Below are 120,809 nucleotides of genomic sequence, written 5' to 3' on the forward strand. Positions count from 1 at the left end.
ACCAACGTGTTTAACCAACCAACCAACCAACCAACCAACCAATAAATAAATCAATGCATGTTTCCGTTTCATGTGTTAAATACGGGATCCAAGATGTTTTTTTTTCGCTTGTTTAAATTGAGCCTATCAAACGTGTTTAACCAGCCAACGTGTTTAACCAACGTGTTAAACCAACATGTTTAACCAACGTGTTTAACCAACCAACCAACCAACCAATCAATCACTTAATGTATGTTTCCGTGTCATGCGTTTAATACGGGATGCAAGGTCTCTTGAGATCTTTTTTCCCTTGTTCTAAGTGACCCTATCAAACGTGTTTAATCAACCAACCAACAAACCAACCAACCAACCAACCAATCAATCAACCAACTAATCAATCAATCAATATGTATGACTGTTTATTTATGACAGTATATTGAAGGAACAAACTCTCAATTATTCAAGAACATTTTTATTTTATTATTGTTCTTACGTCTCTTCTGAAAAAAAATCCACATATTCTCTGAAACTACAAGTCCAATCGACCTGAAAAGTTGCAGTCAGCAGGGCATACATGTATTGAAGGTTCATAAAAAAACTGTTTGCAGATATCTCTCAAGACTTTTCCTAGAAAAAAGAAATGGCAATGCCGTAAAAATCGCTTGCTAGGTCCGTAAATCTCAGTAAAAACCTACAATAAAATGTCCGCTCCGAGATTGAAATACTAATCTGTGTTACAAACAGGTGCTGAAAAATGGACATTATCAAAAAATAATCATTAAATGTGTTTTAAAGTTACACCGGATCGATTAAATCCAAAACATGCACTGCTGGTGAACTGTGATCAAAATGTCAATTTCCTACAATGACAAAAGAAATTACATTGTGTACATTCCATCTCTAGACATGTTGTCTGTTCAAGGTCTCGACCTAAAAAGAAATTAAAAGACTAAGTTTTTCTTAATATAAACCCGCGTCACGTGATGTCTCCTCAATCTTGCGCGCGCGCTGTATCTAAAATAAAAGAAAAACTTTCCAAACTAAACATGAAACTTCTCCGGTAACATAATAATAAAGACCCCATACCAAAGCAAACAAACAAACAAATAAACAAATACCCCCCCCCCCCCCCTTTTCCAAATCAATCAATAAAAAAAAATCAATTATCCATTCATCAGAGGGGAAAGACTGCCTAACAATTGTTTTCAAAACAATTGCTTTATATTTATTATTTTTTTTTTCCGCCAAATTTTGTTCTTGCGATAAATGTTTGTTTCGCAATATGTCGCTTAGACATTTCTCATATGATATCGTATAGTTTATGCGCTTTTAAATTTCACCCTGCTAAGGCGAACCATTTTCTTTGTAAGAGTTATCTCCCTATTCACTGTTTATCATCTGTGTGCATCTCCTTCGTAACAAAAAAAGAAAGCGACAAAATTCCTTTTACAAATTGTTTGTTACATCCTCAGAAATTTTTGGCTAATTTGGATCGAAGGGATTCGATGAAATTTTATAGGAGTTATCTACCTTTACAAAATAAATTTGTCTGTATGTTTTTTTAACTCATAAACAGTTAACCGTATAACCCTGGAATGTTTTTATTTGAGTCCCCAATGTCCTAACTTAGAAAATGAGGTCAAGGTCAAAGGTCAAGGTCAAGTTTTCAATTGTGACATTTGCTTGTTTTTGCATTTTCTCTGACACTTTGAAAGATACATATAAAAGAACAATTGCAAAATGTCGGCTTAATAGTTATGAAGATATGCTACATTAAGTCTGATACAATTTAATGGCATCTTATAGGAGTTGGTGCCCCTAATATGTCTTGATATGAAGTTATTTGATTATAACTTCAACTAAGTTCATTATAAAGGCATTTGACCTTGTACAAAAGGTTAGGTGACAAATGACCTTGAAAAATGACTACCGGAAGTGACCTTGAGAAAACCGGAAGTAGCCTTATTTGCAATTTTTTTCATATAAAATTACTCAGAATCCATATATTTTGTCATATAGATACATAAACTGATAATTGAAGACTAAAAATGACATCCAACAACCGGAAGTGGCCAATTATCTCACGTTCTACATACACAAGTATATAGAAACTATATATTTTTGGAATCAGTGTGAAAGAAGCTATCATAGGAGACCGGAAGTGACATTCATTTCACCGGAAGTAGCATTTTATCTCCCTTACATCACTCAAAAATATAATTAAACCATTATTTATCGAATTAGTATAAAGAAACTATCTTCTTATCAAAATTTCTTTGATGTGGAAAGACTTACAATTGTTCTCTGAACAATTGGTTTTTAATTATTATTTTTTTTATTTTTTTCTTCTGCCAAATTTTGTTCTTGCGCAAAATGTTTGTTTCGCAATATGTCGCTTAGATATTTCTCATATAGTATAGTTTATGCGCTTTTAAATTTCACCCTGCTAAGCCGAACCATTTTCTTTGTGAGAGTAATCTCCCTTTTCACTGTTTACCCTCTGTGTGCATCTCCTTCGTAACAAAACAAGATAGCGACAAATTTCTTTTTACAAATTGTTAATTTCATCCTCAGTAATTTTTGGCGTATTTGGATCGAAGCGATTCGATGAAATTTTATAGGAGTTATCTACCTTTACAAAATAAATTTGTCGGTATGTTTGTTTAACTCATAAACAGTTAACCGTGTAACCCTGGAATGTTTTTATTTGAGTCCTCTAGGTCCCAACTTAGAAAATGAGGTCAAGGTCAAAGGTCAAGTTCAAGTTCTGAATTGTGATTTTTGCTTGTTTTTGCATTTTCTCCGACATTTTGAGAGGTACAGAGAAAAAACAAGTGGAAAATGTCAGTTTTTTTTGTAATGAAGATATGCTACATTTAGTCTTATACAATTAAATGGCATCTTATAGGAGTTATTGCCCCTGAAATGTCTTGATATAAAGTTATTTGATTACAACTTCAATTAAGTTCATTATAAAGACATTTGACCTTATACAAAAGGTTAAGTGACAAATGACCTTGAAAAATGGCTACCGGAAGTGACCTTTAGAAAACCGGAAGTAGCTTTTTTTGCAATTTTTTTCACATAAAAGTACTCAAAATCCATATAATTTGTCATATAGATACATAAACAGATTACTGAAGACTAAAAATGACTTCCAACAAACCGGAAGTGGCCAATTATCTCCCATTCTACAAACAAAAGTATATAGAAACTATATATTTTTGTAATCAGTGTGAAAGAAGCTATCATATGAGACCGAAAGTGACATTCATTTCACCGGAAGTAGCATATTATCTCCCTTATATCACTCAAAAAGATAATTAAACCATCATTTATCGCATCAGTAGAAACAAATTACCTTCTTATCCAAATTTCTCTGGTGTGGAAAGACTTTCAATTGTTCTCTGAACAATTGGTTTTTAATTAAGTCTTTCCACTTTTCTGTGGAAAGACTTATTGTTTTTCTTCTGATTATTATTTTTTTTTTCCGCCAAATTTTGTTCTTGCGATAAATGTTTGTTTCGCAATATGTCGCTTAGATATTTCTCATATGGTATCGTATAGTTTATGCGCTTTTAAATTTTACCCTGCTAAGCCGATCCATTTTCTTTGTAAGAGTTATCTCCCTATTCACTGTTTATCATCTGTGTGCATCTCCTTCGTAACAAAAAAAGATAGCGACAAAATTCTTTTTACAAATTGTTCGTTACATCCTCAGTAATTTTTGGCGCATTTGGATCGAAGCGATTCGATGAAATTTTATAGGAGTTATCTACCTTTACAAAATAAATTTGTCGGTATGTTTATTTACCTCAAAAACCGTTAACCGTATAACCCTGGAATGTTTTTATTTGAGTCCAATAGGTCCCAACTTAGAAAATGAGGTCAAGGTCAAAGGTCAAGGTCAAGTTCTAAATTGTGACTTTTGCTTGTTTTTGCATTTTCTCCGACACTTTGAGAGATACACATAAAAGAACAAGTGCAAAATGTCAGCTTTATTGTAATGAAGATATGTTACATTTAGTCTTATACAATTAAATGGCATCTTATAGGAGTTGGTGCCCCTGAAATGTCTTGATATGAAGTTATTTGATTATAACTTCAATTAAGTTCATTATAAAAACATTTGACCTCATACAAAAGGTTAAGTGACTAATGACCTTGAAAAATGGCTACCGGAAGTGACCTTTAGAAAACCGGAAGTAGCTATTTTTGCAATTTCTTTCACCTAAAAGTACCCAGAATCCATATATTTTGTCATATAGATACATGAACAGATTACTGAAGACTAAAAATTACTTCCAACAAACCGGAAGTGGCCAATTATCTCCCATTCTACAGACAAAAGTATATAGAAACTATATATTTTTGGAATCAGTGTGAAAGAAGCTATCATATGAGACCGGATGTGACATTAATTTCACCGGAAGTAGCATATTATCTCCCTTATATCACTCAAAAAGATAATTAAACCATCATTTATCGCATCAGTATAAAGAAACTACCTTCTTATCCAAATTACTTTAGTTTGGAAAGACTTTCAATTGTTCTCTGAACAATTGGTTTTTAATTAAGTCTTTCCACTTTTCTGTGGAAAGACTTATTGTTTTTCTTCTGATTATTATTATTATTATTATTATTAAGTCTTTCCACTTTTCTGTGGAAAGACTTATTGTTTTTCTTCTGATTATTATTATTTTTTTTTTCCGCCACATTCTGAAATTTTTGTTTCGCAATATGTCGCTTAGATATTTTGTATATTGTATCGTATAGTTTATACGGTTTTAAATCTCACCCTGCTAAGACGAACAATTTTCTTTGTAAGAGTTATCTCCCTATTCACTGTTTATCATCTGTGTGCATCTCCTTTGTAACAGAAAAAGATAGCGACAAAATTCCTTTTACAAATTGTTCCATACATCCTCAGGAATTTTTGGCTAATTTGGATCGAAGCGATTCGATGACATTTTATAGGAGTTATCTACCTTTACAAAATAAATTTGTCGGTATGTTTTTTTAACTCATAAACAGTTAACCGTATAACCCTGGAATGTTTTTATTTGGGGCCCCTAGGTCCTAATTTAGAAAATGAGGTCAAGGTCAAAGGTCAAGGTCAAGTTCTCAATTGTGACTTTTGCTTGTTTTTGCATTTTCTCCGACACTTTGAAAGATACATATAAAAGAACAAGTGCAAAATGTCTGCTTTATTGTAATGAAGATATGCTACGTTTAGTCTTATACAATTTAATGGCATCTTATAGGAGTTGGTGCCCCTGGAATGTCTTGATATGAGGGTATTTGATTATAACTTCAATTAAGTTCATTATAAAGATATTTGACCTTATACAAAAGGTTAAGTGACAAATGACCTTGAAAAATGGCTACCGGAAGTGACCTTTAGAAAACCAGAAGTAACTTTTTTGCAATTTTTTCACATAAAAGTACTCAGAATCCATATATTTTGTCATATAGATACATGAACAGATTACTGAAGACTAAAAATGACTTCCAACAAACCGGAAGTGTCCAATTATCTCCCATTCTACATACAAAAGTATATAGAAACTATATATTTTTGGAATCAGTGTGAAAGAAGCTATCATATGAGACCGAATGTGACATTCATTTGACCGGAAGTAGCATATTATCTCCCTTATATCACTCAAAAGGATAATTAAACCATCATTTAACGCATCAGTATGAAGAAACTACCTTCTTATCCAAATTTCTTTGGTGTGGAAAGACTTTCAATTGTTCTCTGAACAATTGGTTTTTAATTATTATTTTTTTTTCCGCCAAATTTTGTTCTCGCGATAAATGTCCCTATTCACTATTTATCATCTGTGTGCATCTCCTTCGTAACAAAAAAAGATAGCGACAAAATTCCTTTTACAAATTGTTCGTTACATCCTCAGGAATTTTTGGCTAATTTGGATTGAAGCGATTCGATGAAATTTTATAGGAGTTATCTACCTTTACAAAATAAATTTGTCGGTTTGTTTTTTTTAACTCATAAACAGTCAACTGTATAACCCTGGAATGTTTTTATTTGAGGCCCCTAGGTCCTAACTTACAAAATGAGGTCAAGGTCAAAGGTCAAGGTCAAGTTCTCAATTGTGACTTTTGCTTGTTTTTGCATTTTCTCAGACATTTTGAAAGATACATATAAAAGAACAAGTGCAAAATGTCTGCTTTATTGTAATAAAGATATGCTACGTTTAGTCTAATACAATTTAATGGCATCTTATAGGAGTTGGTGCCCCTGAAATGTCTTGATATGAGGTTATTTGATTATAACTTTAACTAAGTTCATTAGACCTTGTACAAAAGGTAAGGTGACAAATGACCTTGAAAAATGACTACCGGAAGTGACCTTGAGAAAACCGGAAGTAGCCTTTTTTGCAATTTTTTCATATAAAATTACTCAGAATCCATATATTTTGTCATATAGATACATAAACACCGGAGTGGCCAATTATCTCCCATTCTACATACAAAAGTATATAGAAACTATATATTTTTGGAATCAGTGTGAAAGAAGCTATCATATGAGACCGGAAGTGACATTAATTTCACCGGAAGTAGCATATTATCTCCCTTACATCACTCAAAAGTATAATTAAACCATTATTTATTGCATTAGTATGAAGAAACTATCTTCTTATCAAAATTTCTTTGTTGTAGAAAGACTTTCAATTGTTCTCTGAACAATTGGTTTTTAATTATTATTATTTTTTTTATTCTTCCGCCTAATTCTTTTCTTGCGTAGTATTGATGTTTCAAAAGATGTCGCTTAGATATTTGGAATATGATATCGTAAAACGTATGCACTTTTAAATATGACCACTGCGTAACCAAATGCTTTACGTTGTAAGAGTTATCTCCCCAAACACTGTTTTTCTTGTGGCCACTACTCCTTCGCAACCATAAAAGATTACGACAAATTTATTTTACCAAATTGCTCGTTACATCCTCAGGATGTTCTGTTTTATTTTGACCGAAGCCGTATAGAGACTCCATATAAGAGTTAGTTCCCCTTTTGTATTTGAAATTTTGAAATGTATTTTAAACTGGAAAACCATAAGTGATAGAGACCTAGGGTCTTTTGTTTTGAGATCATTGGTCCAAAAAAATGAAAATTAGGTAAAGGTCAAAGGTCAAGGTCATATTCTAAATTTTGATTTTGGCCTATTTTCACTAATTTTCATTAACCGACAAATTATTTTTACTAAATTGTTAGTTGCGACATGTCGTAACTTATATATTTTGGTTAAAAGGGTGTGTAGACATAAAATGGGAGTTTTTGCCCCTCCTATATTAAGAATTAAACGTAAAGTGATATAACTCATTAACTATACATATTACAGACCTAGGGTATTTTTATTTGGGGTCCCTGGTTTATGACCTAGAAATATAGGTCAAGGTCATCAGTAAATTTGACGTTCTAGATTTTGACCTTTGCCCAAAATTCATATTTATACATCATTAAGCCATAGGAACTGACATTTTCAACTGAATTTTAATATTTTCATATCAAAATAGATCCTTATTGGTGGAAAGACCTTCAATTGTTCTCTGAACAATTGGTTTTTAATTAGATTTGATTTTGTTCAACGTAATCAGTACGATATGTAACGTTTCAAGGTAGATTCAAAACAAACCGGACATAGCTTTATGATATAGTTAATTGCTACCTTAGTTGCTATTAATAAGTATTAAAATGTGCATTGTTATTAAATGCAATATCAGTATTTAGTTCAAATATAATCTTAAATCAATCATAATTCTATCTTATTCATTCAAATGTGACGTCATTTTTCATTTTATAATGATCTGTTTTACAAATTCAAATGACGTCATTTTTTTGTCATTTTTTACAATTTCAAATACGAAGTCACTTGGTGTTGAGGTTTAAACTTATTTGGATGTGTCTACATTTTATGTTGCTAATGTCTGGTTATGTAATGTATTTCAGTTGTTTCCTGTAATTAGTTAATACTTCAGTTTCATCATGTAAATCTTTTGTATAGTAATTTTATAAATTTACTGTTTGCAAAAGTATAAATTATTCTAAATAATAGGGATGCTCTTGTAACCAACAGAAAACCCTGGCCGTTTTTGGCACAACCAATTTTTTATCTTTTGGTCCTCGATGCTGTTCGACTTGGTGCTTGTTTTGGCTTTCAAACTTTTGTATCTGGGCGTCACTATTAGATCTTGTGTGGACAAAATGCACTTCTGGCGTATTAAAATTTTGAACTTGTTGCCTTTTGTTGGCTGTTGGTCGTGTGTTTCTTTGTCAATTGTGTTCTCCAATTTATTTATATTGTAGGCCTGTGGTGTTGAGTTGTCATTTTAATGTTATATTTCACATGGCTATAAACGGGGAGGTTTGGCATGCCACAAAACCAGGTTCAACCCACCATTTTTTCCTTTAAAAATATCCTGTACCAAGTAAGGAATATGGCCATTGTTATATTATAGTTCGTTTCTGTGTGTGTTACAACTTAACGTTGCGTCGTTTGTTTTCTCTTATGTTTGAGTGTAAATTGACATTGCGATAAGACGTGTCACGGTACTTGTCTATCCCAAATTCATGTATTTGGTTTTGATGTTATATTTGTTATTCTCGTGGGATTTTGTCTGATGCTTGGTCCGTTTCTGTGTGTGTTACATTGTAGTGTTGTGTCGTTGTTCTCCTCTTATATTTAATGCGCTTCCCTCAGTTTTAGTTTGTTATCCCGATTTTCTTTTTTGTCCATGGATTTATGAGTTTGAACAGCGGTATACTACTGTTGCCTTTATTTAAAGCTTATTATTAATGTGTATCTGTGCATTTACGGATATCTGTAAAACCTGTGTGCAGTGGAAGTACAAAGAGTTATGGTTTAAAATTATTTTTATAGCTTCCAGTAAAAAAAATATTTCGAAAAAAAACCTAATAAATCCATGTGTATTAAACCAAACTGATGTAATACAAAGTGTGATGGATGTCATCATCAGCATGATTGAACTGACAGCGATGTATTTAAACATCGTTCATTGAGCTATTATGGATCTGTATAGCAGCTAGCAATTGTTTTGAATTCACTGTTGGTTTTCCCTTCAGTTCAGTGATCAATTATCATCAAGTTTTAACAATTTGTTAATGTTATTGTTTTGTTTTGGTTTATTATATGGCATATTGTTAATTGCTAGTATCTCGTTTTGTATCTTAAACGTTTCTATTTTGTCCCCCAATCAATACCGTAAAGCATCCAGATATCTTTTCTGTATTGTATGTCTTTAGATTTGAAGATAATGTATTGTTTATGCTAGATATTTTAATTGAATATAAAATGACAGTAATCCTGTGTGAAAATCTTACTTAAAAAAAGATATTTTCCTCCTGAATGGTTGTGGACATTCCATAATAAATGTGCCACTTCCAAATTGTAAACCTGCATATTGAAATAGTCCTTTGTGTTTTCTTAACAACATTATTAAATATTTATTTTAATTAATGGCTAGTCACGAGATCCTTCAAGAGTTTAAGCCTTTTTTTTTCTCGTTACAATTGATGTTGCGGATGAGTTTCGCAGGGAATTTTTGCCGCTATTTATAGATTTGTCTTTTGGTATGATGAAATGGTCTTGTGATATGGTGAAATGGTATTATGGTATGACGAAATGGTCATATAGTGTAATCAAATAGTCTACTGGTATATTGATGACACCTCGTGATATAAGAACTGTTAGCTTGATATTAAAATATGTCTTTATAAGATTGTTATATGACAAAATAGTATGACAAAATTGTTCCATGTTGTTTTGAGATGATTGTATAGTATACAAATTTATCGTTATAATATACTGTAGTGATATACTGTAGTACGAACAAGTTGCTTCATGTTATATTAAGATATCTTTATAGTATAAAATGTACCTTTATGACATAGCAATATCACATAATAGTTATATCACATATAACTACATGTTATATCAAGATGTCTTCATAGTATGAAATATTATCTTCATAACAAAGTTAAATGACAGAATATTATGAAAAGGTAGCTCCATGTTGTATCAAAGTGTCTTTATAGTATATGAATTTATCTAAATGATATAGCAAATTGACAGAGTATTATAGTGAAATGTCGTTATAGTATAGAACATTTGCTTCATGATAGATCTTTACCCGTAAGTATATGGTTATTGTTATCATAAGGCAGCTGTGGCGTTCCATGCATATAACCTATATCTAGGAACTATAGACACTACATATAGCCTATATCTAAGAACCATAGACAATACATATAGATTGAACTTAAGAATCCTAGATAATACATATAGCCTATATCTAAGAACCATAGACAATACATATATATTGAACCTAAGAATCCTAGACAATACAAATAGCCTATATCTAAGAAACATAGACAATACATTTTGCCAATATCTAAGAACCATAAACATAACATACAGACTGAACCTAAAAACCATTGACAAAACATTTAGCCTATATCTCAGAACAATAGAAAATACATATAGCATATATCTAAGAACAGTAGACAATACATAGATAATAACACTATACATTAGAACCATTGACAATACATACAGACTGAAACTTAGAACCATAGATAATACAAATAGCCTATATCAAAGAACAATAGACAGCATATACAGTCTGAACCTAAGAAGCATAGACAATACATATAGCCTAACCCTAAGTACTATAGACAAAGCACGTAGACTTTATCTAAGAACCATAGAAAAATTTATCAGCAACAAAACTTCTTTCTCGTTATATTTGTTGTGACAAATGAAATATCTTGGTTGAAAATTAAGTCTGCAAGGCCTTGATATTACAAAATTGAAATGTCTTGGGCAAAGTTCTGCATTGAAAAATCAACAAAATACTTTCTAACATATGTTATCAACAATTTGAAACACTTGCAGCTTGTAACAATGATCAGAAAACACTTTTTTAACCTACTATTTTATGTATTACTTACACGAGAACATATATACGTTATAAAATATGTGGCAAGCTACAGTGAGTTTTTCAAGAATGTTATTCTATACAAGAATGTAATATTGATCTTATTTAGAACTTTTCCATCGGGTCATCTTTTATTGTTCAAGGTAATTAAACATTTAGCTGTTCTATTACCAATTGAATAAAAACAATATTTATTATCCTATTAATATTTTATTCACTGGGAGCCATGGTTTTTTTTTCTAAGAGAAATCTATCACTCAATGATTAAAATACATGAATAAAACAAATGATCTGCTAAATATGTGAAAAAAACATGTATCAACTCACAAAACCTCTTGCTTGCCAATTCTATGAATTTTGCAAGATCATGCATGAACAAAAAGCATGATATTTTTGCCAGAAACTATTTTACAGAAGTAATGAGTTGTAGAGAAGTAACTCTTTTAAGATCTATATGCCACATATTTGTCTGTTTCTCTTTTTATTTTAAGCTATGACGTAAACAGTTTATTTTAAATCTATGAGTTTGACTATCCTTTTTTGGTATATCTCGTCCCTCTTTTATTATATTATTACATAGCATATAACACAATAATATTAATAAAACATGATAGCAAAAGAATTTATTTTATTCATTTTGTAAAATTTAAGAAGATATACTTTTCTTGTCAAGAGACATTCATAAACAAAACGAATCAATTGGAAGATCGGTATTACATTTTGAGTAACTTAATATGTTACTTAGCCTATATGTAGCAAGTAACATATTAATTATTAATAAAAAAAAATGTTTTACTAATTGGCACATTTAAAAATGCATGTTGGTGTGTGCCTTTGTTAAATCTGGAAAATTAGACAAAAAAATATCGCTGAAAGATTTTTAGCAAAAAAGTTAAGAAATAAATATAGAACAGCAGTTTGATCCAAACTCGTTGCACTCATGCCACAATTACAGACAATAAAATGAATACTTTACTATACTCGTGTAACAAAGAGACCTACGTTATCCCCACATATTGACATTCAAATAAAAGGCTGTGTTTTATATTTTAATTATTGAATTTTGGATGAAACGCGTCGTCTGATTGGCTGACGTTGTTTTTTTTATCAGCTCATATATATAATTTAGTCATATGACCATGACGTCATCAACGTTTTATCCTGGTTTACTCCGGTTTAAAATTTAATTTAGAACTACATTATTAGAAATAACTGTAATATTTTGTTCTGCTTATTCAAAATAACATACAAAATGTGGTGCACACTTTAAAACAACCCACTACGTGTGTTATTCAGTGTACATCACAGTTTTTATATTGTTTATTTATAGATAGAAACACCCTCTTATTTATATCGTACCTTTGAAAATCATTCATTCTTTCAATGTATCTAAAGAGTAATATGAACTGTCATAAATTGCTTGTAAAAGTATGATAGTAAATCACCTAGTATTGATTATAATTTTTCAGGATCAATTATCAATAGAACTTGATTCTTTTTAGTAAATACGTTGAGCCCTTTTTGCAATGCCTTTAAAAAAAACTTCAGATATCAATCTTGTACCTTTAAATCTTTAGTTATTATATATATTGTGAGTAATTGTTATGTATGACCCTGAGTGTTTGAACACTTTTACTACACTGCAACATATGCTTTCCAAAGGAACGACATTGATAAAAACTTAAGATGTTATTGTGTACTAAACTCCTGTATCACTTGCATGGATTAATAAGGCAATATATGTAAAAGTCAGTTGTTTCATTATTCCGATTAAGAAATCATATTTTGCTAGGTAATTTCAACCATTGACGTACGAGCTTTGTCGTTCCTCGTTGACATTTTTGAAGAAAAAAAAAATTAATACCTAGGAAATGTCACATGATTTGTTATCACAAATTCTTAACCTATTGTATATTTTTCAAACGCAGTCATGTTTAATTCTGTAAACCTGTCATTTTAAATGTCCATGCCCATTGACACGGCATAGTTTGCACAAACATGTATGGTATGTGTATAGTGATTCCTTTGCCACCAGTTCCAGCTGCCCATGTTAATGTTTCCGGATATTCCAACATGCTGACAGTTGTGTCCTTTGAATGTTTGATGTTAGTGGTGCTCCAAGTTTAATCACGTTATTGTCAGGCCATTCTAACAGTATAGAATAAACATCAGTTTCTGTGGCCGCCTTTTTCATTGTATACATAGGAAAACATGTATTCTGTATTTTATACTTGATTTTTTATAAATTACAAAAACATGAACACAACATTATTAAAATGAACTTAGCACAGGAAAACAGTCGGAATATTTTGTTTTTGTTTTCCAATCGCTTACATCACTTTTATCTGTGAAGTAGATTAGTCAGTAATCATTGCAGACACCGATGAGAGCACGACTAGTTCTCGCTAGTTGGATTTCGTTGAGTCGAAACAAAAATCACCTTTTTTTTTTAAATAAAAGACAATAGGTAGGTATGATATTTTACATAATGATAAAATAACTCATAATGATAAAATAAATCATTTCTTAACTTTACTTAAGGTTAATTTCTGTTGTTATTAAATTCAAGTATCTATGTGATTAATTGCATGTAGTTGATTTCTCGTCAGTAAACAATACCAACATACCACACATTTTTAACTAACGTGTCATTCTGGTGAACCAAAGGTCTTGTTCCATATATTCCATCTCCATTTATACGCAACCATTGTCCCATCTGACGAAGCCTCTTTTCATAAATAGGACTAATCTTTCCATATTTTGTAGGACCAACATTCATCAGCATGTTACCTCCGCAGCTATTTGCCAAAATATTGATAAAAATATGTTATGGAACATGCATTGATACTCATTTATATATTAATGTCTCAATATTAAGGGAAAATAAAAATAACATTCAAAAACATTTCAAACAGAATTGAAATAAAAATGAGCAACAGTATCATATACAAATTTAAAAACAGTCCTTCATTTAAATAACGTCATTAAAAACAATGATCCTACCGAACCAAAAAAAAAGGGAAATGGTGCTGTCATTGAAAAAAGTTGAAACGTTGACTAAATAACATATGAATTCATATATTAGATTAAAGTCACTCAACTGGATAAAAGGAATAATAAAAACTTATTTCAAGATGATATCTCTTGATTATGGAGATGTTTCTGTCAAGCTTTGTATAATTCAATTCACAAATGAAATTATCAATGAAGTTCAGCAGAAAAAAGGATAAGAATACTTTTCTTTAATTTTCATCTTTATGCTCTCTGTCCTGCTCAGAAAAAAATGTCATTGTTCAAGTTTCTAAATATTTCATGAATTTTGGACAAAGCTATATATGTTTTAAATTTGTTCTTTACAAACATATTTCAAAAGTTGAAAATCAAAGCTGACAACATAATGTAGGGTCATCATAAAGGCCTTACTCAAAACATACCTCACAGTAGAAACCAACTGTGATAACAGGGCTTCTATCGTAAGGAAATCTTCAAGCCTAGCATTTCTGCGGTATGCCTAGGCATATTTGTCTATTGTCATAGCATGCTCCCATTTGTGTTTCTGCAGCTTGCCTTTGAAAGTACATACATGTACACATAATTATATATTACCTTTTAAAAGTAATTTGTCATTCATATTCCTATTCTTTTAAAAACGATACTGCATATTCATAAATATATGTTTATACTAGTACTAGAAAAGACCCGACATATCGCGAGCATTTAGAGCTTGGTTTAAAGTATGTAAACTGCTGTTGTAGGATGATTTTTTCCAAAAGATTTTATGTCTGGAGAATTTCAGAAAAGGTATCAAAAGCCCTCCCCTTTTTGCTAAAGTCCATTATTTGTTTCCTTTTTGTTTAATTCCATTATGTTCGCATTTATGCTCTCAAACCACAATTATTCCTTCCCTTTGCTACAATGCTTTTTTTGATAAAAGTCAAATTAAATAAAAAAAATGTGCACCGCTTCAAACATGAAATAAATGTAATTGCTCATAGGCCATGATTATTCTTATAAAATATGTCCCTAGGATAATCGCTCAGTATTTTTCTTTTGAGAGACATATAAACATGCCAATGGAAAGATTTGAATCTTGAATAAATGATTAAGGCCAATTTCTACCCTACTTTCATTTTGGCCAAACACTACTTTACCTTTCAAATACATTGTTTCCACAGCTTTTACTTATTTCAATATATATGCAATTGATATGACTCTTAAATAGTAAACAATTCAAAGAAAACAGAAGACAGAATAGGAAACATTACCCCATTTAATAATTGGGAATCCAGTGGCGGATCCAGGGAAGGGTTCCGGGGGTTGGATCCTTCGCGTTTTGGGGACGATCAATGTATTTGAATGGGGAAATATAGTTGGAACCCACCCTTTTTGCACTGGATTGGGAATCCCTTTTATAAAATGGCTGGATACACTCCTGAAAAAATGTTTCCCAAGACCACCAACAAAGGGAATTGATTATGGTCTGAAGCTTCTCTATACTATGCACATAGATACGTATATTATAAATAAAGTGTATTTGCTATTCATTATCAAATTCAAGTGTCTACTCCAAGGCGATCACTGCTATAATTATATAGAGAGTCTCTATATATAATAGTGGTATAATCATTATATAGATAAACGCGAAAATAATTGTCCTCTGACCGAGTTCTTATGAAAATCATGTGCAAGTTTGTAACCGAAAACTTAAAGTCAGTCTGATGACGGAAACAATATACGGACGCCTTATTTTTCGTTTTTCTTCCAAGATAACCCAATCAGAATAATCATAAGAATGGATGACAAATGAAACTATGCATGGTACCTATAGGACACAGAGGCATGATGATAAATGTATTTTAGAAGGAAGAGAAGCGATACACACAATAAGGTCTTCTCGTTCAATAGTATAGATAAATATAAACTGCCTAGAAAATCAACCTAACAATATTAGAGTAGATCTGATTCGTAACTTCCTCCCCGAACTGGGCTAGAACCTGTACTTTTTATTTCTAACTTCTACGACAACACCCCCTTGCATTGCGGAGAGACCTTATCCCTTCCTCGAAGGAATAAGATAATATGGGGACGAAGTCCCCACTAACAGTAGAAAATTCAATAAAAAAAAAAAAAAAAAAAAAAAAAAAAAAAATCGGGAAAATTTTCCCGATATTTTCATTGTACTAATGAACTCAAAATCTTTCAATTTTTTTTTGTCGCGTTTTTGAATTTCCGGATCTACGCAGAAATCTACTTCCGTTTCCGGTCTTGTTTGCATGAGACTTTGAACAGATATATCATGTTAAGGAGGGGTATTTGCGTAAAATACCAGTCGAGAGAATGTTAAATTGCACGAGCCGTAAGGCGAGGGAAATTCATTCTCAAGACTGGTATTTTTCGCAAATACCCCTCAATAACATGATATATCTGTTTAATTACACCGAATGTTAATGTACTAAAACGCATTGATGATCGTGACGTTACAAGCGTCCAGTCGGATAGAGTATTTTTTGGCAAATACCACGGCAGAGAGGGTAAAAAAGGCATATCCTTTTAGCAAATACCCCGGCGGCGTTAAAAATGAACGATATTCATTTGATAACAGTAAATTGGTGAAAAATACACTGGCTATTAACCAATCAAAACCCCGGATTCTTACATAAGATGTAATTATGAATAAAATGTATATTTATCAGTCTAAGAACATGAAGAAAGGAACTCAATACTAATTCATTTTTAAAAATTGTTTGTTATAAAAAAAACCAAAAAAAAACGTTACCTGATGACAGCGTTTCTTTGTTCACATTGAATATGAGTTCATAATTTAAATAACGTCACAACTAAAATCCCTAACAACAGAACCAAAATCGGAAACGTTACGTTCTTTGTTTACTTTGAATATGACGTCATAACGTCACAACTAAATCCCTAACAACAGAACCAAAATCGGAAACGTTAGGGTATTTCCGTTTCTCTTTTTAACATGTTTGATTGATAAAAAAAATCATACAGACTTCGTCCCCATTCACAGGTTATGCCTGCCTCATATTAACAGCTAACAGAATGTTTAGAATAAGAAATAACAAAGAACTGAATTGCCCATAAACAGCTTAACAGTTAAACCACAGTCGCCTGAAGATATAATTATAGCGAAAAAATGGGGGAAATAAAATATTTTTAGTAGTATTATATAGAATAATAGCTCATTTTTTCGCTATAATTATGATATCTTCAGGCGACTGTGATTAAACCCCTTGCGCCCCCCCCCCCCCCCTCATTTTTATAACATTTTTGCGTGAGCCCCTGAGGGTTCATGCATATTTCTTAGTTAGAAATATGGTCTATGGAGGAATATTCGGAACCTTAAATATTGTTTATTCGGAACATTTATTCTTCTTATCTGTATCATGTGTATGTACATTCTGTATTCATGGTATTAGCTTCCTGCAATTACTATGAGAGCACCTCCATACCGAGCATTTAAGATATCTAAAACTTGAAAGATATAGTTGATATATATAGAAAGAAAAAAAAATATATTCCCATATGTATAATTTTTAAAGAATAATAATGATTCAAAACATGGACACGTATCCTCAGTCTTTCAAAAATTCATTAAATTAATCTAAAAATAATTAATGAGGCATTGCGAAATGGTCAACTGGTAAAAAACATTAATTGATGTTCCTTAATCCTAGCCCCCCCCCCCCCACACACACACTCCCGTTTCCATAAAATTCAAATGGTAGCTCCCTTAACACCACTATCAACATGTCATAATTGTCCTGATTTACAATAAACAGAAAATATTATCCTCTACACACATAGTAATGAAAATACTGAGATTGAAATGTATAATTTACAATTCAGTTGAAATAGGAATTAGCAAAAAAAATATTTAAAGTATGGTTTTGTCTGTTCATAGTCTTTTCGGTATTTTGGTGTTCTGTTCTGTTCTGTTCAGGTAGATTCCTCTGTTATATATCGGAGCACTCCCACTTGGGGATATATGGTTTTAAAATATTTACAGATATTTACAGTGTGGTGTACTCTACAGAAAAGTGATGTTGAGACAGAAAGTACATGATCAGAACCATTTATAATATATCAGTCCTACACAAAAAAACATTTGAAGCAAAATATCACCAAAACGTACCATTAAACGGATCACTTTTCTCGGCCTTCTTAATGAATATATTCAAGGATTTTTTGTTCTATTCAAATTCATTATATATATTCTGAAATTTTCTTTTTCAAAAGCCTTTCTATGTAATGAATGTCCTTAATCGATGATAAGTTTCATTTATGGATGGTGTTGCTTATTGCTTTTGAAAGTAAGGAAAGGTACTTGTTTGTACTATAAACGTTTCGTTCAGGGCATTTTCCCACTAAGGTCTGTCAGATGAAAAATCATCTGGATACCACACTCGTTTGGTGCGTTTGAGCTTTTGATTTTGCAATTTTATTGGAGATCTGTATGGTTGTGATTAACTTTTCATCGGTGAGTAGGGTCCTTATTTTTTTTTATAGATGAACGACTTATATAGACAAGTTTGGGTCCATTCGCCCCGAGTCTGTTGAAACTGTGACTCATTCAAGAGAGAATCAACGAAGCAAGAGACTGACATCAATCAAAATAAAAAAAATAAACTTTTTTAATATACTATATTATCATATGAGGAAGGCGGGATATCCTGTAGTTGGTGATCGCAATACTGGTATACCAGTATTGTCCACAATACTGGTATAAAAATTTTGTACCAGTATTGTATTCCAGTATTGTACCAGTATTGTGTTTTTTTAAATAAACAATATAGGTAATTAATCTTTTATTAAAGGTGTCACAGATATGCATAATGAAATTAACATATGACATGACAATTTTATAAGAATTATTGTGATGATGCCATAGATGGTACACTGTGATTGTCATCAAATAAAGTTTTAAATCAGTAGGGGGAAACAACTCTATTACTAAAATGGAAGCGCCATCTTGATGCTAGGAAAGGTCTTTTTCTGTTTACGAAAAGGTTGATTTAGCGGATCGTACATATCAGAATGACAAGTAAGTCAGCCACATAATATTTTGAGAACATGAGCTTGCGATCTATCTATATGACAATAATAATCGCACCGAAATAACTGTCTAAATCAGACGATCAAAAAGTTGTGCTGTAGAAAATTATCTTTTTCAAGAAAATGAAACATAAACATGATAAAGTTTAACTATTCATTTTTTTTACATAATATCCTATATACATTGTAAAGATTGTTGCCAATCTTTAATTTAAAACAATATCTTTGGTTTCTGGATATTAAATAATGACTAAACAACTTTTAAAAGTATCAGAGATTATTATTATCAATAATAATAAATACAGGTAAATGAAATACAATATGTTAAAACGTTTGAATGTGTTTTTCGTGTATGCGTTATTACCTCTTGTAATCTTTCAAGCTTGGTTCAAATTCGTTTCGTTATAAGAAAGATCCGGTTTTTATAAGACTTAGCACGCCTTATCCTTGCGTGTAAGAATATAGTCCGTAGCCGGTCAAGGTTAAATGTTATTATTAAAGTTATCGAGAATGTAAACATAGAATTATATTGAAGGAATGGACAATTTCATCCGACTTTACACCGATTTAGGAATATAAAGCAGGTAAAATGCAGTTACTAATGAAATGTAGGATTAATAACAACTGAAAAACAAATGATGTTTCCCGAATGCCACATGTTGGCGGAATTTCATAACGCAAAATAGGAAACTGTCAATTTTGCCGGGAACAATATTTTCGGCTAAACAAAACTATGAAACTATAATTAACGTTCATAACACTGCCCTCCGTCAAATTAAATTTCGTCTCGAAATTACAAAAAATATTAAAAGTGATATTTTCTCAAATTAAAATAAAGCGATTTTTACAAGCACCTGCCGTGGAGCTTTAATATGAATACATGTATACAAGTAAATTGCAAATTTTATATATGCATATAAATATTTCCGGTCATGTCTCAATTAATTGGATATCAGGATATCACGACACGTATTATTGGTTATGTTAACAATTATATCAATGAAAATAAACACAATTTATATACAAATAAATGTCAAGTATGTAGAAAATTAAAAATGTTCACATCTTCTTTTTGGCACCACAACCACACTTCGTATCCTTTTGTTAGGTTCCTGATAACTCCTCTTTCTATCCTTTCTTCTTTCTTCCTTCTCGCTCGTCTGGTTTTCTTTATTTTTCTGGTTTTGTACATGTAGTTCTGCTTTAGTTTGATTGAGTTCAGATTTTAAATTCTTTTTGGTTTCTTCCATCTTATTTAAATAATTTTCAAATTGATTTCTCTCTTTGACTAATGTGTCTGTTAGATTTGATATCTCTGCTTTAAGAGTAAAAATAGTTTGAACTTCTTCTGTCATTTCAACGATCACAACTTCCTCTGAATATTCAGGTACAGGTTCAATATTTTCTTCAAAAGGTATGTTATTGGGTTGAACAGAAGTATATTCTATTGGTATGAGTTGACCATTGGGACTTATGTCCAGCTCAAATTTCTATACAATAAACTTTATCGGATAACATTGTATGACAGGAATTAACAGCACTAATATGCTTAGGGAAAGAGCTTAAATGTTTCTCCCATTTAAATTTGTTAATGGCTCTAAATTTACACAAAACACAAAAATATCGTACATCATTCTCTGGTAAATGTCTTTTTAAAAAATGATCCACAGGATTTTTCCATTTTCCTTTAAATTTACAAAGGGAACACTGTAGGAAAACCATTTTACTGAAAATACATAAAATTAACAAAATTTTTATAAATCGTAAGCTATATTTCTATTATCATATCAACTTATAGTACATGTACATGTACAAGCTGATTAGTATTTTATGAAACTCTTGTCAATCAGAAGTACAGGACTTAAGTCTGTCAAAATGAACTATTTCAATTTTATTCTTATAAGATATTTCATATACCACAGGACTTAAAACTTTTGTAACCTTATATGGACCAACCCAAGGTGACTTAAATTTTTTATTAATGTTTTTATCAAATTTATAGACAAGGGACCCAACTTTATATTGACTGTGGAAAATCCTAGTATCGTGATCACGCTTCTGTCGTTCTGCATATGATTTCAAGTGATTGCGTGCAATACTGTAAACTTCCATCATCTTAGCTCGTAATCTGGTGATATACTGATCCTCGTTGTCGTAATCTTTTTCCTTTGGAAAAGGAAATAAAATGGAACTGGAAATGTTGATTTCCCTTCCCAGCATCATGAAATTAGGGGTGTGTCCAGTTGCAGGATTTGGACTACTTCTGTAGGCTGATAAAAGAAGATTTATATACAAATCCCAATTATTAGCATTAGAATTTATGAAACTTTTTATCATTCCAGCTAATGTTCTATTAAATCTTTCTATCATTCCATTTGATGATGGATGATAGGCTGTGGTCCTAGTCTTGGAGATTTCTAGTAGTTTACAAACTTCTGCAAATAAATTGCTCTCAAAATTCCTTCCCTGGTCAGTATGGATCTCCAGTGGTGCTCCAAATCTGGCTATAAATTCCTGAACCAATTTCTCTGCTATAATGTCAGCATTTTGATGAGGAATTGGGTAGACTTCCATCCATCTAGTAAAATAGTCGCCTATGACTAAAAGATATCTATTCTTGTTTTTGGTAATAGTCAAATACCCCATGATATCAATTGCTATGCGATCCATTGGATTACCTACTCTGTAATCCACCAGAGGTGCAGTTGGCTTTCTTGAAGAATTTTTCAATCTGTTACAAATCTGACACATTTTAATGTGAGATGTTACATCTTTTCCAATTCCATACCAGGTGAAATTTTGCCTCATCTTGTCTTTTGTCTTTGCAACTCCTAGATGTCCAGAAAATGGTGTATCATGACAATTTATCATGATTTCCTTTTGAAGAATGGCTGGAACTATTAGCTGTAAATTGTATTTGCCATCTTCGTCTAAAATCCATTTTTGGAATATTACACCCTCTACAAGTACTACATTCTGCCAATTCAACCAGTAACGCCGTACAGCAGGGTTCAAACTTGCCGCCTTATCTCTATCTGGTATAGAACCACTACTCATCCATTGGTGAAGAATTTTTAGATTTTCGTCCTCTTTTTGAAATACAGACATCTCCTGATTAGTATACTTGGCTAACCACGTTCTGTTTGTACCTGGATTTTTGTAATGTTGTTGTCTGGTTGTGACCCTTATTTTACTCTCTGTGTCTTTACGATGATCTATCTTGCTGCTTAATTCTTTGATGTTGTCAATTTCCAACTTAAATTTCTGCCAGTCCTCCATTAGGCCTTTGCAACATTTGCAGTCTTCCTTATATTCATCTCTCTTCTGGTGTTCACATATCTGATCATTGTAGTCCAACCTTGACAGTGCATCAGCGTTGCTATGTTTGATACCAGGGCGGACAGCAATATCAAAATCATACTGTGCCAAGGACTCAATCCACCTTGCTAATTGACCTTGAGGGTCCTTAAATGAATACAACCATTTTAGTGCAGCATGATCAGTTCTAATGGTAAACTTATTGCCTAACAAATAATGTTTGAAATGGTGTATAAAAGTCACCATTGCCAAAAGCTCCCTTCTTGTCACACTATATCTCTGTTGGGTTTGATCTAACTTTTTAGAGGCATAAGCTATGACTTTTTCCTTTCCATCTTGTATCTGCTGAAGGACACCACCTATACCAATGTTTGAAGCATCTGTGTCCAAAATGAATTTTCCATCTGGCTTAGGATATGCAAGTATAGGGGCTGTGCATAGTGCTGTTCGAAGTAGGTCAAAACTCTTTTGTACTGCATCGGTCCATTCAAAAATTGTATCTTTCCTAGTCAAATGACTCAATGGTGCTGCAATATTACTGAATCCTCTGATAAATTGTCTATAATAATTAGAGTCCCAGGAATTGTTGTATTTCTTTGGTGTTGCTAGGTGTTTTCCAATTTTGAACTCTTTCTATTATCTGTGGGTTAGGTTTCACTCCATGCTTACCAACAATATGCCCTAAATACAAAATTTCTTCCTTAATCAAATCACATTTGGATGGTTTTAACTTTAGTCCTGCTTTCTTCAATCTAGTCAGAACTTCCCCTAGGTGTTGAAAATGTTCATCTATATCAGAACTAAAGATAATGATGTCGTCTAGATAAATCAATAATGTTTGCCATTGTAATCCACGGAAAATGAGTCCCATGCACCGTTGGAATGTAGCTGGCGCATTACATAATCCAAATGGCATCTTGGTATACTCGAACAACCCATATTTGGTGATGAATGCTGTTTTTGGAATATCATTTTCTTCAACCTTGGTTAACATTTGGTTTGTTAAATTTTGTCATTTCCTTCTGAATTATCTCCCCTAATGACTGAGTGATCCCTCTTTCAAATTGTGTAAGCCTCTCCTCAGTTACATATCTTTTCCCGCCAACTTTCCTTATTTCGATATCATCTTCACCTTCATCAAAATCAACAGTTTCCTGCATACTCAGCTGACGGATGTTTCTATCTTTATTTCCTCTTTTATATGTTTCATACAGAGTCACCTGGTGGATAGCTTCAGTCATACTGGTAATTCTCTTTGTCAGTAATTCTATAGCAATGCTCTGGTCGGGTAATCCCCTTAGCATGTACTCTACACTCAATGTACTGTGAGTGGCTACGTCAATAGTTGGAAATGACCGTCTGACTAGCATTTCTACTCTGGAAGCATATTCATGGATGTTTTCTTTGCCCTGTTTCCTTAATGTATGCAATTCTTGTCTATACGTCTCTGGATAACCATGATCACCAAATCTATTAGACATAGCTGCACATAGCCCAAAGAAAGATCTTTTAGTCTCTGGTGAGAGGTAGGAAGCATAAACCATTGCCTCATCTTTAAGTGCTGTTACTAATTCAATGGCTTTAGTATCAGTATCCCATCTGTTTATCTCTGCAATGAGCTCGAATTGCATAAAGTAGGCACTCCATGGATCTCTGCCGTTGTAAAATGGCACTCTGTTTCTTCTCCCATTGTCTATCTTGGAGTTTTCAATATTATGGTACTGTTGCTGTGGTCTGCCATATTGTTGCTGTGGTCTGCCATATTGTTGCTGTGGTCTGCCATACTGTTGCCTAGGTAACCAGTTTGATACTGAGGAATTGTTTGGATACTGCTCGTAATCTGTACGTTGCTGGATTTCAGGCATGATTGTACTTGTACCAGAATAGTTTGGACGATGCTGTATCTCAGGTATTGTCATATTAGCATAGGCATATGATTGTTGTTGCTGGGTGTCTGGCAATGTTGTGGTATTATATGAGTAGGTTGGACGTTGCTGGGTATCTGGCAATGTTATATTGTTGCAGGAGTTTGTTGAACGTTGCTGGGTCTCTGGCAATGTTGTATTGTTGCAGGAGTTTGCTGAACGTTGCTGGGTCTCTGCATAACTATTTGGACTTCTGATAACAGGGTCAGATTTACTCTCAGTGAAATGTTGAGCATTATTCTTCATCTGAAGGTTCTTAAAATTTCTTAATGCCTCTAACTCTTGTCTCATCTTTACCATTTCTTCACTCTCATATGATTTCTGAAGGTTTTCATTTCTTAATGCCTCTAATTCTTGTCTCATCTTTATTATTTCATCACTCTCACATGATTTTTCTCTTGTTATAGTCGCTATAGCACTATCACTCTTACTTTGAGTTGGGAAAAGAAATGGGTTTGTGCTTACTTCCCTTTGAATATTACTCGCAGTACTACTAAATGGCCTGGGGCTTGTATTTATTTTCCCCTGGTTTAAACTAATAGCCTGGTTTGAGGCTAAATAATTATGAGACGTGACATCCCCAAATGAGCAGGTATCAATATTTGTAGATGCAACAGACCAAGTGGGAATAAATGGACTAGCTAATGTGGTAATTCCCCTACTAAGTGAATTGGACCCCTGTGGTATACGAGATCTGTCTCTTAAATTATACATTTTACTTTAATTGCTAAATGAAATCAAGAGTTTCAATTTACTAATAAAATTGGATTAAACTTTATCCTTGTTAATCTTGTAGTTTTTCAGAATTATTCAACTTAGCTTACTTTTTATCCTTGTTGAAATAGAAAAAACAATTTCCTATGTCTTACTTTTAAAACACCTTTTAAATTATGAATATATCCTTATTTTGTGAAATAGACTATATAAATAACAAATTTGAAATAGACTATAAATTTTTCAACTTTGACCTTTTCCAAATATTATTATATTTACAACTTAGATTTATATTTATCCTTGTTGTAAAAGAAAACTTTTGAAATAGACTATTAAATATTAACTTTGAAATAGACTATAAATATAATTACTGGACGGTCTGAACCTATTTGAATTATTATGGTCTTAATATTTAACTTGGATTCAGATGTATCCTTGTTAAAATAGACTTCTAAATTTAAACTCAACTTGGATTAGAATTTATCCTGGTTGAATATGGTATTTACTTTTACTATATTTAAACTTTCAACTTAGATTAAAATTTATCTTTGTTGAATTGTACCCCTGAACTATTTAATTTCAACTTGGATTTATATTTCTCCTTGTTGATATATATTAAATTTTAAATTATGACCTTTTCAACTTGGATTAGAATTTATCCTTGTTGATATAGATTCTGACTATCTATTATATTATATCCTTTTCAACTTGGATTAGTATTTATCCTTGTTGATATAGATTCTGAGAACTATTATATTTTATCTTTTTCAACTTGGATAAGAATTTATCCTTGTTGATATAGATTCTAACAACTATTATATTTTATCTTTTTCAACTTGGATTAGAATTTATCCTTGTTGATATAGATTTTAACTAACTATATTATTTTATTTCAACTTGGATTAGAATTTATCCTTGTTGATATAGATTCTAACAACTATTATATTTTATCTTTTTCAACTTGGATTAGAATTTATCCTTGTTGATATAGATTTTAACTAACTATATTATTTTATTTCAACTTGGATTAGAATTTATCCTTGTTGAATTTAAAATTACTTAAATATATACTATAATTTAATTATATTCACAAACTGTACTATCTATTTCTCAGCCTTCGTTGAAGTGTCTTTTTTATGTTTAGGTTTTTTTTTATGTGTAACCAAATATCATAAAATATGGACAAAAACAATGTATGTACTTATGCCCGTGTCACACTGTCCCGATTTTTATATACGATGGACACCCGAATGCGAAAATTGTAAGTTCGTACGAAGTTGGTCCCGATCTCGTTAAAATACCCAAAAGTGACCGAAGCAAGTACGATGAATAACGAAGTCTATACGAGGGTGCCGAAAGTATATACGATAGCAAAAGATGGACATACGAAGGTTAACCGAAGACGGTATCTAAGCTTCATATCTCAGCCGATGCCTACAAGATGGATCACGAAGGCTACACGATGGTTTACGATGATGGCGCGATGGCCATACGATGTCTAAAAGACGTCGTGTACAGCTTACGATGCATTTAAATTATATGTCGAAGGCATCACGCGTTTTAAATTGTTTGATCAATATATTCATAGTACATTATATTGTGCATTTAATTTTTGGTTTATCATAAGACGGAAGACCGTGGGTATTTCCAGTTACTGACTAAGGAGTAGGTCCGGTAAGGACGGATTTTGGCCTCAAATTTCAGGTTCATCTGACGAAAGATTTTGACCACTTTTTAAACACTTAAGTGTCTATTTTATTTGAATTAATTAGTTTATGTGAAAGATTTTAACAGATTTAGTCATTAAAAACGATCCGATTCAAGCTTAAATATAAAAAATCTACCTAATATGCCGAAAAATGTCACTTTTAAGATGGTTTTTGGTAAAAATGAAAGTGGCCGCATCCGTGTTCATTCTCAACCTTTATATATGTTATGTTATATCATAAAATACAACTTACATTTCAATATTAAGGATGAACACGAATGCTGCCACTTTCGTTTTACACGAAAACCGTCTGAAATTTAACTAAAATGCTGGAATTATGAGGATTTCAGTAATTTAGTATGACTTAATGGTCCCAGTACCGGATATATGTGCATTGTATTGTCAAAAACAGCCCATATTTGTGTAGCAGAAGCATTCTACTGTCCAATAAATAACTAAAGGTTTACATTTTAACAATTTTGTAAAACTGCTATATTTTGGGGCCAAAAAGGGGTCTTACTGAACCTACTCCTTTGGTTGATTTCTAAAAAAATAGTTTATGTATCAAATATGCATATTCATCATTTTCTGCATGTGTCATATACAAATACAGTGTCCATATTTGTCCACGAGGGGGTGCCACGTTCGGCATTGCCTTGTTTGAACTGTTAAATGTTTGCACTAGTCTGAATAATCACCCATAATTATGCCTATGTTTACTGATCTATCTTAAAGGTACGGTAATGGGTGAACTGTTAAATGTTTGCACTAGTCTGAATAATCACCCATAATTATGCCTATGTTTACTGATCTATCTTAAAGGTACGGTAATGGGTTCGTTGATCCCTTTTATTCAAAAAGAGCTCTTTCCAGGAGAATATCATAATAATATAGACTAAAGGAAGGATGTGGGGAAAGCAACAAATACGGCAAAATATGACATATAGAAAACAAAATGTTTATGGAGTAAACATTCGTGTGACAACAACTCAGACGATACATAAAAATCAGAATAATGAAGAAAAAGTTGGTTTCCCTATATACGTGTACCTGCAGTGTTGATGATTTTCATTATGTTATTTGATATTAAAAATTGACAAAAAATAATATTTTATTTGTAAAAGTAAATCCTGAGCCTGTAATACCTGCTCTTCTTGTTCCATTTGAATTAATAGAAACAACGCTGTCGCCTTTCTTGTTCTCATAGAATCATATGATATGAGCTCCATGTTTTGTGAACGTCTTTCTTAACTGTCGTATTAGACTGACCAGTGCATATCGCGCATAGCACTTTAAATGTATTTAAGCGCGAAAATTAACTTACATTAAGCTGGATTAATTGCTGTCGTAGTTCCATCTTGTCACCTTCGTACTTTTATTCGATGGCATCACGACGGGATTACGAGGTCTTCACGAAGTCGTGTTGCCATCGTAAGACCTTCGGGTAGCTTCGTGATTCATTCGTGTAGACATCGTAATGTCAAAACTGCCCGATGGAAACGATGGAAACACAAATGCAATACGATGTTCAAAGATGCATTCCCGGTGACATTACGATGGTGAGGATGGTGATACGAACCCTCAACATCGGACGCACCTTCGGGGATTTTTTAACATGTTAAAAAATTTAGAACCCTTCCCGAAGTTGTCCCCGAAGGCTAGAAAAAGTGGCCGATGGTTCTACGATGGTTAAAGATGGCACTACGAATAGTCCGATCTAAATACGATCAGTCCCGATTTTGAAAATTTCCATAATCGTGTTGCCATCGGTGTAAAAATCGGGACAGTGTGACGCGGGCATTAACAAATGCGTGCCTAATAAAATATTCACGTAGATTCTTAAAATTTTCTTAAGAAAGAAAACTAAATTCGCTGCCACCAGTGTAAAGATTGTTGCCAATCTTTAATTTAAAACAATATCTTTGGTTTCTGGATATTAAATAATGACTAAACAACTTTTAAAAGTATCAGAGATTATTATTATCAATAATAATAAATACAGGTAAATGAAATACAATATGTTAAAACGTTTGAATGTGTTTTTCGTGTATGCGTTATTACCTCTTGTAATCTTTCAAGCTTGGTTCAAATTCGTTTCGTTATAAGAAAGATCCGGTTTTTATAAGACTTAGCACGACTTATCCTTGCGTGTAAGAATATAGTCCGTAGCCGGTCAAGGTTAAATGTTATTATTAAAGTTATCGAGAATGTAAACATAGAATTATATTGAAGGAATGGACAATTTCATCCGACTTTACACCTATTTAGGAATATAAAGCAGGTAAAATGCAGTTACTAATGAAATGTAGGATTAATAACAACTGAAAAACAAATGATGTTTCCCGAATGCCACATGTTGGCGGAATTTCATAACGCAAAATAGGAAACTGTCAATTTTGCCGGGAACAATATTTTCGGCTAAACAAAACTATGAAACTATAATTAACGTTCATAACATACATGGTGTTTAAAGTTCTACTACTCGATATTGGAAGACAAAAATTAAATCAAACAACAAAATAACGAGTTTGCAGACATTGTTGTTGTTCTATTGATATGCTAACACTACAAACCATTAAAAGTCTGAAATGGCCTATATCTGTACTCGACTGTACTGATTTTTACTCGACCAGTCTGAATTCGTCTGAGATTTACTTGATAATACTCGACTGTAGTCTGAACCATACTTAACAGTCTGAATGTGTACTTGACCAGTACTTAACTGTTTTATACGAGTTTGAACTGTACTCGACCTAGTCTGAACCGTACTCGACCTAGTCTGAACCGTACTCGACCTAGTCTGAACCATACTCGACCTAGTCAGAACCATACTCGACAAAGTCTTAACCAAACTAGACCTATTCTTTGTATCTATTAACTGAATTTTATCAATTAAGAAATTTTTTTAAATAAAAATGAAATTTGAACAACAACTTGAAATTACAAAAGTGTATTCAATACAGTTCTGAAATTAAAATTTCACAATAATCACTCATAATATAACTTCAACTCAATATTAACCAACATTTACATAATAATATATATCAACTTTTAAAATATAAATAAAACAAGCTGATCAAATAATCTAAAAAAGTGAATTGTGACTAATATTTTCAATATTATTCAAATTTTATGAATATTTCGGAAGTATTTTATGGTAACTGGACTATTTTCACCATTAACTTAAGACTATTATAGATTTATGTTGTCAGTTGACTTTAGTTTATAACAAATGTATAATGCAGTGATTGTTTTTTTTAAGATATATATAAAATAGTATATAAAACAACTTAATAAATTTTAAAAAAATGAGAGCTTAATTGTTTTGTTTCATTAAACCAAGAATTTAATATAAGCATTATAATAGAATTTCCCTAGCAATCCTTGATCACCTTTTAAAAAAAAGGAAATGTATTCCAAACAGTAAAAAAAAAATTAAATTAATTTAAGTATTTTTTTGTCAAATTAACATGGCATACATGAAGCACTTTAATATGTTCTAATTAACTCAGTACATGTGTGTTTTACAGTTAAAAGAAAGCCCTATTTTCTTAAATTCGTGTATTACTTATCTAGTACATACATGTATATTCGAAAGGCCTTGTTATTTAATTTAAACAGGATATTGCAATTTTGAATCAATGTTATTTAGAATTTAATACCTCTGACCAGGTGTGATCTTATTTATGAGTCTGCCCCAAGCATCCCTCTTTGATATAAGTGATATATGATATATTTTTTTTTTATCCTAAAATTATAATCAGAGATATATTTCTTTTATAAGGTTAAAATCTTTTATAAATTTTGTTGGCTGTTGTTAAATATGTCAGTGAAAAAGAAATTTATTTAAACAGTTAAAAAATAGAGGGTTTTTGGTCTAGTATGGTTCAGACTGGTCAAGTATTGTTAAGACTATTGGTTAAGTATAGTTTAGACGGGAAAAATAGGTCGAGTACATGTCAGAATGGGTTAAGACTGTTTCAGACTGGTCGAGTAATAGTTCAGACTATTTTCAACGGCAAAGGTAAGGGTCAAGTACGATTCAGTACAGTCAAGTATGGTTCAGACTGGGGTCGAGTAATGTCAAGTAAAAGTCAGACCAATTCTGACTGGTCGAGTAAAAATCAGTACAGTCGAGTACAGATATAGGCCATTTCAGACTTTAACGGTTTGTAGTGTAATCAAACACCACGTCAGAACATATTTACCACACAGTCATGACGAATTCAAGATATAGTTCCTACTTTAAGTGTTGGCAGAATGTTAGTGAATAATATCCTAAATTTAATATAATTTGCATTTCTTGATAAACATAATATAAACAAGTATTCTTTTTTTTTTAATGTACCATGTTTGTACTCTCAGTTATTGTTTAATTGTCAGGTCAGTTTTTAAATTGTTGTATTGCACATGGTAAGCATATTTGCTCATTTTATAAAGGAAACCATAGATGTGGTAGTATTGCCAATGAGACACCTTTCCACAATGACACATAAATTATAACATTTCTATATATGTCAATATATAGTATTGTACAGCCTACAACAATGACCAAAGCCCATACAGCAGTCAGCTATAAAAGGCAGAAAAATGACAAATGTATAACAATTCAAGTGAGAAAACTAAATAACTTATGTAACATAAAAAGCAAAACTACAAATATGTAACACATCAACAAACGACAATCAATGAATTGCAGACTCCTGACTTGGGAAAGACACATATACATGTACATACAGAATGTGGCGGGGTTAAACATGTTAGCTAGATACCAACCCTCCCCTAACCTGGGACAGTGGTGTTACAATACAGCATAAGAAGGAACTATAAAAAACTAGTTGAAAAAGGCCTAAATAAGTTAATAAGTATTCTTTATTTGAAGTCAGGTTGCATTCAGTGATATTGTTGGCTTTTTTCAAAACTACCTCTACCCTTTTTTATTAGTAAAATATGCAAAATTTACATCAAATTGGGAAATTTAGAATAAACCAATCCATGAATTTGACTGAAACTTCAAATTACAGACCCCTTTTCAGGATCAGTCAAATCCCGCTTTGAAATAAGACCCCTTTTGTCAGTAATCATAAATAATACATAAATAGACCCTCATATCTGCACATATGGTCATATTAGGCATGAAAAATGTATTAACAAGTGTCTTTCAGTTTGTATTCATGCACAATTACTACTATGACTACACTGTTTGAGAAAAAAGTTGTCTTTTTTGGGAATAATTTTAAGCCATTTTTCTCAAATTGGGAATCTTCTCTAGGGGAAAAAGCCTTTCTTCTCCACTAATTTAAGGCACACAATATCACTGGGCATTATGCTTATATATACATGTATATAAATATTTAATAATAACAAGGACCATAAGCTCTTAAATAAAGGATTATGTACCCTTCTGCTAAACATTGAAATTTTCCAAGCCTTTGTACTCTAATATTTGACCATTCTATGCTATATAGATAGAGCATTAAATGCATCCAGGATGCAATGATTTCTTTTATAGTACAAGTTTATAAATCAAAATACTGGTTACAACAAATGTAAATATGAACCAATTCAAGTACATCTTCTAATGTGCCCTCTACTTGAGTGACTCACCAGGTTTTTTGGAATGTAAAGGTTATTCAGTATATATAAAAAAAAGAAGATGTGGTACATGTATGATTGCCAATAAGACAACTCTCCTCAAAAGACCAAAATGACACAGAAATTAACAACTATAGGTCACTGTACAGCCTTCAACAATGAGCAAAGCCCATATGGCATAGTCAGCTATAAAAGGCCTTGAAATGACAATGTAAAAAACTCAATCGAAAAAACTAATGGCCTTATTTATTTAAAAAAATGAACGAATAACAAATACATGTATGTAACACATAAACACAGGACAACCACTTAATTACAGGCTCCTGACTTGGGACAGGCACATACATACATATAGTGGCTGGGTCAAACCTCGGTCAAACATGTTAGCAGGATACCGACCTTTTGGTAAATAACAAATCATTGCATCCCATTATCCCATTTTGTATTTTATGCAAAAAACATTAAATAATATAGCTGCTTTGAAAGGAGTTTCCCCTTGGGTTACATGATCTTACATGTATGTGTGCAAAATGACACATCTCTCATATTGATTATCTTTGCTGTTTTGACATGTTTGATATTATTGCACTAAGAAAATTCCCCCTTTTTCTTCTTCAAACCTTTAGATTTTGAGTGTTGCAGATGCTGTTCAGTTTGCAGAGGTATTTGAAATGGAAAAAAAAGAGATATATGAACATACATTGACTTCTATGAACTTAAGGTGTAAGTACATTGTATATATATATGATATCATTGTATATATATGATATAATCATTAGAAATGATCAGCTTATCAGTGAATGTAAAAACATTTATTAGAGTTCTATATTACAGTTAAAGTCACATTTTTTTTAATTTGTGTATGAAGCAAGGCAAATGTAAAAGATAGTTTGTTGATAGTCATGATAGTACATTACTCATCTTACAATATCATATATACTTCTAGAAAATCACAATTTTATTGGACTGTTTTCCCCTGTTGAATATGCAATTGATATTAAAATGAATCATCAGCTAGCAACACAAGAAAATTGTATCTTTAGAGGCAGATTTAGGGGGCAGTGGGCTGAACCTCCCCCCCTTTTTTGTGCGAAAAATTTGGTTGATTATATAGGGAATCACTGAAGCATGACTAGAGTGGGCCCCCTCTGATGACTATTTATGTATATGCTTATGATCTTTATATTATAACATACTGTTACACATTTTTTTTTTTATTCTTGATTTATATTATCCGATTATCTATATGATTCTTCTCTTTTGTAGGTAAAAATGAGTTACATCTGCCAAAAAATATGTTGAAAATTTGAAAACTGTTAACAAGAGCATCAACAAATAGAAAAAAGAACAATACCAGGTCTAGACTTTTGTGGCTGCATGCAATTATTTCTAAAATACCAGGAAAAAAGATGTAGCTGCACAGCAGACACCCCAGATCATAAAATTGCATGTAAAAAAGGAAAGCATTCCTTTTCATAGAATCAAAGAACTCTTTTAACCAAGTCAAGATGTTATTAGACATGTTAGTATATATATACTATATATTAGTATTTACATATATTCCATTAAAAAGTAGTTAGCTGGTTTGTATTCTGTAATTATTGGAACACAAAAATATAAAAGAATGACAGGAAATAAAGCAAAGTGGGGAATACAGATTATCAAACTATGTTGATAGTGCTCCTAACATGCATCTGCCTGCTGAGATAACACAATTGAAATCCATGCCAAGAAAACCAACAAATAATTCGACTGCCTATTTCCTCAAATAAAAAAAATAGACACAATGAACCCAGTGAAATCATTAGCAGATCCAGGGAGTTTTCCTGGGCTCGGAATTCCTTTTAAAAATGACTGGATCCTCGCCTGGAATATACCACAGGTTGTGGTCAAAGGGTAATGCTATCTTGTTTATTAAATATTTTAAACATGCAAGGAGAATAGATGGTACAGTCTGTGTTTTTGTTAGATGTATTTCTATTTGTATCCATCTGACATTTGTCTGATGATTTGAGTCTTTTCAAACTGATTTTAATGGTTTGTTCTTATATTGGAATATTCTCCCATAGCCAAGGTTAGGGGAAAGTAGGCGCCTGATACCATGTTTAAACCCCCTTATTCTGTATGTGTTTTCCCCCAGGTCAGGAGCCTGTAATTCTGTGGTTTTCGTTAGTTTCTATGTTTCATACTTGTTTTTCGTTCATTATTTTGTATATATCAGTGGCGGATCTAGGAACTTTCATAAGTGGGGGCCCACTGACTGACCTAAGAGGGGGGCCCGCTCCAGTCACGCTTCAGTGATTCCCTATATAAGCAACCAGCAAAATTTTTTCCCAAAAAGGGGGGGGGGGGGGGGGGCTGCCCCCCTCTTTTAATCCGCTTCTGCATATTTACAACGTTAGTTTTCTCCTTTTAATAGTTAGATTTGTCCTTTTGGGGCCTTTTGTTGTTGAAAATATTGTTATTGCTCTGCTCATTGGTGAAGGCCATCAGACTTCGTTGCATGACCTATATACATTCGGCAATCCTCGGTAGAATCTGCTACTCTCTTAGGCAGCAACCATTTGATTTTCTTGGGGGGAGGGGGGCTATGTTTTTTTTTTTTGTACAAACTTTTTTAATCTATTTTTTCGCGACAAGTCGAAAACAATTTTTTTCTTTCAATTTTAGCATTACATATAGTGGCAGCTGAGGGTGAAACAAACATTTTTTTTTCTCAGAATCAAAAACAAATTATTTTTTTCTCCAAAAACTGGAAACAAACTTTTTTTCTTTGTGTTTGTCAACACAGGCACTTGTTTCTGTCAATGTGGGGTTTACTATCCATACCAGTACAAAAAAAACACAAGGTAGCTAACGGAAATTTTCAATGTGTTCGCTTCAACCAATATTTTTTTAATTTCCCTTGATTTTTTCACAAATAAAAGTACACCAGTCTGTCGGTAATTGATTTATCTTTACAATAAAACAACTTTCACGTACCTTGAGAATACCCCTCAAACAGAATAACACACTTCAGATGAGAATTATTGACCTTTTTCCAGACCATTGAATTTGTAAGGACTTAACTTCCGGTTTACTTAGGAAGTTAATATAACTGTGTAATCCCATTGGTCACATTTTTCTGGTTACTGGTAACTAGTATAAATAAACAGGTAACCAGATGAATTAATCCAATGGGATTGCACTGTGTACTGGGGACACATTCTTGTTTTTTAAATTTTTTAATAACACTTAACTTACTATCCTGGATTTGTACATAACTAGGATAGAACTAGATTATGACCAAATGCTAGTATCTAGAAGGATATTTTATGATAATTTATTTCCTGTTTTTCCGTATATTAATTACTTTTAAATTGACTTTTTTCACATGACATACAGTGTGCATTAAATTATTAGATTCATCAAGGATTTGTATAGTAACTATACAAATCCTTGGATTCATATCCCCATATGGGTTTTGACCACACATAGACAGAATCAAAATATATATACATTTTTTTGTAAGTAGTTGCATACACAGGTTGGGGATTTCCTTCACATATAGGTGGGGGAAAAATTCAGTTTTATGTAAACAAAAATATCTTGAGATTTTGATGGTAAGGATAGGTTCGGACAAGGCTCTATTTCACTGAATATCCTTTCTCTCTTGAATTTTGGCTAAAATTCTTGTTGGCTTTTAGCAGGATTTTGCAGGTGAGGATTAGATTAGTATCATAGCATCACATTGTTTGTCTCATTTGCAATGCATTTATAAATTTTAAAATCTCCATGCTGGACAGACACCCAAATTTAAAGGTTTTCTATATATTTACATAAGCACGCACACATCTAAGTTCCTTGAAACCATACATTTTATTTGTATATAAGCTTGAATGAATTTTCAAGAAAATAAAATCATAAATCCATGAAATTCTAAAGATTTATTGTAAAATAACTGGTTTCTGCCACCTTAATTAAGCCTAAACATGATTTTAACATATCACAAAATGTGCCTTTTTAAGAGTTCTACAGGTGTGTGGTATTATATTTCTTTTATTCACAGTCAATGTATAGGTCTGTTTGTAATCAAATAGTTTTTACATGGATTTTAAGAATTATCAAATATCAAGACAGATAACTCTGTATCCCAATACAAACAATGACATTCAATTGATTGGTTTTAAAATGATTATGTTCACCAAACAATGATTTTATATCATAAATTATATAGAAATAGCAATTAAAAAGAGAGAAAAAAGTAAAATAAGCCTCAGCATAGTACAAGAAAAAGCTGATTATACTGTATACTACCTGTTATAATGATTTATTTCATATGATATGGACATTTTCTTATTTATTTGCATTTTAACTATGAATATATGAATTCTTCTTTTTTTTTATAGGTCTACTACATAGTTGATACTGTAGGACAGGCGACAGAAATAAGAAAACTGGTCTCTTTCATCAGCAATAGTGTGGCAATTCTAAAATTTCAACATGCGGCCTAAACAGCTAGTTCATGTGCAGAAGAGATATGAGACTGATTGCCATTAAATGTACACTTAGTTTAGTGCATCATGGATCTATAAAGTGAAACATATGTACCAAAAATACTAGTTTATTCATAAATAAGCCTTTTTCAGCACTGCAGTCAACAGAACAATGATAGTGACAAGAATTGAGACTATTTAATACCTCAAACAATGGGAAAATACTTCTTGAGATCAGTTGTAAGTGGTTTTATATCATGCATGAAACAATAAACTTAAGTAGTTTTATAAACTGTTGGATAGATCATACACTGTACCAGAAAACTCACACAATAAAATTTATTAAATATGAACACAATCATTTTTTTCTAATTTTTTTGCATTCAAAGCAGTTTGACGGCAAAAGACGCAAATAATGCTTTAATAAATTTGGTCTTACAAAGCCTATTCATGTTTTCTTTTGTGCTGTAACCATATAAAATGCATGTATTTTTAATGGTAAATGACTATAGAACTCAATCAGACTAAAAAAATGGAAATATATTGTTTTCAATGAGTGGTTAAAGGTGGCAGGTACCAGTTTTGGCGTACCAGAACATGTGTCCCACGCAGAAATTTTGTTATAGTTAAGTATTGAGGTATATAATTGCATCATTTGGACTGAAAAAATAAATGAATGTAAATTCTAGGCTATTGTACTACACAAGTAAGTAGTTGCATACACAGGTTGGGGATTTCCTTCACATATAGGTCCAATCAGATGTCAAAATTGTGGTCTCCTCACTTGACGGCATCCAATCAAAGTGGGGAAAAAATTCAGTTTTATGTAAACAAAAATATCTTGAGATTTTGATGGTAAGGATAGGTTCGGACAAGGCTCTATTTCACTGAATATCCTTTCTCTCTTGAATTTTGGCTAAAATTCTTGTTGGCTTTTAGCAGGATTTTGCAGGTGAGGATTAGCTTGGTATCATAGCATCACATTGTTTGCCTTATTTGCAATGCATTTATAAATTTTAAAATCTCCATGCTGGACAGACACCCAAATTTAAAGGTTTTCTATATATTTACATAAGCACGCACACATCTTAGTTCCTTGAAACCATACATTTTATTTGTATATAAGCTTGAATGAATTTTCAAGAAAAGAAAATCATAAATCCATGAAATTCTAAAGATTTATTGTAAAATAACTGGTTTCTGCCACCTTAATTAAGCCTAAACATGATTTTAACATATCACAAAATGTGCCTTTTTAAGAGTTCTACAGGTGTGTGGTATTATATTTCTTTTATTCACAGTCAATGTATAGGTCTGTTTGTAAGCAAATAGTTTTTACATGGATTTTAAGAATTATCAAATATCAAGACAGATAACTCTGTATCCCAATACAAACAATGACATTCAATTGATTGGTTTTAAAATGATTATGTTCACCAAACAATGATTTTATATCATAAATTATATAGAAATAGCAATTAAAAAGAGAGAAAAAAGTAAAATAAGCCTCAGCATAGTACAAGAAAAAGCTGATTATACTGTATACTACCTGTTATAATGATTTATTTCATATGATATGGACATTTTCTTATTTATTTGCATTTTAACTATGAATATATGAATTCTTCTTTTTTAAATAGGTCTACTACATAGTTGATACTGTAGGACAGGCGACAGAAATAAGAAAACTGGTCTCTCTCATCAGCAATAGTGTGGCAATTCTAAAATTTCAACATGCCGCCTAAACAGCTAGCTTATGTGGAGAAGAGATATGAGACTGATTGCCATTAAATGTACACTTAGTTTAATGCATCATGGATCTATAAAGTGAAACATATGTACCAAAAATACTAGTTTATTCATAAATAAGCCTTTTTCAGCACTGCAGTCAACAGAACAATGATAGTGACAAGAATTGAGACTATTTGATACCTCAAACAATGGGAAAATACTTCTTGAGATCAGTTGTAAGTGGTTTTATATCATGCATGAAACAATAAACTTAAGTAGTTTTATAAACTGTTGGATAGTTCATACACTGTACCAGACAACTCACACAATAAAATTTATTAAATATGAACACAATCATTTTTTTCTAATTTTTTTGCATTCAAAGCAGTTTAACGGCAAAAGACGCAAATAATGCTTTAATAAATTTGGTCTTACAAAGCCTATTCATGTTTTCTTTTGTGCTGTAACCATATAAAATGCATGTATTTTTAATGGTAAATGACTATAGAACTCAATCAGACTAAAAAAATGGAAATATATTGTTTTCAATGAGTGGTTAAAGGTGGCAGGTACCAGTTTTGGTGTACCAGAACATGTGTCCCACGCAGAAATTTTGTTATAGTTAAGTATTGAGGTATATAATTGCATCATTTGGACTGAAAAAATAAATGAATGTAAATTCTAGGCTATTGTACTACACAAGTAAGTAGTTGCATACACAGGTTGGGGATTTCCTTCACATATAGGTCCAATCAGATGTCAAAATTGTGGTCTCCTCACTTGACGGCATCCAATCAAAGTGGGGAAAAAATTCAGTTTTATGTAAACAAAAATATCTTGAGATTTTGATGGTAAGGATAGGTTCGGACAAGGCTCTATTTCACTGAATATCCTTTCTCTCTTGAATTTTGGCTAAAATTCTTGTTGGCTTTTAGCAGGATTTTGCAGGTGAGGATTAGATTGGTATCATAGCATCACATTGTTTGCCTTATTTGCAATGCATTTATAAATTTTAAAATCTCCATGCTGGACAGACACCCAAATTTAAAGGTTTTCTATATATTTACATAAGCACGCACACATCTTAGTTCCTTGAAACCATACATTTTATTTGTATACAAGCTTGAATGAATTTTCAAGAAAATAAAATCATAAATCCATGAAATTCTAAAGATTTATTGTAAAATAACTGGTTTCTGCCACCTTAATTAAGCCTAAACATGATTTTAACATATCACAAAATGTGCCTTTTTAAGAGTTCTACAGGTGTGTGGTATTATATTTCTTTTATTCACAGTCAATGTATAGGTCTGTTTGTAAGCAAATAGTTTTTACATGGATTTTAAGAATTATCAAATATCAAGACAGATAACTCTGTATCCCAATATAAACAATGACATTCAATTGATTGGTTTTGAAATGATTATGTTCACCAAACAATGATTTTATATCATAAATTATATAGAAATAGCAATTAAAAAGAGAGAAAAAAGTAAAATAAGCCTCAGCATAGTACAAGAAAAAGCTGATTATACTGTATATTACCTGTTATAATGATTTATTTCATATGATATGGACATTTTCTTATTTATTTGCATTTTAACTATGAATATATGAATTCTTCTTTTTTTATAGGTCTACTACATAGTTGATACTGTAGGACAGGCCCCTTATCATACCTTGTCCTTTACAGATTTAACATTGTTGGGTTGAGTTGTATATACATAATGTACACAGCCATGTATCACCATCATTGATGGCGATCCGATGGATACATCTGTTGTAGAGTTGTCACTGACTCAGACGCACTTATAAATATAATTATTTTCTGTGACTGTATATTACATTAATTTGTAGGATCCTTTACTTTAAATAATTTAGCTGATCTGTAACAATAACATCTTCATGCCTTATATATCATGTACTGTAGTACGCCGCTAGATTAAAACTGACGAGGAAAGGTAACACACGGCCAGCGAAAGTTCTTTTTTTGAGAGCCCAGGTGGTCGTGTGGTCTAGCGGGACGGCTGCAGTGCAGGTGATTTGGTGTCACGATATCACAGTAGCATGGGTTGGAATCCCGGCGAGGGAAGAACCAAAAATTTGCGAAAGCAAATTTACAGATCTAACATTGTTGGGTTGATGTTTATATATATATACAACTCGTCTAAACATCAACCCAACAAATTTAGATCTGTAAATTTGCTTTCGCAAATTTTTGGTTCTTCCCTCGCCGGGATTCCAACCCATGCTACTGTGATATCGTGATAACATTGTTGGGTTGATGTTTAGACGAGGTATATATATATATATATATATACAACTCGTCTAAACATCAACCCAACAATGTTAGATCTGTAAATTTGCTTTCGCAAATTTTTGGTTCTTCCCTCGCCGGGATTCGAACCCATGCTACTGTGATATCGTGACACCAAATCGCCTGCACTGCAGCCGTCCCGCTAGACCACTCGACCACCTGGGCTCTCAAAAAAGAGCTTTCGGTGGGCATGTGTTACCTTTCCACGTCAGTTTTAATCTAGCGGCGTACTACAGTACATGATATATAAGGCATGAAGATGTTATTGTTTACAGATCAGCTAAATTATCTATAGTAAAGGATCCTACAAATTAATGTAAGATACAGTCACAGAAAATAATTATATTCATAAGTACGTCTGAGTCAGTGACAACCCTACAACAGATGTATCCATCGGATCGCCATCAATGATGGTGATACATGGCTGTGTACATAATGTATATACAACTCGTCTAAACATCAACCCAACAATGTTAGATCTGTAAATTTGCTTTCGCAAATTTTTGGTTCTTCCCTCGCCGGGATTCGAACCCATGCTACTGTGATATCGTGACACCAAATCGCCTGCACTGCAGCCGTCCCGCTAGACCACACGACCACCTGGGCTCTCAAAAAAGAGCTTTCGGTGGGCATGTGTTACCTTTCCACGTCAGTTTTAATCTAGCGGCGTACTACAGTACATGATATATAAGGCATGAAGATGTTATTGTTTACAGATCAGCTAAATTATCTATAGTAAAGGATCCTACAAATTAATGTAAGATACAGTCACAGAAAATAATTATATTCATAAGTACGTCTGAGTATATATATATATATAGTGTCTAAAAATAGCAACAATCAACATTCAATCTATCTAGGTGTGGATCAGTTTGTAAATAAACTGATGCAGTTACTAAATTAAATTATATAGGTGTCTAAGAATGTAACTTTAACACACTAATGAGTGTTATAAAATTAGTTGTTATATTTTATATATTATTCACGCAATATTTCGCTAAACAAATTAGCTTCATCGGGCGTGTGCATCTATCTAGGTGAAATCGGATGCATGACAAAAAAAATATCTTTGTAGCTTGACGTTTTTGTGTAAAAGTTTAAAATATTGATTGATGGGGTATATACAAGATATTTTTGCCGAAGAGAGAAAGGTTCTGGATGCATCAGCTACGTACTCTTGAACCTGATGGACTTAATGAGAGGGATGAAAAACAGTTCTACCCAAAACCAAAGGAATAAATCATGAATTTCATTCTATTTAACTAAAACAACTATTTGTTTAGATTTAAAAATTATTATGTACAATAAACGGCAAAAATATCTTGCATATACCCCATCAATCAATATTTTAAACTTTTACACAAAAACGTCAAGCTACAAAGATATTTTTTTTGTCATGCATCCGATTTCACCTAGATAGATGCACACGCCCCATGAAGCTAATTTGTTTAGCGAAATATTGCGTGAATAATATATAAAATATAACAACTAATTTTATAACACTCATTAGTGTGTTAAAGTTACATTCTTAGACACTTATATATATATATATATATATATATAGATTGCCTAACAATGTAATTTTAACACACTATTTAGTATGTAAATATAATTATCTTATATTTACATACTAAATAGTGTGTTAAAATTACATTGTTAGGCAATCTATAATTTTATTTGTGTAATTGAATAATCTCTGTACTGATAAATCCACACTCCCATAGATTTGTATGTCATGTGCTGCTTTTTATAGGCACTTATATATATATATATATATATATATATATATATATATATATATATATATATATATATATAAGTACGTCTTAGTCAGTGACAACCCTACAACAGATGTAATATATATATATACTGTACACTATAGTTTTCTCAACTATAAAGAGTAGCCAACCATGAAGAACCTGTAACATTTTCTTGGTCTTACAAAGAAAATAAAAAGTTTCGTAATGGTTATTGTATATTTTTGCGCAAATACATGTAATGTAGATTGAGGATTTATAATAATAAATACCTTCATAGGATGGTTGTAGTCATTTCTAAGCTTATATTCTTCTTTAAAATCTCCATTTCCATTCTCCATTTTAATCTGCATTTCAGTAAATTTATAAACAAATTTTGGTACGTCTAATTGATCCTACAAAAGTTAAAATAAACAAATGACTAAAATATAAGTAAGAAAAAGTCACATTGTAATAGTCAGCTACAAAGGCCACAACATTCAAAAGTGAACAGCTGCTCCATGTATATCATGTATATAAACAATCCACCAAAGTGTTATTCAAATTGGTTAAAGCTTTTTTGAGTTAGTGTCTGACATGTTGACAACAGACAGAGGAACGGACAGGCCGATCGACATCTGAATAAAATTCCTGTCTTGGGACCGGCACATAAATAATTATCTGGCTGGGCGATGGATTGTTTGGCTCAACACAAATGTACAAGTTACAAAAACGTAAAACAATATATTATAGAGGCAACAACATTCGCTTTATCGAATAGCAAAAGCTTTGATAATCATTGCGTATTTGAGATTCCCTTGATTAGTAGACATATAGCCAGCGATGGAGCAAATAAAGTACTGCTTATATAGACCAGTCTGTTAATGCAAATATTGGGCTGAATTGTTATGCTTGTAACAGAACATTTCAGACATGCTCAGTGGTTACAAGTGATTGCATTTATAGACTTTAAAATCATATAAATAACCCTTAAGTTTAACCCTTTTTGTATAATTCTAATGTTCACTGGACATAAACATCATAACATCAAGGCAGACTAAAATTATCATCATCCCCCTTTTTGCATTATACTTGCTTACACTCGTATTTATTCTTTGAGTATATTAAACAAATTAACCAATATATTTTCAGAAGCATAACAATGATTTATAAATGTGAACTAGTGTCATATCTTACCAGTTTTAACGCATGATAAGGTTATTCTTTATTTTGTACGTTTCCTTTGTCTTTGTTTACAGCATGGCGGTAAATAAAACTTCCGGTTACTGGTTCCAAAGTTCCTTTGGATCATGTCCGTTGATCATCGGGAACAGTTAGATTTTAAATGTGTAAACGTTTGTTGTCGTTAGTGGAACAGAATATTTTAAATAATGTTTTAAATAAATGTTTTAAAAATCAAAGACAAAATATTTACATAACATCACGAAAATATTTGTTTGACAACGTTTTGATAAGACATTTATACAACCTTATAAAAATGTTTTGAAAATGTTTTGTGCTACCTGGGATATTGTATGATTGTCATTAGTGTAGAGATGTTATCTTGAAGAGAATACTGTATCTTTGCATTTGTCTTCTATCTTCAAGACAAATGTACATGTATACAATTTTAAAATACCCTATAAATTTAGAATTCAGAAAAATGTGACATTAAGGAACAATAACTCTTAGACTATTAAGCATATTACCATATAATGAATTACCAATAAGTGTCTTAATAACAGAGCATGTTTATATTTCAAATATACAATGTTCCTTTGTCTATTCTAGCTTTCAAGAAATAAATTATGATATTTTTAAAGCAAAGTCAAACATGATTTGGCCAATGAGCTATAACTGAAAATTGTAGCTCTTTTACTTTCTAATAAAATTATAGAATTTGACAAAAATTAACCAAACTACCAAATAGCATGGCATTATGTAAGTTCAACATCAAATTGAGATAGGTGTAGAATTTCATATATTAGATAGATGGGCTGATAAAGCTCTGCCCGAGCCTGGTCATGAATGAGTCGAATGGTTGATCAATTTGTTGAGACTATATATGCAGATTATACCAAGATGATCAAGTACTTAGTCAGACTTATGCATTGGAGGTTGCTGACTATTTTTGTAAACAAATCTAGATGAACTTTAACAAATTTGATATTTCAATTGTTCATTACTAACTTACTTCATTAATATTCAATATTGACTCTTTTTATTATTAGATTCAGGAGAATTTTCAAACTTGTGGAATAATCTCACAACATCAGAAGCAAAAATTTTGGCGAGTTTTTAAACAGGTATATTCGAATGACCGTCAGAAAAAAACAAAACATCGAAATCAAGATAATCAATTGTAGATTTATTCTTCCTAACATAACGGCACGATTGAATGTCGTCTACTTTTGCTGAAAAATTTAACTAAAAAATAAGGCTCGTAAAACAGTCTTATCCAAAAGCAAGTGCTAATAAAGTTATGTTTTGTTTTCCTTTTCAAGGAGAGCTTTTAAACAGTCGTAACTAGTAACAAGGTATACACCAAAATAAATAAGCACTTTTATATAAAAAAAAAAAGATGCTTTCAATAAACATAACAATGGAAACTTCATATTTCAGACAATTGGTCGTACACTCATGCGAACGTGTATATCTGCATTCGAGGTTACTGATTATATTGTTTGTCAAAAAATTTAAATGAACTTAAACAAAGTTAGTGTACACTGTTTTCCATTGTATAATGATTACTATCTGCATTGATATTTAATTATTGCCTTGTTTGTTTATAATTGATTTCAGTAGAAATGGGGATCATTAATTGTGGTTTTGGGCCAATAAGATATCTGAGTTTTAATGTGCATGATTTCGTGTCTATGTATATTCTACATTGTTTAGAGGTATTAGATGGTCTAACAATACATATTTATGTCCAAGTCAGGAGCCTCCGTCTTTTGTTAGTCTTGTTTATGTTTAGTCAATTTAATTAATTGTTTTCTTATATATTGGACTTGTGTGTAACTTCTATTTTTCTGCATACGCACAAAGTTGACACCAAATTTCAATACCATCGAGATAAATTCGAGTCATGTTAAATTGTGCCCGACCAGTCAAACTATGGTCTTTTCAGACTCTGATCAGTTTTTAGTGTAACACGACACCTACAAGGTGGGGAAGCTACGTCATCACGCAGGGTGTCGGCGATTGAAATTGGACCACCATCGTGTCGCTTCAAGGTAAGAATTTTACTTATTATGCCAGTTATATGAGGGTTATGATTATACAAAAAAGTCCACCAAAGACTATATAAAGTAGGAAAATAAATGAGTCATCGCTCAATATTATTGGTTATCTCAATTTTGCAAACACTTCGATACCAGTTTTAGGAATTATGGTCAAAAATGCAGGATATCGGCAAAAATTTTCATAACAACATCTTGATTATCAAGAACCGCCAACTTTATCAACAAATGAACATGTCCAAATTATTTATTGTACTCGGGAAAATATTTGTTACTCACAAACATCCGTCATTATGCCCGAAGAACGTCTTATTTTTAAAAAATGGAAAAAGGATGTCGGCAACACATCGAATATCGAAGGATGTTGGGGACACATCATATACTATTTTTAACACATATGTTATTCAACATGTGACTAGATCTAATTTCTTATTTTTTCAGATAAAACTAATGGTCATGACAAGACACAAATTAAACTTAAACTTGTGCAGGCGGAAACGATCGCGAATACAACCTGATGTTGACCAGCCCACTAAACCGCTATCCTTCAAAAAATCAAAACTATGCAAATCCTCATTTGTCATCAAAATAAAAACGTCTGCCAAAAATATTTAGTTTCACCCATTGTGATTTGTCAATTAGGGGACGACCATTTGATATTCTGGGGGGGGGGGGGGGGGGGGGGGGCGAAGATTTTGTTTTTGATCGGTTATTTTTATTTTTGTAAACTAAGAGGACAGATTATTCATTTTCTGCACTATTGAAGCAAGATTTTTCATTTTCATTAAAGCAAGGGACTGATTATTCATTTTCACAACTAAAATAATGATATTCGAAAACAGACAATTTTTAAAAGATTTGTTTATTATAAATAATACATGTATAGTCAAGTCATCATGTACCATTTAATCAGAATGAATCCTCCTCCTTTGCAGAAATGAATCTTTTATATTCCCAACTGCATTCATAGTATTAAAGTTTGGTTGTTATTCCTGTTTTAAAAGAATCTGATGCCATCTCATACTTTCGATTAGACCTGCTGAGTTATTTATTTTCGAAACATTGCAAGTCAGGTAATTTATTTTCAAACTACCACAGAACAAACCATTTATTTTTTAAGGCTGCGTTATTTATTTTCAAAATCCTCCTGCCCCCCCCCCCCCCCCCCAAGAAAATCAAATGGTCGTCCCCTTACTGAAGAAATTTCAACAAACAACAAAATCGCCAGTAGACTTGAGCAAAGGTCACGATAAAGGACCAACAGGGCCATGCATACGATTGTTCAATCCACCATTTATTTTCTTAAAATGTCCTTTACCAAGTCAGGAAAATTGCCATTGTTATATAATAGTTCGTTTCTGTGTTCGTTACATTTTAATGTTGTATTTCTGTTGTGTCGTAGTTTTCCTCTTATATTTGATGCGTTTCCATCAGTTTTAGTTTGTAACCCGGATTTGTTTTTATTTCTCGATTTATGAATTTCGAACAGCGGTATACTACTGTTGCCTTTATTAAACACCCGGTAAATGTAGGGCAAGATGAAATGTCATGTATATATATATAGTTTCAAAAAGACTTGGCCCAATAAATGATCCCTGTGGAACACCTGGCTTAACTGAAACTAAATCAGATTGTCTAAACCTTCTAAAACTATTTTTTTCTCGAATATTTACAAAAATTGAATCCTGAAATTAAGTGCATGAAATGGAAGCAAGCAAGGAACACTAATCCTGTTTTTTTTTTATCGTATCTTCATAATGGTTGATAAAATCAAAGGACAATTACACTAATAATTTATTAGTGTGTCCCCGACATCCTTCGATATTCGATGTGTTGCCGACATCCTTTTTCTATTTTTTTAAAATAAGACGTTTTTCGACCATAATGACGGATATTTGTGAGTAACAAGTATTTTCCCGAGTACAATAAAGAATTCGGACATGTTCATTTGTTGATAAAGTAGGCGGTTCTTGATAATCAAGATGTCGTTATGAAAAATTTTGCTGATATCCTGCATGTTTGACCTAATTCCTAAAACTGGTATCGAAGTGTTTGCAAACTTGACATAACCAATAATATTGAGAGATAGCTCATATATTTTCCTACTTTATATAGTCTTTGGTGGACTATTTTGTATAATCATAACCCTCATATAACTATCATTATAAGTAAAATTCTCCCCTTGAAGCGACAAGATGATGGTCCAATTTCAATCGCCGACACGCTGCGTGATGACGTAGATTCCCCCTCGACCTACTTGTGTCTGCATGCAATTCATATGCAATTGACTTTTTACAGCCCAAATCAGTATAGGACATTCACGTTTTTTCCGTCATTACCAGGATATGCACCGGTCCCAGCTGCCTGATAAATTTTTCACTTTCCCTAAGTGAAACATGTATGACTTAACAAATTCTGATGTACTAAATACTTATTTGTGCAACTTTGAACTAAACGGAAGAATTATATTTTAAATTTCTTTTTAGCAGCAGCTACTCTGTCATATAATTTTGTCATTATCTTAATCATCTTAATATCTGTGTATTTTGGATATGACATGCAACTACCCGGAAACATGTCTAAATTGTTGCAGTCTCTGTAGTGATGTAGAACAACATTGTGAGATTGAAGTGAGATCCTGTAAAGAGAAAAAATGTGTTGTTCAATTGAAAACAAAAATACATTCTAAATAAAATTTTACGGAGGTCATCACCAAATATAATCTTTAAACATTGAACAAATATGCAACTTAATGGAACGCCATAACTGTCCTCTGTAGGGGCTGATATTACGTGATGTGGTTTTATTATAACTTAATGATACCCTGTCATTATGAAAGAGGGACAAAAGATACCAGAGGGACAATCAAACTCATAAATCAAAAATAAACTGACAACGCCATGGCTAAAAATGAAAAAGACAAACAGACAAACAATAGTACACAACATAGAAAACTAAAGAATAAGCAACACGAACCCAACAAAAACTAAAGGTGATCCGGAAGGGTAAGCAGATCCTGCTCCACATGTGGCACCCGTCGTGTTGCTCATATTATAACAAATCCGGTAAATAGTCTAATTCGGTAGGTCACATTCATGAAAGGGAAGGGGATTGTAGTTACGACGTACGGAACATATCCGATATTATTTGTGAAACGGTTATTCCATAACGGTCAATCAATGTACCTGTCGTTCGGAATACAGAGAGGAAAATGAAAGAATAAGTAACAGTGGTTATGTAGTGCGATCGGATCGTAAACAAATGATGAAAGATCTGCTATGAAATCGTCAATGAAATCAAGTACAATGTCAATGAAATTAAATGCAATGTCAAAAAAATTAAATACAATATAGATATATTTTCATTACAATATTAAAAAGCGAAATTACTTAGAAAAAAAATTTAGATATGTCCGTCATTATCTTATTGTTACTGTGTAATAGATCACTTTAGGAAAATACAATAAGTGCTGCGTAACCGTATCAAATCATGGTGAGAAGGCAATTTTTAAGTTTAGTTTATTTTTTAAACACAATTTTAATCTCTGGATGAGTAGTAAAGAAAAAAGTAGATGTAGTCTATACACAATTTTGAATTGCAAGCAATGTTATACAAATGTTTTGATCTTTGATAAAGTCATTCGTCTGAATAATTGTAGACAAAAATGTATAGCCTCAACAACTTTATTGTCTAAGTTAACGGTCCTTAAATTTTATTTCTATCATTACTGAGGCCAAAAAAAGCTTTTATCGTAGTGTGCATCGCAGTTCATATATGGTTTATATTTTCATTCGGGTAATACCAGCAAAACTTGTGGCCGCTATTCATAATGTTTTTTTTCAAACACTTATAACATATACATGTTGTTCAAAAAGTCATTTTTGAACATTTAAAAAAGAACTTTGTTACGTTTTCATAGTTTTTGAAAGGATAGAGGTTTCAATGTTAAAATTTGAAAAGTCTCGAGAAAATTATTTCCCGCCAAATTATCATTTGCTTATATTTACTCGGACCATTTCTGTTTTTACTGGATCTAAGTTCCAGATTTATAAACAATTTAATGAGAAATGCCAGCACTCAAATCAAAAAACAAAATCATACATAGACTAAATAATTAAATAATGAACAAACGCGAAAGTTTAAGGCCATCAAACGAAACTCGTTTTTGAGAGTATAAAGGTCATAATCTTACGTTATACCATTAGTTCTCATACATTAACCCTTTTAAAGATTAATCTACAGTTAGAACAAATAGGTGAGTAGTTTAAATCACTTAAATCATGGAAATGGTGAAACAAGGTTCAAACTTTGTAAGAACATGCCTTTAGGTGAATATAATCATTTAAAGGGGAGTAGCCATGAACAAAATCCATCCGATAATGATTTTCAAAATGGTATCTTTCCAGGTAAAACACATTACATATATGTTCCTTTTTGCATACATAATGCTTGTGTTATATACACAATGTAACTAAAATGAGTGCATGCATGTTAATGCGTCGGGTTAAGTAATAAAACTGTATTTCCAATCAACTATCGATTGATGACTCACTTCCTGTTTTCTTAATATCTTACATTTTACCCATACTTCCACAGGTAAATGTTTAAATCATATAACTTTGATAGTTATTAATTTGAAGCATATTTTCTGTTTAGACATGTTAGACTTTGGACCTTATTTGTGATAACTGTTAATGTCAAGTCTTTACTTCACGTCCGTCTTTGACGTTTACTTGTCATCCGTCTATAGTGATATTGCATAACTTTGTCAAATGTAATTCATTATCAGTCATTACTTAAATGTGCATCACGTATCCCTAGTAGTCATTCCGAGAGTTATTTATTTGCACTACAAGGACGATAATCCTGGCATTGGTTCCAGTATCAGCTTCATAAGATTAAAGTGCTCCAAAACATTCTTATGATTACCCAATTATTAAGTCATTGAGTTGCAAAACGGAGGGGTTTATTCTTCTGGATGGTGTACAGATAGCAAAAGAGTTAAATTATAATGAATGAACGATCGGACTGAATGTAGACAAATTATTAATTGAGCTAATTGAATTCAGTGTTATCCAATGCAGCTAATTAATGTGATATACCAGTGGTGAAATGATTATCTTTTGGCTAGAATATCAGAAGTATTTATAAATATTACTCAAACATATTTCCTTTATTGTTCCACCGTTTCATTGCTGATCACTTTGCTTTATCTAAACAGTAGTTGAATTTTGAAATGGCAAAAATAAGTCGCTTGTCAGCTTCCTCAACCGGTAGTTTGGACTGATTTGACAAAATATTGTTTGTGCCAGGATAACACAACGCACCTTCTTAAATCGATAGATGAAAGATATAAAATGTGAGGCAATAATGTCTCTTTTTCAGTAAAAACTATATATTTAGTACCATGATTTATGCAGATAAAATAGAGTGATTAAAAGTCTCCTTAACGTTTTCAAAGAACTCAACATTCGATGGAGCAACAACCATACTCCGATGAAAATGTGCATACATATCATGTTTCATTTGTGATAAGAAGTCGTGTTTATCCGCATTAAAGAGATATAATGATTTGAAACTGAACCAATGATTAGTGCATTTTGTAACAGTAATACAAGATAAACAGTTTTTGGCAAAATTATTTAGTGGTGAGCTCATAGCAAAATCAATGAAGTGTCACCCTGCTTGTCTCGCAGCTGTATACAACAGTAGGAGAGCAAATAAGAAGAGACAAAAGAAACCGAAAGCGGTTGTTCTGAGGAGGAAAATGCGACGAGAGAAACTGCATTAGCTGATGTCATAACATATATCTTTGAAACTCCAAGAAATTCTGAATACTAGTAGTCATTTGTGTTTCGATAAACTGACCTGGCAAACCTTTACGAAAAAACATTAACACAACTTGTTATGTCATCTGGACAGGTAGTTTCTTCGCGTCTAATTTCAGACGTTTCAAGCATACTTGCAGGTATGTCCTTATAATGTTTGAAACGATACAGGACCAGAATCGCGTTATTATGATAACAATGACACCATGCATATGACAAAAATGTCTAAAAGTTAGCATCTTAAAATACAACATTTTTTGGATCCTTGGTCTCTGCAGATTACGATGACAGAAAATAACCTTTTTTATAACAGTTGGTGAACATTTTAGACCATTGGTCGAACAGTTAATTGCAGTTAGACAACATTTCTAGTTTTCATCTTTTCATGGGATTACAGAATGAGTATAATTGGTTAAATATGGTTAGGTTGTCGGGTGAAGATATTACAGAAAATTTTTCATTGTCATCATTTTATTCTCGAAAGAAGTGAGTCTTACTTGCGTAATGCCATTATTTCAAGAATCGGTTCACTAATTAGCTATTATTACACGTTTGATGGTAAAGGTAATTTTAAATACTGGACAAAGTCCACAACAACTATTTGATTTAGCAAGACAAATTCAGTGGGAATGGTTAGATGAATGTTACTCTATATATCAACCGGGCCATTTTATCGCATATCATTAGTTCTATTATTACACTCGATTGATGAACTTCTGCTAACCGGAACTGGTGATTTATATTTACAATTTATATCTGTTTAAACATAATGTAGGTCTCTTTGTTGTATTTCGAATATGTGTCATCGCTACAAAAGATGTTGATTTGTTTCAATCTCTACTATGGAGCAAAATAGTGTCAATTCTAAATGCAAGATAGCCACCGTGAAAAATCAGAAATTAAAATTTGTTGGCTATCCCTCTAATATATCGAAGGGCGCCCAAAAATTGTAAGTGCCAAATACTATACTTGTATTACCATGTACATGATTTTATCAAATGTCGGTACTTAGCCACTCCACTAAAAAGACTGACATTAATGAAATTGGCTAACCGACCAAATTGCGGAACAATTTGCAATACATCGAGTACATCGAATAATTACTGAACCTCCGATTACTAAGTTGACGATACATTCTGGGACAAACATTTCACCTAATACATGTACCACATAAAAATGTGTTTAAATTAAAATGTGAATTTGCTCCGGATAGCATTAATTTGTGTTTTGAAGCAAATTATAGACGCAGTAAAACATCACAATCATGTTGGTTGACAAACATGTCATGCAAAGGTCGATTGTTTAGGATCAAAAAGATTAATCGTTACTGATGCCCTGAAACTTATTTTTCGTTAAAATCATTCAGTATTTGTAGTTCCTTCTAGCGTATATTTGATATTCGAGTTATAGGCAAATTAATGTAGATAAAATGTAGATAATGTAGACTTCAAAAGTCAAAAAGTCTGAAAAGACCAGTTTTTGTCTGAATTTGCATGAATTTTTACTCGACATTCTTAATTTGTATGAATAATTTTAAAAAATTCTTGACATAAAATTGAGAATGGAAATGGGGAATGTGTCAAAGAGACAACAACCCGACCATAGAAAAAAACAACAGCAGAAGGTCACCAACAGGTCTTCAATGTAGCGAGAAATTCCCGCACCCGGAGGCGTCCTTCAACTGGCCCCTAAACAAATATATACTAGTTCAGTGATAATGAACGCCATACTAATTTCCAAATTGTACACAAGAAACTAAAATTAAAATAATACAAGACTAACAAAGGCCAGAGGCTCCTGACTTGGGACAGGCGCAAAAATGCGGTGGGGTTAAACATGATTGTGAGATCTCAACCCTCCCCCTATACCTCTAGCCAATGTAGAAAAGTAAACGCATAACAATACGCACATTAAAATTCAGTTCAAGAGAAGTCCGAGTCTGATGTCAGAAGATGTAAACAAAGAAAATAAACAAAATGACAATAAAACATAAATAACAACAGACTACTAGCAGGTAACTGACATGCCTGCTCCAGACTTCAATTAAACTGACTGAAAGATTATGATTTCATCATATGAACATCAGGCACAATCCTTCCCGTTAGGGGTTTAGTATCATACCATCATAACATATATGAGAAGAACATAACCCGTGTCATGCCAACAACTGTTTTTTTAATAAATGTGTTTAGTTCCGATGCAAAGACCCTATAAGTGAATCAATATTAACGCCAAAATATGCAATCTTTAATGACCTGACAACAGTCTCGTAACTATATCCCTTCTTAATAAGTCTATTTAAAGGTTTTGTTAGTTTTTGAGGTGAATACTGACACCTTTGTGCTTTATAAAGAATATTTCCATAAAAAATTGGATGTCAAATACCTGAACGTATAAGAAGTCTGCATGTTGAGCTATATTTACGAATGATGTCCTTATACCGATGATAAAATTTAGTAAATGTTTTGACTAGTTTGTGATATCGAAAACCCTGGTGTAATAATTTTTCAGTAATACATAAATTTCTCTCGTTAAAATCTAAAACATTGTTACATACACGAGCGAATCGTACAAGTTGAGATATATAAACACCGTAAGATGGTGACAAGGGAACGTCACCATCTAAAAATGGATAATTAACGATAGGAAATGAAAAATCATCTCTTTTATCATAAATTTTAGTATTCAGCGTTCCGTTAGTGATATAGATATCAAGATCGAGGAAAGGGCAGTGGTCATTGTTAGTATTAGCTTTATTTAAAGTAAGTTCAACAGGATACATTTCTTTAATATACATACTGAAGTCGTCATTATTGAGAGCCAAAATATCATCCAAATACCTAAAAGTATTATTAAATTTGTTTATAAGATGTTGTTTCGATGGGTCTTTGCTTATTTTTGTCATAAATTGTAACTCATAGCAATACAAAAACAGGTCCGCAACAAGTGGTGCATATTATTAATTAGTCTTATAAGTTTCTTGATTTTTCTTGACATGTGTCTTGACAGTATGAACACTGTCTTAAAATTTCTCGACACTTCCTGTATCATCTGATAAGAGTCTGGATTAGTCTCGACCAATTCTTGACTGTCTTAAATTTGTCTCGATCTGTCTTGACATATTCTTGACATTCTTAATAATGTCTGAATATGTCTTGACATATTCTTGACATTCTAAATAATGTCTAAATATGTCCCGACACATTCTTGACAGTCTTGAATATGTCTTGACATATTGCACATGTACATTTTGCCTGAAATGTGTACAGACTTATTCTGTACTGTTTATGACATTATATTGCTGTTATATACTCCTTTTTATTATGGCTAAACTAAACATTGAAGAATCAAGGATTAATTTATACAAATCCTTGGGTATAGTAAGATACCCTTTGTGTGCACCTAAGTTGGAATACCCTGAATAATCCCCCATGTAGTTTAATTTTGATTTATTTTATTAAACGTTTAATTAATTGTTTTCACTTGGAATATAAGTCGAAGTAACTGACAAACAGTATTTAGATTTTTGCCATTCGCAAAACTGCCAGTCAAATTTGCTTTACTAAAATAGGTGTCTTGAAGGCAGTTTTAAAATGTGACTATGTGTCTTTTTTGGACCCCACAGTTCATCTTTTGGGTTTGGGTGACTAAAAAAGAGGATGGGGCTTTCGTGTAGGTCAAATAATTTGTTCTTATCTTGATTCAAAAACCTTGTTCATTTTTAGAACAACCCAAAAACATTTTTTATTCAAATTTGAGTGTTGAATTTTATAAATTTTTATCATTTTTTTTTGTGACTCCTTCCTGAAAAGAAAAAAAATATTTAGATCTATATTATGCATGTCTGTTTGAGATCCATTTCTTAAGATTAATGATTTCTATAGAAATCATTAATGGGAATCATTATGAATACTTTTTTATTATTATTCCTGGAGTAGATAACAATTTTCTTTTAATCTTTGGAATGGTCAATTGATAAGTTGTATGGCTGCTAACAGGTAAATCAGTAATTTCTATTGGACAGTTGCGTTTATTCTGGGGCGTGGAAACCTTAATTTTATTAGGAACATCCTGTCATGTGTAATACTTTATGCATTCCAACGGATGACATTACACAAATGTTTCTTCTGTTAAATGAATGATTTGTATATTATCATAATTTGCTATTTATATAAACCACATTTTTGTACAATATTTTTTTACCATATTAACATTGAATATGATGAATGTTGAATGAAATATGACTATAGTATGATTGGTTTTAATCATTTAATTATTAAGATTTAGAAATCAAAATTTGTAATCTTTAAAAAACTCACATTTAAATTGTTTTATATCAACACACCAACATTTGAATTATTTCATACACTAGATTTCAAAGCCATATTTGCATTTGTAAAAATATTTAGATACCCAAATTTTCAATTATTTTACATACCTAACGTTCATATTTTTTGTAAACAGTATATTATTTAAAGAGGAATAAAGATTAAAGTTATATCACGGATAACTCAGAACTGTCAAGTAAATTTAATACACAATTCAAAATGTTCAGAATATGTCAAGCCATACTGAGAAAAAATAAGAATGTCAAGATTATGTCGAGAAGTTTCAAGACAGTATTCAAATGTCAAGAATTAGTCAAGAAATTTTAAGACCATATTCAGAATGTCGGGAATATGTCGAGTACATTTCATACAAATTTGATATAAATGAGAATTGGTCAAGAAAAATTAAGACACAAGTCATACTTTTCGAGAATGTCGAGTAAAAGTTCATGCAAATCAAGACAAAAACTGGTCTTTTCAGACTTTTTGACTTTTGTAGTGAAAGGCGTAGCCTGGAGAAGCGAAATAAATGTGTTTACACTATGCGAGGTGGAATATGAGTTATCAAAATTCCTTTTGTATTTGTTTTCGTTTATTTTGACGTACTGCACTGCTGCAGGGGACACTCAAATGTATTTTTTTTTTCATTCGCGTTATGTATATTTTAATTATATATCATTCGCAGCGAAATCGATATCATACGGCTACATATAATACTAATCTAAAGTGACCAAATACCACTACATCAATGATTAGACTGTTTCATTTGTATTTCAAATAAAATGTAAAATGTATAGTTTATCAAATCAAAGTGAATGATTTGAACACAAAATATGTTACTATAAAACTGATTTATTCTGATAAATAATAATCTGTATTGAAAGAACAATGCTGGCTTTGAAATGGTATACTCAGAAATATCAAGTACTTACTGACATTAAAGTTATTATCCAAGAATAACATCCCCATAGGAATTAATGGTGTCAGACAAGATTAGTTGATGATAGCTTTTGTCAAAACAGGCTTCATTATGTACAATAAACTCATCATAGATACCAGGATTAAATTTTGTATGTACGTCAGACGCGCGCTTCGTCTATAAAAGACTCATCAGTGACGCTCGAATCCCAAAAAGTTAAAAACGTCAAAAAAATACGAAGTGGAAGAGCATCGAGGACCAAAATTCCTAAAGGTTTTTCCAAATACAGCTAAGATAATCTATTTCTGAGGTAGAAAAGCCTTAGTATTTCAAAAATTCAAAAGCTCAACAGATAAATACGTCAATCTTGCTCATTTACAATATCCATCAAAACAGATGTTCTGTTCGTACATTTGTCCTGTCAACGTTTATTCAGAGTGTTAATTTATTTCTTTTTCAATTGTAGCTAATTTTTGTTTTGGAAAATTAGTGTATATTGGGGTGAAATTTCGACACTGCGCTAATTGACGGAGTCTCGCTGGTATACAAACAGAGTCCAAAAGCACAATTTACCTAACGATAAAATCGATTTGTTGTAAACCATTATTTAATAGAAACACAATCACAATCCCAAAAAAGTATTGTCATTCATGTATACATGGTAAAAATAATGATGTTTTTTTGTTCAAGCTGTTAGGGCAAATACGTTTCGACTTCTTCAGTTAAGTGACATCTAAATCTAATTTACCCAGTCTTTTAAACTGTTGTATAAAAACAAATGTGAGAAGAAATGTAACCAGTCAAGCGCAAAAAATAGAAAGATGATAAACGTACAAGAAATTTGCTCCGCATATAATTTTTATCATGCTCTAATTATTTAAATACCTTCTATATCCACTCTTGGACCGTGTTCGATGAGTATCAATTGTTTCGGTTCTGTGTGGCAAATAAATATTTTTATATCGATATGCAAGTGGAGATGTTCTTCTCAAGTATCTACTGGTCATCAGAGGTTCTACTCCTGAAACTCCCCAGTCCGTTATAAAGAATGACACATTCAGGGTGAAGGCTGAAGCATCCGGATACGATGGCAATAGCTCTGACTAGAAATTAAATGGTAAACAAATTGTTAGGTCAGAACAAAATTTTATGGTAAAAGTAATGAACTTCCACTTACTCCTTTGTGTTGTGTTTAAAATGAGTTGCTGCTGGAACAATTACTATAGTTCTATGTTTTTTTGTATTGGAAAGAAAAAGAAGATTATTACGTTATTGTAATAAAAAAGAAAAAAAATTATACGTTATTTTAGTGAATAAATTACTCATTCAAATAAAGTGTTTCCTTGCAATTCGTTTTGTTATAATAAAACACCCATGCAACCACGCATCCCATTTTGCAGATAGGACCCGACACAAATATCAATTTCGTGTTTCGGTAGTTAATTTAATAGTGGTCATTTTAAGATGCATTATTTGAATATAATTAAATATGAAAATTATTCATGTTTATATTGATATATTTATATTTTAATTCTTCTTCAATATATCTAGTTATTATGACAGATCTACCATCATCAGTATTTCACTTGTATTTCTAATTTGCCGTATTGCTTCACCTTTAATAAATCCTCTGAATACATGCTGTGAGTGACAGCTATTTCTGTGCAGAAACAGATAAGAATTTGTTTCTTTAAAATGTATTTCAAGGTCAAAGATGCCATATGTTGTAAATCGTTGACCTTTAATTACATCAACATCCAAGAACGACATTTTATCGTTTTTGATTTCATAGGTGAACTTTAATAAGGGGTTATAATCATTTGCTAGACGAAAAAAATCTATAATTTCATCTGATGTTCCATCATATATTATGAATCCATCGCCTCTATATCTGCCATGATAGAATATTTTGTCTTTATATTGAAATGCAGAAATAATTTGATTCATTATTTCAAACATAAGTATGTCACAGATTTCCGGTGAAGGAACTGCACCAATTGCCGTACCTATTACTTGTTTGTAAATTTTCCCATCAAATTCAATTTGTTATAATAAAACACCCATGCAACCACGCATCCCATATTGCAGATAGGACCCGACACAGATATCAATTTCGTGTTTCAATTTGTATGTAAAGACCACTGCTCACTATGTACTTTTTAAAGACACTTAAACTATGGGGTCACCAAAGGTTCTCAACACCTTAATAAAGTAATTCGAAAAATTAATCAGAAATAACACGATGTTTTGATTTATATCAATTATATAAATCAAAACATAAAGGTTATTCCCGATTGATTTTTCGAATTATTTTATAATTAAAGGCTTTAAGAAACCTTTGGTGACCCCACAGTTTAAATGTCTATCGTAGGTACGTCGTGAACAGTGGTCGTTACAGACAAACGTTCACGTAAATTGTCCCGGTCAATGGATGTATTTAATGTGTTAATCAATGGCCACAGCCACACTGTTTTGAATTTCATTCTATATATATATATGTAAACAAGTCTAAATTGAAAACTACGTACAACCCTAAAATTGAGTTGGATAAAAACCGCAATTTTTATACGTGTGCATGTAAAACAAATTTAGTTGTAGAAGTGTCTATATTATATATATGTTCCGACTTTAAATAACATTTACAGTCATACTTACCTTCTTGTGAACACTTAAAATTAACTTCATCGCACATAACGTTCATACAGATTCGTGACTTTTTGTGTAAATATTTTAATCATCTGTAAATATTTCGTGGGTATTCAGTGAATCTTGGCTGGGACTGACACGTTTTGATATAATGATACATGTTGTACGTACAAACAATAACATGATATTGACATTTCTACGACAGAAGAGTTAAAATTGGAATTTCTATTCAACTGAGCGAAATGGACTTAAAAATATACTGATGGCCAAGTGTTATTTGTTAAAAATATTCTGTTAATTGAAAACAAAAGTGCTTTTGCAAGATGTGGGGTAGCTCCACTAAAAAAAATAGAAACTGGAAAGTATGAAAGAAAAAAAGTCCACGAGATGACATGTGTTGTTGCTCTACTATTGAAGATGAACTTCATGTCATTCTTACATGCCCATTATATGTAGTTTTAAGACAAATATTATACATTTTAATGAACATTTTAACCTGAATACATGTATCAGATAACGAAAATGTTATATTTTTATTTAATAACGGCAATTTTGCTGCTATAGTCGCCATAAACACTAACAATATTTTATTGAAAAGAAACTATATATCCTTGGTTGAACTAGGCTAGACTATAATTCTTCGCTTATTTGGCAAATCCATATGCTACTAAGATATTTTCAAATATTCAAGTTTTGATAAATACCATTATAAATATCATTTTGTCTTAGTTTCTGATGGTCACATGCACGTAATGTTATTCCATTGAGAAAGTACAATATACAAGATTGTCGGGTAAATGTGGATTGCGGATTAAAATGTTAAATGTCAAACTTGAATTAACAAATTAAACTGAGGAGAATTAACACGAATATGTATATTCTCTTCAACAGTGTTTGAATTCTCTGTTCTGAATTTTATTTAAACTAAGCTAAATATGTTTTGTGGAAAATTCAATAAAAATAAACATTATATGTATTTGAAGGCATTATTTTTAATTAAACAAATATAAGATCAGGCAAATTGAATTTACAAGTTTAAGATATAATCTATTTTTTTTTTTTTTTTTTTGATAGAATAGTTAAATATATGGTATTATCATAACAAGTCTTTATTTGAATGGAATAAACATGCAACACTTTCACGGATTCATTTTTCATTGTGTTCATGGTTGCCTATCTGTATGTCTAAAAGATTATTATCCGAAAAAATAATTCACAATAGTACGTTGTTAACTAGGTTGGTCCCCTCCGTAAAACATTAAGTATGCCTTCGGAATATACAAATATTAAGGTATTGTCAAGAATTTCAATAACGGCCGGGAAACAGACTAGTTGTTAACCTTCTATGATTATTGAAGCATGACGGATTTTTTGTTCGGTACGTCTAAACACTGCTAAGGAGTCCTAAGTGCACTAAGGCCTTGACTATACAATGCCACTAAGGACTAGAAGGAGTGTTGTTATATGTATTATTTTTATATATCATGTTAGAGATTGATATTTATTGCATAAATTTGAAATTTTACAGAAAAAATAATCATAAATAAACGAGATATTCAACATTTTTTAGACACGTGCCGGTTTTTCTTTGATATGCCGAAAATCAATGAACCGATTGACACGTGCCAAATAACATAGCAACTGATTAAACAATCACGATCTTTTTATTTCAAGTAATTTAAAACAATTGTATCAAAAAGATTTTTGCTTCAAATATTTATAATTAGATGTGTTGTTCTTATTCAAACTGATAAAAAGGACAAATAATTTTGCTGTTGTTTTATTTCTTTCCAAACAAAATTGTTTGCCATAGGAGACGACTTTGATGAGCGGCAACTTATAAGTAAGGGTGTGGTCAGCTTGTTAAAATTTTTATCATGTTTATGTAAGATATACGAAGACAAAAGGAATATATATATATATTAATTCCGAGAAAGATATACAAAGACAAAAGGAATATATATATGTATGTAAGTGTTTTGTTTTTATTTTAATTCCGAGAAAGATGCGTGTATATACAAATGATTTCACTAGAAATATGAGTAATTCCGAAAACCATCATAAGAAACAACTATTTTCAGTTTCATGAAATGGATACTAGTAAGCGGTTCTCAAGTAACAGTGCCACATGTGGACTCCCGGCGGACGGACGGATGCCGGACATTTGTATACCATAATACATCCCGTCAAAATGTTGACGGGCGTATAAAAAAAGCGTAGTGCGCCCGTATGTCAAAAAGAAATCTGATGTGTATATTTTTTGTCGAGTCTTCGACTTTATTCGAAAAAGCGAGACTAAGCAATCCTACATTCTGTCGTCGTCGGCGTCGGCGGCGTCTACAAATATTCACTCTGTGGTTAAAGTTTTTTTAAATTTGAATCACCGTTTCTTAAACTATCCTGGATTTCTACCCAACTTGGACAGAAGCTTGTTTATGATCATAAAATAGTATCAAGAAGTTTTTAAACATTTATTGGATTCATAAACTGTCCTTGGTTTTTACCAAACTTGGACAGAAGCTTCTTTCAATTAAAAGATAGTATCAACAGGAATATTTTATTGATTTATTTCCTAATTTTTGCTGAGCCTGCGATTAACAGAAAGAATAGGCGAGACACTGGGTTCCGCGGAACCCTACGATTTTTTTTAACAAATTGTCTGTTTAAAATATTGTATGAGATCATTTATGAAATAATGACTGGTATGTTCATTACTCACTGTTGAAGGCCGTGGGTGACTTATGGGGAAAACTTCTGTGTCATTTTATTTCTTGCGATGAGTTGTCTCATCCCCAATCATACCACATCTTTTTCTTGTTATCAAAACTTCAACACGTACTTTCAAAAACTTAAAGAACGATTGTACGAATATGTATTGAAACCTCGTAACCAGCTTCAACATGTTCATTGGTGAACAAGTATCATTTGCGAATCTATGAAACACGTATGCAAAATGGCGATTAAATGGAAACCATTTAAAAGTATACCATAATTTGTGAAAACGCGTCACGGACAAGTCAAACTCAGACGACGGACGACGACGAAGACAAGTGATAACAATATACGAACGCAAAATTTGTATGCGGTCTTTTAAAAACCGACATTTAATTTAGATATATTGCTCTGTTGACAAATTTATTATTTACATGAAATATTTACAAAATACACCTGAGAAAATACTTCTGCGTTCTGAATTTTTTTTCAAAAACTATTCATTTATTAGTATCCAACTTTACCGATCTTGTCGATTAAACGTTAACACAACAGACAAAAGGATTCCCGTGTAATCAGTTATGTAATTTGACACGTGTAAAACGGTTCATTGATTTTCGGCATATCAAAGAAAAACAGGCACGTGTCTTAATAATGTTGAATATCTTGTTTATTTATTATTAAATTTATTTTTCTATAAAATTTGAAATTTATGCATTAAATATCGATATAATACCATAATATGAAAAGAAATTCATGTAAACTAACAGCATCCCATCTAGTTAGTGGCATGTTATAAGTTCTTAGTGCACAAAGGACTCCTTAACAGTGTTAGACGCACCCGTGGTTTTTTTTTTTACCATGGGGTGTTTTTTGTTCTGTTACTGATGACATGTTTTGTCCTTTATGAATCCATATGACAAAGACTCTAATAAGGATAAATTTTGTCTCCTAGAAAAATCGGTAGTTTTTATCCATTTTTTGTTCATTTTTTATCCGATATAAAAAATTGAAAAATAGAAACAATTAATTGAAGTTTCGTAAGCATCTATCAAGACCAAGCAATTTTTGACTAGTATAAAGGGTTTCCTTGGTTTTATAGCTCAAAACGGTATTATTCGTTTTGCTTTACATTGGGTTGAATAATGAAATAATAGCTCAGCACACTTCGGCGCAGACCAGCACACTTTGGCGCAATGGTGTGCGATGGTTTATATAACGCGGGATACCTCAATTAAAGTCTACATATGTGCAATTATTATGAACAGTATATTTGTTTCAATGTCAGTATATAAAGCATTTACTATATTGTTATTGTCTATGGATGTTATAGTTCAAGTTGCTGTGTACTAATTGAGACATCGTCCTATTTGATGTTTTGCATGTGGAAATCATTCTTCCTTCTACATGTATCTTCATGTGTCCCCGAGGGTATCACCAGCCCAGTAGTCAACACTTCGGTGTTGACATGAATATCAATAATGTGGTCATTTTTATAAATTTCCTGTTTACAAAACTTTGAATTTTTGGAAAAACTAAGGATTTTCTTATCCCAGGCATAGATTACCTTAACATTATTTTGCACAATTTATTGGAATTTTGGATCCTAATGCTCTTCAACTTTGTACTTGTTTGGCCTTATAAATATTTTGATATGAGCGTCACTGATGAGTCCTATGTGGACGAAACGCGCGTCTGGCGTACTAAATTATAATCCTGGTACCTTTGATAACTATTTACTTAATTTGTTCCTCTGATGAGATCCTCATTTACCATTATATAATCATAAGAATAGTTTGTTGACCCGTATGTATTTAGGAAATGATACTCAATCGTACGTAAAAACAAATATTTCGTATACTTCCCGTTTCACACTACTACATCCATATTGAATTTTACTCACAACTCAGTAAGTTGATACCAGCGCGGGATACATGTATGCTTAAACCTCTTATTCTAGATGTCAGGTAATTTTCTTGTGTTTATGTTCATATGTTGGAATGCTGTCTGATTGACGAATACCCGTCATTTTATATATATATATATTTTTTTTAATTTGTTTTTAAGGGATTCACCCAGTTACACCTTTTCATTTAAGATATATTTCCGTGATGTAACCTCGAAAGATTAGTCCGTGACAGCACTAAAACAATAAGGGAAATGAAACCTCTTCTCGCATGTTGCACTTTGGGTAATAGTTCTCTTCGAGAGAATACTGCCTTGAACTCAATTTTGGTATACATATACAGAAGCCACTATTTGGTTCTGAAATGGATATTTTTGTAAACACCAAAAGCTAGGTAGAGCCTTTCCCTTAATTGATATAGGCTCTTAAATTCTGAAATGTTTAGAGACAGTGCTAGGGCTGTTAGCAAGTCAAGGTCGCTAACTCTCATTATTCGTTTAGAGATTTTCTGAAAATACAATGGTTTTTGCCTTAGTCGAAACTAAAACATTAGCAGAATATGACTGGTGGCCTTCGGCTGTCAACCGTTCTTTTCGGGTTGTTAATTTGACATATTCCCGATTTTCATTCTTAATTTTAAAATAACTAAAAATATGATTAACAATTGTCAGTTCAAAATACCTTTTAACAAGTCAGTGCGTTGATACAGGTTATATTCTACTGAATTTACTATATCCGTTATTATTACGTAATACATATATTATATAAGTCCTGTATCCAGGTGGAAATAACGGGCCCGTAATAAAAATATGTGGTTTGTATGCCAGGTAAAAGTGGGAACTGGTGGTATGTATACTAAAATGTTTATCGTCTTCGATTATACATGAGGGTGTAGATGGGGGTTTATAGAAGGAAATTATAGACATAAAAAAACAAAGATTACAGAAAATAACCAGACAAATGTATAGACAAGAAAATGATGAGGTACTAGAATATATGGAATAAAGAATGATCGGCAAAAGGTAAAACGAATTAAAGAACAAATTGCCTAAAATTATAGAATACAGAAATAATGAATCCCCATTCAGACCCTCGTGATCTGACATTTAAAGCTTTAGGACAATTCTGGGCATGCGATACAGTTTTAGACCGACAGTGATTTTTTTTTACAAAATCAATTTGTACATGTGTATATGTGCTAAAATTATATCTTCATGTGCTAAATTCAAAGGACAAATGGCATTTACTTAATGTTTCGGTTTCTTGGACATTTCTGTCCTTTGAGCAGACACCCTTAACGTTTTATGTTTCAAAATATACAGATATGCAGATTTCGGTAAAGAGATAAGGAATATCTTCGTTACAAAATTTTTGTTCTTACTACATTTGTGTAACAATTCTTTGTTATTAATGATTTTTGTTAAAAGCAATTGATTTAAGAAAAAACGGTATTTTTGTTGTATATTTATCTAGTTAAAAAAAGTCGTTAATTTCTTCATATTAGTTGAAACAAAAATCTCCATACGGTATCAAGCGAAATGTTATTTCTAAAAAGAAGGGACATATTTATGCTCTTAAGCTAATGGTTAAATCTCGAAAAAATGCATCTTTTCCCGATATTACAGTTTGACGTCGCGCAAAATAACATTTACGGCAGCAATTTTAAATGTGTCGATAAAAAGAACGAATTTTTCAATTATTAAGTAAGTAAATTTCTGTCAAAAATCATTATATAGGAAACTATTATGAAGGTCATATAATTGTGATAAGACTGATAATAAAATACTAATTCAATGTCATGCAATAAGGTTAAATAAATGCTAAAAGTTTTTAGAAGAAAGAGTTTAATGTCTGCTTTTTTAGATTAATTGTGCGAATTGTTTTTGTATGCAAAAACATCAAACAGAGAGATAAAGAGAATCACACCTAATTGAATAAAATGAAGGTTTGAAATGGAGAATGTGTCAAAGAGACAACAATCCGACCAAAGAGCAGAAAATGATGCGTCTAAACACGGATAAGGACTCATAAGTGCACTAATGAGTTATAATATGCTACTAAGGACTAAACGGGGTGCTGTACAATGTAAACACATTTCTTATCTAGATAGAGATTGATATTTAATGCATATATTCAAATTTAATCAATAAAAGATCACACATGATAATTGAACAATCCCTGTGCCGTTTTTCGTAATTTTTTCCGAAAATCACTGAACTATAAGACACGTGTCAAATTACATACATGTAACTGATAACACTATTACCTTAAAAAATGAAAAACATAATTATTTGGATAAGAAAATTACCCTGGCATTTAGATGTTTTTATTTTTTGTTTAAATCATGTAATAAACATCGGTTTATGATTAAATGAAAAAAAATATAGAAAATTGTTAAGCTGGTTTTTTTTTCAGGAAGGAAAATAATGTTTGCATCGAGAAAAATAGCCCCTCCCCTATAAATGATCATTAACTTACCTAAGTAGGGGCTTAAATTTGGACACCGATCGCGAGGCCTGACTGCCATAAACAACAGATCAAAAAGAACCCGTACTGAATCGGATACTGCCGAAAAATCAAGATAGGACATTGGCAACGCTTTAGATAACAATACTGAGCGAATTGATAAACTTAAAATAACTCATCTTAATGTGTGTGGTATAAAATCAAAATTACTGAACCCTGATTTTCACCAGCTTATTACAAAGTATGATATCTTAGTGTTTTCAGAAACTAAATTGGATAACCTTGATGTGCTGGAATTACCCAGAGAGTATGATTACTTTGCAAAAAACAGAAGGAAATTTAAAAACAAATCAGGAGGTATCCTTATTATTTTCAAAAAAAATCTCAAACAATATTTACGGTTTTTAAAGTCTGATTCTGAATTTGTTCAATGGATTGAAATTTCAAACCAAATATCCTCCCTTGATCAACATACTCTATTTGGTTGTACTTATGTTCCACCTGAGTTCTCAAAATATTCATCTGATGAATCATTCATTGAAATTGAAGAAGAATTGTTAATATTTTCTCAAGGTATCAAAAATATTGTGATTGTAGGGGATTTCAATGCTAGAACTTCTTCTTTGAAGGATTATGTTGATGATGATATAAATTTACAAGAAATACTACAAATTGAAGAAGATGTCATTAATGATAATACTTCGAGTTATTCTATACTAAAAGAAAATAATATTTTACAAAGATTTAATAAAGATACAGGTCGTGTAAACAAATATGGAACAAAATTATTGGATTTTTGTAAAAGATGTAACCTATTTATAGCAAATGGTCGTCTTTTTTCAGACAATGGTATTGGCCATACAACATGTAAAGATGCTAGCATGGTAGACTATCTGTTACTTTCACCTAATAGTTTTAACATAACTACAGATTTTGAAATAATTGATTTTAACCCAATGTTTTCTGATGTTCATAATAGAGTCCATTTTACAATGAAAATAGATAACGATAATCATCAGAAAAACTTAACTTTTAATCAAAAGGTAGACCAACATGTTCGTTGGAGGTCAGATAAAACAAATAAATTTATTCAAGAAATAAATGATGATCCCAATAACTCATTGAATGAACTTAACATCATGTTGAACAAGAGGCTGTCACAACGACAGCAAACCGGATTTATTTACATTTATTTGTGTCCTGGCAATATCACAAGAACCATTACTGATGAATGGTGAAAGTGAAAATCATCAATATCAAATTTGACCTCCATTTTGTCATCAGTATCAACATTATAATAATATTTCAAAAGCTTTGGTTGAATGGTTGGTTCATGAGAAAATGCACGGACACGACGGAAAACACCATTTTTCAATCTTTCAAGAACCATAACTCCTGAACGGTAAAAGTCAAAATCGTCATTATTGAACTTGACCTCCATTTTGTCATCAGTAACAGCATATTAAAATTTCGGAAGCTTTGGTAGAACAGTTCATGCATAAATGCACGGACACGACTGGAAACTCCATTTTTCAATCTTTCAAGAACCATAACTCCTGAACGGTAAAAGTCAAAATCGTCATTATTGAACTTGACCTCCATTCTGTCATCAGTAACAACATATTAAAATTTGGGAAGTTTTGGTAGAACAGTTCATGAGTAAATGCACGGACACGACTGAAAACTCCATTTTTCAATCTTTCAAGAACCATAACTCCCGAACGGTAAAAGTCAAAATCGCCATTATTGAACTTGACCTTCGTATAGTTGTCAGTAATAACATATTAAAATTTTAAAAGCTTTGGTTGAACGGTTCATGAGTTAATGCACGGACAACATTTGATTGCCGCCCGCCCGCCCGCCCGCCCGCCCGGCCGACCCAAATCAATAACCGACATTTTTGTCACAAACATCCGGTTAATAAAATGAATGAAAACACACAGGTTAATGTCGATCAGATAAATAGTTTTATTGATAACCTTTGTAAATTCTTAGTAAATAGCGCCACTGACGCTTTTAGTGATAACAAAAATAATAGGTCTAAAAGGTCACCTAAGTTAAATACAAAACCTTGGTTTAATAACGAGTGCAGAGAAAAAAGAAATGCATTTCATCGGGTTAAAAATACATATAAGCATAAAAAATCTGCAGAGATCAAACAACTTTTAAGCACTTCTGCTAAAGATTATAAGAAAACACTAAATCAAAATTTTGGTAAGTATCAAGAAAAATGTGCCGCTGAGCTTAGATCCCACTCGAAATCTGACACAAAAGCCTTTTGGAGGACTCTTAAAAAATATTCTGGTCAAACTAAACAGAACCCTCCAATTCCTATTGACACATTTTACGAATATTTTAAAAAATTGAATCAATATGAACCCGATGCAGCTGATGATGCTATTGATATTGATTTTAACTCTATTTGTGATGATGCTTTGTATGATTCAATTTTGAACGATGAATTTACGGAAGCTGAAATAACTGATGCAATAAAAAATTTAAAGAATAACAAATCACCAGGATTAGATAATATTTTAAATGAGTATATAAAACATTCAACTCCAGCATTGGTACATATTTACTGTAAAATATTTAACATTGTTTTAGAAACCGGAATAATCCCAGAGCACTGGACTATTGGTATAATACGACCAGTTTTTAAAAACAAAGGAGATACCATGGATCCTGATAACTTCAGAGCAATAACATTAATAAGCTGTTTAGGAAAAGTCTTTACATCAATAATTAATTCTAGGTTAACCTTTTTTGCAAATGAAATTTCCTTAATTTCATACAACCAAGCTGGATTTCGAAAAGGTAACTCTACAACCGATAATTTATTCGTATTGCATGCCTTTGTATCACTCTATCAATCTTTTGGAAAAAAACTATTTTGTACGTTTGTTGATTTTCGAAAGGCATTCGACACTGTATGGAGAAGTGGTCTGTGGAAAAAACTACAGAACAGTGGTATAAAAGGGAAAATATTTACTGTTATTTTTAATATGTATAACAATATTAAATCATGTGTAAAATACAACAACCAACAGTCAGAATATTTTCCCTGTCTAACTGGTGTAAGACAGGGGGAAATCTATCTCCCTTTCTCTTTTCTATTTTTATAAATGACTTAGAAAAATTCTTTATTGATTTAGGTGGATGTCCCCTTGAGATAGTTAAAGAAAAATGTCAAAATGAGTTAAATTCAATTATGAAACTGTTTGCCATACTGTACGCTGATGATACCGTCATTCTGGCGGATTCAGCAGAAAGTATGCAAAATGCACTAAATATTTTTCAGAACTACTGTGAATTATGGAAACTTGAAGTTAATGTTACAAAAACAAAAAGTATGGTATTTAGTAAAGGCAAAGTGCGAAGGAAATTTGAATTTAAATTACAAGGCAAAAATATAGAATTAGTCGATACCTACTCATATCTTGGGCTCATATTTAAATGTAATGGTACTTTCAATGAGGCGAAGAAAAAAATGGTTAATCAAGCACAAAAAGCATTATACAGCTTGTACAAAAGTATTAGAAATCAAGCAATCCCATTGGATTTACAGCTTAAAATGTTTGATGCCATGGTAGAGCCTATTCTTTTATATGGGTGTGAGATTTGGGGATACGAAAACCTGAAAATTTTAGAACAAATTCACTTAAATTTTTGTAAACGTATTCTAAGAGTAAGATCTTCAACGCCTAACTATATGGTATATGGAGAATTAGGCAGATTTCCATTAGAAATAAAAGTCAAAATAAGAATGACATCATTTTGGAGAAGGATAATGCATGGTGACAAATTAAGTAGTAATATGTATAGATTATTATTAAGTTTAATGCAAAATAGCGGTCAATCATTCAAATGGCTGAACTTTATAGAATCAATATTTAATGATACAGGACTAGGATATGTGTTTGTCAATCAAGATAGTGCTGACTACAAACATCTGACAAAACAGGTTTTACAAGACCAATATATACAAAAATGGCATCAAGATGTCCAATTATCTTCCCGAGGTGTATTTTATTCTAGTTATAAAAACTGTTTTGGATTTGAAAATTATTTAATAAAAATACCGGAAAATGCAAGAATCTGGATGACAAAATTAAGAACGTCTAATATAAAAATTCCCATTGAAACTGGGCGTTGGCACAATATTCCGCCGGAGGACAGAAAATGTCACATATGTAAAGAAAGTGTAGGAGACGAATTTCACTATCTTTTTATATGCAAGTCTCCTCAACTTGTTACTTTTAGAGAACAACATATCCCTAGTTATTATACGAAGCATCCAAGTAAACAGAAATTATCTGTAATGTTATCTTACTGTAATGTCAATTTATATAGACAGGTGGCATCTTTTATCAAAAAGCTGAATAACCTATTGTGATATGTATATTAATTTGTCTTATTTTTTTTATTTTTTTTATTGTTGTTTTTTTTTTTTTTAATTATATTGTTTTTTATTTTGTTTTTTTTAATGTTACCTTTGTATTATAAATCATGTTTACCATTGTATATATGTACCTCATGTTACACATTTATGTGTCTGAGCGTTGCTTTACAATAAAATCTTGAACAAATCTTGAAAATCAGATTACGAACAGCAAACAGTGGATACACCAATTGATATGTATGAAAGACAACGACGGACACAAAATGATTGCACTGAATTATTTCAACTACCATTGAGATCGATTTTTCAAATCTCCTTATCAAATTAGACATGCATTTTAAAAAACCTTGGGATATCTATTACCGTTTGGTTTCAAATTGGAATTAAACATTGCATTTTCATAAAGAGTTTTAGGTAAAACCCCGAGAATCTCACCTCCTAGAAATTTGAAGTGTCAGGATGATCCAGGATGTTTGAAAATATGTAAGATTTTTCTTACATACTTGAAATTGTATAAGGAATATAAACACATTCAGTATGTTTACTGTATAAACAAACAGCAGACACCAATTCTGTCTTATATTGTTTAATTCATTTTTACTGAGAGCAAAATTTGATTAATTGATTATTCAGTGGTTGTTTAAACGTCCAGTGGCAAACATTTCATGCATATTCAGGACGAAAAGTCGTTTCAGAAGTATATTTATTTATGAAGTATTTTGTATTACAAATGTTTTTTTAATTATTTGGTAAATGTCATTTTCTTAGCTAGTTCTGATTAATTTGTACGAATCAAATTTTTCCGACAAAATAATATCTTTTGCTCTAAATTAACACATACGAGTCTGATAACAATGGATAATATAAGGAACATTGTAACTTACATAAAAAAAAAAAGAGATTATGATTGTTTAATCAGTTGATCGGCAATATCAAGGAAAAACCGACACGTTCTAAATATAATTGTTCAACTACTCATTTATTGGTGAAATTAACCTAATATGTCCTGTTGATAAGTATATATGTAGAGAACTACAAAAATTTGCAGTGCATGTTAACATAAAAAAATCAAATAATTTCTGCTATGCTTGTAGTGAATACGAAAACAGCTTACAATATTTTTTAGACATATACATAATATATAATCTTCAAGTTATAAAATTTATCCGTCAAAGTGAAAAAATATATAACATGAAAATAAAAATACATAGATCATTCATTTATTGCAATCAATTATATCAAACATATAGTTGAAATAATTTCTAGAACCAGTCACTGTCTTCAGATATAATGCGTCGGACATTGTATGCATAAAAATAAAATGTAGATTTTTAATTGTATGAATTAAAATTAGTACGGCTCTCGCGGAACACAATGTCTTGCCTTCGTTTACCGTGAACTTGAACTCTCAGACTGAACAAAGTCAAAACACTATATTTTGATTGTTAGGAGCTTATGTCCAGGTTCACAAATATTTCCGGTGCCTATAAAATAGCCGACTTTAATTAAGTTATTTGAATCTGAGCTGGCAAAATAGCATATTATTTATTATTATCGTGCGTGTGGTCTTTAGTAGAGTACTGGCAGTTACTGACAGTTGGTTCCATGCCAACTAAGAACTAATAAAGAAACTCATGCATCTAAGATTTAAATATTGAAATTTTGAATATAGTATTGCTAGTTTGATACGCTGTATGAAGATTATCAAATGTAACCTCGCTGAAACTATAGCAAAGGTCAAATGACAAGCCACCAAATCAACACAAGACAAAAATACAAACTAAGAAACACGAGTGTATTGGGTTGTTATCCTAATCATGTTAATAGAGGAAAGATATCGATGGTTATTTATAAGCAATGTTTCAAACGACAAAACAAAAAAATCCCAACACAACACTACACAGAAAACAGGGAAATATCATGTTCTCCGAAACTTATGGAATCAGAAGGTAAACATGAGATGCAAAACTAACTGGGCACATCAGTCTAACATCGAACCAAAACCCTTCTTTGTTATGAAAGGTACCAGGCTTATAATACAATACGCCAGACGAGCGTTTCTTTTACATAAGAATCATCAGTGACGCTCAGATCAACATAGTTATTAAGCAAAAACAAGTACGAAGTTGAAGAGCATTTAGGACCCGAAATTCCTAAAAGTTGTGCCAAATACGGCTAGGGTAATCTATACCTTGGAGTGTATTTAACTGAATGTGATTTTCCTACAAAAATAATACCGCCATTGTTTCTCCTAATTTGTCTTAGCTAGAATTGTGCAAAATATATCTTTGTTTCAAAAAAAGAAACGCATAGCACGTGTAACATTTTATCCTTTTTTAGTACTGCACACATAAAAGTTAACATAACTTGGCATTGCATATAAAGTAATAACCATCGTGGTGAGTTAACCAATTATGTCTACAATATTATTCTGTTTACATGCTTTAGTAACCTCATAAGCCCGATTTTCAAAAAAATCTATTATTGTCACACTAAAGAACAAAATTTGTGCTTTGAAACGGCCGAAATATATGTTCATGGCTCAAATCATTTTTTTTTCAATGAAATTTAGGGTAAACTTCCTCAAATTTAAATGAATATATTTGTTGGATACTTTAACATATGAAACCGGATGTACCGTTCGATGATTTGGAAGTATATAATTATCTATCTCTAAAAACTGGTTATTCGAAGCATTACTGTCAAGTTTTGTCATACTCAGATCAATAACGAAGAATAATGAAAAACGACGTCTACAACGATTTGGGCAAATTTTCTTCCGTTAAATCCAAATAACGCTGCATTGTGATAGAATACAGTGTGAATAAATTCAACAATAAATTATGAAATACTCATTTCACCTGCATACAAACGGTTGAATATTACACACCATATGACTATAAGATGATAAACACCACTTAAGTACCCCTTTTGTCTTCATTAAAAGGTCCGTTTAAACTTCTTTTTCTATACTTCTTTTCCCCCAAAATTGTATTTGTTATGCTAACAATTCTCAATTTGTGGATAACTCTTACATATATATATCTAAAATATGTAAAATATGTAATGATAGATGAGTTATCGAAGTATTCAAGCTAAATGAACAACCCGTTTACAAGTCTAACGGCTCAATGCATGTTAAAATAAGTTCACATGCAAAATGTAGGTTCACGCCTCGATCGATAGTGGAACATAAAATAGTTCCCTTTTAAATAAATAGATTGTTGTTACTGCTTCACAAATATTTTATTTTCATATTACTGTATATTTCAGTATATTAGATATTCTGAAAGCAAAACCGCTATAAAAAAAAAGGTGTGCAGCTTAAACTACACTTGAAATACATAATCTTTATTATTTTTTTCTTCTGAAATTGGACTTATAAATTACAAAGCAAAGGTTTAATTGTTTCTTTATATCTCTCTTTTTCAAGATAAATATTTTAATAATCAAATGACAGATGACCTGAACTCTACAAATAATTACCTTCAGAAATTTTGAGTATTCTGAAAATTTATCGTGTACGATGATCTCGTCAAAATCTATGATGGCTACAAACGCAAATCCTTGTAAAAATTCTTTGCATGAATAAACTGCCACTTGTTCATCGTGTGTACTTTGGTGGAAATGCCATTGTTGCGGTGTAAATCCTCTGTCTAAAAAACACACAAAATCGAACCATCAATAATGTCATTGATTTCCGTCATGCAGTTAAAAAAAAATTCAATGTTCATTAATCATGTTTACAATATATCATTTTGTGATGACTGATTAGTGTTGAATATACCATACCTAATATCATATGCCAATCTAAGGAGAGCATATCATTGATAGAAAAACTGTAATATTTTTATGAAGAAATGACATAGCAATGTGGTGCTTACTGATTAAATCGCGTAGCATATAATTTAAAAGTATGCACCACATTTTTGAGGTTAATATGAATAGACAAGCATATACCAGACAATTCTTATAATTCAATTCAAAATTACATGTTTTAAGGAGTAAATCATGAAAAAGTTGATGGCGGTATTAAAAGACAAAAACACTTTCATCCAAACAACCGAAGTGTTACATAACCATAAGTCCTGCTTGCTTTACTTTAGTGACTTCCACTGATCACTTCCCCCTCTCCTGAATATCTCTGATTTGACCCATGTACAGCCAGAAGGAAATTATTACTCTACAATAACTTGGATACTTTTCAAAAATTAAAATCATGTACTACACAATGTACATATTTTCGACTTTTTAAAGACACCCTTATCTAGTGAATTAATTCCTGTCGAGTCTACTTGTAAAGTTATTGAAAAAAAGGAAAAAAGAACACATGTAAATATGTTCATCAGTTTAGCAGATTTTACTAGTCATTAAACAGGAAAAACTTATTATACAAAATCGTTTGAGCCTTTCACTGTTCCACGGACATGGAATTAAATGTACTTTGTGTGTGCTACTTTATGTTGGTGAAACTCGACAAACTTTGCCAGTCTGAATCTGATCATAAAGATCCACAATTCAGTGTTATATATAGCCATTTTCTATAAAGAAACCATGATCCTCCTTTATCTATAAAAAAATCATCATCGAGCAAATTTATCGCCACACTATTTACCCTATAACAAGTTCTTTCAAAAAAGATTGACGTTAACGATTAATTGTTCGAGAACAATTTAAAGGTCTTTCCTTCCGTCATTTTTAGTATGTACTGTCAAATACGTGACGTGCCAGCAAACTGGTGTTTTCCCTTGAATGTCGAAACTTAGTAATATGTCTATATTAAATAACGTTACACTTTTCTACACAATAGGTCCAAATCTGTTTACATTTCACGAGGACATTTTTGACCCAAAGACGTGAAGCTCCTGTTTGATTGATATTTTTATAATCATTAATTTTGAGAAAGATCATCCACCTACGTGCACTTCTAATTACATTTGGAATGATTCATTAGAAATCTTCTGAGAATTTTGAGTTTTTTTTTTGAAGGGGCCGACTGAAATTTGTCATTTAGTGCAGACTTTAGAAGCGTCCATATCAACAGCTTTTTAAGCTATTTGCGCTACTTTAATAGTATGATGTTGTGTTTCTACTGATATACATTCTTATAACTAGTATGTCTACTTTGAAAATCTGGCCTTGTTTCTATTCTATTTCCATGTTTGTTTTTATTTGAATTCAAACAGACAAGGTACCTTATCAATGTAATTAATAACTCCTTCATAAATAATCAGAAGTGAAAATGGGGGTATCGTTCAATCACTACAAATGATCAAAAGTCTGAAAAGACCAAGTTGTTTCTAAATTTGCATATTAATCAACTACTCGACGTTCACCAACAGTATGACTGGTGTCTTAATATTTCTTGACAATTTCTAATTTATATTGTAATTTTTAGAAAATTTACTCGACAAATTCTTGACATTCTTTATATGGTCTTAATATTTCTTTGCAAATTCACTACATTTGAATACAGTCTTGAAATTTCTCGACTGGTTCTCAACATTCTTTATTTTTCTCATTATGACTTGTCATATTTTGAACATTTTAAAATGTGTCTTAAATTTACTTGGTAATTCTCATTTTAACAATACTAATGATGACCCAGTCTTTTTTAAGAACATAAAACAAAAACAAAATCCCACCATGGCAATTCATCAGTTGTAGTAGGGGGATATTTGAATATTGCTCAAGATTATGCCATGGACACATTACATTATAGAAGTGACAATAACCCCAAATCAAAACCCAAGATTCATGAGGTTATGCATGAACTAGATTTATTAGATATATGGCGCCAGCAGCACCCTTTTGATACAAAGTACTCGTGGAGGGGTCCAAATCACAAACACAGTCGTTTTGACTACTTCATGATTACCTCTGGTATATAGAAGCATTTGTAATTTCATCAGATAAAGGGGATTAATTTTAGATCGGAGGGTTGTATGTGGCACGTATGTCCGTGTTTAAGTCCTTCTCTTGGAGTTCTTTAATATTTACGAATCCTTTAGCTCTATCAGGTCTTGAAAATGCGGCAAATGTGGTTGAAACGCCAACAATAGTTTTACTATTGTCAAGTTTTTTTTCTGAATTTCTGCATCAATCAGATTTTTCTGGACAGGAATTTAACGTATTCAGTAGGGAGGGTTGTTATTGTGTTCTTTAAAAAAAGTGTTCAACAACTCTGCTAGTTCCCTTGAATATGCTCTATTAAAAAGGTCAGGTCTACATACAAATAAGACTGTCCAAGGATTCCCTCCTCATATTCTAATCACATGTTTTTTTCGATAAACAATACAGGGTTCCTCTAAGAAACCATATTCAACATAAAAGCTTAACTAATCTCCTACAATTATTCTATCACATAATAATATAATTATGTTTATAAAGAGATAGATTCCTTCTGATAAGAAATTATCAAGTTCATAAAATATATGCTTTTTATAAATTATATGTTTGACTCAAGCCTACCCTAATTTAGATTTTCGGCGGTATTTTTTAAATGATGAACAAAATATTATTATATAGGTCAACCATCATCGAGGACATTCGAGGATTTTTCGGCTCGCAGAACAAACTAAAATTTTAACTACAGTTTTTGCTAAATACAAGGACAAATAATCATGATAATAGCTCCTTTCGTGTCACAATACAATATAGGTCGCCAACTACCGCATGATTTTTAGACAACTATACCACATCAAAAGTTCTATTGATCTTTTCATACCATAGAAGAGTGACATCACTATAGGTTTTGTTGACTTTTAAAGAGACAGGATTAGTTGATGAATATTTTGCAAGTAATGATAATTCATATAACAAACTGAAATGTTCCTTACAGGGGCATAAGCTGTATATATCATGCTTACCGATTTGAGTAAAATTATCATATTTGATTTATTACATACTAAAACACAATAATTCGGTAATAAGATATTTACAATGCATCTATACTATAAATCAGAATTAGGTGTGCATTTAATTTAGAGGCCACCTAATTAGTTATCGTGATGACCTCCGAAGTGTGTCAACGAAAACATAGATAGAGAACTACCTCGTGCAAGTGGATTTGTATGTCCCACCTACGATAGTAGATGGGCAGTATTTTTCTGGTCTGTGGGTCCGTCTGTTCGTCCGTTCGTCTATTCGTCTGTCCCTCCGTTCGTCCGTATGTCCTGCTTCAGGTTAAAGTTTTTGGTCAAGGTAGTTTTTGATGAAGTTGAAATTCAATAAACTTGAAACTTTATACACATGTTCCCAATGATATGATCTTTCTAATCTTAATGAGTGTTAATAGAGTTTTGACCCCGATTCACAATCCACAGAACATAGAAAATAATAGTGCTAGTGGGCATCTGTTTACTATGAACGCATACTAGTTCTATGTCTGTTTGATTTCATATTAAATATTTTTAAAATAACTAAATTATCTTTTTTACCAGTATTAGAATGACTCTTTTTTTTTTGAAATCGAAACAGTCAACGGAATGGTGCACTTTTGTGTCAATGTTGACATTCTTTTCTTTTAATGGCTGAATGCAGCCAATACATGCAACACCAATCTCTAGATAATGGGTTAAACTGAAGTTAACATGAATACGGATTCAATGACTTCGAGTTATTCACTTGCATGTCAATAATTCATCAGCTGCAATGTTTCTTTGCTTATTTTGACAAATTGACCCACAGTTAAAAATAAATGCAAATTATTATTTCATTATTTCATTTTTATTAATGATTGAACTAAACGTAATGTTAGGAAACGTGTGCTGTTTTTCAAAACACGCTTTAATCTTTTTAAAAGTAAAGTTAATATATCTGCTAGGCACTTGATCTGGATTTGGCAGATATTACACCGTTCGAATTGTTTACGACCTTGCAAAACAGAAAGTACAGAAGGCAAGCTTATGGATTATATATTAAACAGCCGTGTGTTCGTGGGTGCATAAAGTTCTTAATTCATACTTCATTTTTTTTTAATTTTCAATCACCTATTGATACTGAATTTAAGTTGAATAAAAAGATGTATTCAAGGGGTGTTTTTTTACCAAAAACAAATAAGGTATCACCAAATAAATTATACACACCCTAGGGTACACGCGACTGTCACACGGAAAATTAGCGCTTAACCTGTAATCACCCAACTAATCAATTGAATGACCATGCCACTACAATTATAAAAAGGGATGTTAGATCAAAATGAAAATCTTTATTTCAATTTAGTGTTTTAGTAGAAAATTGATTTTCTACATCACAATTATGAAGTGAAATAATTTAACATAAAACAAGACGGATAATTTCCCAAAGATTATTTTCTACTCCGGTAATAACAGAAAACTATTTATAAAGGGTCTCTTCAATTATTTCTATATATTTCATTGGTCTTATTAAATGTATCTCAAACAGACATGCATAATTATAAAAAATAAAGATATAAACATTAGTTTTCTTCTATAATTTCTTGAGAAAAAAATCAGGAGGAAGTATAATCTATATTCAGTTTTGATATAGAATTGTGAAATATAACACTCAATTTTGAATACAAATGGGAACAAATTCTTTGTCCCAAACAAACTAAAAAACAAGGTCTCCCCCTTTATACCCACACACGCAAAAGAGTAATGGTGAGATACACGGTCAAATTTAAAAACACCCATTTATGTAAAGCAAATTTGACTAGCAGTTTTTCGACCGTCAAAAATCTCAAATAATGTTTGTCAGTAACTCCGACATATACACTAAGTAAATATAAATTAGTATTTATTTAAAAAAAATAAATCAAAATTAAACTACATGGGTGTCATTCAGGGTGTTTTAACTGTGCAGAATGCGTCTATACACAATTCAGGCGAAAGTTATACTGGGATAGTGTCAAGACATATTTAGGACCGTCACGAATGTGTCAAGATATATTCATAGAGCTTTAAGAATGTCAAGAATGTGTCAATACATATTCAGTCATTATTCAGAATGTCAAGAATATGTCAAGATTCATCGAGACAAATTTAAGACTATCAAGAATTGGTCGAGTCCAATCAAGACTATTATCAGATGATATAAAAAGGGTCTCAAATATTTAGACAATTTTTATCCTGTCAAGACACTTGACAAGCAAAATCAAGAAATTTACTAGACACATTCATACTATGTTAAGACCGTCAATAATGTGTCAAGATATATTCATAAAGCTTTAAGACTCAGGAATGTGTCAATACATATTCATTCATTATTCAGAATGTCAAGAATATGTCAAGTTTTATCTAGACAAATTTAAGACTATCAAGAATTGGTCGAGTCCAATCAAGACTATTATCAGATGATATAAAAAGGGTCTAAAATTTTTTAGACAATTTTTATCCCGTCAAGACACTTGTCAAGAAAAATCAAGAAATTTATTAGACAAATTCATACTATGTTAAGATTTTTCAAAAATAATTCAGACAAAGAAAGAATGAAGAGTAAAAATTCATGCAAATTCAGAAAACAATAGGTCTTTTCAGACTTTTTAACTTTTGTAGTGTACCCCTTTACAACGGGATCAAGCGCCAGCGGGGTACTGACACCTGCGTCATCAACCTGCAGTAATAAATTCATATGCATATATTATTGGAATCTTTCGTCCATAAAAAAATTAAATATTTCAACCTTGAAACTAAAAAAGTTTGCACATAGTTCAAGATATTAAACATTTGAAATTGTAACAAGTACAAAAGAACGTTCTTTAATAACGTTTGCAAGGTATTTTTTCACTATCTCATCTAAACTATTACCTAAGTCTGGATAATTCAAGTAACCCAGATCACCTATCATGAACAGTATTTATGGTTAGGGTGGCATCTATGAAAAATAGATACCCATTTTTAATCTATCGAAACATGTTTATATATCAGTACTTTTTCTATTTCTAGTAGCCGATACAGAAGGACAATAAACATAACGTGAAAGATATTCTCAGTCGCCTTTTAGGAACATAACTGTCACTCATTGTTTGTTATAAGACTCTGTCGTTGGAACGTTGCATTTATAAACAGACACGTCGTTTTTTTAGCAAAACATTTTAGCCTTGTTTAGCGGAAGTGGTCAACGTTTGATAGATACAACTGCTTTTTTCCACACAAAAAATGGAACAAGCTTAACTTCACTTTCTTAAATTATTTGATAGTTGAGTATTGGTCGTTTCATTACTATAAAGTTTATTAAAGATTTCAACGTTTGTGTTTTCTATTGCGTGATGGTCAAGATCCGCAGTCAGAAGATATTTTCTATATATTTCCATTCATTAAATGTAACCGGTATAATTTCATTCAGGATAATGTTGGACAATTATCTGACAGATTGTTTAATCTAGTGTAGTATGCAGTTCTTTGTATATCCACAAATCTATTTTTTGACTCCCAGCAAAATTCAGCTTTTAGCACACATTTAGGAATATTCATTTTTGTGTTTAGAATGAATTTGTCCACTTTATATTGAACATTTCTAGTAATTCGATACATCTCTAGGATGACGGGAACCATACTGAACACCAATGCGTAAGTGATGGTCGAATGGCCGATATTCACAGATAATGACCAAAATTTATACGATTAAAATCCAAATGTTTACCTTAAATACAAATTACATGATTTATTTCTCGGTGAAAATTTTCTTTCAGGTACTGCTCTAAATGGTATACAGATGTACAGGATCTTGAAAAATAAACGCCTAAATATTTATGTTCATTAACTTCTTCGATCAGAACACTCCCTATATACCATTTTTTTTTATCTAAGTCTTTCTTTTTACCTGTTACCAGAAGTTTAGATTTTGATGAACTTAATGTTAAGTTCTATATTGAGATAAATTTATGAGCTATGACGTTTCAAAGAATATGTAGCTCATCTTCCATATTTCCTAACAGGACAATGGCATCGGTGAAATGAAGACAGTTAATTCACTCATAAATGATGCCTATACCCAAATTTGCCTCCTTCAGCATCATTGTTTACGACCGAATTCTTGATCGAACCAATCAGAATTACCAAAAAGTACATTATTGCTAACATTCTTATATAGTGCCCGTATAATCGTCCATCATTTACCCTGGATATCCTATTTCTATAGAAGATAGAACAGTCCAGCCTGCCAAGCTTTATTGAAAGCCGACGAAAGATCAAGGAAGGCAAAACAAGTATTTTGCTTCCTATACGTTTTCATCGAACACATTCCATTAAGTGTAAAATTGTGATCCTCCACCCTCCTGTCTTTTCGGAAAGCACTTTGAATTTCCCCAATTATCCCTTTATCTTCAATATTACCCGGAAGATTACATTCAATGAACTTACATTATACATTATATATACATTTGATGTGAGAGTTACTATAGTTGCTAAGAGAGGGTGTAGACCCACCTCAGTGTAAGGGTATAATGATTCCTTTAAATGTATGTCATTCATCTGGGGCCGTTTGTTCAACTTGTCGTTAGCACTAACGCTCCGTTAAATTTTGCTAACGTATCGTTAAAATTTAACGTTTCGTTAATCCTGTTGTTCATCTCATAGTTAGTTTTAACTCTCCGTTATAATGTTCTTAACTTGAGTGAAATTTAGCGATGGTAGGTAGCAGCGTTAAACCATTTAACCAAGGTATAATTAGAAAATGGCTGCTTTGTTAATGCCACCACTAAGACATAGAAAGGACAGAGTTTTTAGAGGAACTATTTCACATTTAACAAATTTAATTGATAATGAACTTAGAAGGAGGTATAGATTTGACAAGGACTCAATTGCTTACCTTTGTAATCTTCTACAAGACAGACTCAGAAGGCCAACTAATAAAGCAACAGCACTGACCGTTGAACAGCAAGTATGCATTGCAAGTGCGTTTCTATGCATCCGGCTCATTCTTGCAAGTTATCGGAGATACATTGGGGTATTACAAAGGAACAGTTTCTCGTGTTGTAAGTGATGTGACAGATGCATTGATTGACATTATGGACGATTTTGTGACTTGGCCTACAGATATGGATTCGATCAACAGGATAAAATGTGGGTTTTACAGGCAAAGTTACTTTCCGAATGTTTTGGGGTGCATTGACTGCACACATGTGAGAATACAGACACCATCAGATGATGAACCATCCTATGTAAACAGAAAGGGGTACCACAGCATAAATGTGCAAGCTGTCAATGATTTTGAAGGTATTTTAATCTGTATTTTGCCATTCCCGATTTCGTCGTTGTTGATATTTTAAAATTGTTCTCTCCCTTTAAAATTACCTTGACACTAACTGGGTCCTTCTGTTTCGACCCAAATTTCGGAGGTTTGATAATCGAACTTCGATTAATTTGAGTCCGGTCTTTATAACACTTGAAAAAGATTAATGGTTTCGATTTTATTCATCGTGTCAACACAGAATGGTAAAAACATAAACTACTCTTCAATATGTGGGACGTTTGTCGCAGTGCAACATTGTATGTTTGCTTTATACGACAAAGAACTTCAAATCACGGTACAAAGCGGCATAACTCTAGTTAAATTAATATGACTTGTCTATGATACCGTGTGATTTGCATTTATTTCTTTTACTCTTTGTGATTTCAAATTCTCTATTTTAAGCATATAGTAATAGCTATCTATGTTTGTTTATATTCGAATTTTCTTGTTTTAAAAATGTCAGTAATGAAGTTTGTTAAGGAATAACTGTGTAGTACTTTGTGTGACTTCTTTTTTAGCAGGTGCGTTAATGTACTTGCATAATTGAAGAATCTGCAATTTTTTTTTAATTGTCTTTTTTTTTAAACACTATTTTCATATTTACAGGCAGGTTTACCAATATATTTGCAAACTGGCAAGGCTCCACTCACGACTCCCACATATTCAACACATCAACTTTGTCTAATAACCTCCAGACAAATCACAAGGGATTGATAGATGGTGTTATTCTTGGGGACAGTGGATATGCTTGTCGCCCTTACCTGCTTACTCCATATGCCAATCCAACAGAGAGACACCAGCAAAGGTTCAACGGATGCCATGTCAGTACTAGATCCGTTATAGAGAGGACTTTTGGTATTTTGAAAAGACGGTTTCATGTCCTCCATTCTGAGGTATATTTATATTAAATACAGATTTGACATTGCAATTCATACACAAATAAAAAAAAATCCATGAAATGGTCACACCTAAATGGCTGAGAGATGTTTGTTAAACGTCCGCGAGACAGCAACTCGAATATATAAATTTGGAGAAAAAAAACCGCCTTAATCAACAAAAGGATGTCCTTAAGTATCTTTGTCAAGTGTTGTAAATTTGTCTTCAATTTAGAATTTTGAATATGCATTTGGTATCACCGCCATCAATTTTCTAGAACAGTTATCTAAGTGCAAAAAATGAACTATAATGTCAAAACATTGAATGAAGGTATTTTAAATTACTATTGCATATTATCTATATATCAAGACATATAAAATAGGATATATATTTCTGCATGCATGACACCTTTTCATTTACTATTAATTGCTCTACATAACTCGAAACTTAAATGAGAATATACTTTTTCATATATAAGATAAGAATGAATCCAGACAAAGTCTGCAGAATTGTTGGTGCCTGTGCAGTGTTGCATAACATTGCCTTGTCCAGAAATGAACCGTTGGTGAATGACGACGGTGCTGGTGTTAGACTTGATCAGCCCGTGCAAGTTTGGGCCTTTCTGGGAGTGCAAGATGGAAGAAACACGAGAGAACACGTTGCCAGAGTATTTTTTAACCACTGAAATACATATTTTTAACACTTTAATATGCTTTCTTACTTTTTCATAGACACATGATCCTAACTAATTGAAAACAAGTTTTAATACACTATGGTCTTAATGGAAACAATGTTTTATTTTGTTGATGTTCAAAATAGGGAGACCTGGGGTGTCTGCCAGTGAAACAACTATTCACCAAAGTACAAAATACTTTGATTTAAGCAACGTCTGGTTACCATATATATGGCCATCAACAACGACGGTTTATTTTCTCCGTGATTCGATATTGAAATGATTTAATAAGATTGAAACTTTATTCGATAAGTGTTTAAGTTTTAAAGTAAAAGATTCAATTATTGCTCATGAAGTCAAACAATTTACACTAGTGACACAGACTTTGGATGCTTTTCATATCTCAGATCAATTACAGTTTCTATTTTCTTTTTGTCAGAACTATTTGGTTCCCATTTTACACATCACTTCATTTACAAACTTATTCGATATTAACACGATGGACATTGACACAATCCACATCCACAACCATTACAAACTCCTCTAAGAAAAGAAATTGGCAACCGTTATCCCTACCAAGTTCAACATGATATAAAAACAGGTGCTTGATTCTGTTCTGTGTTGTTTAATAATTTCCGGAAGTTTTATTGATAACTGTTACATCTAGCTCATTGAGGTTAACAGTTAAGACCTCCTTTAATTCAATCAAATATATAATTATGTGAAATATATAATCATTTTTTTTCTTTTGAAAATAACATTAAATCAATATAACATGTATAACATGAGAACATAACAAATTAAGTTAATATAAGTTAGTAGAACCAAGTGCCTCAAGACACTGTGATAACGACATTGGCTGGTACTCCTTTGACTTGATTCTTTCTAGCAGTTCGATCTGTAAGTCAAGCTTTTTCATTTCCTTCTTCTGCTTTTCAATCTCACCTCTAAAATACACAACCTGTTGAACAAAACAAAAACGTTAATGATATGAATTTATCAACAATTGTACATGACTAATTTGTAAAAAGATTACAAGCTCCTGTACAGCTGAATGAATACAATGCATTTCAAGAAAATCGATCAGCATAGAAAAATGATATAAATAAATGTGGGATATAGCAACCCAATGACAAAAAATTTCGAAACTTCATTTAGAGGAAAGGGCCAAATAATAAAACAATATAAAACATTATAAAAAGAAAGGTCGTATTTTGCAATAAAGGTAATCATTGGTAATGGACTTTTTGAATGTTTGCTTGGACGCCATTTAAGAGAACATTACTTTGTCTGTGTCAGTTAAAAAGAGTTACTAAAAAGGATACACAGCATTCATGTGTCAACATCCAGCAACATCTGACTAATTTGAAAGTGTTCACATGTCATAGCTCATCTGCTGACCAAATCTGAATTTGTTCGGTTTATGAGGAGGAGCGGACAAACAGGGTGAATGTAAGTCTTCAATCCCAGTGTGACACTCTGTGGGAGTGCACTAAATTGTATATGTATAAACAGTATATAAATCGGAAAATTGTCCTGAATATGCATGAAACATTTGTCCCTGGATGTTAAGGAAAACATAATTTAACAATCAATTTGTAATATTACTACCAGTACATATATTAAAAAAGAGCTGTACATGTATTGCCAACAATGTATGGGGGACACATTATACTACCGGACATAGTTAACTGTTATATATTCACCTGAAGCTCATGAACATCTCCTGCTGTTGCTTTTCTCTTCTTTGTGGCTGTATCAGCTGTAGGGACAGCATGGGATTCTTTGTTGAGCACAGGTCTAGTTGGGTTTACCACAATTGGTACCCTCCGGTTACCAATGAAGCCTGAAAGAACTGATGGTGACTGAGGTGAAGGAGGTGTTGGAGGTTGCAGTGAGGAGGCAGATTGGCAATCAAGAGCTGATTCAAATAAATCCTGGCACCCTGTACAAGTCATTTCAGAATCTTCTGACAATCTAGCCTCAGTTGCACCAGCTAAAACAAAGACAAAAATAGCTATTAAATCTAATGTCGTAAACCAATTAATATGCAAAAGTTTAAGTTTCAAAAATTCGATAGGGGTTTAAACATTTTTAAATTTAGATCACAGTTACGTTATTGAGTAGATCCCCCTTTTTTGTTGGTGTCCAATGTTCTTTCATATTTTCCATTTTTTTAAAACTTTTCATAATACATAGTCATAGAGGTAAACATTCATGTTGATTCCCTTAAAAACATCTTGCAAAAAAGTGTTAATTAGGACGAAGTTAGTATAGTGTGTTTTTTTGAAAGTTTTCATAGCCAGAAATTAGTAACGCTTTTGCTAATTAATATTCATAATATGTAAATGAGAATTGTACCACAAGATAATAGTTTGAACTGGACTGGCTTGATATCAATAAAATCTTTAAAACACGGATATTTTAAGTTGCCCGTCACAGAGTCCTTGATTATAATCACTCTGGTATTTCCGTAAAGTTGTCAGGTCAAACGAATTCAAAACAATGAACGCGAATTTAGTCAATTGTTCGTGTTTTCGTGAGTTAATTCTTCTTGAAATAGGGCCATTTTCACTTTACGTGGGAACCTAGAGTTTAACGACTACATTCAAGTTTTAAATTTCACCCCGGCAACGTGTTTTTCTAATGACCTTGTTAGCCAATTGTCGACACGAAGTTTGCAAATTTGACGTTTCAGCCATTTTAGCCTGTATTTTATACTGCAATGTTAAAAGCCTCTCGCTTCGATTTTTAAAATAGCTCAGGCACCTGGATTTTTGCAACAACAGTCATTATGTTTCGTTTCAATGGTGTATATTGTTGTGTATATTTATTTTCTGCCCCGGCAACCAGTCTATCACTTAAATAAAAGTTAAAAGAGATATTTTTTTCAAAATTCCCTATCATTTCAATATAATTTCCGTGACCCGTATCCGATTTCTTTAGTATAATATGCAAATAAGCAAAGTGGCGTTGATTTCTGGATATGTAAAATTCTAGCAGGACAGGATATAGGGACGAATATTTGTATGGTACGATCTTCATTCGGGCCGAGATTACTTAGTTTAATAGAGCGCCAACAATAAATTGAGGAGAGCACCTGTTCAGAATTCTCGCATATCAGCATGGGACAGTGATGTAGATTCACAAGAAATGATAGGGTTAAAACCTTTTCTTTATTCGCATATTGACAGGGAAAACGCAAAAACGATTGAATAACATTTCAAGTAGGTATAATTATATTTCCTAACATGCGGAATTTGTAATGTTTACATTGTCACTGATTGTGAGGGCAAGGTCAATATTTAGTTCATTTAAGTGCATAAACATCGAAGGCGATGCAGACGATTTGATCATTTAAGAAATAAATAATGGTTAAATACCTTTCAAAAATATGAAGAACTATGAAAATATCCTTGTTTAGAAAGTATTTCGGTGACAATTTAGCACATGAACAAGGAAAAACTTTATTTCAACATTCAACAGTTTTAAACGATAATTTGGGTCCATAGTGATATCGGCGTACATAAATTTGCCTCTACATCAATGTTATTCCTTCAACTAGGGCATATTAATAACACAACTTTATAGAAATTTCCAGAGAAAGATGTACAGAAACTTTAAATTGATAAGACAAAATATTACATACCAATGATGCAGCTTTCTACACCTCCTATGCCCTTGAAGGAAGCAGAATCCTTACACAGGTCTATAAGTTCTGTTAACTGCCACACTCACTGGTTTAGCCGTTTTTCCATGGTCTCTCTTCTTTACTGGAAAGATCTTCTTTGCCTCTTTCTTGGTGTTGCCCCACTTATCTTTACACTCCTTGGCTGACCTATGGGCAACACCAAGAGAAGACACCATCATGGAAATCCTTCCCCAGACTGCTGTCTTTCTTTTATTGGTCACAGCACTACCAAATTTGTAATTAATGACAGCATAATTCTTTTCCACTTCATCTTGGAGAAAAATTGACTTTTGCTTCCGAGAAATTAGGCTTTCTTTCCCTTATTTTTTTTACACTAGACTGAGTACATGCATTAGCAGAAGGTAAATCGGCCATATTTGTTTATGGAGGAAGTTCAGAAAATCTGAATTATGGGTAACTAAAATAGCCTCTAAACCATAGTTAAGACTAACGACAGGTTAAGATATGTTAACGGTCACGTTAGATAACGCTACCGTTAAATCAACTTGAACAACAGCTTTTTAACCTTTCGTTAACTAACGCCACGTTAAACTTTTTAACGACACGTTAAGGCTAACGCTACCGTTAAGTTAACGACAAGTTGATCAACCGGCCCCGTTTCTATCAATAATTGTTGTAAAAATATGAACAACGGAGGTCAACAAAATGTCCTCACCATATATAAGGAATTCGTTGGGAATGCCATCAGTGCCACAGCTTTTTTTCAGATTTGAGTCTGTGAAATTTTATTTTCGTCGGAGGTAACCGATAGGGTGCAATCTGATATTAATGAATTTACGTCAATATTTTTATAAGGTTTTTAACATCTTTTCAAGTTCACCATTTTTATTCTGAAAGGAACTTATGGAGCTAAAATGTTTAGAAAGGGCATTATTTATCTCATCCGTAGCCGTTAATATTTTATCCGAATCGTGTGGATTTTTAAGCTCTATAGGACCTGTATCGGTTTGTTTCATTTTCAGAAAATTCCAAACCCCTTTCATTCTATTTTTTGTATCTATACATTTATCATTTAACTGTTGGGTTTTAGCTGACCGTTTTTTGTCTTATTTGAACAAAATTGTGTAGTCGTTGTTTTCCAATATTGCTGTCATTTTTTATACCGTTCATCCAGACATAACAAAAATGATTTATTTTTTAGCTATGTAAATTTACACAATAAAAGTAGTCAGTTTTGGTTGATGTGGTCAAATAATATTTTGATAGCCTTTGTCAAGACAGCCTTAAATATCAAACGTACAGATTTTTTTGTGGCTGGTCAATATTTGTAGACATTGTGTTCCAATATTGCTGTCATTTGTATGAGTCAATCCATCCTGACATTAACAAATTAACTGATTTATTATGCAGCTATCTGAATATACATAATAAAGAGCAAATATGGTCAGTTTTGGTTGATGCGGTCAAATAACGGAGGTATACGAGCAATCTGAGTTATCAAAACTATTAAATGTTTGTTACGAGATAATATTTTGAATAAAGTGAGGACATGCTGGCACTCTAAATTGATGCGGAGAGACTCCTGTCAAAATGACTCGTTGGCAAATTAACTAACTGTACAGGTTAGGACTGCACACGTCTTTACAATGTTATATAGTAAATACATTGTATCTCTTGTATATTTATGTTAATTTTAGAAAGACAAACGCGACCATATTTGAAATTTAGATAAATTTACAAATATCAAACAATTGTCATGTTCACAATTGAAAGAACGTGCTAAACTTGTATACATTATATCTTGGATACATGCATAAACGTCAGATAACTTAATTAACTTAGCTACTTTCTGTCGAAATCGTCTGATCACAATGTAACGCATACGCTTATTTTCTATAACATACCAATCATTACATGTAGTTCATAGTAGTAATGTACATTTTCATACAAATTGAATTGAAGAAAAGCCTGAAAACACCCTTATCAGAAACTCTCCTCAATAAGCATGTTATATTGATATATGTAAAACATTAAAATAAAAGAAAACACTATGCATATACATTGTACTTTGATTTTGCCATTCGCAAGCCACAACGCGACAGACTTTCTAGTGTTTATTATTAAAAGTCGTCAATATATAACACAAGATCAATGGTGACTTGATATTTGATCAAGAACGGTACCTTATTCTGATCATTTACAAAACTATGCTCATGTTTCTAGTAAAAAAAATTCAAGTACATACCTAACTTCCCAGGCATTTCCTTTGGAAAAGAAATCAGTTTTGCAATCCCTTCTCTTTCGTAATATCTTAAGACTTCATAAGAATCTTCATTCAAAGACTGTAAAGATATCAGAACCATATCTACACCCATCATTTTCTGGTATTCGAACCACTCAATCAGGTATACAGGATTTATATAATTGTATGCTATTTTTGTACATATTCCGAATCCATTTTCTTTTATCTCTGGATATAACACAGGATGAACACTATAAGAAATGTTACACGATTCCATTTTTCCAGCTAATTGTATATTTACCACTTTAAAACTAGTATGTTTTACAGAACATTGGAACTGTCTGGCTACCATGTAAGCCTTTTTACTGTTATGAAAGAAGGTTTCTTTGACAATAGCATTTTCACGATGAATAGTTGTTTTCTGGTACCCATATATACAACAGTCACAATTGGAATATGTAGACCCGTCTAGGACGTTTAGAACAATACTTTCTATATGAGTCATTTCTGCCTTTGCTTGTGCTACTGCAGAAAATACATGTACAGTTTCAAAACAAGATTCAATTTGCTGAAATGATATAAAATTCGGGAATGAAGCAAATGCAATAGTATTCATGTTTTCGGTTCAATGTGACTTAAGCTTCGGGAAATTTGTACATATTGATTCATTTTAGTCAGTATACAATGTTATTATACCTCAGTGTGTTTTTTCTATATAAAAAATAATGAAATAGTTGTGCTATTTTATTCAACAGACTAATTGCCAGTCAATAGTTTCAAAGATTATTACCCCGGTTAATAGTTTAATAATCATCTTTCCCGTACTTTTTCATACTAATTTTCAATGGACAATAATGATTTCATTGACAATTCTGTTTTGATTTGTGTGTTTGGCAACGTCAAACACTAATATCCTAAACGGTATGATCTGTTTGTGTCGATTGTACTTTCACGTACAAGAAGCAATTTTAAAAGAGAAAGAAAGTCTTCGCGCGCATTTTTTAAAGATCTAAAATATAGTACCGTATTCATAATATGGGTTTGGTCGTCGTATTTTAAAACTGTCCTTGCGTTTGGTGTACACTTTTAGGCAATGTGCTAATTTGGTATAAGAAAAAACTTAATGACTGTGTTGTTCAGTATAATAAAACACGTAATGACTGGTTGAGCGGGTAATAGCAAGTTTGTTGTCCCTTCGCATACCAACTATTGCCCTCGGCTTTGCCTCGAGCAATAATTTGTATATCAGGGACAACAAACTTGCTATTACCCTCACACACAGTCCATAAGTGTATAGTAATAAAAGTATTTAGGGTGAAACATGCTTTATAGATAAAATTAACTTTATTATTACTTTGATTTAGAAATTAAAGCATTTATTCTTGTCAGTGGTTGTCTGCGTGTATATAAATAACAGAAGATTTTTTCTCCTTTTTTGGGGGGTGAGAGTTTGTGTGTGCATGTGTGTGTGTGTGTGTGTAACTGTGTGTGTGTAGGTGTGTATGTTTGGGTGTGGGTGTGTGCGTATGTCAGTCGTGTCAACTGGGGACACACACGTGTAGGAAACCCTTCAATTGGGGACACATATCAAACGGGGACGTCCCCAATTGTCAAAGTGCTGTAAATCGATTTTTTTGCGTCCTTTTCTATCAGAAACAAATTTTCTTACAAAAACAATTTTATAAACATTTGTCCTCAATTCAACTATTTCAACCGGACATAGTTTGTGTGACGGCTTACATGTTGGAAACTCGCAAAGCGCGGACGTGATACACTCGGTCCCCGTTTGCACCATCTTATTCATATCATGTGACCAAGCAGAAAATGGCGACCGATTAACTAGCAGCGAGGTAAAGTTTATTTGTGTTGCACTATTTCATGTATTATGATGGGCGGATCAAGGATTTTAGATTAGGGGAGGGGGGACGCAAAGTTATTTTTTTAGGTACAATTATCGAAATATTGGAATATTCTTTTAGAGAGGGTGCTATGTAGATATCTTGCCTGCCAAGCGTGGCGAGAAATATTTTGTGGTATAAAATTAACACAGGCATAATGTCTCAGAAAAAAATCCTATATTAAGGTATATATAGGGGGGGGGGAAATTTTGAGACAAGTGCCTTTGTAAATTAACGAGAAATAAAAGTTTCAAGCTAAAACCGCATAGATCCACCACTGTCAATCTACAATCACCATAATTTATAACAAGAAATCTGTGAGCTTCTATTCAATGACTCACAGGAGTGGCTCACCTGACCAATATTAGATTTTGAAAACAAATATTTCTTCTTTTGCAAGCGATTTTTAATTGTCTTTTCATAAGAAAAATAATATTATTGTTTTTTGTTGTTTTCTGAGGTCGTGCCAAACTTTTTATATACATTTTTTACTGCAAACCTAACCACTTAAATCAGAATGAGATGCTTACAAAGATATTTTTATTTTAATGGGATCCTTTGTAATATGGAAATACGGGTTGGGGCCTTGACCTGTCAACGAATAGTTGTATATATATTATGATACAAACTAATAAACTAACCTTTTGTTTGAACCAGTATTTCTATCTTTCATTAACATGATTAAGAAAGAATCTTACCTGAACTGTTTTCTTGGCCGTACAATGATGAAATAACCAACCCAACCGCGGGTAGGGCCTTTCGCCTAATTCATTTTACTTTGTGGGAAAGTGAGGTACATATGTTGGGATGTTTTGGAACTTCGATTATCAAAGAAAGTGTTTATAAAATCAGCAACTACACCATGTACACTGTCACAATTGTTTTACTTTAACTGACAAAAGCCTATGATTGTCAAACTCAGTACCGCGTTCGACACCTTTCGTTGAAGTATAATTAATATATTTATAGAACTTATAAATAAATCATAGGTCAGTTTGTTAGTAATCATGTTGATTCTGTTAAACTTACTGTTTTATATAATTCTTTGAATGTTAACAGATGTAATGCGACAACATTAATTTTTCGTCATCTGTTCAGATACTTTATTGAGCTGAGGACAACCAATGCTTTGCAAATTTTATAGGGGCGCACGCCCGCTAAGCCCCCGCCCGCAAAGCCCTCGCCTTAATCTGCCCCTGATTATCCATCTATGATGTCTTTTCTTTTCAACGATTTACACGTTACGTAAAATGCCTCATATGGAGAACAGGTCCAGGAACAGATTCATACCGTCAGTTTCCATTTAACGTAATAATTCTAATCTTTAATACTTTTATATAACATGGTAAATCAGAACTATCAGTAGATTTATCTACAGTGATTTATATAGTGTGAAAGGGAAGGGACCAAGGACCTTGACAATTAGGAACAAAAGATCGTAAATGTTGGCTTTGCGGAAAATATATTATGTATACAAGTTGATGCCGGGGTAAAAATTTGCGTTGCAGCTCATTAGCCATTTGCAAATAATTTCTAAGCCCTCATGTTAAAATCATGTTTTCGGGACAAATACATGTCCTTGGGATATTATTCAATTTTAAAATACTCTGGGAAATTATGGTACCCTTTGCTTTTCAAAGTGCTGGATGGTTAATAGATTTTTTTTGGGGGTCCTCTTCTATCAGAGACATATTTCTTATAAAAACAATAATTTAAATAATTGTCCTCGGTTTAACTATTTCAACCGGACATAGTTTGTGTAACGGCTTCCATGTTTGAAACAAGCAAACCGTAGACAAGTCACACTCAGTCCGCATTTGCACCATCTTATACATATCACTTGACTGAACCATACATGTAATGGCGACCTGTCTGCATGAAAATAGTGGTGAGGAAAACTTAGTTTATCAGTAGTCCTTTTGGGTCTCATTGGGGGGTTCTGATCCTGGATCCCGCTTACTGTTTTGACAGATTCCTGTATCCTGCTTACACTATGTACTTAAGCAATTCTCATTTTTGTCGAGCCTGCAACTTTTGTTGCAGAAAGCTCGACATAGGGATAGTGATCCGGCGGCGGAGGCGCTGTTAGCTAACTTCTTAAAAGCTTTATATTTTAGAAGGTGGAAGACCTGGATGCTTCATACTTTGTATATAAATGCCTTATGTTACGAAGTTTCCGTCAGTCACATGTCCAATGTCCTTGACCTCATTTTCATGGTTCAGTGACCACTTGAAAAAAAAGTTCAAATTTTTTGTAAAGTTGAATTCTCTCTTATTATAATTATATATAAGTAATAGGATATATATAACTATATTTTATATGTGCGTAACTTGCAAGGTCCTCATGTCTGTCAGACAGTTTTCACTTGACCTCGACCTCATTTCATGGATCAGTGAACAAGGTTAAGTTTTGGTGGTCAAGTCCATATCTCAGATACTATAAGCAATAGGGCTAGTATATTCGGTGTATGGAAGGACTGTAAGGTGTACATGTCCAACAGGCAGGTGTCATCTGACCTTGACCTCATTTTCATGGTTCAGTGGTTATAGTTAAATTTTTGTGTTTTGGTCTGTTTTTCTCATACTATATGCAATAGGTCTACTATATTTGTTGTATGGAATGATTGTAAGGTGTACATGTCTAGCAGGCAGATGTCATGTGACCTTGACCTCATTTTCATGGTTCAGTGGTCAATGTTAAGTTTTTGAGTTTTGGTCTTTTTATCTAATATTATATGCTATAGCCCCATAGAAAAAGATGACAAAATTCCAGTGGAATTCCACTGGAAAGCCACTGGCAAAATCAGTGGATTAACCACTGGATTCCAGTGGAATTCCAGTGGAATCCAGCGGTAAAAAATGTCTGGCATTCCACTGATCTACTGGAATTCCACTGATTTACCAGTGGTAACTCCAGTGGAATGCAACAAGTTCCAGTGGAATTCCAGTGGTATTTTCTCTGGCATTCCACTGATCTACTGGAATCTTCACTGGTAAATCAGTGGAATTTCAGTAGATTCCACTGGAATTATCACTGGTAAATCAGTGGAATTCCAGTAGATTCCACTGGAATTATCACTGGTCAATCAGTGGAATTCCAGTAGATCAGTGGAATGCCAGACAATTTCTCTCCAGTGGAATTCCAATAAAAAATTGTTGTATTGAATAATTTGCGGTCACAGTACTTGTTTTGGAAATTAGGGTTTCAGTAAATCATGCATCATGCTAACTCACAGTTTAACAAAAACAACCATAAATCTTTGTGGTATGATCATTCTTTAATCTTCACTATAAAAAATTCATTTCTACTGAAAGTACAAATATAATGAAGCAATTATAATATCCACACTATAAAAATTATACTGCATGAAAATTCCAATTTAAATAAAAAACTAAAAAGTTATGAGACATAGGATCAGCGTTTTCTTCAGAAAATTTGGTCAGATGGGGATATAATCACAAGCCCGCCTTGTTCTTAAATTGTATTAAATAATACACCATTTTTGAAGGGGCATTAATTGAGAGGGATCTCCGTCATCCCTTGCTCTGAAGAAAACCCCTGAGGATGCCCCTATTGTTTTCTACACCTCTGAAACCGCTTGGCCAATTGGAACCAAACTTGGTCACAAAAGTCTTTGAGCGGTCCCATTTCAAAATTGTATCCGTCATGTCCACACATGATCCAAGATGGATGCCATTTTGGGAAAATGTATTCAAAGATCTCCTCTTCTGAATCTACTGTACCAGTTGGAACCAAACTTGGTGACAATGGTCCTTAGGTGGTTTTCTTTAAAAATTGTATCCGACATGTCCACACCTGATCCATTATGGCCACCAGCAGGGAACATAGTTTAACATTGGACCCTAGGGGAAAAGATTGCTCATTTTGTTCCAATTTGTAAAAAAACATGGACGGTTGCTGCTGTTGGGTATCCAACAGGTTACCAGGTGTGCGGCTCCAGGCTCCAGGGAGCCTCTGGTTTTAGGCCTTATATATATTGTTTGTTCAATTATTACACGTTAATTTTGTATTTTTTTATTTTGTAATTAGAAATGTACATATGTCATTTGGGATCTATGCATTGTATCAGTATTTATGTTTATAATTCATATAGATTTACTTAAATTATATAAATTTAAAAAGGGCATGTTGTTTGTTATATATTATATTGTTTGTTCAATTATAACTTAATTATATGTACATTTAAAATAAGATATTTTTTTTTCCTTTTGATAGTGACCCCTGCGAAATGATTATGAATAATTCATGAATGTTCATGGATGATTCATGAATGATTCATGAACACAATTCATGAATTGTTGATAAAAGATTCATGAACAGTTAATGAACTAGACATGAACTACAAATGGACATGCATGTTCATGAACCAGTGAATAATGAACTATTCATGAACAGAAAGTGTTCATGAACTCTTTGGTTCATTAAAGTTCATGAACAAAAATAGTTCTTGAACTTTTATTATTCATGAATTGTTCATGATTTTATAGTTCATGAACACGCTTGTCCATTTGTAGTTCATGTCCTGTTCATGTATAGTTCATAAATTTTTTATGAATGATTCATGAATTTGTTCATGAAATATACCAGTCCATGAATCATTCATGAACACATGAACTACTGTGTTCATGAACTGTTCATCAGTAATTTAATTCATGAACATTGTTTGTCCACTTGTAGTTCATGAACTGTTCATCTAAAGTTCATGAAATTATTAAAAAGGATTTTCTTGAATATTCATTTTTGTGTTATTATCATAAGTAAACTTCTCTTCCTGTCTGTAATTGAAATTGCTGGACTTCCAACTAGAAATGCTACATAACATCTTGGTGAAGTTGTTCTGCTTGAAATTCTTCCCAGTTGAACAGATCTTTTAATCAATAAATGCATCTAAGTTTCCCCCTGCAAAATCAAAAATCACTCCACAAAGAATCAAAAGTCCTTGATATTTGTTTTAAATAAACACTCAAGATTAAACAGTTTCTAACAGGTATAATACAATGTAATAATTTAATTTAATAATTGTTGTTTTTATTAAAATATCAATAGAGTAAGATTAATAACATGAATACTACTTGCCTTTTCATGACATTTCAAATAATGTACCCCCCTTTTCCCCTTTTAATTTGCCCACACACAATCATAAGAATGGCTGAAGCATGAATTATGTTTACCTTGAAATAAAATATATTGTACAAATCTATCAGTTATTCCTGAATGGAAAACATTCAACACTGTAAAATGTAAAGGTTACTTTCACTTTCTGGTGTTTTATATTTATCATAATTAATCAATAATTATTATAATGCTTCAACAAATAGTTATTCAGCAAAAAAAAATAATCAAAAATATATATAATTTACTTATCTGATAACAAATCTGCTTTATTTTGACAGCTATATTACTTCATCTTCATTTGTATTGTAAGCGTCAAAACCACCATTTTGCTGACGTAATTATGACGTTTTTCTATTCCCAGTCACTTGTAATCATTTGTCTGCATTGCAATCTTTTGTCAAAGTCATTGAAGCGTTTTACAATAGGTAAACGTAATTCATTAAATATGATAATTATTGACACCGGTCTGCAATGTTTGGGAAAGAATGAATTGTCATTAATCTGGGCTTTGTTTCCAAGTTCCTCTATGTGCCGTATGATGGTTAAGAAAGGCACATGTTTGAACTTGGAGAGACAATCAGAAATTACATCTTTAGAAGAAAGAAATTAAGTTTACCATTGTCATGATTGTAAAAACGAAACATGAGAAACATCTCCAGCTCAAAGTAAGTTACAAAACTTCAAAGTTAGTCCCAAATTTTGTATGACTCTCAAAATGTAACACTCTTCTGGTGTAGTATGAAAAAAAAAAAGAAAAAGGTGCTGAGCTAATTTCTGTTGTTCAATGAAAAGGAAATATTTTTTATGGACATACTTTTGCTTATAATTACTTAAGCTTACACTACATTTGTAAACACATCATGTATCACATGTATTGAAGTAATATGAGGCTCTACCTGCATGCTGTGAAAGGGAACTAATCAAATCTGTATGATTTTTTTTTAATTTTGCCTCTGCCATAGCGGAGGGGGCAATACGTTTTACCCTTGTCCCTCTGTATAGATGTACATGTACTTCCACTGATTTTTTTTCCCACTGGTATTCCACTGATTTTTTTTCCACTGGTATAATTTATTCAAAATTCCAGTGGAATGCATCTTTCCACTGGAATTTCAATGGTAACTCCACTGGAATACCACTGGAATAAGTCATTCCAGTGTTGTCCAGTGGTATACCACTGGATTCCAATGGTATACCACTGGTTTCCACTGGAATACCAGTGATATTTTCTATGGGGAGGTCAACTATATTTGGTGTATGGAAATATTTTATGATCTTTATGTCAGTCGTGCAGGTTTTATTTGACCGTGACCTCATTTTCACGGTTCATTGCACTGTGTTAAGTTTTTGTGTTTTGGTCTATTTTTCTTAAACTATAAGTAACAGGTCAACTATATATGTTGTATAGAAGCATTGCGAGCTGTACATGTCTGTCTGGCATGGTTCATCTGACCTTGACCTTATTTTCAAGGTTCATTGGTCTTTGTTTAGTTATCTTGGTTAATGTTAAGTTTATGTGACAGTTGTTATAAAGCTTAACTTTATACTTAGGACTATCAACAAAATATCAATGATTAGTATAGAAGGCGAGACATTTCAGCGTGTGCACTCTTGTTTGTCATTTCCCCGGGTCCCGCTAGACTCCATTTCCCGTTTAAACGGCACAATAATTCGACTTTCACGTGTCACGCTTACAAAAAATCAGCAATCCCGTGTCACGCTTCGACCCCAATGAGACCCACGTTGAAGACTTTGACCTACCATGGTTTTTCTTTAACAAATTGTGACTTGGAGAGTTGTCTCATTGGCACTCAAACCACATCTTATATTTGTATAAATATAGGGGATCTCCATGACCTGTTTTAAGATGGGGCACCACCATTGTTAAATTATCATCTGCCACCGTCCAAAGATCACCGCCATCATTAAATTATCTTCCGCCATCCTCAAACAATGTAAAAAAAACTGCCGTTGTACATTTATAGAAAAAATGTTTTTGTTTCTCTAGCGACCCCCATTTTTTTGGTTAGCAACCTATAATCAATTAACCCTTAAGCTTTTTGTATTACAATCCAAAGGGTTTTCCTGATTACAAATTTAAAGCCCTAAGGGATATATCCGGCTAAAAATTACTAATCACTTTAACAATTGATTGCATTATCATGATTATTAGGTAATGTCTGCAAATGCTAACGAAAATTTAAATAAAAAAGATAAAGGTTAAATCCAGTATTTTAACAGAATGACAGAGAAAAAAGTGTTACAAGTGGAACATATGATTGACTTGCGCAGTCAGCATCTCCCTTTTTTAAAAGAGTACAAAATAAGACGTTAAACTGAACATCATTTTTTATATATACCAAAAAGCATATTAGTACAGCAATTATTGATACATGTAATATTTGATCACTCTTCAAGTTTTAAAATAAATACATCATCACTCACAAAACATGAATATTAACTGCAACTTGATAAATTGATAAAATGACAATTAAGGAAACTAGTTGTTATTCTATAATGAAATATAACATGTATAATAAGCAATGTGTATCAGCCTGTTCAGCATTCCTTACATGGAAATGAGGGAATGAAATATTTTCGATCATGCAACAGCGTAAATACAAGTTTTTTCATGGTGAATGTTGCTCCAACATTAAATTTTCATCTAAAAATGTATAGGAGTCCCTGGATATAAATTTTAAAAAAATATTAAAAGTACTCAGAATATTGGCTTGTTGGCCCACTAACATGGCTAAGCACCCTGTAGTTCCCTTTATAAAATCAAAGGCAATGCACTGGGTGTGGTGGTCTATATGATGTAGATGATATTTACCAGTACTTACAATCTCCGTACAGAATAAAAATTTACTTATAACGATGATAATTAAATTAAATTGACCGACCCATCTGCGGAGGAACTGAAAATCTTGTAATAAACTAAGCATGCTAAGAAATATGGTTTCTGTTGACATGTTTGATAAAAATCGACAAAAAAATGAAAGAAGTTAAGTTGGTACATGTAACCATGGTAACTGCTTAAAGGGAAATGAGGTTAAACTGGCTTGACAGGCACATTGTATGTCATGTAAAATTGCTTTTTTTTTATGGTTATCAGTTTTTCAAAAGTCAATTAAACCACATATTTACCGACACAAAAAACAGTAATTGTTTTATTTCATTTTCTGGGAGAAATGTATACATGTATTGGCAAGTATTTACCAAAACCAATTGTACATAGAATGTTTTTTTAACAAAATTATGCACGTAAAAGCACCTGACGTTTTGCAAGGTGAATATGCTTATTTATTCAAAATCCCATTCATATAGAAAAACTTACTAAAATTTTATCAATATGGAATAAGAGTTTATATTTAGGATAGTAGGTATCCATTAGCATGATTAGCATGATTAGGGATTAATGAGAATTAGTTGGTAACCATTATCATGATTATGGATTAACATGATTAATGAGAACGAACTATATATAGTACGTATCCATTTAATGATTAGGGTTTAATGAGAACTAGTAAGTACCCATTAGAGATTAATGAGAATTAGTAGCTACATGTATAAATGTACATGTAGATACCCATTAAATGTTTATGATCATGAGTATTTAAGTGAATATTGTGAATGAGAATTGAATTGTCAAAAGATTTAAATGTGAATGGTAGAAATATAGATTCTACAACTACAACAGGTGTTATGATATTTCTCCACTCGAGACAGTTAAATTTTAATATTTAAAGCACGAGGCTTGCCAAGCTTTTTAAATAATTCAAGTTTAACAGTTGAGAGTGGAGAAGTATCGTAATACACTAGTTATAGTGGTGGAATCTGTTTCTCTAATGATTTTTATCCTTTCTTTTCAAAGATTTGAAGAAAGTTGTGTACTTTTTATTTGATGTCATCATGCACGGTCGCCTTTTTAGCTCACCTGGCCCAAAGGGCCAAGTGAGCTTTTCCCATCACTTGGCGTCCGGCGTCGTCCGGCGTCGTCGTCGTTAACTTTTACAAAAATCTTCTCCTCTGAAACTACTGGGCCAAATATAACCAAACTTAGCCACAATCATCATTGGAGTATCTAGTTTAAAAATTGTGTCCGGTCACCTGTCAAAATAATCAAGATGGCCGGCATGGCTAAAAATAGAACATAGGGGTAAAATGTATATTTTGGCTTATAACTCTGAAATCAAAGCATTTAGAGCAAATTTGACGGGGTTAAATTGTTATTTAGGTCAAGATCTATCTGCCCGGAAAATTTCAGATGAATCAGACAATGGGTTGTTGGGTTGCTGCCCCTAAATTGGTAATTTTAAGGAAATTTATCCGTTTTCGGTTATTATCTTGAAAATTATTATAGACAGAGATAAACTGTAAACAGCAATTATGTTCAGCAAAGTATAACGTAAGATCTACAAATAAGTCAACATGATCAAAATGGTCAGTTGACCCCTTAAGGAGTTATTGCCCTTAATAGTCATTTTGTACAAATTTATCATAAATTTTTGTTATCTATTACAAAAATCTTCTCTGAAACTGCTGGACCACATTTAACGAAACTTAGCCAAAATCATTATTAGGGTATCTAGTTTAAAAATTGTGTGCGGTGACCCGGCCAACCAACCAAGATAGCCGCCATGGCTAAAAATAGAACATAGGGGTAAAATGTAGATTTTGGCTTATAACTCTGAAACCAAAGCATTTAAAGCAAATCTTACAAGGGGTTAACTTGTTTATCTAGTAAATATCTATCTGCCCTGAAATTTTCGGATGAATTGGACGACTGGTTGTTGGGTTGCTGCCCCCGATTTGTAATTTTTAAAGAAATTAAGCCGTTTTTGGTTATTATCTTGAATACTATTATAGATAGAGACAAATTGTAAACAGCAATAATGTTCAGCTAATTAAGATCTACAAATAAGTCACCATTACCAAAATGGTCAGTTGACCCCTTAAGGAGTTATTGCCCTTTATAGTCATTTTTTAACAATTTTCATTAATTTGGTAAAGTTTTTACGAAGTGTTTTCCTCTGTAACTAAAGGGCCAAGTTCATTACAGATAAAGAAAATTGTAAGTAACAAGAATGATCAGTAAAGTTTGATCTTCAAACACATCACCATCACCAAAACACAATTTTTTGATGAATCCATCTGTTTCCTTTGTTTAATATGCACATAAACCAAGGTGAGCGACACGGGCTCTTGAGAGCCTCTAGTTTCATGAAGTCACAATAAGAAAATTCAGAACAAACCAAGAAAAGTTAACGTCACAATTAAATTTCGACCAATGATTTGCCGCGAACAGATTTTTCACTAGTAAGGAGAAACATTTTTCTCACAACGATCAAGAAATGTGAAAATACAATGAACATGATGAAGCATGTGTTCAAAATTAAACTTAGACATTCGAAGCCAAATTTATAAAACTGTTTAACTGTAATTTTCTGAAATTGATTTAATAGATATAGGAAGATGTGGTATGAGTGCCAATGAGACAACTCTCCTTCCACATAACAATTTAAAAAAGTAAACCATTATAGGTCAAGGTACGGCCTTCAACACGGAGCCTTGGTTCACACCGAACAACAAGCTTAATAATCATGATAATACATTTTGTAGTTACTCAGCCTTCATCCTTAACATTTGAGTTCACAAGCCAGAAGATGATTTTTTGTTATAATCCTATGCCGAAGGACTTGTGGTTACGCATGAAGACTGGTTACTAGAACATTATAGATCCTTGACCTACATAATTACGCCTTATTTCAATAAAATTGCGAATGGAAATGGGGAATAGATCAAAGAGACAACAACCCGACCAAAGAGTGCTCCCTCAACAGCCGAAGGCCACCAAAGGGTCTTTAACGCAGGGAGAAAATCTGGCACCCGGAGGTGGTCCTCAGCTGGCCCCTAAATAAAAGTGTGTACTAGTTCAGTGAAAATTGACATCATTAGGTTAGGGGGAGGGTTGGGATCCCACTAACATGTTTAAACCTGCCACATTATTTATGTATGTGCCTGTCCCAAGTCAGGAGCCAGCTGTAATTCAGTGGTTGTCGTTTGTTTATGTGTTACATATTTGTTTTTCATTCATTTTTTTAACATACATGTAGATAAGGCCGTTAGTTTTCTTGTTTGAATTGTTTTACATTGTCTTATCGGGGCCTTTTATAACTGACTATGCGGTATGGACTTTGCTCATTGTTGAAGGCCGTATGGTGACCTACATGTATACTAGTTGTTAATGTCTGTGTCATTTTGGTCTTTTGTGGATAGTTGTTTCATTGGTAATCATACCACATCTTCTTTTTTATATATTTTTAGTCATCTGCAAAGGACAGACAATTAAAAAAGTCTATAAAGGCACAAAAAAGTCCTCAGAGTTCAAGAAAAGGTAGGATGACATTTTTACTTGTATACATTTGTAAGTTAAAAAACATTAAAATCTAAGGAACATAACTAAGCCTATTTTTGTTTACCTATACAAGTCAATAGAATACACTTGTTTATGTAACTTATATAAGTATATAATATTTACTTTTTCAAGTAAATAAAAAATACTTGTACAAGAAGGTACCCTGACTGATATACATGCCATTAAGCTTAAAACATCAATTTTATGTTTTAAAAAAAATATTTGTTGGTTTATTGTTTTGCTCTTGAAGCCATTTTGTGGTCATGTAAATGTATAGGACAACAGAGTTGGTGTACGTGGGTTCGATTCCCACCCTAGGCATTCATTTATATTGGCTGGTGCAAAGTGGGCAGTTGAGCTTAGTGGCCCTGCGCTGACTCTGTTGTTCCTATATCAAAATGTCAACTTGCCATCATGGCCATGGGGAGGGCTTGCTTGCTTTCTTTATCCTTTATTTCAAAGTCTTAAACAACCAAACCCTGGTACATTGTATATTTTGAAATTTTTTACATTGTATATTGTGAAATTTGTGTTTTGGTTATTTAGATTTATACTCTGGTTGCATTACCATAAGGGTCCATTGAACAGCAAAAGGTTAATGATTAGTAACAGACCGATTTTACTTTTTGCTTTGCTCTGCTCTGCTCTGCTAATTATGATGAAATTATATTGGCTTTGGAATTTGAAAATTTCCTGAAATTAACAGTTATACGGACTTCTTTTAAAATGCCTTCAGATATTCAGCTGATATTTGTTATATATCAGTCTACTATGAGACGTTTAACAGATCAAGTAATTATGTTTCATTCTATTCTGCTGTTTTTGTTAAAACTATGGATTTTTAACATAATGTTATGAAAATAAGACATTTTCAGAATTTCTTTCTATATATATATTCAAATAATGGGCTGGTTTAGGTATGAGAGATAGCTATAATGAGTTACATATGTAGTATTGTTCAGTTCCACTCTGGTGATTTTTCTCAGATACATGTACATGTATAGAGTTATTTTTTTTCCTTAAATTGAAATGCCTTTTCATCATGTTTATGAAGTTGCCAGGTAAGAATTCTAGACAACTGGGAGTTCTTCATTGATAAAAATATCTGATGTTCAACATTAATTTTATGATCCCAACTTTTAGGATAAGGGGCTTCAAGTTTTATTAATCATTTTGCTAATGTCTGTACATCTGTACTTTCAATATAACTTTATGACATCAATCACAATTTCTGTTGGTAATTAATGGTATACTGATGATTGATAAAGGTCTCAAATTCTCCAGTCATGGGTGACAAAGATTTCATCATCATACCATGCACATGAGCATGCCATTACTTCTCTTATTCAGAATTTCCAAAGAATATTATCAACAAATATAGATAAAGATTAACAATTTCTCCACATTTCCACTAAAAATGTTCTCATTTAGTAGGACTCTATCATGTGTGTCCCCACTTGATGGTACTTTGTCAATCATATGTGTGCACATGTCCCTTATTGAGTTTGTTACAAAATGTTAAGTTATCACCTTTACAGCATAACAGGTCAATGAGCTTGTGCTGATGTTCAACATTTAAATAATTTCATTTCAGGGGCTTTAAAGATTTATTGGCATGTCCCAGTACATTTTCAATATATCACTTTATGCTGTCAATCACAGATCTTGTTGGTAGTGATGGTCTGATGATTCACAAAACTCAAATTCTCCAGTCATTGGAGAAAAAGATATCAGCATTATACCTTAACTTTTCTTGTCTCAAATAACCAGGGAAAAAAAACAAATTGTCAACAAATATAAATGAAGAATTATGATTTCTCAAAACTTCCCCTAAACAGATCACCTGGCATTAAAGGTCATGTAAGCTTGTGACTCAACTTGGTGTCTGTGGTAATCCATTACTTCTCCGATTCAGAATTACCAAAAAACTAGTATAAGAAAATAAACATAAAGACTCAAAATTTCTCCAAATTTCCACTAAACATGTCCTCATTTAGTACGACTCTATCATGTGTGTCCCCACTTGATGGTACTTGGACAATCATATGTGTGTCCCATATTTATTTTTTAAGAAAATGTTGTGTTATCACATTTCAGCTCACCTGGCATAAAAGGTCATATGAGCTTGGCTGATGTTCAACATTTCTTTTATTTCAGGAGCTTTAAAGATTAGTTATGTCTGTTCATTTGTCCGTCCAAATACATTTTCAATATATCACATTATGCTGATAATCACTAGTCTTGTTGGTAGTGATGGTGTGATGATTCACAAAAGTGTCAAATTATCCAGTCATTGGTGGAAAAGATATCATTATGCTACCTTAACTTTACTTTCCTCAAATAACCAGAAAAAAACAAATTGTCAACAAATATAAATGAAGAATCATGATTTCTCAAAATTTCCACTAAACAGCTCATCTGGCATTAATGTCATGCAAGCTTGTGACTCAACTTGGTGTCTGTGGTAATCCATTACTTCTCCGATTCAGAATTACCAAAAAACTATTATAAGAAAATAAAAATAAAGATTCAAGATTTCTCCAAATTTCCACTAAACATGTCCTCATTTAGTAGGACTCTATCATATGTGTGTCCCCACTTGATGGTACTTGGACAATCATATGTGTGTCCAATATTGAATTTGTTAGAAAATGTTGTATTATCACCTTTCAGCTCACTTGGCATAAAAGGTCATATGAGCTTGGCTGATGTTCAACATTTCTTTTATTTCAGGAGCTTTGAAGATTAGTTATGTGTGTTCATCTGTCCGTCCAAATACATTTTCAATATATCACATTATGCTGATAATCACTAATCTTGTTGGTAGTGATGGTGTGGTGATTCACAAAAGTGTCAAATTATCAAGTCATTGGTGGAAAAGATATCATTATGCTACCTTAACTTTTCTTTCCTCAAATAACCAGAAAAAACAAATTGTCAACAAATATAAATGAAGAATCATGATTTCTCAAAATTTCCACTAAACAGCTCATCTGGCATTACTGCATGAAAGCTTGTGACTCAACTTGGTGTCTATGGTAATCCACTACTTCTCCGATTCAGAATTACCAAAAAACTATTACAAGAAAATAAAAATAAAGATTCAAGGTTTCTCCAAATTTCCACTAAACATGTCCTCATTTAGTAGGACTCTATCATATGTGTGTTCCCACTTGATGGTACTTGGACAATCATATGTGTGTCCAATATTGAATTTGTTAGAAAATGTTGTATTATCACCTTTCAGCTCACCTGGCATAAAAGGTCATATGAGCTTGGCTGATGTTCAACATTTCTTTTATTTCAGGAGCTTTAAAGATTAGTTATGACTGTTCATCTGTCCGTCCAAATACATTTTCAATATATCACATTATGCTGTCAATCACTAATCTTGTTGGTAGTGATTGTGTGATGATTCACAAAAGTATCAAATTATCCAGTCATTGGTGGAAAAGATATCATTATGCTACCTTAACTTTTCTTTCCTCAAATAACCAGAAAAAAAACAAATTGTCAACAAATATAAATGAAGAATCATGATTTCTCAAAAATTCCCCTAAACAGCTCATCTGGCATTAATGTCATGCAAACTTGTGACTCAACTTGGTGTCTGTGGTAATCCACTACTTCTCCGATCAGAATTACTAAAAAAACTATTATAAGAAAATAAAAATAAAGATTCAAGATTTCTCCAAATTTCCACTAAACATGTCCTCTTTAAGTAGGACTCTATCATATGTGTGTCCCCACTTGATGGTACTTGGACAATCATATGTGTGTCCAATATTGAATTTGTTAGAACATGTTATATTATCACCTTTCAGCTCACCTGGCATTAAAGGTCATATGAGTTTGGCTGATGTTCAACATTTCTTTTATTTCAGGAGCTTTAAAGATTAGTTATGACTGTTCAGCTGTCCGTCCAAATACATTTTCAAAATATCACATTATGCTGTCAATCACTAATCTTGTTGGTAGTGATGGTCTGATTATTCACAAAAGTGTCAAATTATCCAGTCATTGGTGGAAAAGATATCATTATGCTACCTTAACTTTTCTTTCCTCAAATAACCAGAAAAAAACAAATTTGAAACAAATATAAATGAAGAATCAAGATTTCTCAAAATTTCCACTAAACAGCTCATCTGGCATTAATGTCATGAAAGATTTTGACTCAACTTGGTGTCTGTGGTAATCCATTACTTCTCCGATTCAGAATTACCAAAAAACTAGTATAAGAAAATAAAAATAAAGATTCAAAATTTCTCCAAATTTCCACTAAACATGTCCTCATTTAGTAGGACTCTATCATGTGTGTCCCCACTTGATGGTACTTGGACAATCATATGTGTGTCCCATATTGAATTTTTTTAGAAAATGTTGTGTTATCACATTTCAGCTCACCTGGCATAAAAGGTCATATGAGCTTGGCTGATGTTCAACATTTCTTTTATTTCAGGAGCTTTAAAGATTAGTTATGTCTGTTCATTTGTCCGTCCAAAAACATTTTCAATATATCACATTATGCTGATAATCACTAATCTTGTTGGTAGTGATGGTGTCATGGTTCACAAAAGTGTCAAATTATCCAGTCATTGGTGGAAAAGATATCATTATGCTACCTTAACTTTTCTTTCCTCAAATAACCAGAAAAAAACAAATTGTCAACAAATATAAATGAAGAATCATGATTTCTCAAAATTTCCACTAAACAGCTCATCTGGCATTAATGTCATGCAAGCTTGTGACTCAACTTGGTGTCTGTGGTAATCCATTACTTCTCCGATTCAGAATTACCAAAAAACTATTATAAGAAAATAAAAATAAAGATTCAAGATTTCTCCAAATTTCCACTAAACATGTCCTCATTTAGTAGGACTCTATCATATGTGTGTCCCCACTTGATGGTACTTGGACAATCATATGTGTGTCCAATATTGAATTTGTTAGAAAATGTTGTATTATCACCTTTCAGCTCACTTGGCATAAAAGGTCATATGAGCTTGGCTGATGTTCAACATTTCTTTTATTTCAGGAGCTTTGAAGATTAGTTATGTGTGTTCATCTGTCCGTCCAAATACATTTTCAATATATCACATTATGCTGATAATCACTAATCTTGTTGGTAGTGATGGTGTGGTGATTCACAAAAGTGTCAAATTATCAAGTCATTGGTGGAAAAGATATCATTATGCTACCTTAACTTTTCTTTCCTCAAATAACCAGAAAAAACAAATTGTCAACAAATATAAATGAAGAATCATGATTTCTCAAAATTTCCACTAAACAGCTCATCTGGCATTACTGCATGAAAGCTTGTTACTCAACTTGGTGTCTGTGGTAATCCACTACTTCTCCGATCAGAATTACTAAAAAAACTATTATAAGAAAATAAAAATAAAGATTCAAGATTTCTCCAAATTTCCACTAAACATGTCCTCTTTAAGTAGGACTCTATCATATGTGTGTCCCCACTTGATGGTACTTGGACAATCATATGTGTGTCCAATATTGAATTTGTTAGAACATGTTATATTATCACCTTTCAGCTCACCTGGCATTAAAGGTCATATGAGTTTGGCTGATGTTCAACATTTCTTTTATTTCAGGAGCTTTAAAGATTAGTTATGACTGTTCAGCTGTCCGTCCAAATACATTTTCAAAATATCACATTATGCTGTCAATCACTAATCTTGTTGGTAGTGATGGTCTGATTATTCACAAAAGTGTCAAATTATCCAGTCATTGGTGGAAAAGATATCATTATGCTACCTTAACTTTTCTTTCCTCAAATAACCAGAAAAAAACAAATTTGAAACAAATATAAATGAAGAATCAAGATTTCTCAAAATTTCCACTAAACAGCTCATCTGGCATTAATGTCATGAAAGATTTTGACTCAACTTGGTGTCTGTGGTAATCCATTACTTCTCCGATTCAGAATTACCAAAAAACTAGTATAAGAAAATAAAAATAAAGATTCAAAATTTCTCCAAATTTCCACTAAACATGTCCTCATTTAGTAGGACTCTATCATGTGTGTCCCCACTTGATGGTACTTGGACAATCATATGTGTGTCCCATATTGAATTTTTTTAGAAAATGTTGTGTTATCACATTTCAGCTCACCTGGCATAAAAGGTCATATGAGCTTGGCTGATGTTCAACATTTCTTTTATTTCAGGAGCTTTAAAGATTAGTTATGTCTGTTCATTTGTCCGTCCAAAAACATTTTCAATATATCACATTATGCTGATAATCACTAATCTTGTTGGTAGTGATGGTGTCATGGTTCACAAAAGTGTCAAAGTATCCAGTCATTGGTGGAAAAGATATCATTATGCTACCTTAACTTTTCTTTCCTCAAATAACCAGAAAAAAACAAATTGTCAACAAATATAAATGAAGAATCATGATTTCTCAAAATTTCCACTAAACAGCTCATCTGGCATTAATGTCATGCAAGCTTGCGACTCAACTTGGTGTCTGTGGTAATCTACTACTCCTCCGATCAGAATTACTAAAAAAACTATATAAGAAAATAAAAATAAAGATTCAAGATTTCTCCAAATTTCCACTAAACATGTCCTCATTTAGTAGGACTCTATCATATCTGTGTCCCCACTTGATGGTACTTGGACAATCATATGTGTGTCCAATATTGAATTTGTTAAAACATGTTATATTATCACCTTTCAGCTCACCTGGCATTAAAGGTCATATGAGTTTGGCTGATGTTCAACATTTCTTTTATTTCAGGAGCTTTAAAGATTAGTTATGACTGTTCAGCTGTCCGTCCAAATACATTTTCAATATATCACATTATGCTGTCAATCACTAATCTTGTTGGTAGTGATGGTCTGATTATTCACAAAAGTGTCAAATTATCCAGTCATTGGTGGAAAAGATATCATTATGCTACCTTAACTTTTCTTTCCTCAAATAACCAGAAAAAAACAAATTTGAAACAAATATAAATGAAGAATCAAGATTTCTCAAAATTTCCACTAAACAGTTCATCTGGCATTAATGTCATGAAAGATTTTGACTCAACTTGGTGTCTGTGGTAATCCATTACTTCTCCGATTCAGAAGTACCAAAAAACTAGTATAAGAAAATAAAAATAAAGATTCAAAATTTCTCCAAATTTCCACTAAACATGTCCTCATTTAGTTGGACTCTATCATATGTGTGTCCCCACTTGATGGTACTTGGACAATCATATGTGTGTCCCATATTGAATTTTTTTAGAAAATGTTGTGTTATCACATTTCAGCTCACCTGGCATAAAAGGTCATATGAGCTTGGCTGATGTTCAACATTTCTTTTATTTCAGGAGCTTTAAAGATTAGTTATGTCTGTTCATTTGTCCGTCCAAAAACATTTTCAATATATCACATTATGCTGATAATCACTAATCTTGTTGGTAGTGATGGTGTGATGATTCACAAAAGTGTCAAATTATCCAGTCATTGGTGGAAAAGATATCATTATGCTACCTTAACTTTTCTTTCCTCAAATAACCAGAAAAAAACAAATGGTCAACAAATATAAATGAAGAATCATGATTTCTGAAAATTTCCACTAAACAGCTCATCTGGCATTAATGTCATGCAAGCTTGCGACTCAACTTGAAGTCTGTGGTAATCTACTACTCCTCCGATCAGAATTACTAAAAAAACTATTATAAGAAAATAAAAATAAAGATTCAAGATTTCTCCAAATTTCCACTAAACATGTCCTCATTTAGTAGGACTCTATCATATGTGTGTCCCCACTTGATGGTACTTTGACAATCATATGTGTGTCCCATATTGAATTTGTTAGAAAATGTTGTATTATCACCTTTCAGCTCACCTGGCATAAAAGGTCATATGAGCATGGCTGATGTTCAACATTTCTTTTATTTCAGGAGCTTTAAAGATTAGTTATGACTGTTCATCTGTCCGTCCAAATACATTTTCAATATATCACATTATGCTGTCAATCACTAATCTTGTTGGTAGTGATGGTCTGATTATTCACAAAAGTGTCAAATTATCTAGTCCTTAGTGGAAAAGATATCATTATGCTACCTTAACTTTTCTTTCCTCAAATAACCAGAAAAAAAAAAACAAATTGTCAACAAATATAAATGAAGAATCATGATTTCTGAAAATTTCCACTAAACAGCTCATCTGGCATTAATGTCATGAAAGCTTGTGACTCAACTTGGTGTCTGTGGTAATCCACCACTTCTCCGAGGAGAGTTACCAAAAGAACTATTATAAGAAAATAAAAATAAAGATTCAAGATTTCTCCAAATTTCCACTAAACATGTCCTCATTTAGTAGGACTCTATCATATGTGTGTCCCCACTTGATGGTACTTGGACAATCATATGTGTGTCCAATATTGAATTTGTTAGAAAATATTGTATTATCACCTTTCAGCTCACCTGGCATAAAAGGTCATATGAGCTTGGCTGATGTTCAACATTTCTTTTATTTCAGGAGCTTTAAAGATTAGTTATGACTGTTCATCTGTCCGTCCAAATACATTTTCAATATATCACATTATGCTGTCAATCACTAATCTTGTTGGTAGTGATTATGTGATGATTCACAAAAGTATCAAATTATCCAGTCATTGGTGGAAAAGATATCATTATGCTACCTTAACCTTTCTTCCCTCAAATAACCAGAAAAAACAAATTGTCAACAAATATAAATGAAGAATCATTATTTCTCAAAATTTCCACTAAACAGCTCATCTGGCATTAATGTCATGAAAGCTTGTGACTCAACTTGGTGTCTGTGGTAATCCACTACTTCTTTGATCAGAATTACTAAAAAAAAACTATTATAAGAAAATAAAAATAAAGATTCAAGATTTCTCCAAATTTCCACTAAACATGTCCTCATTTAGTAGGACTCTATCATATGTGTGTCCCCACTTGATGGTACTTGGACAATCATATGTGTGTCCAATATTGAATTTGTTAGAAAATGTTGTATTATCACCTTTCAGCTCACCTGGCATAAAAGGTCATATGAGCTTGGCTGATGTTCAACATTTCTTTCATTTCGGGAGCTTTAAAGATTAGTTATGACTATTCATCTGTCCGTCCAAATACATTTTCAATATATCACATTATGCTGTCAATCACTAATCTTGTTGGTAGTGATGGTCTTATGATTCACAAAAGTGTCAAATTATCCAGTCATTGGTGGAAAAGATATCATTATGCTACCTTAACTTTTCTTTCCTCAAATAACCAGGAAAAACAAATTGTCAACAAATATAAATGAAGAATCATGATTTCTCAAAATTTCCACTAAACAGCTCATCTGGCATTAATATCATGAAAGCTTGTGACTCAACTTGGTGTCTGTGGTAATCCACTACTTCTCCGATCAGAATTACTAAAAAAAACTATTATAAGAAAATAAAAATAAAGATTCAAGATTTCTCCAAATTTCCACTAAACATGTCCTCATTTAGTAGGACTCTATCATATGTGTGTACCCACTTGATGGTACTTGGACAATCATATGTGGGTCCAATATTGAATTTGTTAGAAAATGTTGTATTATCACCTTTCAGCTCACCTGGCATAAAAGGTCATATGAGCTTGGCTGATGTTCAACATTTCTTTTATTTCAGGAGCTTTAAAGATTAGTTATGACTGTTCATCTGTCCGTCCAAATACATTTTCAATATATCACATTATGCTGTCAATCACTACTCTTGTTGGTAGTGATGGTCTGATTATTCACAAAAGTGTCAAATTATCTAGTCCTTAGTGGAAAAGATATCATTATGCTACCTTAACTTTTCTTTCCTCAAATAACCAGAAAAAAAAAACAAATTGTCAACAAATATAAATGAAGAATCATGATTTCTGAAAATTTCCACTAAACAGCTCATCTGGCATTAATGTCATGAAAGCTTGTGACTCAACTTGGTGTCTGTGGTAATCCACCACTTCTCCGAGCAGAGTTACCAAAAGAACTATTATAAGAAAATAAAAATAAAGATTCAAGATTTCTCCAAATTTCCACTAAACATGTCCTCATTTAGTAGGACTCTATCATATGTGTGTCCCCACTTGATGGTACTTGGACAATCATATGTGTGTCCAATATTGAATTTGTTAGAAAATATTGTATTATCACCTTTCAGCTCACCTGGCATAAAAGGTCATATGAGCTTGGCTGATGTTCAACATTTCTTTTATTTCAGGAGCTTTAAAGATTAGTTATGACTGTTCATCTGTCCGTCCAAATACATTTTCAATATATCACATTATGCTGTCAATCACTAATCTTGTTGGTAGTGATTATGTGATGATTCACAAAAGTATCAAATTATCCAGTCATTGGTGGAAAAGATATCATTATGCTACCTTAACCTTTCTTCCCTCAAATAACCAGAAAAAACAAATTGTCAACAAATATAAATGAAGAATCATTATTTCTCAAAATTTCCACTAAACAGCTCATCTGGCATTAATGTCATGAAAGCTTGTGACTCAACTTGGTGTCTGTGGTAATCCACTACTTCTTTGATCAGAATTACTAAAAAAAAACTATTATAAGAAAATAAAAATAAAGATTCAAGATTTCTCAAAATTTCCACTAAACATGTCCTCATTTAGTAGGACTCTATCATATGTGTGTCCCCACTTGATGGTACTTGGACAATCATATGTGTGTCCAATATTGAATTTGTTAGAAAATGTTGTATTATCACCTTTCAGCTCACCTGGCATAAAAGGTCATATGAGCTTTGCTGATGTTCAACATTTCTTTCATTTCGGGAGCTTTAAAGATTAGTTATGACTGTTCATCTGTCCGTCCAAATACATTTTCAATATATCACATTATGCTGTCAATCACTAATCTTGTTGGTAGTGATGGTCTTATGATTCACAAAAGTGTCAAATTATCCAGTCATTGGTGGAAAAGATATCATTATGCTACCTTAACTTTTCTTTCCTCAAATAACCAGAAAAAACAAATTGTCAACAAATATAAATGAAGAATCATGATTTCTCAAAATTTCCACTAAACAGCTCATCTGGCATTAATGTCATGAAAGCTTGTGACTCAACTTGGTGTCTGTGGTAATCCACTACTTCTCCGATCAGAATTACTAAAAAAAACTATTATAAGAAAATAAAAATAAAGATTCAAGATTTCTCCAAATTTCCACTAAACATGTCCTCATTTAGTAGGACTCTATCATATGTGTGTACCCACTTGATGGTACTTGGACAATCATATGTGTGTCCAATATTGAATTTGTTAGAAAATGTTGTATTATCACCTTTCAGCTCCCCTGGCATAAAAGGTCATATGAGCTTGGCTGATGTTCAACATTTCTTTTATTTCAGGAGCTTTAAAGATTAGTTATGACTGTTCATCTGTCCGTCCAAATACATTTTCAATATATCACATTATGCTGTCAATCACTAATCTTGTTGGTAGTGATGGTCTGATTATTCACAAAAGTGTCAAATTATCTAGTCCTTAGTGGAAAAGATATCATTATGCTACCTTAACTTTTCTTTCCTCAAATAACCAGAAAAAAAAAAACAAATTGTCAACAAATATAAATGAAGAATCATGATTTCTGAAAATTTCCACTAAACAGCTCATCTGGCATTAATGTCATGAAAGCTTGTGACTCAACTTGGTGTCTGTGGTAATCCACTACTTCTCCGATCAGAATTACTAAAAAAAACTATTATAAGAAAATAAAAATAAAGATTCAAGATTTCTCCAAATTTCCACTAAACATGTCCTCATTTAGTAGGACTCTATCATATGTGTGTACCCACTTGATGGTACTTGGACAATCATATGTGTGTCCAATATTGAATTTGTTAGAAAATGTTGTATTATCACCTTTCAGCTCCCCTGGCATAAAAGGTCATATGAGCTTGGCTGATGTTCAACATTTCTTTTATTTCAGGAGCTTTAAAGATTAGTTATGACTGTTCATCTGTCCGTCCAAATACATTTTCAATATATCACATTATGCTGTCAATCACTAATCTTGTTGGTAGTGATGGTCTGATTATTCACAAAAGTGTCAAATTATCTAGTCCTTAGTGGAAAAGATATCATTATGCTACCTTAACTTTTCTTTCCTCAAATAACCAGAAAAAAAAAAACAAATTGTCAACAAATATAAATGAAGAATCATGATTTCTGAAAATTTCAACTAAACAGCTCATCTGGCATTAATGTCATGAAAGCTTGTGACTCAACTTGGTGTCTGTGGTAATCCACCACTTCTCCGAGCAGAGTTACCAAAAGAACTATTATCAGAAAATAGAAATAAAGATTCAAGATTTCTCCAAATTTCCACTAAACATGTCCTCATTTAGTAGGACTCTATCATATGTGTGTCCCCACTTGATGGTACTTGGACAATCATATGTGTGTCCAATATTGAATTTGTTAGAAAATGTTGTATTATCACCTTTCAGCTCACCTGGCATAAAAGGTCATATGAGCTTTGCTGATGTTCAACATTTCTTTCATTTCGGGAGCTTTAAAGATTAGTTATGACTGTTCATCTGTCCGTCCAAATACATTTTCAATATATCACATTATGCTGTCAATCACTAATCTTGTTGGTAGTGATGGTCTTATGATTCACAAAAGTGTCAAATTATCCAGTCATTGGTGGAAAAGATATCATTATGCTACCTTAACTTTTCTTTCCTCAAATAACCAGAAAAAACAAATTGTCAACAAATATAAATGAAGAATCATGATTTCTCAAAATTTCCACTAAACAGCTCATCTGGCATTAATGTCATGAAAGCTTGTGACTCAACTTGGTGTCTGTGGTAATCCACTACTTCTCCGATCAGAATTACTAAAAAAAACTATTATAAGAAAATAAAAATAAAGATTCAAGATTTCTCCAAATTTCCACTAAACATGTCCTCATTTAGTAGGACTCTATCATATGTGTGTACCCACTTGATGGTACTTGGACAATCATATGTGTGTCCAATATTGAATTTGTTAGAAAATGTTGTATTATCACCTTTCAGCTCCCCTGGCATAAAAGGTCATATGAGCTTGGCTGATGTTCAACATTTCTTTTATTTCAGGAGCTTTAAAGATTAGTTATGACTGTTCATCTGTCCGTCCAAATACATTTTCAATATATCACATTATGCTGTCAATCACTAATCTTGTTGGTAGTGATGGTCTGATTATTCACAAAAGTGTCAAATTATCTAGTCCTTAGTGGAAAAGATATCATTATGCTACCTTAACTTTTCTTTCCTCAAATAACCAGAAAAAAAAAAACAAATTGTCAACAAATATAAATGAAGAATCATGATTTCTGAAAATTTCCACTAAACAGCTCATCTGGCATTAATGTCATGAAAGCTTGTGACTCAACTTGGTGTCTGTGGTAATCCACCACTTCTCCGAGCAGAGTTACCAAAAGAACTATTATCAGAAAATAAAAATAAAGATTCAAGATTTCTCCAAATTTCCACTAAACATGTCCTCATTTAGTAGGACTCTATCATATGTGTGTCCCCACTTGATGGTACTTGGACAATCATATGTGTGTCCAATATTGAATTTGTTAGAAAATATTGTATTATCACCTTTCAGCTCACCTGGCATAAAAGGTCATATGAGCTTGGCTGATGTTCAACATTTCTTTTATTTCAGGAGCTTTAAAGATTAGTTATGACTGTTCATCTGTCCGTCCAAATACATTTTCAATATATCACATTATGCTGTCAATCACTAATCTTGTTGGTAGTGATTATGTGATGATTCACAAAAGTATCAAATTATCCAGTCATTGGTGGAAAAGATATCATTATGCTACCTTAACTTTTCTTCCCTCAAATAACCAGAAAAAACAAATTGTCAACAAATATAAATGAAGAATCATTATTTTTCAAAATTTCCACTAAACAGCTCATCTGGCATTAATGTCATGCAAGCTTGTGACTCAACTTGGTGTCTGTGGTAATCCACTACTTCTTTGATCAGAATTACTAAAAAAAACTATTATAAGAAAATAAAAATAAAGATTCAAGATTTCTCCAAATTTCCACTAAACATGTCCTCATTTAGTAGGACTCTATCATATGTGTGTCCCCACTTGATGGTACTTGGACAATCATATGTGTGTCCAATATTGAATTTGTTAGAAAATGTTGTATTATCACCTTTCAGCTCACCTGGCATAAAAGGTCATATGAGCTTGGCTGATGTTCAACATTTCTTTCATTTCGGGAGCTTTAAAGATAAGTTATGACTGTTCATCTGTCCGTCCAAATACATTTTCAATATATCACATTATGCTGTCAATCACTAATCTTGTTGGTAGTGATGGTCTTATGATTCACAAAAGTGTCAAATTATCCAGTCATTGGTGGAAAAGATATCATTATGCTACCTTAACTTTTCTTTCCTCAAATAACCAGAAAAAACAAATTGTCAACAAATATAAATGAAGAATCATGATTTCTCAAAATTTCCACTAAACAGCTCATCTGGCATTAATGTCATGAAAGCTTGTGACTCAACTTGGTGTCTGTGGTAATCCACTACTTCTCCGATCAGAATTACTAAAAAAAACTATAATAAGAAAATAAAAATAAAGATTCAAAATTTCTCCAAATTTCCACTAAACATGTCCTCATTTAGTTGGACTCTATCATATGTGTGTCCCCACTTGATGGTACTTGGACAATCATATGTGTGTCCCATATTGAATTTTTTTAGAAAATGTTGTGTTATCACATTTCAGCTCACCTGGCATAAAAGGTCATATGAGCTTGGCTGATGTTCAACATTTCTTTTATTTCAGGAGCTTTAAAGATTAGTTATGTCTGTTCATTTGTCCGTCCAAAAACATTTTCAATATATCACATTATGGTGATAATCACTAATCTTGTTGGTAGTGATGGTGTGATGATTCACAAAAGTGTCAAATTATCCAGTCATTGGTGGAAAAGATATCATTATGCTACCTTAACTTTTCTTTCCTCAAATAACCAGAAAAAAACAAATTGTCAACAAATATAAATGAAGAATCATTATTTCTCAAAATTTCCACTAAAAAGCTCATCTGGCATTAATGTCATGAAAGCTTGTGACTCAACTTGGTGTCTGTGGTAATCCACTACTTCTTTGATCAGAATTACTAAAAAAAAACTATTATAAGAAAATAAAAATAAAGATTCAAGATTTCTCCAAATTTCCACTAAACATGTCCTCATTTAGTAGGACTCTATCATATGTGTGTCCCCACTTGATGGTACTTGGACAATCATATGTGTGTCCAATATTGAATTTGTTAGAAAATATTGTATTATCACCTTTCAGCTCACCTGGCATAAAAGGTCATATGAGCTTGGCTGATGTTCAACATTTCTTTCATTTCGGGAGCTTTAAAGATTAGTTATGACTGTTCATCTGTCCGTCCAAATACATTTTCAATATATCACATTATGCTGTCAATCACTACTCTTGTTGGTAGTGATGGTCTTATGATTCACAAAAGTGTCAAATTATCCAGTCATTGGTGGAAAAGATATCATTATGCTAATTTAACTTTTCTTTCCTCAAATAACCAGAAAAAACAAATTGTCAACAAATATAAATGAAGAATCATGATTTCTCAAAATTTCCACTAAACAGCTCATCTGGCATTGATGTCATGAAAGCTTGTGACTCAACTTGGTGTCTGTGGTAATCCACTACTTCTCCGATCAGAATTACTAAAAAAAACTATTATAAGAAAATAAAAATAAAGATTCAAGATTTCTCCAAATTTCCACTAAACATGTCCTCATTTAGTAGGACTCTATCATATGTGTGTACCCACTTGATGGTACTTGGACAATCATATGTGTGTCCAATATTGAATTTGTTAGAAAATGTTGTATTATCACCTTTCAGCTCACCTGGCATAAAAGGTCATATGAGCTTGGCTGATGTTCAACATTTCTTTTATTTCAGGAGCTTTAAAGATTAGTTATGACTGTCCATCTGTCCGTCCAAATACATTTTCAATATATCACATTATGCTGTCAATCACTAATCTTGTTGGTAGTGATGGTCTGATTATTCACAAAAGTGTCAAATTATCTAGTCATTAGTGGAAAAGATATCATTATGCTACCTTAACTTTTCTTTCCTCAAATAACCAGAAAAAAAAAACAAATTGTCAACAAATATAAATGAAGAATCATGATTTCTGAAAATTTCCACTAAACATCTCATCTGGCATTAATGTCATGAAAGCTTGTGACTCAACTTGGTGTCTGTGGTAATCCACCACTTCTCCGAGCAGAGTTACCAAAAGAACTATTATAAGAAAATAAAAATAAAGATTCAAGATTTCTCCAAATTTCCACTAAACATGTCCTCATTTAGTAGGACTCTATCATATGTGTGTCCCCACTTGATGGTACTTGGACAATCATATGTGTGTCCAATATTGAATTTGTTAGAAAATATTGTATTATCACCTTTCAGCTCACCTGGCATAAAAGGTCATATGAGCTTGGCTGATGTTCAACATTTCTTTTATTTCAGGAGCTTTAAAGATTAGTTATGACTGTTCATCTGTCCGTCCAAATACATTTTCAATATATCACATTATGCTGTCAATCACTAATCTTGTTGGTAGTGATTATGTGATGATTCACAAAAGTATCAAATTATCCA

General features: G+C 32.3%; 2 protein-coding genes and 1 long non-coding RNA gene across 3 annotated transcripts; 1 reads left to right on the top strand and 2 right to left on the bottom strand.

The window, feature by feature from the left end:
• The first annotated feature begins 35,870 nt into the window (after positions 1 to 35,870).
• LOC143070740 (uncharacterized) lies at positions 35,871 to 40,172 on the top strand. The gene is made up of 4 exons (XR_012976674.1): positions 35,871 to 35,997; positions 36,687 to 37,013; positions 38,414 to 38,740; positions 40,140 to 40,172. It is a non-coding gene; the product is annotated as an uncharacterized LOC143070740 (long non-coding RNA).
• Positions 40,173 to 48,051: 7,879 nt separating this feature from the next.
• Positions 48,052 to 91,218, bottom strand: LOC143070749 (uncharacterized). Its single transcript, XM_076244917.1, has 4 exons — positions 90,648 to 91,218; positions 74,493 to 74,662; positions 57,760 to 57,977; positions 48,052 to 48,437 (listed from the first exon to the last, which is right to left on the bottom strand). The coding sequence occupies exons 1-4, from the start codon at positions 91,147 to 91,149 to the stop codon at positions 48,263 to 48,265; spliced, it is 1,065 nt and encodes a 354-aa protein (XP_076101032.1). The 5' UTR covers positions 91,150 to 91,218; the 3' UTR covers positions 48,052 to 48,262.
• LOC143058545 (uncharacterized) lies at positions 85,556 to 88,617 on the bottom strand. Its single transcript, XM_076232064.1, has 3 exons — positions 88,485 to 88,617; positions 86,457 to 86,746; positions 85,556 to 85,711 (listed from the first exon to the last, which is right to left on the bottom strand). Exons 1-3 carry the CDS (start codon positions 88,615 to 88,617, stop codon positions 85,556 to 85,558), a joined length of 579 nt encoding a protein of 192 aa, XP_076088179.1.
• Positions 91,219 to 120,809: the final 29,591 nt, after the last annotated feature.

Source organism: Mytilus galloprovincialis, chromosome 1 (genome assembly GCF_965363235.1).
Source record: "Mytilus galloprovincialis chromosome 1, xbMytGall1.hap1.1, whole genome shotgun sequence".
NCBI lineage: Eukaryota > Metazoa > Mollusca > Bivalvia > Mytilida > Mytilidae > Mytilus > Mytilus galloprovincialis.

What these genes read in the sequence shown, in the direction of transcription:
- LOC143058545 (XM_076232064.1), bottom strand. Translation starts at nt 88,617, where the DNA reads ATGGTGTCTTCTCTTGGTGTTGCCCATAGGTCAGCCAAGGAGTGTAAA. An exon ending in AAAAACGGCTAAACCAGTGA is followed by an intron (nt 86,747 to 88,484) that starts GTGTGGCAGTTA and finishes TCTTTGTTTTAG; the next exon opens with CTGGTGCAACTGAGGCTAGA. An exon ending in GAGATGTTCATGAGCTTCAG is followed by an intron (nt 85,712 to 86,456) that starts GTGAATATATAA and finishes TTTGTTCAACAG; the next exon opens with GTTGTGTATTTTAGAGGTGA.
- LOC143070749 (XM_076244917.1), bottom strand. Translation starts at nt 91,149, where the DNA reads ATGACTCATATAGAAAGTATTGTTCTAAACGTCCTAGACGGGTCTACA. An exon ending in GGAAATGCCTGGGAAGTTAG is followed by an intron (nt 74,663 to 90,647) that starts GTATGTACTTGA and finishes TGTGTTTTTTAG; the next exon opens with ACAGAGGATTTACACCGCAA. An exon ending in AATACTCAAAATTTCTGAAG is followed by an intron (nt 57,978 to 74,492) that starts GTAATTATTTGT and finishes TTTAATTTCTAG; the next exon opens with TCAGAGCTATTGCCATCGTA.